Source organism: Haemorhous mexicanus, chromosome 8, assembly GCF_027477595.1.
Source record: "Haemorhous mexicanus isolate bHaeMex1 chromosome 8, bHaeMex1.pri, whole genome shotgun sequence".
Taxonomy (NCBI): Eukaryota; Metazoa; Chordata; class Aves; order Passeriformes; family Fringillidae; genus Haemorhous; species Haemorhous mexicanus.
In genome coordinates this window covers 9,210,765-9,351,561 of record NC_082348.1, presented here as the reverse complement: position 1 = coordinate 9,351,561, position 140,797 = coordinate 9,210,765, and the positions used below count along the sequence as shown (strand labels likewise).

The following is a 140,797-nucleotide window of genomic DNA, read 5'->3' as shown; positions in this document are numbered from 1 at the left end:
CTCTTTCAGGGGTTACCAGCTTTTCCACGTTTCTCTAAATAAAGGCTTTCACCCAGCAACGCACTTAAACACGTGCGCACCTCAATTGCTCTATGTCATTTGCGTATAATTAAGCATGTGCTTAAGTGCTCTGCTGGATTGAAGCCAAGATCTGCATAAGCTCTGTTGGGTAAAATTTACCAGCTTCTCTGGGCTAAGCTCTGTGACTCATTCAATCAGCAGAAGCCCAAAGCTTTTTGCTACAAGCTTAGTTATTCCCAGGCTGTCCTACAGGATCACCCTGTCTCTGTGATGAGGCTTATGCCCTTCACTCAGGTCCTGTTAGAAGTGAGAAGCATCTGCCTGGTGAGTCAGCTGAACACAGGGTTTCGAGTTCCTTCAGCAAGGTGCATTAATAAGGTTCTGCACCCTCACATGGGTCAGAGGTTGTGCCATCAAGTTACAGTGCAAGAAATTTCATTAAGAGGAGAGTATTAATGACACCAGGACCCTGGAGAAGGTCTGCCCTGACTTTGTGCAATATGTATGTTTCAAAATGATGGTGTCAAGTACTCAATCTCAATGAACAGAGGAAGGGGTTAATAAAATGTAGCTACATTCCATGCAGTCCTCTACAATTTTACACAAATACAACAAGTGTCATTAACCTGCTCATTGAATAAAATGGGAAACTTTTTAATTTCCAAAACCAGAGTTTTAGAAGCTGAGGGAAGACGTACATTTATTTAGCTTTGATTTTTTTTTTAATTTTACACAAATAGAAGAAGTGTCATTAACCTGCTTATTGAATAAAATGGGAAACTTTTTCATTTCCAAAACCAGAAGAAGCTGAGGGAAGACATTCATTTATTCAGCTTTGATTTTTTTTTCCTTCAAAGACAGTTAACTTGGTGACTTTACTCATTTTTCCCTGTCAAAAAAAAAAAAAATCTTTTGAATTACATTAAGTCTGAGTCGGAAAGCTCAGCACTAAAACCTTATTTTAAAACACACTGAGGAATTAAAGCTTTCTGCAGGGTGAGCACAAGTCTTTCTCCAAGGACACATCAATTGGAACCTGCTTTTCAAAATATCTGTTTGGCAATTAACAGTGTAATACGAAGAAGAAAGACTGCCTTGTATTTAATGCAAAATAGTAAGACTCAGCATGTTTGAGTGCTGTTCATTACTCTTCATTACTCTCTTATCATTCTTCTATGACCTTAATCAAGACATGTTCCAATTTTCAAATGACAGTTTGGGTTAGGGTGCAGGTTTTTGTGTTGTTTTAAGAGAAATTAAGCACCTATAAATTGTCAAGTTCAGTAAGAGTCTTACAGTGCCTTGTTCATCTGAAGTCCCCTGCACCAGGGCAGAGGTGGGGAAGGGACACATCAGCCCCTGGACCTCTCCCTCCTGTATTTTCAAATGATGGCAGTTCCTCACCAAGTCACCCAGCTGTGGTACTGATGTTCATCTTGGTGTTTGGACAAATATTTAATACTGTGCTGTTTATTTATTAATATCAGTATTTTGACATAGCAAAATAGAAAATAAATATATAAACTCAGTAGCTTGAGAAGCTTAAAAGGAGCATTTGCATTTTGACCTATATTTTCTTCCTTATGCTGCTCTGTAAATAGCAGAAAAACTCTGCTTTTCCCTAGGTGAAATAACTAATAATCTTTAATATAGTCTTTCCTCTCTCTTCTGAATTCCAAAAGTTGCCCACCCATGAGAAACCCTCTAAAAGGCAATGTGTGTGCACCATGGAGCACAGTACCTTTCAGTTTTATGAGGGCTAAAGACTGGACAGTAAAAAGCACTTCATCCTCCTTCCTTTTATATTTTTTCTTCTCTTTTCGGTATAAATCTGGAAACAAAAAAATCAGGAAGCACAAGTAGTTTATGCATTAAAAAGTGGCTTTGGGGAATCACTGGGGAATACATGTGTTTTAAAAGGTCTTAAGCAGGAAGTAGCTTCAGAAGTAACTGCACACATCAAGCAGAACCCACACATTTGAACTCCTGCATGAAAAACTAAAGGATTTAATTCAAAAATGTATGCACCAAGCCAGTAACTTCTACTGAAGTAGCTGTTGACCTGGAGAGATCCAGTCTGGGAATTTGAGGGAGAAGTCCACCAGTTGTGTAGGCTTTTAAGATGGCCTTGTAGCCTAGCCCTCAAATTTATGCCTTTGTATTTGTCAGCATTCATCAAGCCTGAGCTTCTAATTATTCATTTTAGCTATCAGGTTTAAGGACTGTGTATCAAGATTTTTAACTCTATTCTCCAGGTCTTGCTTTATCCTTGTAACTCTTTGTAATTCCCCTTCCCATTTGTCAAAAATTGTTTTTTGTTTGTTTGAAAATACTGTTAGAGTGGGCCTACAGCTCAATCATTTAGACCACAAACAGGTAAATCAACAAACATCAAATGTAACTTCTTTTCACCTACCCACCTCACCTGTTTTCTGTGCCTTTGGAGCACAGAGTCCAGTGATGTGACCTGTCCTACTCTGTCCAGGCTGAAGTTCCCTGCTGCTTCTCTTTTGCCATGTAAAACAAGGATACAGCATGTCCATCTTCTCCCCTTCCCCCTGCAGATGTCACAACTCACCGTTAACAGTCTCACTCCTTCCAACACGTACGGTTGGCTTCTCTTGAGCAAAACAATAAAGATCTGTTGGACTGTTTATGTCTGTTTGCGGTTAAAGGATCACGCCAAAGGAAATGTGAAAAACAATCTGCACTTCAGCAATCAATGTTTTTACTGAGTATTTTATAATGATGCTAAGTCTTGAAAAAACAGACTGAAGATATCAGTGAAAGTTCATGTCAGTAGTCTACATACAGAGAGCACTGCCTGAAAAACATTTTATGCTCTCGAAGGTATTTTCAAACAGAAAGTTCTAATCCAAGGTAAATTCAAGAGAAATTGTGAGGTGTTAGGGTGTGGACAAACACAATTCATCTTCCCAAACAATGCTAAACCCACCTTTTTTGTACTTATGGAATCATCAAACAGTTGAAGTTCACAGCTTCGGAGGGAGATGAGAGTAACTTGACTTTCAGAGATTACAGATGTGTTCTCTGTACCCCACTCTCATTATTCTTCACTTTCTCTCTTCCCTTCCTTCCTTGTCCACAAAGGTCACTGCTTGGTAGCCAGCGTGTGTCAGTGATAGAATGCATGGTGCTTTAGAAATGCCTTGGTGAGTGCCTGACATTTCAGCAGTGGATTCAATCAGGGAACAGTTGCTACTGAAAGCTAGAAAATCACTTTCCATCCATTTTTTCAATTGGAATATTTCACCAGGGCTTTAACTAGCACACATATTCAATGCAGAAATGTAATGAGTCCATTGTCTGAGCATCCACTCACATTGACTGTAAATTTCTTCTCTTCATTTCAGCATCCCTGGTGGAATTTGTGTTTTAATTATTTAATGTTTTTTATAGCAAGCTTTCAATTCATGATCCCACATAAGCCTGACTCAATAGTCTGCCTTGCCCTATATTGCTGGCAGATCAGGAATCAATGACAATGCCACAGAGGGGCACAGTGTGCTCGTCCTGACATTACTGATGTGGTGGAAATGGATGGAAATGTGGTGGCATGTAGTGGCTCAAAACACTTGGGCATCTAATGTTTGCAAACAAAAATAATTACTTACAGTCAATATTGGTTAGAGGGTGCATGCAAGTCACCCAGATCTCTTCCTTATTCCCAGAACCTTTTCTGTTCCCAAAACTGTTTGCAGGAGAGCACTGTTCCACGTCCACCTAAGCCACGAAAAATTCTTCATATCAGATTAGTTTCTAATGTCACAAACATGCCTGGCCTGACTCAGTCATTTTGTGATAATACAGCAACCTGAAGTGCTTTAAAACTTGAGGTCAAGACAGCACAAAAATCCCAGAAAAAAAAAAAAAAAAAAGAGAAGTTTGATGAGAGACATACCTGTCAGAAAAAAGAAAGCTAGCAAGGCAGCATCAGTCAGAGTGGGATGGTGTAGACATGAGACATTCAGATATCTGTAATACGTCTGGCTTGGTCCCACCTGGCATTCCTGTAAAATTAGCATTATAAATCTCTAGACTAAAAGAAGAGAGGATGTTTAATGTCCCATGCTGTGATGTCTAATAGACAGAAAAAGCAACAAAAATGATGATAATGCAGCACTTGCCTAACACAAATTGTCAGATGACACAAGACAGAACTTAAAGAACCCATTTCTCTGCCTTAAAACACAAGTTATAAGTAGAGCAGAAAACCATCTACTCTTAACTTAGATTGGCAGCCTACCTAAGACATTTAAGTTGAATTAACTGCAGATAGGAAAGCAAGAGGGCCTTAAGCCCCAGTGTGAACACTTTAGGATTAAGCTTTTCAGAAATAAATGTAAAGGAAGTGAGGGATATTTTATCTGTAAAAGAGAGAACATCCACACAGGGATTTGGTGGGCTTTAACTGTTGCAATTTAATGTCACACCTTTACTTAATGCATCTTAATCTTTCCCATGTGTCTGTCCCACTGCAGCTGAGTTCTTTAATTTGAAATATTATAGTGGATCTAATTTGAAAGACAGCATTAGCTGAACCATTGGCTAAAGGCCTGTCGGGGTGGGGAGTTTTCTCAGGGATGGGTAACCAGCTACTTCGTACCTACTTTGTGTCAATGATCTTGGTTTACTTTATCCTGTTGTAGGCTGCATCACACCTTGCATGTGCTGAGAGTTTGTGCGAGCCAAGCACAGCATTTTAAATTCAGATTCACACCTCTTTACAAGTCTAACACTGACCTGATTAAAAGCAAGACGAAAGATGTGCAGAGCAGGTAGGACACCAGGCTCTGATGCAGTGGTAAGGATGGGAGATGGATACTTACCAACCAAAAGTTCAAACACAAAAACATATATTTAAGTTTATTTTTTTTTATTTTATATATATATATATATATATATATATATATATAAGTATATGTATGTATATATAGGCAGGGTCTCAGAACTAGATGGCATTTAAGTCCCTTCCTACCCAAACCACTCTATGATTCTATATATTTAAGGCCAAGAGGTTGTACATTCCCAGGGTTACAAAGACCAAACCATTATGCCAAATGGGATGTTTCCATACATTGTTTGAGCCAACAGACAATATATGGAAATGCTAACAGAGTATAGAAATCTGAGTCTGTGAAAGCCAGTAAAATCTCTAATTTAAAATCTTTTATTTGGCAGTGAAGGAAGGGGGAATGCGAAGAGCACAAATGGATCTTGAAGACTAGGGACAGATTCTAAAGGCTGGAATTGGAACTCTGTGAGCTTATTGCACAACAAGCAAAAAGAAAAAAAAAAAAAAAAAAAAAAAAGGAAGGGTTTTGGGTTTTGTGTAGAAACACAATAAAAATCCCAATGTTGCACTCCCATTACTGGTTTCCTCTGGTACTATGCTCAAAAACTGTGTCAAAATAAGGAAATATTGGAACAAGACAGGCTATTAACCATTCTCCAAATTACACAGAGCCTATTTGTGACTGTCAGGAGTTGAACTGACTGGGCTGCCATAAATTTATTAGGTTAATCAGGCCCCAGCAGGGACTAAGCAAAACCTCAGAGGCCTCCAGAAATGCCAAATGAATGGACAGCACAATGGCCAACAAAGTTCATTGTATCTGCATGAAGTTCTGAATTTAGAATAAAAAACAAACTGCTAAGATCCATTACAAATGACAAATGGCCAAGGTACAGCTAAAGAAGGGGGGGCTTGGCAGGGAAAGGCAAGAAAGCTGTTGATAAGTTATTTTCTGATGTGCCTTTCTCATAAAATGAGAAGTGAACTGGATGAAACCTGACATAAGGCCAAAGCAAGCAAATTAAATTCTACTTGAATGTAGTGATGACTGATTTTTCTTTCAAAACACAAGGATGCATTGAATGGACTAGATTAGGACTTGTAGCAGACTAATCAACAGGAGGATGAGGACAGGTAAATTTTCAAATGGCACCAAGCAGGCCCAGGTCCAGGTCCAGCCTCCTCTGGATGAGGATAGAGAAGAAGACAATGGAGTTCAGCTCAGTAAGGATGCAGAAAAGACCTGAATCTGTGGCTGGGCTAAAGGACAGCAATATTGCAGAAGGTGGTTTAGTAGGGCAGTGCAGTTGTGCACAAGCTGGGCATCAGCTGATGTGCACATCATGCTGTTAGTGTGACCTGGCTTAAACCTCATGGGACACAGGGGAATCACTTCCATTCAGTCTGCAAGGACAGCTGAGAGTTCAACTGGCCAGGAAAGATATGGCCCATTTGGAAAGGTCAGGAGGAATGCCATGAGGTCTAAAAAACTGACCCAAAAGGCACATGTTCCCAAGGAGAATGCTGAAGGGGAAGCATGATGTGGGTCTTCAGACATACAAGAAGACATCACACAAACAAGTGGAGAAGACTGGTTTCCCTGCCCTTGGGAGGTATGTAAGACATAAATTTTTACCTTTAGGTTATATATTTTTCTGTTTTTCTAATTGCTAAAGTCACAAACCACTGGAATGGCCTAAGGGGTTATGGAGTCAATAGAGGTCTTTAGAAGCAGTTTGCACAAATAAGCCATAAATGCTTGAAGAAGTAACCTAGATCACAGCCTTTGCCACCAGGTGCCACCCATCTTTGGTTTTTGTGTGCAGATAAAGTAAGCAAACAGATAAAATAGGCTGAAGAACAATAAAAAGATACAGTATCTTGATATGGATCTGTGGTACAACTTCAAGCAGACTGCTGTGGTCCAGCCATCTCCAGCCATCTCAGAGACTGGGAACTTCAGAGGATTCAAGGAGCAACAAGTAGGATCAAGGGTATGGCAATTCCCAAAAGACTGAAATTATTTGGATTATTATCTACAGAGAAAAGCAAGGGAGACAGAATAAAAGTACATGAAGTAATGTCTGGTACAGAAAAAAAAATCCACAAAGAAAGAATACAAGAGATTAAAATGGGGAACTTCTCTGCTATGGCACATCCAAAGCATTCATGCTAAACCCAAAAGGATTCTGAAGAAAAATGTCTTGCCAACATGGGTACCTGAGCGACCTGCAAGGCTATAAAGTCTGATTCCTCTTGCTTGACATCAGCCCTTTGCACTATACCCTGTGGTTGTACCATGCTCTGTCACAGAACAGGCATAAAATGGGCAAAAGCAGACAAAAATCTGAAGTTTCATATATTGCTCTTTTTAAAAACAGCAAAGGGGGCAGAAAAAAAAAAAAAAAGGACTGCTTGTTTCCAAGTGGATGCTGTTTATCCTAGTAGACTGGGGCTGGCTGGCCATGCCTGCTCACCACTGAAAGAAGAGAGGAAAAGTCTGTTCCAAGTACTCTCTGTGTTAAATTTATCACGTCCTGAGCTGAAAACACTGCTTAGCCCCAAAGCAGAAACTTGAACAGACTTTGTAAAGTCATGGTCTTGTTGTCATCTTAAGAGAAGTCAGTGTGTGTGTGAAGGAGGTGCCTCTGTGTGTCTGGTTTATCCTATAACGAGCAAACAGTGACAAAGGAGCTCCAATCCCCATGACAGCATTGACTACCTAAAAACAGAAGGGCAAAGGTCTTCAGGGCTAAGTCTTACTCAAAGTTAACTTAACAAACCTGGTTATTACTGAATAACTCCAACCATGAAATTTGCAATTATCTATACGTATCATCTGGTGCCTATGAAGAACTAAACTTGGAGGGGATCCATTTAAGGACACAGAGAGACATCAGAAATCTGAGATACACCAGAAATTTTGCCAGAAATGTGTTTAAAATACAAAGCAAACTTTAGGAGACAAATTTCTTTGAAGGAATGTGGTGCTGTGTGTAAGCATTAAGAAAAATGTGACCTTTGTAATGCTGCTACATCACACTGTTTTACACAAGTGGAGACAGGTCCCTCCTCAACTTCTCTCTGTGGGTCCACTTTGATAAGGAAGGGATGCTGCACATGATATGGCCTCTCCATTGATCACTTCAGGAGTGGTAGCAGTTGTTTTTCAACATTAGAGCCAGTGATGGAGCAACACCAGCCTATTGTCAGCTAACAGCACTCATGCAGTTTTCAAATTGTACCTGGCTTCCAACAAGCTTGATGGAAAAGCACAATCTCTGCTGGTCTCCTAGAACAACGCACCTGGTGTGGCATTTGTGAAGCCCCTTTCACAATGACATAACTCTTTAGAAGGTTTGGTGAGGACTAACTGTCCCTGCAGAAGGAGAGCACACTGCCATACTTTGTGCCCAGGCAGATTCAGAGAGCCTGAGGATGGTCAGGAGGTTAGTCCATGTAATCCAGCTCAGAAAGCTCCAGAACAGCAATTACCACCTGCCTGGGAAATCCAGGGAGCTTGGCTAAGCCTTGGGGACAGTGTAAAATGAAAGTGGTCAGAAGAACATCAGAATGGTTTGAGTGTGGGCTGGGGATATCCCAGACAACAAAGCCTGTTTGGTAAGAGCTGCTTTCCATCTGCAAAGCAGATGAGAGTTCAATGCTGAGGATAATTTAAAAGTCAAATAAATGGTTTAAAATGGCTTGTAGTAAGTAAAACCATATTTCTTTGTGAAGTAAACTGCCCTTATTTGCTGGGTGGATGTATGCACACCAAGCCAGACAAGCAGATGAAGAAAAACTGGTACCTGGGTTTAAGGAGAGAGCCATGGCCAGTCTGAGAGGAGGTGCAGTAAAAGGGGGAAGAAAATATCCCATCAGTGCTTCACAGGGCAGCTGGGCAAGGAGGTGATGGTGGATGAAAGCACATATCTGGAGAGGACAAATGGTGACACTGGATTGCAAGGTAATGCACAGGTCATTCTTCTGGGTCAAAGCATTGTCTCAAGAAAGAGGCAGCTTCCCTTCCCCACAGCCCCTCTGGTAAGCTGACAAGGTCTGCAGAGCTGACAGTGGTTGTGCAGTAGGTCCTAACTGCCAGACAAAGTTAAATCTCTATTTTCAGAAGCTAGAGGCACAGAGAAAACAGACTCTGATAAAATATCTAGCTGATAACCTTGACAAAAATCACAAAACTAAATAAATAAGCAGGAGCAGGAGATTCTGGGTAACTCATTGAATACAAAAGGGCAAACCCAACAAGGTGACCCCAAATCATTATACCTCTGGGGGAAAAAATAGCTTTATTTTTAAAAAAATCATCATATTATCAAAGACTCCTTATCAACTCCAGTAGATTCAAGCTGACAGGCTGAAATCAATGCCAGCTATTGGAATATGAAGGCATGATAAAAGGCTATGACTTCCTTTGAAAAAAATGTATATTTAGATGTAGATCAAGGATACTTTCATTTCATCAGCTTGGCCATTTTTTAATCAAATCACTTAGCATATTTAATTAAAGATATGATAGTCAATCTAATTGCATGCAAATTTGCAATATTTTGTGGATTGGTTCCTGCTTCGGAAATGTGTCTGTTTGTAGTACAGCCCACTTATGTACTAAAATGGCAGCTTTCTTTCCACAGTTTACAGAGACGTTAACGAAGCTGGAGCTGTCAAAAAATAAAACATCCTCTGCTGTAGCTGTGCATACTAACAAGTAGTCTTAATGCTGGTGAAATTTTCATGTAGAAATCAGTAAGTCAGTGTCCTTAAAAAGAAAGGAAACCAGGCCTTATTTAGTGCCAAAGTAGACAAATAAAATAATTTGTTAGAGTGAAAAAAACCCCACAACTCAAGTTCAAAATACCAAAGTATGTGTTATTGAAGTAAATCATGTTGGTAATACAAAGGCTAACTGAATCACAAAAAAAGAAAAATAGTAGAAGACTGGGGTTTAGCATAAGGTGAGGCAGCATCAAAATATCACATGCAAAAATAGCAAACAGGCTGGGTTAGAACAGAAAGAGGATGTTGCTTTGTCTTTACTACAGAAACGCTGATCATAGGCATACAAAATGGTTAATATTGCAGCTTCAAAGTTTAGTCTAGCAAAAGATGATTTTTCATAATAATATAGGGACCTGTCCTTTGAAGCTAAAATAGAAAAAGGCAAAGGGACAAAAATTTCAGTTGTCCTTGCAGGAGCAGTATCCTGAAGCCAATGACAAAGACCAGCTGCTCACAGTTAAATCAGATCAAAATTCCTACAAGGTAGCAGCTCAGGGTGCACAGCCTTCTGAAACACGGGGCAAAAAACCACAGATGATGGTTACTGTTGGAAATTGTTAATAGTCTGAACCTGTGGAAATTTTTAACACTTCAAATCATTCCTAACTAGTTGTGTTGGGGTACTACCCAAGAGGTCCTGCTGGAGCTGAAGACCTGCTTGTGCAGGACACAGCCATCAAAAGAACAAGATGTCTGTCCATCCTCAAGTCCGTTAAAATATGTGAAGACACAACCACCAATGGGAATATAACTTTCTCTCTCTCTCCTTGCTGAATTTGCACATCATCTCACCATTCCCTGCAAGATGTCTATTTTTTATAGCTGCAAACAAATGAAGGAATGTTAACCTTAAATCACCGAAGCTCAGGAATGTGGGGAGGAGAGAGGGAGCACAGGGAGCTGCTGTGATCCTTCCCTGTGATCTGCCTGACCCCGAGCAGCAGCTGCTGGTAAAAGCACCACCTTGCACGGTCAGGCTGTCCCTGTGTGTTTGCATAGTTTCTAGTGAGGGTCATGGATTCAGTGTCCAAAAAAGAAAAAATCATCTTTGCATGGTGGAAGCTTTTCAGACCTAAAGTCTGTAGCAGCAAACCACCATCAAACACAGACCACTGCACCTAAAGTATTTATCAAGTTTTTACAATTCATCTAAGCTAAATTGTTCTCTTCTCCCCTCAGCAGACCTTAAAATTAAAAAAATTTTCATCAGAGTGTGAAAAAGAATTCTCAATCACCCTCTAGCAAATGAGATACTGGTCATCAAACATTGCACTTCCTGTAATTGCCAGCACATTGTAAGAGCAGTCACACTGACACGAATTGCAGTTTAACTGTTCACAAAATACTTGAACTACACACAAGATGGCCCGTTTGGTCCTGGAGTTGGCACAGCAGCCAAGCCTTGGAATGTGCTCACAAGCCCTGTTAGAGGAGCAGTACCCCTGAGCTGGCTTCTAAACACCCCAGCAGCTGTCACCCCCTGGGCACTGCTGGATGTGCCAGGGTCCTGCATCCCTGGCATGGCAGCCCCCACCCCCAGCTCAGCCCCATTCCCACCAGGTGAGAAGTGGTCCCCTGCAATGCATCCCCTCCCTGTAGCCTCCATGCAGATGGGCACTGCCTGGTGCAGATGGTCCTGCCTGTCCCCAGCCTCTCTCCCAACACCTTAAAGCCCTTAAGTCACTCTTTAAACTGCTTCCTCCCACAGGGACATTTCAAATCGCATCATAGCCCACCAAAAGCTACCAGCAACCCAGATTTCTTCCCTTGGAACCTTTTCCAAGCTGGAAAAGGTAGGACAAGATACTGCCTGCTGTCACACTGCTAAGCACACTAACCTGTCACTGGGTTTTATTCTAGACCCCTTCCAAGATTCCCTGCCTTTGCAGTTACCAAGGAACACAAATAACAAGGAGACAGCAAGGAAGGCACCAGAGACATGGGGCCACACCTGCAGCCCCTGCTTTGTGGTGAAATACAGGATTGCTGACCGTGAGCATGAAGCAGCCTAGAGCTGCTACCTGGAGGAGCAAAGCTCGTGGAATTTTGCAAGGAACAAGGCAGTAAGAAAAGCAGAGGAACAAAGGGAAAACAAAATGATGACCAGCTAGCAAGGGCCTCTTTGGAGATGCCCAGCTCCATCAAAGAGCTGCACTGGAGTTCTGTCCTGCTATGAGTTTTCTTCCATAAATACTCCACTCTCCTGAACACAACCAGTGCAGACTTTCTGAACTCCTGTGAGAAGCCTCCAGGGCCATAGGTTGCACTTGACCACATGCACAGGAAAGGAGCTTCTCATGGCAGCTGGTGTGTTTTCCAGTCAGTCACACACCTACCCTGGGAATTACCATGTCTGCTACTGGAGAGCCCTGGGAGGAAGAGGTTGTGAGTAGGTGCCATCTGCAGCAGGGCAGTCACAGAGCAGAGCGATCCACACACAGGACAAAATATGGGTGATCTCAGCCCAAAAACCCTTCTCTGCCATTTCATTAATTGCCAGCTAGTCACATGCTTCATTGCACAGCCTGAAGTAGCATCCCACAACAGGTTATTCCCACCAAATTGACATCAGCAGGCACCAGGCACTAAACTGGTATGAGATGCAAGTTTAGTGGACCACGGTACACAGAAGGAACTTGCCTTCAGTTTATTTCCTAAAGCAGACAGGCCACGGTAGCCACAGCACCAGGTGGTTTGTCTCTCCATTTCCCCTTCCCCCTCCCTTAACTTCTGCAAGAACAGGGAGGTCTGCATCTCCCCAGCCCTGAGGAATGCTCCAGTGCATTCCCCATGGAAAGGTACCCAAGGAGCAGCAGCCCCTGTGGAAAAGGACCCTTCCTGGAAACTTAGCAAAAGCTGATTTTGTTCACAGTGCAGAGGAACACAAGTCTGAGCCCCTCTTAAAGCAGTGTTTAAGGATGCCAGCAAGTCCCACTGAATCCCATATTTACACAAACTTGTGGCCATAAATTACTCAGGTGTGATTGAAAGAGGGCAGAGACTGCCCGTGTCCTGCCCAGGGGATGAACAAAGGAGACAGAGCCCTGGGAATGCGCAGCTCCAGGGGCAGCACAGCCACCAGTGGCACCACTTGCGCCCGTCTGCCTGAGCACAGAGACCTCCAGCAACCAGGGACAGCCTTTGCCACAGCCCTAGCAGCCCTTCATTGAGGGAATTGCTGGCAGCGGAATCCATCTCTCTTCTTTTCCTGCTTTCTGCCATGGACACTGAAAGCAGAGGATTGAGGTGGCTAACTACCCTGTCCTCATCTTTCTGCAGTGATTTCCAGTTCATCTGCCCCTAACCTACATCTTGGCAGCCCAGCCCAGGGATACATCACAAATCATTTGCATCAAGCAGACCCACAGGAGCCTTGCTGTCAGTAGATGAGCTCCTTCCTTCCAAGTCTCAGGATTTATGGCTGCATCCAAAGCACTGGTGCCATGGCCAGGATGGCACAGACTCACCCACAGTTTGACTCCTTCACCTGCTCTGAGAAAAGGCAGAAATATTAAGGATGAGCAAAAGACCGTGTCACAAGGAAAAAGGACATAAATTGTCAAATGAGGGAAAAACCAAACAACCCCAAACCAAAGAAAACAAGGGCTGGACAGTAGCTGAGGTTACACATGAAGAGGAAGGGAAGAAGCATCTCCCACTCAGCTGGAGAAAGTCAGCATCGAAGAGACTGCAGGACAGAGGAGCACCTTGACTGCACAGTCTCTGCCCTGGAGTATTTTGTTTGGTTTTTTTTCTAAACAGGAGGTACAAGTCCAGGCTCTACTCCTGAAGATCTTGTCAGAGATGGTGCCCAGCCAAATAGGAGATCCAAAAAGAGTCTTGGAGGAGCTAGAGCAAAGCTTTGTATCTGGAGCCATGTATGATAAAAAAATCTCAGATCAGTCTGCTCCAAACACTGAGGAAGTCTGGATGGGGGTGGAAGCATGATGGCCAAGATCTGCCTCTTCTCTGACAGGTAAGCCGATTATAACTTTCCAGGTCCAGAAATGGAAATAGTTTTTCTCACAAACACTGTCCAGTAGAAAAAACTTGAGCTGAAGGATTTTGTTTTCATCATTAGAGCAAAGACAATATATCAACTTGCAAAAAAAGACCAACAGCAAGTGGCTTTTCTTAGGTTTTAGATGGCTCTTTTGGGTTTCTTTTCTGCTGTTGTTTTACATTTATGTCACAAACCAGTCTGTCTAGCAAGCATTTCTTCCCTGAGAGTGCTGGCAAATAGCAGAAGTGGCTTCTCCTTCCCAGCGCCCCCCACCACGCTGAGTGCAGCGTACCAGCTGTCACTTGCAAACACTTATCCCATAACAGTGGCTGCCACTCTGGGGCCTGGGGCTTCCACATTTCTTTCCATTCCCAAAATTCCGAACAAGTGGTCTGATTTGCAAACAAAAGCCAAAGAAGCAGAAACACAAAACAATCGGTCAGCTTGTGAAAAGCGTGCCTAAATCTGTCTCTCTTTTTCTGGCTCTTTTTTAGCCTAGATTTGGAGTTCTCTGCCGAACCCGCAGGATCGAGTGTCCCTTGGCAGAGCGGGGCACAGCGTGGCTTTGCCTTGCGCGCTCGCTCCCGCTGCCACACGCGGTCCCCAAACCTGTGCCGGGGCTCCCCGCCTGTGACCGTGACGTCAGCGAGCATTTGTGCTGAAACGCCGAGTTTTGGCGGAACTCGCAAACGCGCTGCGAGCGCGCAGCAGGCAGACAGACAGACAAACAAACAAACAAACAGCGGGGCGGGCGCGGGGGCTGGGGAGCGGCGCTGGGGGACCGTGAGCTGAGCTCGCATTGCAAAACCGCGTCCGGGCCGGCGCTGGAGCCCCGAGCCCCGCACGGAGCCCCCCGGCTGGCGGGGCTTGCACAAGAGCTCGGAGCCAGGCAGTGACGCTGCTGGGGCGCTGCCGGAGCCTACGAGCCAGAGCCGCAACTGGGCTCCGGCAGGAGCAAGCGAGCACAGGTACGGACAGGATTTATTTTTCCTGTTGAAACACATTCGTCTGCAGATTAGCGGCAGCTCTGCCCACAGGGAGCCCAGATACCAGCGGCTGACTCCTCTCTGGCAGCCCACAGCCACCCGCAGAAGCAAACAACACCCAGCTCCCCAGCCAGCACCTGGTTCCTCCGGGATTAATGTCCTGCGGTCCAAGCAGATAAACCCAGGTGCTGCAGGGACACTGACCCGCAAACTACTTTTTTTTTTTCTTTTTTTTCCCCAAGCAGAGAGAAAAAACAACACCTATAAACACAGGGGTTCCTTTTCCTAGAGAGCAGCAAATCTAGTGTTTCTGGACCAAATCCAAAAAGGCTCTGTAAAATTCCCACTTTCTAAATTTTACCAATTAAAAAGAGGCCAAAGCGAAAAGCAAACCCACAGAAACCCACTGCTGCTTCTGTTCCTTATTTAGGGTAGACTACATCTGAAATCTAATTATCTCTCTGCAATTCCCTGTGCAATCAAGGCAGACAGAGAAGGATCTCCAAGGAGCAATTCTTTTAACCTGCCTGAAACACCTGTCTGGGGATGTGACTGACTCTGTCTCACACCCAGCACCCAGGGATGCTACACTGAAATTACTCCAGAATTGCTGTCTTCTGGGACATGCAAGTCAGACTGAACTCTTACACTCTGCAGAACCTGTCCTTCCAAATCTTAGCCTCTTCAAATACCTGGAGGTGAAGGAACACCTTGGGTGTGTGCTGACCCAAGGGACTACAACAATGGCACAATCAGTCTGCAAGAGGAGACTATTTCATGGTTTGTGCTTTATTTTCCCTTCTTTCCACAGATGATGGCAATCTAAAAACTGGATTTAGAGTTCCCATACAGCCATGCAAGTTTGCTTTTCCATTCATTGTATCCAGAAATGTCCCTGCTCAGGGACAGCTGTGAGACATGAAAAGGATATTCCAGTGGGGGAAGGAAGATGGAGGAAAAAGGAAAAGTGACTAGTGGGAACATGGTTCATATCAAAGCTAAGCAAGAGCCTCTTCAGGTTTTAGAGACAAAAGGACAAAGCACTGTTGGCTGGAGACAGAAGAGGAAAGGGCAGGAATACAAATGGTAGGATGAGAGGCATCACTGATGGTGGGTGCTCAACCCAATCTGAAAGGCAATCCATGATGCCTGAGAGCTCTTCAGTCACTGCAAAAAACCACAAATCTCTGGATAGCAGAAGAACATCCTTCAAGGGACCCAGTTCCTGCCTCTCTAGAGCCAATATATAAAATGTAATTAAGCTTACATTTCCAGGGACAGCTAATTATGGAGCCACCTGTAAAGCAGCAGTGCCATCCCTGCCAGCACACATTCCAGCAGGCTGGGAGGGTTGGTGAGGACTTAGAGGACTTCACACAACACGAAGAAGCAGATATGTCAGCAGCATTTACTGACACCCTTTCCATCCTTAACCAGTGGATAGGAAGAACAGGAAGAAATCATGGGTGCAGTTGCATTTTAAATGAGAGATAAAGGTTTTGTGGCACCTTCGTCCAGTGGGAAGGCTGTGTACTGTGGATGGCCACAGTAGGAGCCACCCAAATTTTCTGAGCATCAAGCTCAGGCATACTAAACAAGTTTGAAGGGATTGAACCAGTAGGAAAAGAGGCTGAAGGGGAACAGTTGTGGAGCTGGAGTGTTCAGAACAAAAGCAATGAAGGAAATGGACCAGCTGCCTGCACCATGCCACAGAGTGGGTAACACATAAAATCAACAGTTATGACACATTTTCAGGCACAAGCTTAGCACAAGGGTGTTACCAATACCTGGTAAAAAGATTCACATGCCAAACCACCAACACCAATGGAAAGGTAGGTGACAAGAGAGGAAAGGTTCATCCTCTGGCAAAGATGTCAGGAACACTTTTGAACCCACAACCCTGTCTACCTGCTCAGGCAGCTCAGTCTGCCCAGGACACTAAAAACTGCCACCTCACCCATGCAGGCCACACTCATCTGAGACACCAACTCTCAGCTCTGTTGCTCAAGACCAGAGCTCTTATATCCCACATGTTGTTCTTCAGATGGAGAAAGTAATCCCAACTCAGCTGCTGACCATGGCAGATCCATGTGAAAGTCAGTCCTGGAGGCCAAATTTATAAACCCTTCCACCAGCTGAGAGTGTGTTTGCCAAATGCAACTTAACCCAAACCTCCAGCTGGGCTTGCAGAGCTCTGGTTTCTTCCCCCTGCTTATCTCCAGCTCTGCTCCTATTAACAGCTAGTTTCCCCTCTACATCCTGATCTGCCTACTCAAAGAGGGATGTTGCAACACAGAGGTTATTAGCTCCCAAAGGTGGGGTCCTACAGCTGCCCACCACCCTCTGCCCCCCTGAAAGCAGACAAATCCTGCCAGCACCCCCAAACCAGGAACCTGTTGTCCTGTGACCCTCCAGGAACATCTCCATCAGACCCAGCTCCCTGATCCCTGTGTGTTTGCTGGGAATCTCACCACAGTGCCAAAGCCATCCTGCTCCAGTAACTGGACATAGGGGAAAAGAGAAACATTACCTGGATCGAGTCAATAATTCCCCAGGACCATCTGCCAGGGACCAGCATGGAGGCATCTGTCCTGCCACTCACATATGTGCTGGCAAACATCACTTTGTTTTACTTATCATCATCACCTTCATTTAACTCCAGCCCAGGAAGTTCCACAGTGGGTGCCAACACAAGAGAGAAAAAGGAAATATTTTCAAATTGAAAAATAACCTGAAACCCAGCAAACACTAAATTGCCCTGTAATCGAATTCATTATACTTGTTGGTTGGAAACAGAAAAAGCCCAGCTAAGCACTATGTATTTAGCATTTTAAAGCTAAAAATAGTAGTAACTACATCAGCAGGGAGAAGGAGTTTGAACAGAAAGTGAATGATCACCAGCAATTATTTCTGGATATTTTAAGTAAGTGCCCTGAAATTGAAAAAGGCAGCACATGTTCAAATCCCTGTCCAGGCTTACAGGACAAATATAACCAGGTAAAGTAGTAGGTAGATGGGAGGAATGCTAAAGCCAACCATAAAGAGAAATTAGAGGTTAGGAAAGAACAATTACCTATAAGGAAGCAAGATATTCTTTGGGAAGATTTAACACTGAGAATGATTTCAAATTTTGAAAGGCGGATTCCCGATCTCCTCTCGTAGTCTGGCTACTCCTAGTTCACAAATGAGTCCACTCCATCTGTGAATATTCCTGACACTTTATGTGGTTCAAAGGTTAATTCCTCACTTTCGTTCTGAGACGTCAGAGTCAAACTTTAGCAACAGCATAGAGCTATAATGTAATAATGTGTTAAACTACACAAGAATATGCTTTTCACTTCATTTGGGAGGATGCTAAAACCAAATCATCGTCTTTGCATGCTCTTCATCAACCATAGCTGTGCCTTAGCTCCATTACAAGGGGATAATTTCTCCTGAGACACACCCAGGGTGCAGCACTAGACATTAGCTGCTTAAATTAATCCCTGTATCTCCAGATCCTTGTAGCTTTTTCTCAAGCTTACAGAAGTCTCAACACAAGAGATCTCTGAACCATGGTTGTTAATTTTCAACAGTTCTTGGGTTTCAGGAGAAATCCCACAAGTCTAAAAGAAGGCTGATATTTTGTCTGTTTATAAAAGTATATAACTACAGAGACTGAATTACTATAGGCCTGTCACTCTGAAGCTAATCCCTGGAAAAGAATAGTTGATACAGAGCTAAAAGAGATTAATGCCAATCAACACGTTCATGAAAAACAAATCTTGTCAAATTAATTCTCATTTCAAGAGATTACAGCTTCCTTGATGGAGCAATAGCATTAATGCAGCAATCCAGCGCATCGCAGCTCTCCTCCCTCCGGTTGGGCCAGTCCTCCTCTGAATCAGAAAGCCAGCCCAGCATTCCTTAAAATAAACTAAAATCTGGTCAAAGCCTTCAGGGTGCAACTGGAAATGGGAACTCTCTAGGGAAGCAGGGTCCTGCTGTGTTCTTCCATTGGCTCTGTGCTGGTCAGAGTCCTTACTGACAGCCTGGGCAGTAAGAGCATTACTGAGACCACGGGTGAGATGGAAGTGGAAAGGATTAGGGAGCCACTGGAAGAAAAGGCTGTGCTGCTGGGAAGCAGTGATGAATCACCTGAAGGAAGCAAGGAGCAGGTCAGTGGCAGGCCCTGCAAGGCTCCAGGCAGTCCCAGTGTGGTCAGGCTGGGGGGAAGAGCCACTCTGAACAACAGCAGGAGCACCAGAGGTAGCTTAGAGTGACCTTGGTGGCAAACACAATCCATGGCAGAGTACAGGGAATGTCACACATGAGCGGGAACGCTGCTGTGGCTGTTGCAACACCCACTTCAGGTTGGCAAATGGCAGATGGGATGCACAGCTCTGTCGTGTGGCCTAGGAGGGATCTTGCTGCAGCCCAAGGAGCCCACAGCTCTTCCCTGCGGCCCTCTGAGCATCCAGTATCTGCAGGGCCATCAGAGGTGAGCAGGCAGAAGCCACCACCACTATGCTTAGAATCTGATCAAAACAAAGGAGACTGGAAATGAAGTCTATCCTTTTGGCCCCAGGAACAACCATATGGGACTTGGCCTCTCTGTCAGCAGAGAGCACACACTTCAGAAAAACCTCATTCAAAGCAGCACTGGGGCAGAGTGACTTTGCCATCTCTTACACAGAACTGCAGCTTGCACAAGTGGCCACAGATCATTCCTACTGACCATGCAGCTGGCACCACATCCAAGAAGTTATTAAAAATAAATAAATAAGTAAAAAATACTGCTAGCTCAGAAACCTCTGAGTACAACTCACAGCAGTGTTTGTGCCAAAGGGCACCCAAGCTGCAAATCACAGTGTAATACACTGTATTATTAACAGCAACCTACAGCAGGACACTAACTCAGCACTAAATCCTGCATGGAAAACTGCTCCAGATTACCCATCCCTTTGTATTTAGGTTTCAGTTACACCACGGCTGTTGCATTGCTCTCGTACCTCTGCAGGGCAGGAGGGGAGGAGGCGGCCTTGACCTCCCTCCCGCAGCGGGATCCTGCATCCCGGGCCCTGCGAGCTCCTGCTGGAGACCCACCAGAGGGCGGTCGGGGTTGCCTTTTCCCTCCGACTGCTTCATTTTCCACCTCTGCGTCCTGGGGAGCCTCCCCACTTTTTATCTTCTGCGGCCACTTACAGCTGCATTCTGAGGAGAATATAATTGTTGTTATCACATGCCACAGATAACTACCGATAACAGAACATGTTTGCTACAGATGAAGAATTTATTTATTAATTGTAGTCCCTGGCTTGTTGGGGCAGCCTCTTTTAGAGCTGCATCAGACAGCAGGCCCCCAGATCCCATGGCTGATTATGCTGGTGTTTATAGGATTGGGGTGCCCACAAAGTTTATGCTGGGTTTTTGAAGACTGAAGCTTCTTCTCCTGTTTTATTTATTCAGGAAGGTGAAAACTACCATATTAAATATAGATACAAAACGTTAGACAAAATTAAATCTCTCCTTCTCAGCTATGTCACACTACTATCAGTGTTGACCTCAGCTTCAAGACCACAGTCATCACTACAAGTTTCAGTCAGAGATTATCATAATAGTATTATATAGCTGCCTTTGACAGCTTTTAAAACCTCCTTACCTCCTGCTTTCATTTTCCTCACTTTCTTGTCTTCTCCAAAACAAGGACCACACAGAGCTGCTTGTCTCTTTTCCTACACAGCCCAGCCTGCAGGATCAGAAGCTTTCCATCTGTTCTCCTCTCCAGTTCCACCACCCATCCCATCTCTGCTGTCCTTCTTCCCTGTCTCATCTCCTTACCCTGCTGTGTATCTCTTCTCAAAACCTGTCTGCCCTCATGTGCAGCTTCACCCCGTCCTTACGTGTCCAGGCATGGCACCATATCTCCTTACCTCCAAATACTCTGTACTTCCACTGCCTGAAGATGTTTTCCTGCAAAACAACCCAAATTCCTTCCCAATTTGTTTTTGTTTCACATTTTAGATTTGTTCTACAACCAGTCAGAGCAAAAGATTCTTGTTGAAGAAAACACAGCATTAGGAAGGCCAGTCTAGGTAAGTTGCTCAAAAGCAACCAAAAGGCAGCCAGCAAAAAAAACAACCAAACAAAAAAAAAAACCCAAACAACAACAAAAAGAAAACAAACAAACAAGTTCCTCCCCCCTTTCACTTGCTTCCTCTCTGCATTTGACCCTTCAGAAAGTCAGAATTATAAAATCCTTTTAATAACACTGTATCACCAGGAAGCACCAGAACACCCAGCCAGAGAGTCACAATCCTTTGCTTAAGCAGGAACTTGAGGCTCTCCAGACTTCCCATGGTACATATCCATGGCAGTGCTATTGTGGAGGGGACACAGCTGACCCCTCTGTTTCAGCTGGGGGGAACAACCAAGCCTCTGTCACTCAAGAGACACCTCTCTGCTCACAGCTGCAGTGAGCACCCTGCCTGCCCCAGGGACCACCCATAGGACAAAGCAGCTCACAGCACTTTGTGTTCTGCACCGCCAAAGGTCTCTCAGGGGACAGATTGAGTGACATCCTTAGGGACACGTCCATATCCTAGGAAACACAGCTCGGCTGGGGAAGCAGGTGGGAGCCTGCCAGGCAAGAGGAGGCACGGACTCAGGGCAGCAGCAAAGCAACTGCTTACAAAGGCAACTGCTTTTACTGGTGACATCCAGGTGTGCTGTACTTGGATTTCACACCCCGGCCTGTGCTCCAAGTTTCCCAACTCCCATTCCACTTGCTTCCTCTCTGCATTATTTCTAGAGCAGCCCTGTGTGGGGATTTTCATTGCACATTGTGCCTCCCCGCAGAGCTCTGCAGGCAAACACAAGTCAGAGGCACCAGGGATGGGCAGAACAGGAGGCACAAGGACACATGGATTAGAGCCCTGCCCTGCCACTGTGTGACAAGCACAGGGAATTAAGACAACTTCCTTCTGTGTCATCTTTAGGCAACATTAGAAAGTGTTTGTCAGCTCTTGAACCAAGATGAACAAAGGAATTTCAGTGGTAGGGAGAGTGATACAGGAAGATATCCTGAGCTGCAGTGCTCTGGGACTGCAGCCTTGCTCTGCTGGCTCTGCTGTGTGTTTGGCCACAGCCAAGACTTTCCTCTGGCTCACCTGCACAAGGCAAGCTCCTCAGTGTGGCTCAAGCTCCAAGATTTGCTCTGTGCCTGCCAAGGCAGTCCCTGCACACAGCTGCAAGGTTAACACTGCTTGGGCTGATGTGCCAGATACTGAAATAATACATTAAAAAAAGAGTTCATAAAACTCTATCTTCCATTGCAGTTGGCTCTGTCACCCCTGCTACATTTCAGGAACAGACAACAGTAGCAACTAAAATGCACTGACAAGACACTGCTATTAATGGGGAAGGTCAGAGATAGCAAGAGCAGTGATAATCCACCCAGCAAAGCTTCCTGGGACAGAAGAACCAGGATCAGCAGACAGATGATCCAGGCAGGTAAACATTTTCACATACAAGCATTTTGTCAAAATTAAGTTAAAATGTTCTTCCTACCTCATTCTCAAGGCACCAATTTTTGATGTTTACTGGACAACTGGCAAAGTGGAACGAGTTACAGGAATTAAATCCCCACTGTAACTGGAAAAATGCAAACTTTGCAAGTGTACATCTGTCATGTGGGCTTTGTTACCCACATGGAAACATGGGTAACAACGCCATTAACTGGCTGGTTTTACCTTAAAAAGTTGAAAAGCTAAAAGAGAAGAAACCTTCAGTTTGCTATGATCCCCAACTACACAGTCCAACATGCAATGCTTTCCTGGAAAGACAGAAGTAAAAGAAACAAAGTTATTGCAAATTGCCCTTAATTTGCCTGTCACATAATTTCACAAATAATGCAAAATGTCTTCAAAAGCATCTTCTCTTAACTAGATGGAGACACACATGAAATTCAGACAGCTGACTCACAGCAAGCATCTAATTCTGGCCTTAGCACTATGTTCCTACCTAAAGGGAAAGCTGTGCACAATTCACCAAATTTTAAACCCAAATTTGGAGGCCACTTGAGAGCTAAGATGGACAAGAACAACTTTCAAGAAATCAAACAGCAGTTTTCAGAATAGGAAAGACAGAGTTTTTTACAAAAAAACCAACATAACAAAAATATCAAAGAGCAATTTTATTTATCTTATTTGGCACAAAACTTACAAGAACTGTTTTGTTCCCTTCTTAAATTTTAGTACAACTAGCAAGGAAAAAAAGGCATACTAATACATTTAATGAGCTGTACAGCAAGTGACATGTGGAAGGAGGCACCAGAAAGATCTACCAAAAATCAAAGTGCATGAAAAATACCTACTCTGAGCGCCTCATGGTATTGTATTAAGGCACCACTCCTTTAGAAGGTTTACTGAATACATCAAGTGTGCAACTTCTTGGTTTGGAATGTGAGAGTCCTTCAGCCTGCATCAGAACCGGACACTGCAACCTCTGAATGGAACAATGTTTCTCCAATGTTTAAAGGAAGAGACCTCTTTGTGCCCAACATCATCTCTCAGCCAGGTATGTCACTGTCACATGCTTTGGAAAAGCCAACACAGGTTTTCAGAGTACCAGAACTTCACTTCAGAGTTTTAAGCTGTAGTGTGCACCAGACCTATGCGTTTTTTACAATGGTTATATAGAAAAGAAAGGTTGAAGAGACAAAAGTAACATAGGACATACCAGAAAATACATTTAGATAGTTTTATCAAAAGAACATTTAAGGACTTTTGGGAGTATCTCTTACCAAAAAAAAAAAAAAATCTGGATAGTGTTATAATCCAAAATAATTAAATACACTTTTCAACAGATTATTACAAAGCTTCCTTCAGGACTACCAATCAAGTCTGACAAATTGCACAAGACTTCAGGAACTTTCAGTAAGGATGTAGAAAAAGCCCAGTATTAAACAGTGGTAAGAGATTTTCACAATTGGAAACATTTAATGCAAATCCCATAACTGCAAATCATGTTATACAGGTGTGTATATTACACACATTCACACACACTCACACACACTGAAACATCATTACAAGGGCCAAACAGACACCTTGGTTCATTGTAGGTTCTGCACATCACTGCTCTGAAGTATGACAGAAGCTGCACCAGGTTTATTATTTCAGCACCTTCATTAAGAACTATTTGTTTAAGAACCAAATCACTTCAATTACAGGTGCCACAGGCCAGATTCACACCAAGTGTAAACAGGTTCCAAACAACCAAAGAGAAGTTGCATCTGCTTCTTACCAGCTTTGACTTTGGTTTTTCTGCTCAGCTGGATCACCAGTTGCCTTTGCTTGCAGGAAGAAGTTTAGTAAGAAATCAATGCCCGTATCAAAACTGAAGTGGGAACCAGTAAATGCAGAATATTGTTATCAAACCACTGTACAACACCTCTACTGTAGAGAGTTTCAAACATCTCAGGAGCTTGAGACTGCTTAACCTGAACTCTGGAAATACATATTTCTCTATGGACATGCAAAGGCATTTAAATATGAACTCTAGGCATTACAATATTTCATTTTTGTCCTCTTATGGTGTAGACCTTGAGAACACAACTGTGTGCCCCATTATAAAACCAAAGCACCCTTGAGCATTAAAATTCTAAACAGCAAGGGTTGGAAAGAAGGGCATCTGGAAGTGATCTACACATTATAGAGCATGGTGTTTCACAAGTCTCTGAACAGTTCAGTTCATACTTTCTGGGATAACTTTCCCAATACCTTTGTCCCAATACAGAGCTGTAGTTTTCAGTAACTCTTTTACCCCTGCATTCTTTGCTACCACATATAAAATGTGCCACCGAAGTGGCAGCCAGGGCTAAACATTTAACAACGTGTCCTTTTCATCCTTTATTAACAATTACATTTATTTCATGATTTGTATGTAAGTCATGTAGCAATATAACATTGGTGTTATACACTGTGCTTCCATTCTCTGGCACTTGGAGGAGGAATTCATTTTCAGATAGTCACATCTTGCTGAAGCATTCCTTTGCATTTGTCCAAACCTGAATGCCCTTTTAAAAGAACAGTTTAAAATCAATAGGTGGGAGTATACTCTATTTGCAAACCTCATCCACAACTTTCTTCAACAGAAGACTCAACAAAGAAGTCACATAGAACTTCACAGAAGAAGGCAGAGACCACATTGAAATTGGACCACACTATTTTATATCTATATTTTATATCTATCTCAACATTAACATGCCACTGAGTTCAAGAGGACAGACTATGTGGGAGGTTTTATGGTGGTGATTTCCAATCTTCTGTGACTGCCATGTTCCCAGTTACTGACAGTGTGCATCTACCCCCCTGCTGACAGGACAAACACACTGGGCCAGCCTTTCCCAAGCCACACGTACCTTTTTGCACATGCTAATCTGCATAACAGCATAGCTTATAAGTGCCTCCTTCAAATCATGATTCTTCTGCTCTTTAAACCGTTCAATGTCAGCCCAGGCACTTTTCACAAAGTCTCTGAAATTTAAAGCAATTAGTTCAGTTAGAAAGTGTTTTACATGTTTTACCCTCAGCTCTGGAAACTGAGCAGAGAGGCTGTGTACGACAGAGTGCTCCATCTTTCAGTCAGTAAATCAAGTCCTGCAAATATTATGCATCACTCAGTCCCCTCATTTTACAAGTGGCACCACTATCTAATTCTCCACTTTCATTTTAAGGTTTTTAACCTAGAGTTTCACAGGATACATTAGGATGTTTGTTTGGCTTGGTGTTTTTTCCCCAGAAGTATCACTGTAATAGAAACAGAATAAGTCAGAATATACTTTTTTCCTTCAGATTGTGTTGGGGTAATTAATTATCTTTATGCCAACATTCAGCACACAACACTGCATGCTTCTTTTTCAATTGTCAAGTCAGAATCTTCAGCATGAAAACTCACTTGTTTGTCAGGATGTGAGACAGTCAAGTACAATAAACATCTGCAATGCAAATTTAACTTGGACAATTCACTTCAGAAATTAATTTTGTTGGTTTGGTGATGTGTAGTCAGGTCTCCTTAACTAAAATGGAGGCTTATATCTGCAATTCCTACTTTCATTTGTGCTGGATTAACATTCACTCGAAAATTGCTTCCAGAGCTACAAAAGCACATCTCGAATACATCTGCCAAAATTATTAAGATATTGTATTTACTGAGTGTCTTGCTGCTTTGAACTATTCATGAACTAGTCTTACCTTTCCAGCTCTAACGCTAACATATCAGGAGATACCACGTTTACCCCTTGTGTTATATGACAGACATGCTTTGAAAGAATCCCACGGCTTTAAGAATGTTAGTTCCTATTTTTAATTTTTGCATACCTGAAGAAAATTTAATTAGAGCACCAAGAAGCAGTTACCCAAACACAACTCCCCAGACCTTCTAATCTCTTTCAAGCAGGAGTAAGGTGTCCCCCATAGGAGAAGTTGCAGAATATGGGCGCACCACCCTTACACACAAACCAAACTAAATACTGTATTTGAAGTAAATCAGCCTTTGAGTCTCAGCCTATTCAGCTGCAGACCTCCAAGCCCACCTGCTAAATATATTACTAATGGAACCTAAAAGCATGCAAGTCAGCCATTAGTGAGAGCTCAGGAACTGGGAAAGTCATCAGGTTTTACATAAGCCATACACTCAGACCAGAAGCTAACTGCATGTACTGCACTTTATTTCACAACTTGCAGCTGACAGGAGCTTTTATAGACAGCTCATAAACACCAAGAATATATTAAAAACACTTATAAAATGCAAACACCTTCAAGAACATCTAGTCAAGGACTTTTGCTAAGACAAGCCCTGTGTTTTCTTTGAAACAGTCAAGTCCATTTACCTGCCCTCCAGATTTTTAGACTTCAGTTGCTCTTCTCCTTCCTGTATCTGCTCTTCTAGAACCTTTATCTTGGCTTCCCTCTGCTCAGGGGTTTCTTGCCCAAAGAGCTTGCTGGTCATCCCCTTCAGGGAGAAGGTTCTCACAGTCTACAAAAAACAAGGATACTCTAGGTTTGGCATATCCTAAGCACAGCCACAGGACATCAGGTGACTTTATTGGCATTTACGCTTACTATTTGGCTGTTTTTTTGCTTTAATTTCCACTTCATTATTTGATAAGTAGCTCTGGTGTCTCAGGTTAGACTAAGTGAAGTGAGGAGGAGATAATTTGATGTTCAAACACTTAAAGGCTGACAAGGGTGAACTTTCAGAGCAGCCTTCCTAGTGAAGTAGGAAAGATACTAAGTGAAACAAAAGCCATAAAGGCATTCCATAAAGAACATCAATAGATCCAAGAGCAACATTAAAAACTCTAAAACTGTCACTTACCATTTTCAGATAATATTTTAGGTAATGTTATCTCCTATATAAAATGGACTAAAACAACATATCAATAACACCCACTGTTCAAAAGGCAAAGGAAGTCTTTCAGAATTCCCAACATTTCCATCTTTAGGATAGAGTGGTCTATAAATAGTGTTATTCTGCTCCAGTCATATATACTGCAATTTTCTATTTGCTCAGTATTCAATAAAAGACATTTGGCACAAACAGTTTAAGTCTCCAAGAACCAAGTTACTTTAAACCTCACATGTCTCCAGCTCATATGATACCACTTCTCAAAAGCAGCAGCCAGCATGCTGGTGCCATTTAAATATCATTCTAAGTAACTTGGCTCAAGTAAAAAATAAATTCAGAAAGAGGTATCTTGGAGAAGAAAGTGGAAAAAGACTCACTCCTGTTGCCAGCTCCTCACACTGCTGTTTCTTAGATGTTAAGTCCTGTGCAGCCATTTCCAAATCATATTGCATTAGTTCATGCTTCCTGCAAACTGCCCTGAAAAGTAAGTAATGAAAGATCTGTCATGAAAGACTTTGTTTTGCTACGTTTCCCTCCATTTACACTTTACAAATAGCATCATGTTTTGTTTGATTTTTGACAGGAAGCACCTCTAATTATTCATCTAGCCCAAATTCAACAGCCCTATCACAGACTGCATAACTCTGCAAATGTTGCAGTTAAGCAAGCTTGCATCAAAGTATAAATAAAGTTCTTAGTACAACTGCATTCTGCTTCTCTTTATAGACTCATTCCAAGATACACTCAGCAATACAAGCCCTATCACCTCAAAACAGTTTAATTCAAAACACATTACAGAAATATCACAGCTTTGACAAAAGATACCTGGAGATGGTGCCTGTCACAGCAGCAATCTATCAATCAATCATAAAATTCATCACATTTTCTTTCTTAAACAATGAAACAAGAAACTGCTTCTAGACTCATACAGTGCCTTTCATCTGGAAAAGAGGAGTTTCCTCTGACCACCTGCAGGAACTCCCAGTCCTGTGTGGGCTGATGATGCTACATCCATCCTGCACAGCCGGATGCACATGGGTCTCCCACGAGAGGCTACCACTGCTCCAAGCTCCCACACAGCAGCCCCTGCACTTGCCAACCCCATTCATATTGGACCTCTCCAAGAGGTTCAGAGCCAACCCTTGTAAAGCACAATAGCTTTAGGCACAGCCTTTGAGCATAAAGCAATTTGGTTTTGTGTCCATGCTTGTTCAGGGTGACTGACAAAGACTAACATAAAACAAAACAAAAAGTTGGTTTTTAAGTGCACAAGATTGTGCAGCAGATGAACGTTATGCTGGACATGTTAAAAGTTCCCAGAATTTGTAATGGCTGTAACAGCTCTGTTTGGTCTGTCTCATTTGAAAGCTGGAGCTTTCAACACATTGGGGCACTATTACACCAAAAGCCAAGGTAACCAGAGGAAAAAACAGCATTTTCTTCTATAGTATACAGATACTAACATTTCTGTCTTTTCACTACTGATCAGATCAGCTCTAATTTGTTTGCCACTCACATGGCAATCGAGTACAAGTAAGCAGAATAAGAAACAAAAACACAGAGACTCCACAACACTGGAATTTCTTTTCAGAGAACACAAGAGGATACCAGACTAAATTAAACATCAACAGCACATTAGAGAAAAGGACTACAGCTTCCTTTTGAGCTCTAGACTTCTGTACATACCGCAGTGCTTCAGCATAGAAGAGATACTCCTTCAGCTGATCTGCATAGTGCTCCTCTTCTTCCAGTATGTCATCGATAGAAGCTGCATACCTAGTGAAAAGCAGCCACAGTTAAATGTGAAGCTGATTAATTTAACCTTTAAGGATACCCATCCAGTAACAAGAGAGAACACCTGTTTGACAGAAACACCTGTGACAAACAGCAAAAGCACTTCCAAAAAGGTGGTTTTTTTGTTTTTAATTAAACTCTGAATCAGCTAATGTCAACATTCCCGTGGGCCTGCTTCTTTGGTTGTTACATTGATTCATTGCACAATGAATCTTTTGACAAGTACAAAACCTATCATAAGTCTCCTGCTGAAGATGAGACAGCTTTTCTTACAGGAAAAAAAACCCCAATTTATTCCTTTTCTTCAGTGAACTGCCAATAGGCAGCACTAAGACAACAACAACAACAAAAAGAAAAAGCCACAGCGCAAAAGAAAAAAAGAAAAAAAAAATAAATCCTTCAAGGCTTAAATCATTAAGGGCCAGGAATGTGAACATCACACCTTCTGAAAAGCAGAGGCTGCTTTCATGGCTTGCTATTCAGCCTGAGTACAAGAGAACTCACAGGGATGCCCTGAACACCACAACACTAGGTCCCTTCAGCTCCTTCAAAGTCTATAGCTTTATCTGCTGTGTAAGTCAGGCATATTAATTTGCAGCAACAGGAAGTTTAACCCTCCTTTTAGGGAGAAATCTGAAGTACAAGGGCTTGGACCAAATCTGCAGCTCTTGCATTCAGTAAGAGTTTCACTGTGTAGGCTAAAAGCAGCAAAAAGCACATTATTTTTCTAGTTGATACTGCTTATTTGACAGTATTTAATGTGTTCTTGCTAACCAAGGTGACTGTCTTGGACAGATTTGCAGGGACAGGCCTAGAGCTATCTGCACATCCCATTTGGCATGGCCACAGAAATCAGATTCCTCTGTAGCCTGGCACTCAGGGCATGTGCCACTGGAGATAACCAGGATGAATGAGATCCCACACAAATACCTTCATCTATTCTGCTAACTCAGGCTGGATTCTCAGCTATGTGGCCATCTCACACACCTGCAGGCTCTCTGAAGTGAGCATATGTCCATTCTTCTCTAGCAACCAGCACAACGTGACCCAAATGCTAATTATAGCACCTCTTGGCTTTCAAGTTTTTGCAGAATCTTTCTGTTTTCTCTTTTCTCCCTATGCCTCTCCAGTAATTGGATTTGTGGAAGAAGTGGCAGTGTCTCAAGCTGAAAGAGAACATGAATTTGGGAAGTTTGCAAGTATGATGAGTTGTTCTGATGCTCTGTGAAATCAAAGACACGGCACACCCAAGAAAAGGCTCTTGGTGATGAATAAATATAACATATGAAGTGGTCAGCAACAGCAGACCAGTTTAAGTAGAAGGGATTAAAAAACAGGGAGAACAAGAATTCGTATTATGAATCAATGCAAGGAATAAGTCAAAACTGTTGAAAAATACACTTGTTCTGAAAAAATCCTGCAGCCACAAAGGTCATAAATGACTTCCCTATTTTAAGTTCTGCAGTGCAATAATTTTAGTATAGTGGTTAGATTTCTCAGGGCAGCAGATGGACTACATTTCATTTTCAAGTAAGATCTAAGTTTAGAGCAGTGCTAGAGCTCATCTGTGGCAGATCAACTCTCAGAAAAGAACTTCAAAAACAAACAACCAAAAAATCTCACCAAACAAAATCCTACCTTACCTAGGCAGGCTTTTATACTGAGTTTGATTTGGGAGGAACAAAAATGTAATAAGAAAAGTTACATTTCTGACTGCCTAAACTTCGGTAAACTAGAGAAAGTGTTAAGGAGAAACATTGCAGTAAGTTCTAAAGGTACCTGATATGGTCTCACTCTAGCAAGCCTCATCTTGTCATAAAGCACACACACAGTGAAGCTTCAGGGTGTCTTCTCCAAACTTTTAGCAGTTATAGATCATACTAACCAATAACAACTAAAAAGCTTAAATAAACATCTAGTAAAGACTACAGCATATGGGGTAGATAGAGAATAATTAAATTAGTTTTGAAGTTTACCATGTATATTAGGCAACCTTCTAGAAGTAGCTTTTTGTTGTAATAAATTCCCACCTGATGTTATGGGAATGGTAACTGAACTGGTAAGTTATACTTTAAAGAGATATGAACCTTACTGCTAGGAGACCACACGGGTCACTGAATGAGTTCTGAACCTCACAACTGCTGCTTCTTGCTTGATTGTCAACACTAAAGGATTACTGCTGTACAAGAGTGCCAGAGCACAGGAGATGACAGACAATGAAAGCTACCTCAGACTTCATGCAGTAAGTAAAATCACCCACAATAGCAGTTACCCACTACCATTACTCTGGATCTTCAGCCCTGTGTTACAGACAGAAATATTAAATATTATGGATGTGTGAGAGGGTTCAGCCTCCTGATGGAGAAGTGAGACAAACTTGTTTTAATGCATCTCCAGGTGTTTAACATTTTGGTGTGGTGTATCTGAACTACTGAAAACCTTTGTGTGATTCCTTAACTCCACTACATCATACCACGTTTTCACAATCTCTTCAATTCCTGCCCACTGCAGTAGTTGCTTACCATTGTATTCCATCCCCACTTCAATTACTTTTTTTCCGAAAGCAGAATGCATTCTCCATTCTTTGTTCTCACCAGAGCCCTCTGCCATGAAAATATTACTGCTTTTCTTGTATGGAAATCACCCCATTAGACAAAACACAGCACTGTGAATAAATTATTCAGAAGTGGTCCAATTCTTAAAGATTTGCTAAAAGCAGAATTACTCTAAAGAAGCTGAGGGCATGGCTCTTCAAACCCTTCCACTTGGCAAGGCCAGTAACAATTAACCTGTTAACCTGACACCACCAATAACAATCAGGCAGTAGTATGTAAATCTGCCCTATAAACTAAACCTGAGAATTCATTTCCACAGGAACTATGCTTTATTGGTAAAAGTATTGCATGAAGTGTGAAACACCTTCCATCTCTTGCTGGAGTTGTTATTTATCTGTTGTGTGGGATTACAGAAGAAGAATCAGAGTGGCAAGAAATGCTGTTTCACTTGCTATATGTGACTACCTGAAAAGCAGAAGCCATGAGCTTAGAATACCACTCCTGTGAGCACTCCCAAGTGCCAGACTCTTATTTTGAAGGCTGTGCTTCACGTACTCTGCAAATGACTCTAAAGATGCAAAGAGAGAGGATTCTTTACTTTAATATATCCAGTCAGTGTTTGTTTCAAGAATCCACTGGAGTTTTGGTGCCAATTAATTAAATTTCTTAACTCCCTGTAATTAAGTCCAAATCTGTGTACCCTCTACTGCATGGTACAAAATGCTGCTATCAAAACCAAATGGATCTCATCAGGTCTGTAGTACATTAAAGTTGTATTCCACCAGTTTCTGGCATAGTAGCTTAAGAGAAAAACTGGAAGGATTCCAAACACTTCTACGATTTCAAAATAATAATAAAAAAGAAACCCCTCTGGTTCTCCTGAGGCTTTTTGAGCTACTTAATACAGTGTATGGATGCTAAAACTGTGCCTGCATCCAAGGCACAGAAACACTGCATACCTAAAAACAATGCACCCCCAACTTTCTTGGTACTCATATGTACTTTGGGGTTGAGGGAAAAGAGAGGAAAGAGTGAGAGTTCCACATCTGGCTTACATCAAACTATCAGATATTCAGTCAGTACTTACACATCCATGTGGTGGCCAGCACTCTGCAACCCATCCCCCATCTCCTTCTCTATTGCACTCCACTCACTGTAGGAAAAACAAACGAGATACAACATCACACATGAAGGGTAAGGGAAGTTAATAAGCTGCATCCTGTATATAGTTTCTTTCCAGGTGACACCTGAATGGAAACTGCCTCAAAATTAAGACTTGGTCAAACTGGTTTTTTTTCCTTTAAGGAACAGCACTGACAATATGACAAGGCTATTTACGGCTCTGTAAAACAAATGTCCCTAAACTCATAGTCACAAATACAGTTAGTTTGGGATGGGTTTTGAGCATAATCTTGTTTAAATAGCTGAAACTCAATTCAAAACAAAATCAAACAAAACCAAACCACCAAGCACTTAATGTAAATGGGCTAAGGGACAACAACAATGGTGAACTTTCTGAAATACATTTTGGGTTCACTAAGAATATACTAAGCTTTCCAGACTTACAGGATAGAAGACAGAAGCCTCTCATTCCAAAAACCAAAGGGTAAATTTGAATTTTGTAAGCGTTCTACTTCTCCTGAAACTATTTGATGTATGTAGCTTTATGTTTTCATAGCACACTCTTAGTTCTATTCATAAAAAAAATTCCAACTTGCAATTGTCTCAACCACCAATTTATATGAGAGTTATTACTTAGATAAAGAAAGAAACAGAGCTACAAAAAAAGATAGCAAGATACTTGTTCTGGACATCCTGGTACGCACTCCGCCATTTTAATTGTCTTCTCAGCTTTGAGAAACCTTATGAGAGTTCTTAGTTACAAGAATTACACCCACAACTCTTTTTACAAGGAAAAAAGAGGTTCTCCTTATATTTCGTATAATTTATGTGTAATGCATCTATTCTGTCCTTCACTTTTTCATAAACATTCCACTCTGCTGATGTTGATATTTGTCTTTGTGTTATTACAGAACTACACCTAATTTCATTTTAAAACCCCCAATGAGAAAGACATCTGCAATCCATTAACCCAGAGAATTAAATTTAGCACTTGAACAGTGTGTAGAAGCAGGAGGTTTCCCTTAACCAGAAGTTTAGATTCTTTAATTCTCCAGTGAGATGGAAAACTTGAGCATGCAATTCCCTCATATAAATCAAAAAAACGATTGGCAAATTCACTTCTAAAAGCTACTAAAATTGGATAGATATAATTGTTGATTTTTATCCATTAAAAGAACCTAGAAGCTTTTTCAGAGACAACTACATAAAGAAGAGTGAGTTACTTTCTGAAGAAAAAAAATGCCAATGCAGCAGCAGAAGGCCCAAAGGTCTGGTACACAAAGCAAAAAGCTGTAGTCTTGCACTAGAGACTAAGCTCAGCAGATCAGGCAATCTCTGCATGCAGCACAGAAATCTCATTAGCACTGCAATACAGAGTTTTTCAACACAGAGATTGAAAGGTTTCAAATATACTTTTCAAAAGCATAACGACACAACCAAGAATTTCCCTTCTCTCTCCCCATAACTATGTATGTATTTAAACACTGGATGAACTCTTACCTGAACACCCTTCCATAGTTGCCATGGACTTTATAGACACCATAAAGCCGGTCTGCTACCCTCTAAAACATTTTAGAAACAGGTTTTGGTCATCAACATTAAGTGCAATTGCTTTGTGAAAACCCACATACATACTACAAACTAAAGCCTTAATGTTCTTACACAAGTAAACAAGATTAGGGCTAAATCTAACATAAGCCACAACTGAAAGAAAAAAAAAATAAAAATCAACAGCACTAAGTCCTGGAAAACTGAAGTCACAATCTAGGCTATGTTGAAAAGTAGCATTTCAAATCTATCTTTGGAAGTGCTCATTGATAGGATATGTCTGTGGAGACCATAATCAAGCTCCCTTCAGTTTTTGATAATCAAGTATAAGACATTCTTTATCTGAATAATGCCAAATTTATGCAAACACTCATTTATTTCATTTAGAGATGGCAAGTTAGAAGTCCACCTTGACATCAATACTGTAGGGAAACCTTCAGTAAAATTCTAACAAGTGACTTGATTTTTCCACCCAGCTGAGTGAATTGAGGGAAAGGAAATGAACTATCCATTGCAGAACTCATTGCTTGAGCTAGAGGTCATTTCAGCTGTTCGGAGTGCCAGTACCTGCCGCAGCCAGCACTACAATGCTGGCAAAACCTCAGAAGAAAAGACACGTGTACACTCTGAAGTGTGAGTTGTAATCCAGATAATGCCCTTGGAATTGTGATGTACCAATGAATGAGATTAAAGTTCTGCAAGAGCTGCCATTGTTATTGTGATGTCTGTCACAGTAGTAGTAAAAAGGAAACATTAACAAATTGCCCAACAGATCTCACACAGACAACCCTGAGAAAATCGGACTGTCTGTAGAACACCACTCTTGAGAGTGATTAACTCTCTCAAGAACCTGAGTTTAGCAGAGCAATCCATTACTGTCCTCTCTGCCACACGGGTCCATTGAAAATGAAATCCCTGTTGAGCATACTAAAAAGAAGTATCATGCTCTCATTATTGGAATTGTAATTTCTTATTTCCTTTTTGTGTCTTTAAAAAAATAACAACCTTCCACTCTCAACCCACAGAGTACCTTAATACATTACATAATTGTTGTCATCATTAGAAAGGCTATTATTCATTGAAGATCAATGAATGAGCCAAAAAAAGAAAACACATAAAGGGAAGCATAAAGGATTCATACTACAAACTCATTACATGTCTGACCAGAAAACTGTTTTGAGGTCCTTCTCAAACCAAACATTCAGCAAAAGCAACCTGTCTGCTGAGCAGAGAGAAGCAGACACCTTGACTCTGTTTAGAGCACTTCCCTGCGAAACGTGACTATCACAGGACAGGGCAGATTAGCCCTGTCAAACCCAGCCATCGGATCTGGGACTCCCTTCCCCTCCCAAATCTGTACAAAGTCAGTGCCTTCACCTCTTGCTGTCTCCTGCTCCACACTCTGGAGACAGACTCCCTCAGGCTAAACTGCCCTTATTCTAGAACACATATACCACTTCTCTTGACTAAACAAGAAATACTGCCTTATAAATAAATCATGCTATTTGTCACGACACACATGGGAAATACTTACAGCTCTGACTCGCAGAAGGTGTGATATGACAGACTGCAGTTCATCGCTGTAGTGTTTTAGCTCAGTAAATCTCCTGGGAGCAGGAAACAGATAGTACATCATTAGCCATCATGAAAGCAAGCTTTCACAGCATGCACAATACAGCCACAACCCTGTAGCCAGCAAGCAGAGCCTGGATTGTGTTGGAGTGGAATTAGCTGAAGACTCCTAAAGAAGTGACTGCTGAGTTTAATTTCCCTCAAGTGAACAAACATCCCAACACTTCCATGACTGCTGTTTCTTTAAATGCAAAAGTTGAAGGCTCAGATTGAATTAAGAGATAAAATTTTATGAAATAAGAGTAGTTAGCTGAAGTTATTACATCACTGTTTTGTTGTTAGGGTTTTTTAATGGGATTTATAAAAGCAAGGGTTAGTGAATAGGAAAGCTTCAAACAAATACAAAGCCAAAATCTGCTGAAGCATATGTCTCAAGAAAAGCATGTTTACATTTCTGACCTGACAAAGATACTTTACTTTCAAGCTGCCTCTATCCAGTTCTGGGCACAGCTTTCCAGGGGTTGAAGGAAACATTCACAATTACATTTCCCCTAAGGCTAATCTGTACAGTAACTGTAACATATCAAATCCTACTGAGACTGGTACCTGCACAGGAACCAGATATGGCTGAAGGCCATCAAATCACTACATCTCAACAAGGTACCAGACAGGCAAGCCATTGCAAGTGACTTGTGCATCCTGCTGGCTTGTCACTTCTGGAGAAGGGGCATTTTATCAGCCAGCCCAGTTAGGCTTCAGAGGCAATTTAAGCTGATACCTTTAGCTCTTGCTAATAACAAAGGTGAATCATTTGCCACAGCTTTGCTAGTGACAGGTAACCAATTAAACCACAGCAACAGCCTCTTGTGTACACATAAACCCTCCCTACTACAGACAAGTCTAGCTCATTACCTACTTTGGTACACAAGAATGTATTTATTTCATCCAGATGGGAAGCCAGAAACAGTTTTACCTAAATTACTAAACAATGATCTGAAAATACACACAGAGAGTGCAACTAAAATTAAGGAACAGGAGACCGAGATTAGCGTTCCAGTTTGATGTTCAAGAATTAAAAAAAAACTTCATCCCTCCTCCCACCACAGGCACACAGTCAGGCTTTGTATTTCAGAATAGCTTGTACCCAAGAGGTCTTACTGAAATGAGTTGGGTCACTTGTTTTGGGTGACCAAGTATGAAATTCCAGGGTTTTTCATTTAACACCTCTTCCTCCCCTGCCAGGAAGTCTTCCCCTAAAATATTCCCATCCTTACATTCAGGAAGTAAAAGCTTTATTATGATTTCCAATATTTTTGATTTCCAAGAAGCATTTTTAATAGCATTATGGCACACACAGGGTTAAAGTACATAAAAAGATTTAAAAGTTAGCAGAGAAGCTGTATGGGGAAAAAGAAATGTAGTCACTGATCTGCACAGTGGGATTTAGAGAGCAATCTTTTCAGTTTACACTTTATAAAATATGCACCAGGGCTGTATGTTAGACAGCTGCAGACACGTACAGTGAAGATATTTGAAATAATTGAACTAAAAACAAAAGATTAAAAAGCATGCCTGCAGCCCAGGAAGACTCCCCTTTCCACTACAGAAATTTACACATAAAGTTTTATTCATCCTGTTTTGCCACAAGAAATCTTTCAGGAATGCTGTACTCCCAGAGGCCAGAGTCAGGAACCTAGGACTTTCAGTGTTCGGGCCTTCAGCAGTAATACATCTTCTCTCACACCAATTCTTCCTCAATTAATTAAAAAAGAAAAATTAAAAATTATTACTTCAGAATCAAGCTGTCTTCTATTTTGGTTATTTTCATAAACCAAAGTGCTGCTATTTTTTTCCCAATCTTCTGTGAAGGTTGAAAATTTTACAAATATAATTTTCAGGAAATACTGGTTTTAAGAGACTGGTGGTTTGGCAAATCAAAAGTTTATTCCTCAACTATTTGCTCAAGTCCTACTCATTGCTCACGTAGAAAAAAAAAGTTACATAATTATAAAGTAATTTCCAAACAGGGCTCAGTGAGGCACACAAAGGGATGTTTACTTTGCAGTGTAACCTAACAGTAGAAGTGTAAAACAAGAGATAGTTTTGGCACTCAGTAACTGAGGCTTTTTAAACTAGCACTTTTCACAGGGTTTTACTGGTTCTGCAACATTAGCAACAGTCTAGATACTTAACTGAGCTATCAAATAGAACTTGAGACCCAAATGAAAAACTGATTGGGTCACATTGGCATAGGAACACCAGCAGGTCTTTCAAAAATATCTTTTATGATACTGGCAAAGAAAAAAATTCCTTTAGAGTAGACAGCATTTCAGCATAAGTTATTTACTTTGTGCATTTTACTCAGCAGTAATCCTCCTTGCATCAGGGCAGGCACTGCCATTGTCCTGTTTTGTGAAGAGAGATATTACAAAAGCAGAACTGTTCACTAAAAAACAAGCCACTTATCTGAATAACCAGACGAAAAAACCCAGAGAGCTACTTAAAAAAAATTTAAAAGCCTGCCTTAGGAAAGGTTTTAGTATTTTCTAAAGAAATCTTACACCAAAACCCAAAAGCTATGATTTTGATTAGAGCCCAGAAAGAGAAAGAAATGATGAGTGCCATGAGGCCAAATCAGAGAGGTCTGTAGTAGATACAAATTTACCTCTGAGTACCAGAATACCATATTTTTATCACCATTTTATTCCACCATTGAAACTACAAATTGCTTCCCACAGGAGAAGGTTTAGTTTCCAGTCCACATTTGACCTCGAAGAGCAGCCTGGTTTCAGCTGCACAAAGCTCCTCATGTTGCCAAGCTGATGGGTGCAGCTCCATGGCAATCCCAACTGGGAGCTGCAGCTGCTCCTCACCTGAACCTCTCCTGGCCCAGGAGCCTGAAAGCCTACACTCCACACAGCAGTCATGTCACACCTTTTGTTTCAGCAAGGTGAGCTTGCTGAACCACTTCACCAGCCAGCCACACAAAAGCACCAAAGGTAAAGCAGAGGGGACAGGCATCACATTCCAGGCAGCTCAAGCACCAGTGTGCTGGGCAGAGTAAAGCACTGTTCCTCCTGTTAGAGCCACATATGCTACAGCAAAAGGCAAACAAACAACTTCTGCTCATGAGTTATTTATTAAACAGTTTGTATCCCCAAGTGCAATTTGGAACTTAGGTTGCTGGCAGAATACAACAGAAAACATGTCCCATCTCTCAAGTGCTGCGAAAGCTCTACCAAGGCACACACACTCAAGGACTGCTTTTGTTACAAGCCCTTTCCTCATGTTTTCCTGTATTAACTCCTTTTCTACTTTTTAACAAGCTGCTTCTCATAACAGCTTTGCTTTCTGAAACATTGTTACAATTGTTACAAGGTAACAAGGATGCTCCTTAAACAGTTTTGCCCACCTGTGCCTACAGTCAGACTTCTGGCAGTTTACCTGCTGTGAGAGCAGGAAAAGATAACTCCTATTGGACACAGAGGAAGATGACTGAGAGTGAAGCATCAAAAAAGGGACCATTTTCACCTGCAGATACAGAGAATTGCTGTCTTCCAATCTCATTCATTAATGTTATCATTTATATTAAACCCTGGCTAAAAACTTCCTGGCTGCCACAGAAGATCCTAAAAACAAGCACAGTAAAAAAGTAGGGACTGGACCAATTCACAGGCTAAGCCTATGAAGAGGTTCAGAAAGGTATCCTTACCACAGTACCCACAGATTCTATGGCATAAACAGCCAGCAGTCAGGCACAGGGGCTCTCCCCAAGGAGCATCTCCTGGTGCCACTGCTGGACATCAAGAGCACCCAGAAAGGCACTTTGCACAGGTCTTCACAGCCTGTGGATGGCAAACAGCAACATCTCTTGGCCCCATCCATCCCTGCACACTGATGCTTCTAAACCACTGCAGAAGTAGAAACTCCCATTTTACCCTTCCCACATCACCAAGGGTGTGATGAACCTCCCACTATATACACTGACAATTCTGAGCAGTTTTTCCATCCAGCAGATTGCTCTAGTGCCTGTCCCAGAGCTCTGTAAACTGCAACAGAGCTGAACTGACCTCTGAATTTCCAAAAGCATCTGTGAAAATTGGCAGCTTGGAAAGAACTACGAACTGCAACACCAGGGTGTGTGCATCCAGAGCTGTACACCAGCAGATTTTGGAAAGACCTACTATCAATCTGTATTCTGTTCATGCTTGGAAAGATTTCTTGAAAACAAATATTAAGAGGTCCTTTTTCAGAGTCTGGTTTTGGGGGTTTTTGGCCCTTCATTTTAGTCTAGCTAAAATGAAATACTTGTTTTACATGAAGTGATGGAATTTTTCTGAATGCTGCCTGCTTCTGGAGGCAGGATTTATCAAATATTTTCACACTACCTCTTTACTGGGCTTCTGTTAAGATTTGAAGTGCAGAAAGATAATTTTTCTTTTCTGAATTTATACTAAAGAGATAGAATATTCTGTCACCTGAAGTTATAGTTATAACTGAAAAAGGGAAAGGGAGGGAAGAAGGATGTGGAATCTTACTTGTCTGGGTTTTTCACTCTGAATGTTGCATTAAGAGCTTTTAATCTGGAATCTGCCTGGAAAAGGGGAAAAAAAGCTTTGTTAATTTAATGCAATTAAATTTCAGTGACAAAAAAAATCTCAGCCTTCTGGCAGCACCATTAGAAAAACGTCCTGCCTTCATGGCATATTTAAGTCTTCAAACATTGAACAAGTTGACACCAGCTACCCTGAATGTCAGATATTTTTATTAAAAAGTCAAAATCTATGCTATTTTTGTGAATATGATGTAAACAGTAACCAGTAAAATAAAGCTGGTATAATCCAAGTCCCACAAAAAATAGTCCCTTCTTAAAATGCTGCACAAATCATGGATTTAAGATACACAACCCCACATTCTTTTTAGATGAAGCAATTAGGTAACTTAAGACCATATGGACAAGTTATTTTATATTTCTCAAACCAAATAAAACCAGTGGTAGAGTGACCTCTATATGCTCTTTATTACCAGGAACAGTTCCCCAGTGAAATCAAAATCTTATATATGTTGTTCTCTTACTTTTTATGACTTGCTTTACAGAAAATATGTAATTTGTATATCAGAATAGAGCCCTTTTTAATGCAATGTTCTTCTCTATAGTAGAGCATATATAAATCTCTACAGAACTAAATTCAATACCTAATTAAAAAGGTAATTGACTGCTTTGACTCTTTTTGAGATGTTGGTTTACCAATTACTGCAACAGTAGTATTGAACAATTCTAAGGAGACGGAGGAGTTTTCTTCCAATTTATTGAATATTAAGCTGAGCAATGAGTATTTCATCCTAATAAGACACCAACACAGATGAGAGATCCCAGCCTCATCCCTGAGGTCCACATCACTACAACTCTTCATTCCTACAATGCATTTTACACACAGCTCACTCAGGGCTCATCTATACCAAAGATAAATGACAATTGTGGGTAAATGGCTAGAGTTTACTTTTAATCAAAACATCCTTCTCTTCAGTAAAAGGAAAATAAATCAGCACACCTTGCAAGGTGTATAGATTTCCTATAGTGTACTCCTTTAGCTAACAGGCTGTGCCACAGCTGCAAGCAGTAAGTTGCTTCAGTTGTACTTAGTGCTGGTATGTGACAAAAGAATATTTTGTGCCCTGTAACAGAAAACTCAGAGCCTGAAGAGCTATTTTGAATTTGTCAGTGAAGGGAACACAGTGTCCTCCCAAAATAAAAACAGAGCCCATCCTTTAGGGGCCTTGTAATAGCATCTACAGATAAGACAGGCACAGTCTGAGACTGCTTCACCTCCCACTACATTTGGGCCGAGCAGAAGATACCCCAAACAAAGTCTAGAGAAAAGGAGTCGCAGGGGAACCTTACTGCTCTCCACAATTTCCTGAAAGGAGGTTGTAGTGAGGTGGAGGTTGGTCTCTTCTCCCACATAGCAAGCAGTAGGACAAGAGGAACCTGCCTCAAGTTGCTTCAGGGGAAGTTCAGATTGGATACTAGGAAATATTTCTTTACCAAAAGGATTGTCAGATACAGGATCAGGCTGCCCACAGAAGTGATGGAGTCACCATCCCTCGATGTGTTTAAAAGATATGCTGATGTGGCACTCAGGGACATGGTTTAGTGGTGGACTGGTGGCAGAGTCAGGTTAACTGTAGCTGTTCTTCCAATTACCAAACACCAAAACAAAGTGTAATCCACAAGCTGAAAGGTAAGGGAACTAAACCCTCCAGACTAAGACTGACTGACACTGGGAGAAAGCAGGTTCGTTGTCACCACTGCACGTGACACTTCTCTAAGAATATCTTGCAAAAGGAAGACAAGGTAGCATGTGGAAGCACGTCCCAGATAGCACAAGGAACACAAAACACTGCAGGAGCTCCAAGTCACAGCTTTTATGCTTATCCAGAGCACTTCTGAGGCTTGATACTCTTGGATCTCCAATGCCATACCCCAACAAATCAACACACAAGCCAGTTATGTTTTGGGCTGTTCACACACACCTGCAGGTACTCCTCACATCCTCTCACAGTACAAACATCACCTAGATACACTGACATTATCAGAGTCCTTCCCTCCGAGCAGCTATTTCCCAGAACCCTGTATTTACGTTGAAACAGCAGGCACCAAAGCCATTTGAGACTCTTGGGGCAACAGGTACATAGAACAGCTTCCCAGACTACAGTTCCAGGGCAAGTTTTTCTCTTTTGTCATAGGCACACGTAGTGCTCGGAAGGAAGAGTTCAGTAGGTTCATGCAAGCACTGTCAGGCAGGAAGCACGATCCTGACAATGTTCAACCATCTCAGTAGGGTTATTTCCTTTTTGCTATTTGCAGCACAGTAACTCTCACACACCACTTTTGAGCATTTACGCCAGTTAGGCTTCTAGAGAAACATCTGTCCAGTTTAAAATTGATTTAAGAGTGACATGCACAAGCATTTTGGAGATGAACGGCCCATCAAATGAGGTACAGCTGAGGAGTTCTCAGAGAGTTAACGCCTACTATGATCCCATAATCATTTATGTAAACTAACGAGAGATGAGAATTTTCTCTTTCCTACAGGAAGGGTTAAAATCTCAAGTGAGAAATCCCTTAAATTAAAAATCCCTTAAAAATAAGTGCTGGGGTTGGGAGGGAGGAAAGGCATGATTTAATGATACAGCTGGCAGAATAAACAAAGTCTCCAACATCAACATTCAACTATAGCATGCTACACTGCATTAATACCTAATTTAAGGTTTAGTTAGAGTTCAAACCCTCTCAGACAAAAAGCACATCCTGCTTAAATGCAGCAAAGGAACAGAAACATAAACAAATGGTCTAATTTGAGTCTAAAACACGCACTGAATAGAGGTTTTCCTTAGAGGGTAGTGCTAAATATTGAGAATTTATACTTCAGATGTAGAATAAAGGGAAGATTCTTTTTACCAGGTTTCTGAAAAAGTTATTTTTCTTTCCTAAGGAAACTGGAACTGTGAAAGGGAAACCATACACAATGAAATCTAGAGGGAAAACAAGACTTGTTAGTCTCTCATTTAATCTACAATGTGGTTTCAGGAAGGCAAATATTCTCAGCATTCTGCTATGAGTTTTCTTCCATAAACCACCACCGTGTGTTCTCCTGAACACACCCTGCCAGTACAAACTTTCTGAACTCCTATGAGTGCATGCAGCTTCAGAGCTTTACATGCTTCCATTATGAAGACCAGTAGTATGCAAACCCAACTGTGATGGAAGAGAATTATTGTAAACTTAAGTTATCAACAGTAAGTGTCAGAATCAAAGCCCCTTGGACACTGAGGATAAGAGCAGCAGGAATTTTCTTTAGCTCTCACTATTTAGAATAATTCTTCATAATCCACCCAGTTTTCAGTTGTGATTTCATGAGGCAGATCACATTACAATGAAACAAAAAGCTCAGTATTTGTCCCCATATAGTAATTCTTCCAGACACAGCCCAGCAATCTACCAGCTTCTCAGATTCTTGACCTTTACAGACACAAGACGTCAGACCATTTATTCCTGCATGTCTTCCACCAGTTTACCCAGCCATGAACTCACTGATGTCAATGAGGATAGTATTACTCCAAGACACATTCTGTTAAACAGTTAAGGGGCACCAAATCCGTCTCTCTTAGTCTCTTTCACCAACCACTCCTTGCAAAGAAGTCCTACAATTCAGACCTCTTTGCTTACCTTTTTTTGACACCTTGCACCTCTTACCAGACTAAATTTGACACTCACCATTAAAAATGCTAAGCTAAACAGAAAACACAAAACCTCATTGCTGTGGCCTCAAGTTCATTACTTTTAAAGATTATAAGGATTCTATGTTACCAGCAGAATTACACAAGCATGTAACAGGCCTGCTAGGTAACTTAACTGCAGTCCTACCTATCACATGCCAAGAACATCACTGTTTTTTGTAATAACAAGTATTCATGAAGCAATGCCTTTAACTCATTCTCACAGCAAACATCCTTTCATAAACAGCCTAAAAAATGTTTGCTGGAATATGTCTGTGTCATATCACAGCAATCACGAGACAAACAATTAGAGTAATTACCTTCAGCTGAAATCCAGTCTCATTCACCATTTCTTTCCATCCACCTTCCTAAATATACAGGAGAAGAATGTTCAGTTAGAGTGATTTAAGAATGCTGCAGCTTTTGCAAGTCCCTATGAGAGTTTATATCACAGGAGCCTCTCCAGTATGCCTGGCTTCTGCCTCAGTTACCCTCCCCATGTCTTTTCAAGAAGCTGGGTTAAGAATAACCAATTATTACATTGTGCTTACATACTAATCTCCTCCCCAAAAATCCTCTTCTCAATTACCTCAATTTTTCAGCTGGGAGCAGGAGCCACACTGCTTTGTCTAAAGAAGAGTAGCTAACATATTTTACCTCTGAGATTACCAGCATCTCCAAGGACCTTTGCATCTCAAGGCAGAGAGCATACAGGTGACAACAGTTTGCAGTGCACATGCCATCACCTAGCTCAGGTGTACTGCTGATTTTCCACTGTTTCCAGCTCCTATACATTGGTCCACCCACATTCTGTACCATGGCAAACATAGATGTTCAGTCCAGTATTTGGGAATCTTTCATCAAAGCACAGAAAAAAAGAACTATCCAACATCTCCTTAAGTTGAAAGCTGCAGAATGCAATGCTTAAGCTGACAATTGGACCACAACTTCTGTGATAATATATTGTAGCAGTTTTGGACCATGACACAGGAATGGATGACTCAAACCACAAGGCTAAAGAAACCATGGATATCCAAAGAGTGAGCTGGAAGCCAGTGCTGTCCCTGCAGTCAGCAGTAGAGCATGGTAACTTGTTCAGCTTTAGTCCTATGGAAGAGCTCCCAACCAACATGCATTAGGTTCCCAATAGGCTGTTCCAAAGAGGTGGAAATTCTCTTGTAGGAGTATTACAACTTGACTAAAAAAAGTCCTAAGGTAGATTAGAAGGGCAACTGTACAACTGCAGGCTGCTCTCAAGAAGTTTTTAGCTGGACAAGCCTTCTCCACCTCAAGTTTATTCACATTGTCTATCTTTCCTCCTGACACAGAACAATTTATGGTTCAATAGAAAAGATCAAAAGGACATTATCTTAATTAAATAATCACTAAATAATGTATTTCAAAATAACTTTACTATACCTGCATTAAAAATGCATAAAAGATTTTGTCTTGGCAAAGAACAGGATGTGAAGCCACACGTAACAAGAAGTTTTCCAGACCAATTCTTCTTCTTTCCACAAAATCTGGATCCATATTATCTGCTGATAGCTTATGCCAAACAAAGTCAGCCTAGTTAAACAGAAGAGTGTCAACAGTAAATTAAAAAACAAAGAAAACAAAGCAAGCCACAGTTTCAGTTTCCTTACCCTTTTTTCTGGCAAAGGAGGAACAACAATATGTGGGTAGGTAACTGACAAATAATTCCTCAACAACTCAAATTCACTGTAACGTCGCCACAGGGACTCCACTGGGGCACATTGTCCCTCACTCTGGGACTCTACAGCTCTGAAAGATAAAGTAGCAAATTTGAACATTAGTGTGAGCCATCACCTACTCTCTCAAAAACCATCAGTGCAATTAGACCAAAGGCCCTAAGTATAGTAGTGATTACTGCATGACTTGCCCATAACCTAAAGCAACCTTAATTAATTTCATGTCTATGTACTTAATTTAAAAATATTTATAATTTCTTCCTGATAGCACTTGAATTTGCTAGGAACACAGGAAAAGCCAATGCAGTTACACATCAAAAACAAACAGGGAGGCCACAATCAAGTAAAGAGACTCATGTGGCTTAGTCCACACCCTTACAGAAACAGCCCTATTTATCTTAGAACAGTGTTAGGTTCAAAGTTAGAAACATTTCCTGAGTACCTGAAGGATACAGAATATTGTAAGAAGAAATGTACTATTCAGTGGGAAAGCCTTCACTTCAGAGGACAAAAATGGTCTTGCACAGAACAGTTGACACAGTTACAAATACAACTTCAAAAATAATAAGATATTTTAAAGGATATTTTTAGAAAAAGAGCAAATTTCAAAGTACTTCCAATTTTCCTTTTTTGTTCAAAGGGACATATTTTTATAGTTATGGACTAAAAATGTAACAAACTACCTAGAGCAAGCAGGTACAAAATTTATGTGTCTGAAAAATTTGTTGAAGACTTAAAACCAACATGACCTAGCAGGGTAATAAAGGGGTTTATGTTACTATAAAAGGAGAAATTGTTGAATACAGGATTGGAAAGTAATACAAATACTTGATGAGAAGAATCATTTTTCATACAAGACATTCAAAGCAATAGAAATACCTTGCAATATCATAAAACAAGCATTGGGTAGCAACATTTCCAGCAGTTAGCATATGCCAGAATAAACACAGAGAGAATTCACATAAGAGACTTAACAGAAAACAGTGGTGATGTTTACATCTACTTTATTCTTCATTTAAGTGACTAATTAGCACACAAAGCACTGGCATAAACCTACAAGGAACAGTATTGACTGCTGAGCTTGGAAGGGACCTCTGCATGTCTGTGATCCAGCTCCTTGCTCAAAGCAGAACGTTCTGAGTCACGCTCACTTGGGTTTTGAGTAACTCCAAGGACTGAGACTCTACCACCACATTGAGCAACCCACTCCCATGTTTGACAACCTCACAATAAAGAGGTTTTCTTACTTTTACCTGGAATTTCCCATGTTTCAATTTGTGGGCACCGCCTTTTGCCCTCTCTTGGTATCACAGGAGTCTGACTCTATCTTCTTTACCTCCCCACCAGGTACTGATCCACAACTGCTAAAATCAGCTGTCTCTTGCACAGGCTGAATAATTCCATCTCTTTCAACCTCTCCCTGCAGGTCAGACAATCCAAGCCCATAATCATCATCACAGCCCTTCACTGGACTTCCTTCAGTAAGTCCACATCCTTCTGGTGCTGGAGAACTCAGAACTGGGAACAATAAATTATGAACTACAAGTAGTTACTCATATAGTATTTAGTAGAAGAGAATGCTACATCATTTTTTCCAGTAAAAGTCAGGCTTTACAGTTCTTGAATTCATAAGAACTTTGTGAAGTTTTAAAAAATTAAGAAGCACACAAATTATTGACAATTTTTTAAGCTATTCTTAGTCTACAAGGTCAGATTTCTAATGATTTTACTGAAAAACAAACAATTCCGTTCCAAAGCTGCCCCAATTATTTGATACATTTAAACAAAATACAGGGTGCCTCTATTTGTGAGCCCTAGTTAGAGAGGAACAGTCTTGCTATATACTTTGGTTTAGTTACATCTTAAGGTGAAATCATGTCACACAGAAGAATGCAAAAGATACATAAAACTTTTTGCAGATTACTAAGTTAAAAAAGTATCTACCATGCCTTGGGGAAAGGACATTCATTCCAGGTGACTGAATTTGTAGGGGTAAAAAACATTCACAAGTAAGAAGAAAAAAGGATAAATTTATAGCATTCAACACAAACTGCTGCAGATCAAAACTATTTGAGAGTGACTCAAGAAGAAAAGGCGAGTACGCTACTGACAGCCACTCTTCACACTGTCAGCATCCCACAGAATTCTTCCCCATTAGAGTATTTAAATTCAATGAAGCTGCACCTGCAAATACTGAGTTCTGAAGAGGGTAAGCTCAGCCTAGCCTGGACTGACAGGCTGTGCAGCATTCCTCCCCACACTAACTGCTGCACCATTCAAATATTACAAGAACACTTCAGCTCAAAGCAGGTATCTAGTGATTGAACTATTGATGAGTAAGAGGTAAATTTCAATAGACAAGGAATTCAGCTACTGTGCCTCAAAAGATTAATTGTTTAGTCAAAAGCTGAAGGCACAAACATTGCATTCCTGGAGGAAAACTCCCAGCAGGGTTTGGTAAACAATCTGGCCATTCAAGGCATTCACATAAAAGTACTTCAGAATTACAGATCCTTTTTATCTTCAGCTTCAGTAGCCTACCAACCAGCTGCACTGACTTACACCATGGGATTCAAGACTTCTACATGGGTTATTGTCAACCCTTCAGAAAGACTGCTACCGTCAACACGGTAGTATTATGGGGATCCTGCCTGAGAACAGACTGCACAAGCAAGCATAAATAGGGAGATAAGAAAAACAGGGGTCAGGACTGCCCTGAGAACCCAGGCACATGCCAGGAGGACACATCTGTGCTGCAGATACAGATGCTGCTGTGCCAGCCTTCTGACAGGAGAATGGTCCATCTCTGTAAGCATCTAAATCATGCTTATAATGCTCCATAATTGTTTTGCAGAGTTAATTAGAAAGTAGGAGCAGCAAAAGCCAGGCTGAGACCTAACTGTGGGGGGGGGGGGGGGGGGGGGGGGGGAAGAAAAGAAAAATCCTTTCTGAACATGCCTGCTTATCAACGTTGTATTTGCTACAATTAATAAGAAACCATCAGTTATTTGAAAAAAAAAACATACTAGTAACACCTCAGCCTGCACACATTAAGTAGAAAACTAAATATTAATCAAAAATTTTAAAAGGTCATTTGGGAGCATAACACTTCAGCAGAAAAGGACCACAGCTTTATAGAGAAGCCTAGTCCTACATCAGCACAAACAACTACCTCGTTACTTGAAGTTTTATGCCCACACAGGACCTCAAGAGCTCCAGAAGGAAGGAAGCAGACTGCCAGACCAGTTCATACCACTCACTGCATCTACTCTGCCCACACTGAAGACACTAAGGAAGTTTACTACATCGAAAGCCTATTGTCAATTTATTCTGACAAAACAGATCTGTGGAAAACAGCTAGGCTTCCCCCAGTCTCAGTTAATCAAGCTTTACAATCCTTGTGAGGGACAAAAAAACCTCACACTATATCCTGAAGAAAAAGATTAAATTACCACCAGAGAATCTTGAAGGTCAAACCTGCCCGTGTAGTTAATTCTTTCCTAACTAGACAGCATCTGATACAACCACCTCACCACAGAGTGTGTTAAGCAGCCTGACATTATTCTTATCTCAGATCATACTTGTTTCCTTTATTCTAACATGCATTTACTCTCAGTGTCTCAGGAGTGCAAACACTGCCTTTTACAGCTGCTTTTATCTTCATCAGGAGAGCACCTATACAGCACCTAACAAAGAAGACATGCTTCTTTAATTAATTGATTTGAATACATTTAAGACATTTTGAAATTATTAGTATCAGTTGCATCCCCCAGGCTTACACCCAGCTTAGAGTAATCCCCCAGGCTGTGCTCTCTAGTGCACACAATGCTGCAGAGTTGGGTAAAGGAGGGGAGCAGCAAAGCTCTTGCAAAGCTGTGGTGGGCAAGCACTGCACAGCCCTCAGTTAGGAGCCTGTGTCAGCACCATGTCCTTTTAAATGAGGCAATAAGAGCTCAAAACTGCATGGATGGATTTAGGACAGGCAACCAAGATGAGAGAATTTTTTTTTTTTATCACATTCATCAAAAATGTCTCTGCCTGGTTATATATGAGGTCATAAAATACCACCAATTACAAGAGCATTTCCTCCCCAGGAACACCATTTCAGAAAGGAAGTAGAAATCCACAAAGGTACTCATTAGACTTAATACCTTCACTACCATCTAATTTTTTAGACCGTGTTATGAACTTCCCCATTAAATTGAAACTGGTCTGCAATACTTGCATTAAGATTATAATCACTTGTTGATATTCAGTCAAACGTCTCAATTTGTTTTGGTTCTAAAAATACAATATAATACTTGTACAGTCTTCAGGAAGGAAAACCATGTGTTTTCCCTTTAAAGACACTTTTAACAATGCAAGTTATTCATCGAATGAACCAACCTGCCCAAAAAAATTAAAAATACAAAATTGAAACCTGTAGCTTTTACATTTATAACTGATGTTATCATAACCAATTCAAAGATTACATTACTCCATGTCTCATTTATTTGCCTTAATTCAAAGTGTCAATGTGAAAACTTCAGTCCATCTAATTAACCTCTTTTCACTTCCCATTTAAAACTAATTATCTTAAATGAGCCATTAAATAATTCTGAATGCAGTAAAGACAAATGGCTGTGAAGAATTAAATCAGACAAGAAGGAAATATACAGGTTTATTTCCTTGTAAAAGTAATCATCTCTTCAATGGCAGAATCAGTAACTCTGCTTTCAACCTTTGACCTTCCAGTGTAAGAGAAGTGACACTTCACTCCTTGTAGTGGGCAAGGTTCACTCCCTGTGCAGAGGAACACCATTTTAGAGGGATGGGCAATTTTTTCCATCAGCTATTTAGAAATAGTCTCTGTATTTAGGCCTCTCAGACAGCTGATGTTTGATAATTGCTCTTCTACCTGGCAAGCTGTATGACAAGGAAGCATTTCTCTTGCCAGAAGGTTTTCCACAGCCACATGATTCTTTGGTATCTTTATACTGCCACCCAGTTTACTGTATTTAACTAAAACATAAATTTGTCAGGAAGATGAATGATTTATAGTTTCTATCAAGTAAAAATCACCAGAAAACTAAGTTCTCAAATCCTCTGTCTTCTTTCAGCTCCCAACTCTCCCCTGCTTAAAGCTCATGTTGAATCTAGACTTTTTCCCTCACACCTCTTTGGAGTACTTTAGACAAGTCTTCCTGACTCCCATTGGCCAAAATCTGCCCTTTACTGTTCTATCAGAAGACAACATTTGCCCTTTGTGGGCATTCATCCTGTGCCTCTTCTCAGGAAACCCATGCCTGGGCTTTTCACCTAGCCCAGTGTGAAAAAGGAAACTTTGAGAAGGGTACTAAACAAAATATAACAAAGGAAAAACTCCTCAAATAACACAATGCAGCACTGCTATCACAGAACTGTAGCCTGGCCAGCTACTGATTTCCAAGTCCATTTCTCCCAAAGAAACTTTCTTTAGAAGTTCTCACACTTTGGACGGGCAATCCGAGGTCTTAGCAGAGAAGCAGGTAACACTCATATCACAATTTAACTAGTGGAAAACTTTCCAAAGACTGTAACCAGAAATAAGACTACTAACTTCCCAGCCATACTGTGGGAGTAAAAAGGAAATAAAATGAACCTCCTTGTCAAATTAGTGCAAGAGAAAGCAAAGACTAGCAGGACTGGAAACCAGGGATCCTGCTATTAAGTGGTCAGATAGCAGGCTGCACAAACTTGTGCTACTTTTTCCTAAAGCCATATTTAAAACAGAACAACAACAACAAAAAAAAATATGCGAGTCATCATATTGTTTGATTGGGAAGGCCTTTTAGTCAGCAGGGATGAAAGGAAAGTCAACTAAAGGAAGTGTCCTACTACTACAGAAGAAATTGTTTACTTTAAAGGAGACCAGGAAAAAAAAGGCATTCCCTGTATGTCCTATAATTAAAAGTGCAATACCACAGAGCACTTTAGAAGTGCTCTGCATTCTGATTAACCTTCAGCTCTGTCATGGAGATAACAGGTACAAAGCCAGAAGTCAGACTCAGGAGTTTATTCTACCTGAGTTCTTGTAGTTTCTTGCAGACTCTGATGTAAGACACAGCTGCCTAAAATTCTAACAAGCAAGTCTGGATTTAAGTAAGATCCTGGATATTTGCTACTTCCCTTACAGAAAGCAAGTGATATACTGAGCACATCTCAAGAAGGAATATTTAGCTACACATCTTAAGAATATATACTTGCCTTAATGCCATTTCCCACAAATAGGTAGAAGTGACCTCTGTTCTCACAGGGAGAATATAAAAATTGATTTATTTTTAAATAACTGTACAGTTTAACAGAAGCTGTGAAACAAACTGACATTATGACTAATTGAATGGAAATAGCTCATCATAAAAAAATTGAATTAGGTAATGCAGAAAGGTCTAAAGAAGATGTTTTCAGGAACCACAACCCTTGGAATGTGTTGACGCTCTGCAGTCTACAACAATGGAGTTTGTTTTGTCTCAAAGAAATATATCTACATGAAAGTATAATACCACATTAATTAAAAAATCAACAAATTCACACAAAAATGGGAGCATAGTAATAAATCTTTTCACTTAAAAAGGAAAACTAAGTAACACCATCACTCGCATTTTGAAAATATTTTCACCGGCACCAGTGAAACTTTTGTGTTAAAGGTTTAAGCACTCAGCTCCTGTTCTAAAACAAATTGTCGTAATTGTATCCATCTTGTGCCTCTAATTCACCCAGATAGAATTCCTCAATTCAAACTGAAATTAAATCCTAGATAGCAGTAATGGTGAAACCCCAGTTCACATAAACATAATGCAACTATTATTAAGTGGTCTTCCCTTTATATTACTATAAACAGTTTTATTCTTTAGCTACAAAATATCTTATTACCCAGACAAATTACTGTGAAGCCCACCTACAGCTACAGGCTCAGCAGGAAGCACATTTAATAGCCACCAATTATATTTATGCAAGAAGTTCTGCCGTCTCAGCAAAAGGAATAGAGAACCTATTTTATTAGAGATGTGACAAACACACATTTTCAATCGCTCTGTGACAAACATGTAATTGGTCTAGGTATTTGCTGACCACAGAGTAAAATAAATCCTAATGAAAGAACACAATCTGGCCAGCAAAGTACAGCTTTGCCACTATGAAAGAACAACTGGGAAAGACCAGTGGGAGCAACTCTAAAGTAATGCAAGGATGACTGGAAAAGGAGATGCAGTCAGCATGTTCTGGGGCTGTATAAATCTGCCTCCAGAGTACACTTCATATCACAGTTAGGCCCCAATGATTCCAATTTTCTTCTCTTTTCCTTCAGAAATATCATTACAATAAAAACAACACTACTTACATGAGAAGGTGTGATCTTTAATAGCAATACACTGTAAAGATATTTTTAAGCATCTGAGCAACTGTCAAAGAGTGACAATATTTGAAAAATGTATGTCTATTTTGGATTTTGTTCTTTAAGTTTAGCAAAAATATAGCAAACTTATCCCAGGGGGCCTGCAATCAGTGTGACTGGTGCGTCCATCAGCTAAACAAGCTAAGAAGCCTTTGGCTAGCAGATAGGCGGCTTGTGTGACAGTATTACAATTTGAGCTCTTCAGAGCCTTTGCAAAATGCGACTGCTTTGTTTCAGAAGGTTTTCTTTGATAACTCCAAAGGCAAGGCCCAAAGGTTAAAACTAGTAATATAAAGAAGAGCTAAACAAAACTCGTAACAAAGTAATTTTGAAATTCTTGTTTCATCGGAGTAACATGATCCCACATAAAAGGGGTCATCTGTTACTTTTTGGAAAGTAAGGATAAATTAGAAGAGATTTTAAAGTTTGCTACTACTCAATACTTGAAATTTTGTGCTTGTGGTACTGAGAATGTTTATCATACCCGTAGTATTCATCTTGTTAACACAAGAAGATTAAGAGCAGTAAATTCCCCAGTGAAAGCTCAAATTAGTATGAAGAAAGGAAATAGTTAACTAACTCTAATACTTAAACCATCTACAAGGAGTATGTGGTAATCAAATCAAGCAAAACACTTCAAATATAAGCTGAGCAATAAATTTTGACCACATGACATAAGTCATGAGACTTCTCTCTTTCTTGTCATCTCAAATAAGCCTAACAGTTACTTTAGACTTCTCTCACATACAATCTCACAAATACGTATATAAATTTGTCCAACTTATGTCCAAGAAATAACCAAGCAGTTGCTGGCACCATTTTGATGCAACAACTTTCAAACACACATTTTCCCACCTAGGTCCAAATGAAGAATTACAGTACACAGTTACACAAAACCAGCACTAGTACTGAACTGGAGATCAGCTGCCAAATTTTCACAGGAAAAGATCCTTCAGAGTAGGTTGATAACCACATAACAAAGCACAAAAACAGCTAGATCCTCTCATCAAATGTACCTGATTATTTTTAGGGGTGGAAGGAGGAAAATCTGTTTAGAATGGCACATCCATGTACGCTTGAGACTGAGCTCTCATCACCCACCTAGTCTCAATGAGGTAAGCAGTGTATGTTTCTTGTATGTTCATGGCATTCCTCCCAGTCCGTTTTTCAGCTTCTGAAACCGTGATTTCCATTTTCTTTGCCAAACAGTCTTCCATCTTTTTAGAAGGGGAAAATAAAGATTCATGTAACATTAACCACACAAGGCAAAGGCTACTAACCTTGCCTCCCCTTCTCCTACACCACATTTGTTCAAATAAGACAAGTCTCTGGGGAATAAAGGCTTTGACAGGGCTTTGCTTTATACCTATGTTCTGTATCACATTTGCAAGTGAAAACTGGAAACTTCCTTTCGGGGGAAAACAGAAAAGTCAACAAACTGACAACTTAGGGTACCAAAAACCGCCCTGAACCAGGAGGATATAGAAACGAGAAATATTTTTCTTTACAGGTAACAAAGTAACCTTTTTTTAAAAAACACACACGCTAACCCCAGTATTTTCTATCCAAACACTTCCCAGCTACCAGTGAATTCCTCTTCAGGACACCCGGGACACATGAAGCCACCTCTCCCCTTTCACAGGAAACAGAATATATCCGGACCAAGATGTTTTTCTTTTAATCTCTCAGAGGAGGATCGTTATCTATTACACACTGGCCGCCAGAAATCAGTAAGGACCACACGCCCACCATGGAAAGGCAGAGCTGCACTGAGCAGGGAGGGGGAGTCACTTGTGAAATTAAGGGGGGAGGGGGAGACAAAAACATAACTGATAATAATAAACAATAATCTGACATTAGGGACGAGGGTAGAGGGTGCACAAAGCTCTCTCACAGCGGCCAGGACAGGGCTGAGAAGCGAACCCCGCAGCTTAGAGGGTCATGCTGCACAGCTCTGCCCGGTGCTCCACCGAGCAGGGCTCGGCCCCAAGCAGCGAAGGAAGGGCTGGACCCACCTGTAGCCCCTTCCCGCCGTCGCAGGCAGCGCTGAGCGAGCGCCCGGCCCCCCGAGCCCCGCCACCCTCCCCGCCCGGCCCGGGCAGCGCGCTCAGGAAAGCCCGGTGCTCGCCCGGCGGAGCAGGCCGAGAGCCCGGGGAGGGGGACGCTGCCCCTCCGCCACCGCCCTCCGCACCCTCACCGCGGCCAAGGGCTGCCCCGGGGGCGGCAGGACGCCTTCGTCTTCTTCCTCTTCTTCTTCCTCCTCTTCCTCCTCCTCTTCCTCCTCCTCCGGGCGGCTGCCGCTCGGCTCGGGCTCGGTGCTCTCCATGGGGCTCGGGGGCTCGGCCGCGGCGCTCCGCGCAGGCGCTGAGCCGGGCTCAGGGCGCGCCATGGCCGCTCCTGGAGCCGGGCCGGGCCGGGGTGTGTCCGCAGGGCTCGGGCGGGGGCGAGGCCGGCCGGCACGGCCCTCACCGCCCTCACCGCCTTCGCGGCCGCCCGTGCCCGTGGACAGGCTCGATCCGGAGGCTCTGAGGGCGTCCTGCCCACCCTGGTGCCCAGAAGGGGGTCATTCGTGCCCCTGTGCGCGGCCACCCCTCGCTGTGACCGCGCTCCGCTGGCCCACAGGCAGCCTTAAGCCTCCTGTCCCAGCCCGGGACAAAGCTTCCCCCGGCCCCTCACTCTCACTCTTACAGCTGTAAATGTTTATTTATAAAATTTGTTTGTGTCGTTGTTCCCCTCTTAGTTCTCAGGTCACCGAAGAGTTTCTCGTGCCATGCTTCACACACCTTTCCTGCTTGTTTTTTGGTTGGTTGGTCGGGTTTTTTTGACACACTGTGATGTTACAGCAAAGAACACACCTTAAACAAAAATTAAATTCCATACTAATGGGAAATATTTCAGATACTTTCTCATCTTTCATCTATAGCAAGATTCGTCACTTTCCTTTACCGGGTCTCTTTCAGCAGCCATGAACTTTCCCACAGGATGTTTGTTAGCACTAGGCAGCTCGGGTTGTTTTATTAAAGCCCACCAGCCTGTTATTTCCCACTCACTCCTTTAGTAGGAGTGAAGGACTTGGTCGTCCTGTGTTCCTTTTGCCTCACCCTCCTGGCAGCCAGCCTTTTCCACCAGCTCCCCCCCAACAGTGGCTGGACACGCAGAGGGGCTTTCTCCTGCTCACCATCTCTGCTGAGGAGCACCCATGGATGTCCCATCCTGCCACGCTTCCTCAGGAGGGATTCGAGTAGGTAAAGTCTGCCAAGTTCAGCTCTGTGGAAGCTTCTGACATTATCTAGTGAAAGCCCCAGCCATCCCATCTCTTCTCATTGAACAGGAGAAAACCTCCCTGTGCATTTCTGTCATTCCCTGTCCGTCTTTTTGGAAAGACATTCAGGAAGTCAACCCTTCAGCCCCTACAGAACATCATACACTGTAGATTTATACATATATACATTTTTTTTTTTTTTTCACTGTTGGGTTTATTCCCTCATGATCCCATGGTGCCTGCACAGTCCCTGTGGGACAGGCAAACTGGATAAAGAGGTTGTTCCTTTTTGTTCCTCGTTCTCCAAATACCATTTTGGGCACTCAGGAACAGTGTCATTGTTCCCTGGTTTACATATCACATCATCTCTTGAGATTTCCCATTCTTGCACCAGATTCATGTCCTTTGATTCAGGCACTACCTTCTTTATTACTCTTATGTAGCTTTTTTTTCTTTTCCTATTCTTTTCAAACCCAGGTTAAAGGCCACTTTGGGGGATTACAGAGTTGATATTATGGGTTTCTTTGCTTTGCTTTTTTCTGCTTTGTGTAGGAAATGGGGTTTTTGTAGTGTTGACCAGAGATGAATTTGCATACATTTTTAATCCAAAAATTAATCTTTTTCTTTCAACAACAATTAAAATAAATCTCAAAATCCCCTTTGAAGACCCCACGAATTAATATTTGGCGTCTGGTTTCTATTCTGTTGTCTTCAATGTTTATGCAACTTTTTCCTCAGATTGTTTGAACTGATACCTCAATCTATCCTTTCCCACCCCTCCACCACTGTAGCTGTATGGAGTTTCCCAAGCTTTTCCTCAAAAGGCTTTCCCAAAAGAAAAGTTTTTTACAAGTATGTGAACTGTGATTTGTCCTCTGAATAGGACTGATTTAAGATTTGTTTTCTAAACCCAAGGTCCAGTTCAGATGTAAAAGCATGATTGCATGTTGTAAGACACAGTCTGTTTTTCATTAAGCTATGGTTTTCTTATGTTTACTCAAGATGTACATTGAGATACATACCTTGTATCAATTACACTTGCATTTGCAGCATGTGCATACTGAAATTTTTCTGATCCCTATCAGTTATATAATGGAAATATTTATATGAAACTCATGCAGGATATCATACTTTGTACTAAATATTTTTATTATGGAAAAAACATCATCAATAAAGTACAGTAATATATTGTAGGTCTTACATTCTATGATTTCAAAAACCATTTTCACCTTTGAATTTTCTTCATACACTAAAAGATCTGGAGAAGAGTTAAAACATTACATATATAGGATGAGGGTAGTGATAGAAGTGCCTAAATCAAAACGACTGAGAGCCTGGGTAGCCCTCACGTACATTACTGCCTGGAGAGTTCAGAGGAGAGTGAGACGTCTTGAAAAAACCAATGTGCAATGGAGAGATCTTCCAGAAACACCAAAGTCCTCTTCCTGAGCCACGTTTCCCTACCTCAGCCTGCAAAGTGGGGTAACAGTATTTTCTCACAGCACAGTGCTGCTCCCAGGAGAACTTCCAGGATTTGTCTACTTCGATCAAAATAAGCTGTAGTGCTTCCCCCCTAGCTAGGCACAACCACTCAAGCACTCGGGGTCTCCCTGGATCCCCTCTTGTCAGGGTGTGAGTCCAATCTCCTGCTGGTCAATCTAACCAGGACACTCTCCTGCTCTTCAGCATCTTCACTAGGCAGTAGGTCCCTTGTTCTTCAACTTAAAGAAGGCAAACTTTGCTCAACTTCCTACCTACAAGTCCCTTCTGTCTCTGAAGCTGCCCTAACTCCCATTACAGTCTCTGGAAAGAAGGGAACTCCATCTTTTCTAGTCTGTAAATCTATTTGTTTTAATCCTATTGTTATACTGGATAAGCTTTTTGATGGAAGAAAGCTATATTACCATATAAACTGGTTTCCTGGTGTTTTTTGTTTTATGTGTTCTTATTGGATTTTTCAACAGCCTGTGTTGCTCTAGCAAATAACACACATCAAAAAAAGAAAAAAAAGCCATATTAATTAGAAATAGTTCAGATATTTTCCCCTTTGTCACAACATTATTTATCAGTATCTTCATTTCAATTTCCTCATCTTTCAACTTCTTAGAAGTAATTAGATTTAAAAGATAATAAAACTACTAACAAGAACCATCATGCTACTGAAAACCAGAATGAAAACACCTGAAGCAGTGGCTCTGCTTTGCATCTATCCTGCAACACCCTAAGCCTTTCAGTAACCTCAGGAAGAGAGAGTAAAGCAGCCAGTATTCCTGCTGACTGCATATCCTGTGCAGGATCTGGCTGTGCCAGTGCTCCAAAGGAGGTTCAGGACAGAATGGATTAATGGAGCAACACCCTGGAGCTGAGAACCCACCATCCACACCACACATATTTTAGCTGATAACTTTTAGGGTGCCTCTAGCCCACTCCCAGGGACTGGCCACCCTTCACAACTTCCAGTTTCGCTGCTATTGAAAAAAACCCCCATGTGTGCCTGCCTTAAGACTGCCTTGTAACACAAGCCAAAGCAGGAAGGCCAGGAGTTTCTCTTCAAAAGCACATTCCTGATCCATGGTTCAGGCTCCTGGATCCTATCATAGTTTCACTACCAGTAATAATAATACAAAGATCCTGAGTCAGGCTGTCAAACTGCTCCTGTTTCCCTCTACAGACTAATTCCTTCAGAACTGAAGGTATTTGCTCTCCAGAGGCATCCGGCAGCTGAAGGGATGCCAGGTTGTGCTGTGGGTCTTCAAAGGCTGATCCCCACTGAAGAGCCTGGCATCTGTCTGTGTGTGATGTCCTTCATGTGTGATGGATGCAGCAGAAAACAGTGCTAGCTTAGGATCCCTAAGAAAATACAGAAGAAAAATTAATGTCAAGGAACTTCCAGTAAAATGCACAAGTAGCTGCTTCAGCATGGCAGAGTGCAGGCAGAAAAGTAGGTGAGTTCAGGCACCTCATAGACATATTTCTATCATCTAAATATCTGAGTGAAATGAGTACTAAGGTGTAGGAAAACCAGCTCATTGTTAATTTTCCTGAGAAAAAGTGGAAGAGATATGTGTGAGTCTTGCAGTGGGGAAAATCATTCAGTTTCACTCAGTCTGCAATTGGTGGTTTCCATTCCTGTCAGCAACAGCATATCTCAGTCCACAAATAAAAACAAGAAAACCAAAACTAATCCATATTTTTGAAAGAATCTGTACAAACACATCAACAGTATGAATGAAAATGTATTGAAAGTGGCTTCAAAAGCAGCTCAAAGTAAGCCATGAGAAAACTTCAAGGGAGGAAAGCCAGATGATGTGTGACAGAATTGAAGAGAAAAAAAAACTACAAGTCACCTCAATAATATTGTAAATGGTAGAGACTGATAGACCTCTACTTAATATTGGTGCAGCTTTGGTCAAGGAAGCTGTTACACACAGTCTGTGAGAAGTTAAACTTAGTCCAGTGCATCAAGACTGTACAAAGACTCCAATGAAAGTCAGGCATCATTTAGAAAATGCAATTATCCTGTGTGGCTACCGAAATGAGCATTAGCTGAGAGGCTGGAGCACAGGCACGTTGGCAGGGCTAAGGAAAAGGGGTTGTGGCACAGCAGACAAGGCCACCTGTGCCCAAAGGAGGAATGGCTGTGTCCCTCATGGTGCAGTGTTGGCTTTGATTGATTCCTCGTGCCATTGGATCTTCAAAGACACACCACTGCTGGGACAAGCTGTAGCAAGGGAATGGAAAATGTCAAAGGCCATCATGGTATTTTTCCTTAGGTGGTAGTAGGGACCACAAGCCATAGTACCCCATCCAAGATCTCAAACATCAAAACCCTGTGAAACTGAGACAGTGCAAGGTAATGAGAACTTTTCCCAGAGACTGATGGGCACCCTCAGTGCCACCAGGCAATGACATCTGAATTTAGTCAACATTCCCAGGACTGGGGCCAGTGTTCTTATGAATGCAGGGTGGAGACAGAGGCTGGATTGGATCCACACTGCAAAGTGCACATTTTTCTCAGGCAGCTGCTGCTGATGGCACAGTGAAACCAAGGTTGTGCTTATAAGATGCAGAAGTGATGATATTTCTGGGGTTTGATTAACTGCCAGGACAACTTGGGGGTAGTACAATATGAGCACACAACATAAAAACAAATCCATACTCATGCATTTGTGCTCATAGTAGAAGCTAAGTCCTGATCCTATCAGCTAGGTTTTCTTTAGACTTGTTTTTTAATACATCAAAGTATAAAACAAATTCTCCTAACAACAAAGACACTCACAGACCTCATCTGAAGCCCAACATCACTATTGAGATAAACAGATTAAAAAAGAGCAACACAGATGCAACAGACATTAGTCCAGTTATGTAATGTGCAGGCTGTCAAGAGGGCCAGAAGGACACATCCTGATTGCACAAGTAAACCTAACACCTTTTGTTGTAGTCAGTAATTTAAACCCTGCTAGGATCTCTGGGGCCTGGAAACCATGGAGGAGGTCCAGAGAAGCTCAGGAGCCTTGGCCCTTACGTTAGCACAGTCTGGGGTGTGGTTACTTCGTTCCCTTCTCTCTCTCCCTTCACATTCCCTGTCACAAGAAGGTGATTTTCAACCCTGGAAATAATAACAGTTTTGAGTCCCTGAGCCTGGCACAAGTCCACTATGAGGTTACCCTGTGCAGGGTAATTTAGTGCCCATGTTGGCAGCTTCAAATCTATTGCTTGATGGCTGAGCCTTGCCTCCCACAGTGGAAACACAGGCTGTTTGAAACCCTCCTTTAAACATATGCTATATTGTTTCAGGTGTCCAAAGTTTTATTTTACTTCTCTAGTAAATATCTTCCAGCTCCTAAATGAGAACTTTGGGAAAAGTGCTCCCACAATGCAACTTAAAAATCACCCTGCAGAGACCTTACGTTCCTCAGCTTAAATCCAGCCTTCAGTGTGTCTTGAGTTATGAGGCTGTCCAGACCACTAATAGAGCAGCAGGGGAATTTACACCAAAAGGAATAAACAAGCCAACAATAAAAATAACCATTTATCTCTTCTTCCTCCCCAGCGTCTTTCTCAAAAGGTCACTGTGTTCTTTCATGGAAGCAAAGCTCTATAATGTGAATTTAGGCACTTTAGGCTAAACCCCAGAGTACTCACTTTTCCCCAAGTAACTTTTGTGGATTTTTCTTTTCCTTGGATAAGGTCTAAGAAATAACCAGGTTCTCCGGAGCAGAGTTGGTAGTCAGGTCAGTGGAGTACATGCTGAGGGGCTCCCCTGTTGACCTGGGGTGATTCATGGCATAGTGCCAGCCCCTCTTCCCTCTTCTTCTTCAGATGAGGTTTGCTTGCAATAGCCTCAGCTCAGTGGACTAAAAGTGCAGGTTGCAGGAGGGTACATCTAGCTCCCTCCAGTCTTGCACAAGGACTGAACAGACAGGAAGGTTTTCCCCTGCACAGAAAGCAGCTGGCAGTGCCCAGTGGCCAGTTTAGGAAAGCAAACCTCTGCCCATGTCATCATGGCAGCTTGTTTTGCCAAGCAGAAGGTCTAACACCGTCTAAAAATATGTATAACTGTTTAGGAAGAGCAGGACATGCATTGCTCCCCAAAAATTTTCTTTTGCAGAGCTTCCTGTAGATATCCAACTGCCTTGTAAAGATGCCATCACGTGGGACAGCTACTGCCTTTGCTCTCATTTCAGTGAGATCTGGCCCCAAGTCTCTCCCTAAGATTATTCTGCAGACAGGACAAAGCATTTTATAGGGTTCAGTTTGGCTCAAAAGTTGTTTGGGATTGCCTGGAATTTTGGAAAATGCAGATCCTGCAGCTCAGGGTCTCTGGCTGCAGTGATATTGTGCAGACATCCCGCTGCCTTCCCAGGTACTGCTGCTAGAAAAAATAATACCCCGTGCTTCTCCTGCACTTCCAAATCCTACAGCATGTTTTGTCAATGTCCACCATTGTTTAAAGCCCCTCTGGACTCCTGCTGGGAACATTATTTCTCTCCAAGTTTCATAGGCAGCAGGGGTTTCTTCCTGGTTTTAAAGGGGGCTCCCATGGATCATGAATAATCTGTGATGTTGCTAACACAAGCCTTACCCAGTTGTCCTCTAACACACACAAAGAGTTCACATTTGAAAATCCTATTGGCAGTCTGAGAAATCCATGGGCATTTTGAAATGCTCTGAATCTGAGAGAGGAGACTTGTCATGTCACCCCAAAAAACCACTGTGCACAAAACAGTTCCAATGTGAGCAGTTCCAATATGTTTGTTGGAAAATAACATCTTTCTGAAAGTTTGCTGAATGTTTGCTCATTCTTAGTCCTCAGAGGCCAGATTTGATCTGTGGCAGCCTGCACCAGGCACATGCAGGAATTTCCCCATGGTCAGGCTGAGCTGACTTGCATCTGGGCACCCTGGGCAAGTCAGAGCAGACCAAGCAACCCTCTGCAGAGGCATGTATGTGTCACCATGGCACAGGAGACACACTTTATGTTTATCAGCTGTGCCTGTACCACATCTAACATCTCCTCTTTCTCCTTTTTAACACAGAAGACGGGAAAAGAGATACCATTATATAACACCCTAACAGAATCATTTATATAAATAGTTTACAAAACAAGTGGGTGCAAATAATCAGCAAGATGGATACAAAGAAAGGGCCTTCAAGTCCAATGGAGGAAAATATTCACCATAATGGATATGTACGCAATAGGTACACCACATATCCACCTCAAACTGATTAATAAACCAAAAAATTTACCCCTTGTAAAAGGGGTAAATAAAAAGCTTTTCAGTAACTATAAAATATTTTCTTTTTTTTTTTTGTTGGTTGCAAAAAGCCTTAATAACAACATCTCTTTCTCTGTCACACTCAAGTACATCGATCTGAAGGATTGGGGTAGATCACAGGGCAAGAGTTTGAGGATTTTACCCCTCCTTTTGCCACTGATCAATTGTGTAAACAGCTAAGGCAAGTCAGAATTCTGCTACATTTCACAGTTTCCCTTTTGTAAGTGGGATAATATTTCTTACTGGTTTTTGCAGAGCAGTTGGAGATCTTGGGGAGAAAGTAGATATTTAAATGCCCTATGTTATTATTTTAGGCCCTGATTCAGGAAAACATATATGCTTAAATCCTGCTGCTTTAATGGGTTGCAAGCACCTATTTTAGGCTAAGCTCACATTGATGTGGTCTTTCTGAAAAAGCTGCCCTAAAACTTTTAATTATCCCTATTATCAATATGGCCCGTTGAAGGTTATTTAAAAGATAATTTCTAAAATACAGGGGGAAAGTAGTGAATTAATGGCAGCTCAGTATATCGAGGCATTACCTTTCGTGCTTTACTCAGATGAAAGTCTCATGCAGGAATACCCATGCGTTTTTGATTAGATGCATGCAGCAGGCTTTAGGTCCCCTTCAAAGATCCTTGGGCTGTATGGAGCCAGGAGCAGCTCTGCATTGACATCGGGAGGAAAAAAAAAATCAAACTCTCTTTCTCAGAGCCTGACTTCTTCCCCCAGCCCCCCCGCTCATATTTGTATATATTTCGAGAGGAGACTCAGGCTCAGCTTGTTCATAAACTGCAGTTCCTGGGCGGACCCCACGCACAGCTGGGCTTTAGCGGCTGGATCCGCCTTCCCGGCAAGCCTGAGCCGGGAGCCTCGCAAAGAGGGGCTCCGGGCTTGACAGCAGGAACGCAGGAGACTGGCTCCACCGAGGGAGGATGAGCTGGTCAACGCCTTGAAGCTGGGCTTCTGCTTGCCAGTGGGATCCAGAAATGGGGTACTGGAGGAGACCGGGTCTGCTTTCCTTACTGCTGCTCTCCTTGTGTGAGTAGAAAAATGTTTCTGGTCAGGCAATGTTTTAAGCAACATACTCAGAGAGGTCGTTTATTTTTCCTTCCTCCAGCAAAACAGCTAATCTTTGATTTCTCCCCTGACAGCAATTAGCCAGAGGATTGGAAATAGCAGAGAGTTTAGTTGAATACTCTGCTACGACTGTGTATTTCTCCTATGGCGAGGGGCGAGCCACTGCTTGGTGGAAAGTGCTGTGTGCTCGCTTGGAGCAGCTCGCAGATGTCAGTGTTTACAGTGCAAAAATATATATAGGTCAGCATTACTTGTTGGAAGTTTTTATTTTATTGAGGGAGATTAAAAGCAACTGAAGTGCACCGCTGAACGATCTGGCTTCGACAGTGTCCAGATGTGGTGAAGTTTGCAGCTCAGAACTTTTATCAGCCCTGGTTTATGCGCAGAATTAATCGAACTATTAAAGAAGGAAAGAAGTGGGGAGAGGGGGAGGAGAAGTGTCTTTGCAACATCTGGTTATTCAGCAAACCTTTCCAGCACTTACGTAAAGATCTCTTTGTAAAAAGTGCCCTGTTTCAGTTTTGATAGCACTTCTTCAGTACTGTAGATAAAACCCTCCAGCAGCACTTGAAAATGTGCCCATCCGTGGTTTAACTTTTTCTTGTTTATATCTTGATGATTGTTTCATAACAGGGAATGGATTTGTATATAAGTGAGTGTTATATACACATCTCCTAAGTATGTGTGTGTGTCTTTCTGTATATACAGAGCCTGTGTATGTGTATACAGGCATCTATCCCTACAAAGCATATATTTATATATTTGCATGGACACTACTTTTAAAAGTGAACTTTTACAAACACAGACCTGTTGCCCTTGCTATAGAAATTTCAATGCAACCACAATCACTTTTTGGTCAAAGTGATGAAGGAGGAGGATTATAATTCCAGTATTTTTGCATCCAAATGAAATCACTGGGGGCAGGGATCTGTATCTGCATTCACTTTACATGGGTCCCCCTATCTACAAGACGAGGGAATAAAAGAATGATTGGTCAGTAATTTGTGTGTAGGCAAACAAAACCATGGGTACAACTGTTGAAGCAGAGAGAACAAGATGGGGAGATTAAGGACATAGCATCTGGTTGATTTTTCAAAGTTATGGAGATCTATAATATTCATTTTTGTAGATAATACCCTAAAGTGTGGTTTGAAATGTAGGATGCTATACTGATAACATCCTGCTAACCTAATCACATTTGGAGCAGGAATTAATACAAGTTATTATTTAAAGCACAGTCTTGGGTTGTCTTTGGTAAGAGAGAAGACCACTAACTATCCTTCAGAAATACCTAGTTTTGGAGTTATTAACTTATGGTTTCCTTTTCCTGAAAGGCAAGGTTTTCATCTGAAAGAAGCCAAACCAAAACATATCACCATTACTAAGTTCATCTGAAAGGTTATGTGAGTGATATGATGACAAAATGTGCCTCTGCACAGGGTAAAAAAAATAAGCCAGGGCTTGCTCTCTGTGATTCAGCTCACCAGTGATAGATGTTTTCTGGGACTACATCCACTTCCTTTGTGTTTAGTGTTAAGACTGACCCTATAGTCATTCTGAGAAAGTAAAAGTACTCAAGGAGGCCACTTTACATTGACATTAAAAGAGAAGGGAAGAGCTAGGTCCCCAAATTCCCCAAACTGACAGAATATGCACATTCAACTGTTCTTCAAGCAACAAATCATACCACTCATCAAGGCTCTCTTCAAAGAGTGACAGCTCTGGTTGGGTGGCAGCAGCAAATTGCTCCTCTTAGCCCAGAGATTTAAGACTTGCCATAGAGAACATGGCCCAGAACACTGAAATTCAGCTACTGGATTTCCCTAATTCTCCATGGCCAGCCCTACCAAGGCTTCAAAATATCCACCCTTAAACTTCTCCTCAATGGCAGTGCCTGCTGGAGGGCAGCATTTTTACATGGCTTTCTCAGCAGAAGGTGAGGACAGGAGCTGTAATTTCACCTCTGCTAGCATAAACCCTCACACAGGTGAGCAGAGAATCCTTCCAGAACAGAGAGCTGGTGCAGTCCTGGACTTACCTGGACCAGGACAAAAAAATACTAGGATCATTCAGAATTGGAAAACTGTCATACAGGGGAGTGGAGCTGGAGCCTTTCAGTGCCTTTAGGTTGGCCAGGAGAGAGGTGGGAGGTGAGCTGGCCATCTACAGACAGGTCCTGGGAAAACCTTTTCTGGCAGAGGGCTTCCTCTTCTGTGGAACAGAGATAAAACAAGATGTGCACACTGGAAGTTAAAATGCAGCACAACACAGTAAAGTTGTTCCAGCAGGTAGCTATAGTGGTGGATATTTATTGCTCAAAGCCTTCAAGATTGCAAGACTACCAGCTTGGAAGTCTATAACCTATGCAGAAACTACAGATTTGATATCAGAATTACTGTATTGTGCACATGGAAACACTCTGGCCTCAGAAGTAGGAATTGGGAGTTTTCCTGCCCTGTTTTCTATGAATGTTGGGAAGTTATCCCTTGTGCTCCATCTGTCAGGAACAGGGCTCACATCCAAACAGACATGGGGCTGAGCTCAGTCTCATCTCACAGAGGGGACAGCAAAGCATCACAACCCTCTAACCTGTGGAATCTGCCTCAAGAACATAAGCTAAGTGTCCCTGGTGTGACAGCAGCTTTCAGGGCTGTGAAGAGCCCCAGGAGCCTGGCAGAGCCTTTGGCATCCAACCTCCAAAAGAGGATACGAAACTCCAAATCTGCCAAGGCACATAACACTTCCCAAGGGAGAGCAAGCTATACCCCTCGGGCTCTGGTGAGGTTCCAAAGAAAGAAAAAGAAGATTTTTGAAATGAGGTGAGGTTGCAGGTCTGCTAGTCCAAGTCCTGTTCCTCTCTGCTTCCCCATAACTAGGTCTCCTGTTAAAAATGCTGGTCTGCTGAAATATCCTGACATTTTTGCCAGGTCTCCTGGGCTCCCTTTGCCATTGTTGATAGCTCTACAGAGAGTGCATTTGAGGGGTTACCTCCTGAGAGATGGTGGCTTTCTGAAGTCACATTCTCTTTGCTGCTTGCAAAAACTGTTCCCCCAGTGAGCCTCTTCAGCTAAATATATAGAGCGTATAGAATTCATAAATCAGGACAGGGAGCTCCAAGGCTGTCAGAAAAGCATCTCTGCCTTTTGATCTGCCCAAGAAATCTCTGACCTATCCCAGGCGCCTCAGGCAGCTTGTTCAAGAAGTTGGCCTCTTATTTCTGAGGTCACCAGAGCTAAAACCAAAGGTGGTAGTGCCACCAAAATGCCAGCCTGCTCCTCAGGCAGGGGCTCTACTGGGATTGCAGCCCAACACCAATGCATGCAAAATTTAGGAACACTGGGTCAAACAGTGAGAGGACAAGGGAAGGAACAAGACAAAGGAAGAGTCACCCTCCATTTCACAGGCATTTGCAGAAAGGAGCTGTGCAGGTCCAAGGACCAGCCAGAGCAGCAGAGCAAACCTCTCCTCCCAAGCTAAGCAGCATGTGAAGGTGGGCACTGCCCACCCCAGGACACAGGGCTGCAGAGCTGGTTATGACAATCCGTGTCATATTGATTTAATACAGCCAAAATAAAGGAAGAAATTACCACCCTCAGGAAGCTCCGAGGGGCTACCAGAGCCCCACATTGGCTCAGTGGAGGTAGCTGGATTGGGAGAAGGCACAGGATCCCGCTGCCTGAAGGAGAAACTTGTGCATCCTCCCATGAGGCTAAATAAGAGCAAAGCTGCAGCAAATTCTCCAGTTAGGAAATAAAAATGGAAGACATAAGAAAAACCCTGACAATGCAGAACATGAGTGCTCTGCACTGTTGCAAGTGCCATGAGACTCAGCAAGGAAAGTGATGGCTTATTTTCAATACACCTTTACACACCTCCAAATCTGATGCTATGGTTTCAGTCCTTGGTGTGAGTGAGATTAACTGAAGGTCAAGAGTGGCAGTGTACAGCTATGTGAGATGAATGAAAACTGGTATTTCCTCTCCCCTTGCACCTCTAGCTTTGCTCAGACTTGAGAGAGGCTAGTCATTGGTATAGCTGACCATTTGTAAAGCTTCACTCTGCATTTTAATAGGGGGCTTTGAGGAAAGAAATACCTTCTGAAATATTCAGTACAACTTGACACAATTTTCTAACCAAAAAATCCCAACAACACAAAATTGATGTTTCCTGGTATTTTACTGGTGTTATCACTGTTTAATGGTGGCCCCAAAGACATTTTTGTGTACTAGTAGTAAATAAGTTCAGCCAGCTGCAATCATGATACTAGTTACTCCCATTAGAGACAGAGTTCTGCACAGATGTATCCCACGTATTCACTGAATATGCAGAAAGTAAACATTGGCATTAAAAACAGGTGACTGGGGCCTTTTATTCTGAGAAAGAATTCCTCTCTACTGCCTGTACTCCACAGCTTTATATTGCTCTGTGATTTGCTCTGTCGAGTTTATTTCCTCAGGACATTGTTTTCCTCCCTCCTTAGTGATAACTCTTTGCAATAACATTTGCTTTCAGCCAGGCTCCGCAGTGTTGCAGCTTGCCATAAACTAATGAACTCTCCCATAGACTGTCATGTTTTCAAGGAAGCGCAACATCTGATACTTTTATTTAAAAAAACAGTCCCACCAAGGAGACAAAATCAGCAGCTCCCACACACTCTGCTCTTTTCACATCCCGAGCTCAGCGCTGTGTGCCAAGTGAAAGCCCCGCGCTGGAAGGGGCCTCCATGCAGAAGGGAGATAACACCACTGATGGCTGCCTGCCCTATCAAACCTACATTATGTCCATGCTGGACCCCAACTGTGGGATAACATTTCCTTAGGGATCTTCAGGGGGAAGTGAAGGAGTGGCTGAAAGCTGTCTTGGCCCTGCTTGCATGTACATCCCTGAATTCAAAGTCAACTCTTGTGATCCTGCCTCTGGAAAGGATCTGTAGTGTCCATCAGAGTCATATTTCTTCTTCTTCAGTTGGTTCATCTTTTTGTTACATCCCATGTAGGGTTGAAACTCTGCTGCCAGCTTCTGGTAACTGTCAAAATTTTAGGAGAAGTGGGAGAGCCTTCTTATCGTGCAATCCCCGCTGCAGCCCATGCTCCTACCAATTATGAGGCTCCAAGACCTAAACTTTGATGGAGCTGTTGCACTGCAGTGTTTTCCTTCCCATTGATAAGCCAGGAACAAATGACAGCTGATTTATACTACAGCAAATTCATCGTGGCATGTGGGTCATTAATGTGTCCAGCTGTGACCACAGCCTGCCAGGCTGTACTGGACACAGAGCTATGGCCTGTGTGCACTCCAGCAGCCCAAGGACATGCCTAAACCCAAGTTCTACCCTGGACTGCACAGTGTTATCTGGATTCAAGATTTATTTTTTTTTTTAAGGACCTTATCACTATTTGAGCTGAGTGATTTGAAGCAATCAGGCTGGGCTTGCTGTAGCTGGGGGGCTGGTGTGCAGTTCCAGCTGTAGTGGGGGGCTGAGGTGGGGTTCCAGCAGTGGCAGCTGCAGAGTGTCACTTTGCAGGATCCTGTTCTCTAATTCCACCTGTGCCTCTCTCAAAGTGGCCACAACTCTCAAAGTAGTTGAAGCAGCATCATATTGGACACATTTTGCTGACAGGAAGACCTCTCACCTTCCCACACTGTGGATGGAGACGTTCCCTTTAGCTCCATGTCAGTTACTGTCCACTGGACCCAAAACTCCAGTCTTTCTGGATAAGTAGATGTCCAAAGAAAGCTGTCCCTGGCAGCTTCCACCTTGGCTCCAGACTCAGTGCTGGTGAAGGTTTCTGGAGGAAATTCCAGACTGCCTTCACTCAGCCTGCAAAGAGCTGTTGTCCTGCCCATGCAGCAGTCGATGGCAAGTCCTCTAGCCATGCTTTGGAGCTGGAGACCTCCAGGACCATCACAAGCCCCCTAATGCACACCCTGCATGCAAAGCAGGGTGCCAGCCGTGCCATGGCAGGGCAATAAACCAGCCCTGTTTGCTGGCTGCCATGGCTGTGCTGCTTGTGCCAGCCGTGGGAAGCAGCACAGCCATGGCAGCCAGCAAACAGGGCTGGTTTATTGCCCTGCCTTGGGATCCAGGCAGGACAGAGCCCTGAAGCAATCACCTCAGCTGACACCCACTGATGTCTGATATTGCCCCACTTCCAAATCTCTCCCAGTCTCTTCAGTTCCTGCAACACCCCTGTGAAGATGTTCCTTCTGGGAACAATACACTTACATCTTTGCATCTGGAAGGTTTAGAGACATCTGCTGGAGTTCCTGGCCACTAAGAGGGGCCTTTTCTTTAGATCAACAATGGGAAACCCTGGGATTTTGATACTGATCCATTCTCCCTTCAGCCATCCCAAACCAGAATGCTTAGCCCTATCCTGCATTGCCATAGTTCACTGTGCACCACATCAAAGATGATGTTGCCAATGTGGATTCATAACGTGACCAGCAGGTGGGAAAATCCAGAGAAAAATTCCTTCACTTTTCCTGCAAAATCAGGAGGACAACTCAGGCCCCTTCCTGGAAACTGTTCTTGTGACTGCTGTGACTACAATGCACTCCTGGTACATTTACAATGAACAGTGATACAGATATTTCTTTTAAAAGATCCTTTGCTGCTTCCAGGTGGATTGTTAAATAAACTGCTGTCCATGCAGAATGAACGCCTGTGTCCCCCTCGAGTGTTTGACTGAGCAGGTTGCCAGTCAATGCAGCTGGAACAAGATGAGGAACATCTGTTTGATGTTGCTTGATAAAACTTCCTGCCTTGGAGACTCTAAACACCAGCATCCAGCATGGAAGAAACTGAATCAGCTGCTGTCTTGCTGCGTAAAGCATTTTTTCCATGCTAGATCTATCCCAAAATTAGCCCCAACCAGTCCATGATAGCAAAGAAGACCCTTCTTCTTACAGTGGGCAGTGACACACAGACCCATAAGCTCAAGCAGTTGAATGAATCATCCTTCTTCAAATAGACCCAGGGTACAAGCATCCACAGAAATAAGACCAATGGATCCCCTGGGATCTCAGTTCCCGCCATGCCTTTAATATGCCAAAAGGCACTCAGTGGAAGAAAATGCAGACGTTCCCACCAGAGGCAGAGGTATTAGCTCAGGGGTGAGGTCTCAGCAAACATTTACTGTGGTTTTGTATATGTGCCCTGTGCTCACCTGTTTGTAGAACAACATCATCCCATCCGAGCCTTCCTTTCACCCTTGCCAGGGCTATCAGCTCTGCAACAGGCTGTGGCTTGGGAGGCAGCTCTTGGGCAGAAGCACTGTTCAGCATATTCAGATTGTGGCATGTCTCAGGTGGTGTCCAGAGGTAGGCCTCTGAGTTGAAAAGACAAGGCACTACTGCAAAGGGATGAGATTGTGGAGCAGGAGATGGGGAATAGAGAATACTCCCTGCCTCATCATTTCTTTCATGCTGGAAGAGTAGCTTTGCCCCCTGAACCTCATCTCCCCCAGCTGCTGAGTCTCTCTGGAGCTGTGCTGCAGTTCTGCCCAGGGGCTGGGTCTTGTGGGAACCTTCTCCTGTAAGGGGGATCTCTTGAGAGGCATTGCAGAGACACACAAGCTCCTGTTACTTCTGTGTGTGAAGAAAAAGCACTTCAGGCTCTGTCAACAGGACTCGGTTCCGTTCCTGAAAAAAAATTCCTTTCCAACCCTGGCCCCCCTGCCCTCCTGCCATAGCTCTCTTCTGCTTTAAAAAATGGAAAATATTCAATTTGTATTCAACCCTACTGGGCAGTGCATTTTGCTAAGTTACAACACAAGCTCCCTAAAAGATTTTTTTAACAGGTGAAGAAGGGCATGAAAGAGAAGAACACACCATCTATTTATGTGCTAAACATGGGACACTTCAGGAGAAGGCAGAAAGTTTTTAGCATCTGTAACCCAAGTTAGCCTCAAGTTCCCTCTGACAGAACAAATTGCTTAATTACTGTTAGAGCTGGCCTAAACGAGGGCAAATTTCTACTCTACATAATGATTTCAGCAGACATAAAGAGCTGGCAGTGTTGGAACAAGCTGATGACAGCACATGGATGGAGAGTCCACAGAATATTTCTGCCCCAGCAGCTTGTGACACAGTCCCTTGCAAGCCCTTTTTCTCCTTGGGAACCAAAGTCATACAAATGCAAAAAATGCAAACTGGTCAGTCATAAGAAGTCCAACCAGAGATGAAGAGCAGCAGCTCCAGTCCAATGTTTCTTTGTGGGCTCAGCAAAGACCTTCTAGCGGATGGGATACCAAATGTGTGCCAGGAATTTCAAACACTCCTCAGGAAGTTCATCTAAATCATCAGTAACCCCAGTAACCCATTTGCACTTAAAACAGAGCAAACCCTGGTGCCCAAATGTGACCCAGATAATGTTTCTGACGTGTTTACCTATTTGGATGGTATCCTTCAATTTCAATTCCATCTATTCACGGAAATCCAGGATTCATGCAGAGCCTGAAAAATACACAGAAAATTGAATTCCAGAGCATAATATGATGATAATTATAAAAAAACACTGACTGCTGCACAGTAGTTTTACTTGAATGGCATTAGTTTAGGCAGAGCAATGTCTGCTACTGACTTGCAGCTCACATGTTTTTGCTACTTGGTTGATTGCTGCTGCTTTTTCTGTGTAAAAGGGGGAACTCATGACTGCAGCATCTGAGAATGAGCTGCAGAAGCTGCAGTTAATTGGGATATGGGATAGACTGTTGATCCCTCTGCATAAACAAGAGCAATAAAAATGATGGCAACAGCAGAGTGGGTTTGGTTGACTGTTGCACTCTGGCATGCAGCTCTCAGTCCTAAAAGTGCTCTAAAAATCCTCAGCAATTTCTGCAGCAACTTGCAACAGGATGAGCTCAAACCACCTGTGGTGGCCAGGCAGTGACTCCTGCTCCCCAGCAGTGTGGGAGGTGGGAGAATGGACTTATTTTTAAGACAAGAATTTAGTCAGAACCGAATCACTGCAAAGTGCTCTTCAAAGGGCTGAAATCTAGGAGCCCTCTGAAAGCATGGCAGGCAAATCCCCAATCATTAGAAGGCAACTTCCGCTGGGGATGTGCCAGGTCAGCCCTCTGCAAACCCCCGCTGGCAGCCCACAAGCCCCAGGCAGTGATGTGCTGATAATGCATTGCCTCACCCTGCAAGGACCCAGATAAGAAGAGGTGCTGGCAGGGCTGCTAAAATTACTTATGAGCTGCTGAAACTCAGCATTTCCCCACCTCCTCAGACCCTGAATAAGTTGCTTTGCTTTCCATCTGACAAGGAGGAATGGCACGTTCCCCCTGCCTGCTGTCAGGGCTGGTGGGAGTTGCTGTGGCAGTGGGGCCATGCTGTGGTGCTGGTGAAGGTCACCACACTGTATCCATGGTTTTCTCTTGGGCTGACCCCTGGCTGTGGGGTTCTTTTCCCCTCCTAGGCACTTCAGGCTGTGCTGCTGGCTTGGCTTGCTCTCTCTCGGGTTTTCCAGTACAACAGGGTGGAAAGGACATATAGGAACCAGAAAGAAATGGGGTCATAGGTGCAATGAAAGGGACTTGCTGTCAAACAAGGTTGCACCTTCAGGCAAGGATGGCTGCAAAATTTGGTTTGTGTCATAGCTCTCCTCATCTGACAGTCATAGCCCAGTGGCTGAAAAATGCCTTAAGGGATGAGTACAGGTATTACCAGGCAAATTCATACCTGCTTTTGTCTGCCAGGGAAGCTTTTGCCTGGCCTGGTCATGGCTCTGGAAGTACTGACCCTAATTATACAATGCCCCACAATATCCAGAAGGTAGGGAGTAAAAAACCCCCACTCTCAACCTGCTGTCCTGGGCAACGTGAGGGATTCCTGTGCTAGCCCTCTGTTCTAATCCTCAACCCTCCTTCGAGCTGTCTTTTCAAGGAAGGATGCAGAGCATCCCTGCTCATCTCACAAAGGAATAAACTAGCCTCCAGCAGAGGGGACAACCCCTAACTTTTGAGTTTTCTCCTTGTTTTAGGACAGCTTTCCTTGTTCAGCAAGTCAGCACAAGGATAGGTGCAGTGGTGACACCCACATGGAGCTGTGAGTTTGCCCACCAGCATTGCCCTCAGGGCTGTCCCATCCTGCCCTTTCACCACCCTCATCTGTCCCTGTCACAGCTGGAGTCACCTTTCTGTTCAAATTCCAGCCCAGCAATTGGCAAATGATGTTACACGGTCCATGAGTCCAGCCAGGTCTAATACAGCATTTCAGACTAATTGGACTTAGCTTCTTGCCCAGGTGAAGCAGGTGCTTGGCTGCCTCAGGGACTGACTGAAAAATAATGCAAATACCATGCAACCAGGTAAGCCCCAACCACCAACTTTACTGATATTTCAGTAAAGTGGATCCAGAAATACACACATCATTTTCAGACATTGTTAAAAGTTTCAAAGACACTGAGAAAAACAAATGAAATACTGCAAAGCCACTACTGTTTTATCCATGCCACGTTCCCCCATCCTCAGCTCAACATCTCTGGATGTAAACTGGCATTAATGGGAAAGAAGTTGTCCATGACACCAGAAAGCAAGTGCTCCTGAAAGAGCTTGAGTTCAGAGTCTAATGAGGGTACAGTTTTTGCCTCACCTGATATTTATAGTGCTTCCAAAGCTCAGCAAGGGCAGAACATCTTCCTTGTCATGTTGGGCTGGGTCCTGCTGGGCTTCAGGACCTCAGGACTGCAGGGTTGGCTTGCCTGGCTTTTCAAACTTTAATGCCAAACTTTATTTGGGGAGTAACCTTTACATTTTGAGTTCCTCAGCTGAAAGACAAAAAATAGGCAAGTGTCATACATTTCAAGACACAGGAGAAATCAACAAACTTACTTAAAAATATTTAAGTAAAATAAACTTCATCTTAATAACTTTTCCTCATAGCACACTGTCGTGTTCTATGTGCAATTTTTCCATAACTCTCTTCTAATGGCTTGCATGAGAGCTTGGATGCAAATTAACCATGAGGAGATGGGAAAGATCCTCCAGGAATTGCTCTGCATGTGGAAATGAATTTCAGTTTAGCCACTTCAGAGCAATTTTTTTGTTTACTTTCCACTGACATGAAATCAGCCACGGTTGCATAGCATGCGGGATTGGTTAGCCAGTTACATAATGCTTAATAAATCCAAGAGAAATAATATAAAACACATCACCCAGTCTGGGAAGAGGAGCAGTAACTCAGTCAGTGTCACTAACCCACCCAGGCCAGGCATCAGTGAAGTATCTGACCCAGTGCTGGCGGGATGCAGGGCTGTGCTGTTGCATGATAAATGTGATTAGGAAAAACGCTTGTTGCACATGTGGAGGCCTTAAGGACAGACAGATTGTGTGTGATGGTGAGGGTGTATCAGGAGAGCTCACAGCCTCGTGGGGAGGGCAGCTCAGCCTGTCCTGGGGGGCAAGGCAGGCAGTGCTGGCACACCCAGCTCCAGCTGGAGCTGCTGCTGGGTAAGGTGCTACCCCCAGCTCCAGCTGGCTCTCTCCTGGGTAAGGTGCTATCCCCAGCTCACAGCTGGCTCTCTCCTGGGTAAGGTGCTACCCCCAGCTCCAGCTGGCTCTCTCCTGGGTAAGGTGCTACCCCCAGCTCCAGCTGGCTCTCTCCTGGGTAAAGTGTTACCTCACCCCAGGAACGCTCCCCCGAGTGCTTCCTAAAATCACAATGGCCCTGCTAACAAAAAGAGCAAGATTAGGTGATTCATTATTTACCACAGATTATTTCTGCAGTGGTGTGTGGAGGAGAGAGAATGTTTCACTGGTGGTCCCTGGGGAGTGGGAAGGAAGGAAAGTGACCCAGGATGGGGCTGCCAGGCTGAACACAAAATGGTAGTGCTGATTTAAACCCAAAAAAAGTGGGGGGTGTAGGAAGACTGAAGGTACCTCTGGCCCTGCAGTGCCAGCTCTCTGGCTCTCCCAGGAAAGCTGTCCAGCCCACGAGTGTATTGCTCCAGGCACACACCACTGCTCTGCCTGGAGCAGCTCTTGGCCTCCTTTCCCACATTTTCCTGCCTGCTCTGCTCCCCCGCTTTGCTTCTAGTCCCAGAGGAGACCTGCTGATGCCTTCACCCACGCTGTGGCTAACTTCCAACAGAGGAAAAGCTAGGGATGAAGGGGTTAATTACTACAGGCACAGCATAAGCCAAGTCTGTAAGTGACTCCCTATTGCTATTTCGAAAAGAGGCTGCCTGGAAAGGGAAAGGAAAAAAAAAAAGAGAGGTTTACTTTACAACCATCATTATTTCATCTGCAGAGTTTATACAATGGAAAATAAAAGCCAGGGTACGTGAAGTCAAATAATTTCTGTTTCATTAATGGTATGGAAATCGTTTTGTTTTTATAGGGGAAAAACAAATGTGAACTTGATATGTGTGTGTGTGTGTGTGTGTGTGAGCATGCAACTCCCTTCATTGCAAAGGGCAGAGCAGTGAAATCCAGAAATAAAAAATGACTCAGAGGCCGTAGGACCTATGAGTCAGTTGAGCTGTTGTTGTTTTTAAACACAAGCGAGAGCACAATATGGCAAATAATTGCCCCAGCAGCCCCCCCGCCACCGGCATCCCCGCTGGCCCAGCCGTCCCAGGCTGCCCCTGCCAGCCCCCCGGGCTGGACACCGACCCCCAGGGACACAAAGGGCTGGAGCAGGGCTTGTCCCAGCAGGAGCAGCTTTGGGGGACAGAAAGTGAAATCTGCCAAAGGAACTCGAGATGTGGTCAGAGTGGATGGAGGAGACAAGTGCCTCGGAGAGCAGGTGGGAGAGAGCAGGGCCAGGGGCACTCCCCTGTCCTCACCCAGACATCAACTGACCAAAATCAAAGAGAAACTGCTCTGGCCAAGTCCTCCCTGCCGAGTGCCAGGCACCTCCTCACTGGCCCCTGGCACTCCAGCCTGCCTGGGCGCTGCTGGATGCTGAGATACCTCAGTACAAAACATCCCCACACCCCGAAGGCAGAGTCATTGTGCTGATACACAAAACTTGTGGAAGGCACCCGAGAAATACCGGAGATTACCAAAGCAGAAGGACAGACAGCAATCTGCAGAGCTTGTCCCTCCCCTGGGTGAAGTTAGATCATGATGTAATTTAAGCATCTGAAAGAGACTGGAGAAGCCTGCTGTTATGATCCATACCCAATTTACTTTGTGATGGGACTGAGCAGTATTTGCTAAACACTGAATTTAAAGGGATATTTTCACAAAGGAGAAATAAGCGGTAGAAGTCAGTTACCAGCCTGTTTGAAGAAGGTCCAAGCAAACCAGAAATGCATACTGCATGTCCTCCTGGCACTGGAAGAACTGGTGTCTAACACAATCAAAATCAGTCCTTTTTTATGCACCAGGAAAGATTTCTGGCTCATTCCTTGCTCCATACTGTACTCTGCCAAGTGCAGTATTATGCAGGACCACATACCTGAGGGTGGAGCCTGGGTCGGTCCCCTGATCCGAATGCAGCACTGATGGATTTCCTGGGAGAGCCAGTGGCTTGTGCCTTGCAGAGGCCAAAACTGGGATATTAAGATTTTTCCAGCTCCATTTGGTCTGCTCTACCTCTCCTACAAAGATAAAGATACAGGGTAAAACACATGGATGGAGAAGAGCAGCCTGTCACTAAAAAACTCTTTGGTTCAGCAGCACCAGACCCCATCACTGGAGAACAGGAGGAAACTGAGCTGCATCCAAAATAGAAGTACAACACTTTGAGGTCTGGTTCTGGGGAGATTCTGCAGCACAGCAGGATGCTGCAACAAGACCAGGCAAGACTACAAGAAATCTGCAAGAAATCTGGGATCACTGTTACACAGGTCATGCTGAACAACTGACATGGGAACTTCTGACCCTGCACAGAATCTCCTGGAAATCAGGATATAGGAATTACCCTGGTGCCCATCAGTGGCACTGTTGTTGCATCATGGAGGAGGCAGCTCAGGAGTAACCTGGTGATGGGGAACACCTGGTGCTCTCACATGGGTCAGTGAGAGAGCAGAGCCCATCAGCTCTGCTGCTGGATTAATCTTAAAAACAAAGTACTGCATATAAAAAGGAAAGAATTTGTTTGTTCTCATAATAATTTTATGAGGCTCTGTTATTGCATACTTGTGTCATTAACCATGGATAAAAGCCCAAAGCAAAACCTAATCCTAAGCTTGGCATCAGACTCAGGACTCACCGCAGAGCCCAGGCTCACCCAGGTGGGAAAGCAGGTCCCAGTGCAGGTTGTGTTTCCATCAGGGCACCTCTCTGGGGGCTTCCAGGAAGAACAGGGCTGCAGAGTTGAGTTAGAGCCGCTCCCCAGTCCTGTGTTTGAGTGAACTGCTCATTAGAGAAAGCAAAGAGCATCTCAGCTAATCTCCCTAGCCTTGGTCTCTCCCAGTGCAAAGTCTGGGGATTACAGGTTGACTGACTTGCATGGAAAAGATGATGCAAGGGCCCCCAGAGCCACTACAGCAGCGGCAAGCTGGGCAGCCCTCTGTGACTGCTGAAATAGTGTCAGCCCATCCTGGGGTGCTTGGAGATACACAGAAAAGAGAATAGACCTCACTGCAGATCATATACAACCTAAAAATTAAAAATTTTCTTTGTCCTTGAGAAATACAAGCAATGTAAAGGCAGTTATCACTGCAAGACAGAGCATGAGCTGAAGGTCCTATAGTGGAGGCCCTGGGTAACAAAAGCCTTGGTGTCCTTCCACCTTGGGAAGGGAAGGGCTGGGAACAGGGATAAGTGCCCTAACATCTCACTCCAAACACATTCCCTCAAGCCCATCTTGGTGTTTAGCTGTCCCAAAGCACCATGTCAGGGAGAATACTTGAGAACTGAAAGTGTTCAGCCTGCTCCTCAGTGAAAATGCATTTCCTGCCCTTGCTTGGGCTACAAGGAACTTTCTCCTTGCCTGTAACAAATGTGCTGTGCCTGCACCCTCAAGCACCCCCAGCTTGCTCCTTAGTGGTTCCTCCTCCTTGGGGACCACAGTGTGGGGAAAACTGGAGCCAGAGAGAGGTGCTGGGTGACCCACCTGCTCTCTGGGGCTGCAGTGGTGGACAGTGGCTCACAAAATCCCCCTCCATGTTCTTACAGGTGCAGTCCCTGCTGGCAGAAAGCTCATCTGCTGTGGGTGGCTGCTTCTGTGGCTGCAGTGGTGGGACTGGGGTGGAATTCTCTTGGAGAGCTGTTTCCAATGACTCCTGTATGGGGGTATGGGGAAGAGAGTAGGTTATTGACTACAGCAGTCGTGTTTCCATGGGCTTTGCAGGTGGCCTAGCAGAGGTTGTGGATGCCCTGTGGGCAATGAGAGCCTGGAAGACTGCCCCAAAATGCAGGAAAAATATCCCGGTGTCCTTGGGTGGTGGTATAACCCCTGCTGCTATTGCAGGAGAGACACAAGCACTTCTGGCATTATTTTTCCATTATTCCCTGACTAGCAAATCATCTCATATTCTCTCAGTAACCTCTCTGGGGTCCCAGTTATAGATACCAGAAGATTTGATCCTGCTCTCGTGCAGGAGAACAAGCCTTCCTATTGATGGGAAGCCAAGCTTGCTGTGAGCCCACCTCTCGGTGACTTCAAACCATCTCTCCAACCGTCGTTCCACAATAACTTTGACTAACTGTACTATTTATTGGCTCACATCACATCCTTATGGCTTCAATTTATTTTTGGAAAACTCAACCCACATTTAATTAGTTTATAGTTTGTTCCAAGTTTTGCTTATCCAGCTTTTTTTTTTTTTGCCCTAACTTTTTTTTTTTTTTTTTCCTGAAGTTTGTATTTTGATGTTTAGCATTTGCCTTGGCAACATCTGGAACCCGTTTATGGAAGTGTATTGTTACTTTTACTGCTTGTGCAGCTTTATTAAATCATCTGACTATTAATATTGAAAGTGTTCATCTGGGTCTAATCAGGGCCAAGATGAGTGATGTGGCAGTTAAATTGTACCTACGAGTTAATGGTTCAAGGACACACAGTCCTGAAGAACCTTGCAGTGGGCTTTGGGCTCTTTTTAGCTGCCTAGGACAAGAGGGAGGTGGGGGGGAGAAAAAAGAGATATCCCTGCTCTTTCTTGCAGAGCAGATAACAGAATCCCAGCCTGAGTTAGTTTAGAACAATTTGTCTCCAAAGGATTTTGTCCAGTTACTGCTTTATTTCTGGCTCTTGTTTCCATATTTAACTCCTTCATCTGTTCTGGCTTCCCCTCTGCACAGCACAGCCAAGCCAAGATCCCCAGCACACACACCAGTGCACCACGGGCGAGTCTGACCTTCTGCCCTGAGATCTCAAGCAAACCCTAGATATAAATAAGTAAATAACATACCCGGTGGGTATAAATATATAAATAGCCAACCTCATACAGCACCAGCAACATCCACGACCTGGATTTGTCATGTTGCTACTCCTCTGCAGAGCCTGCAGGTGTCCCTGGGGTGATGGTGCTGAGCCAACCCCACAGCAGCCTGCTGGGAGCACAGCGCCAGCTGTGGTGTGGATGGGTTGAGCTGAAGGGGTGGAAGAGGAACTGTGGCAGTGACACCACCAGAGCACAGCCCTGGGTGTGGTAGGGCTTGGGTTTGGGGTGAGAAACCAGTTTGCCTTCAATTCTCCGTTCCCATGAAATTACCCAAACGGAGTTTGTAGGGTGCTATTGGTGGCTATTGTAGTGGCTATTGCTGTAGGTTGAAGGCTGCACACAAGTGCTGGGCTTGATTTCTGTTCCACACCCAAAATTCTCATCCTCCAGTGGAGTTTTGCCTCAGATTCTACAAGCCCTGCTCTGGCAGAGCAAGGCAGGGAGGTGAGGGTTGCTCATGCTGGCTGCAGGTGCTTCCAATCCCATCTGAAGCCATGGTTTTGGTAGCTCACCCTCGAATGGATGTGGGTAACTGGATCTTTTGAGTTCACCCACAAAATCCCAGGCTGCCCCAGCAGGGCCAGAGTGGCCTCATGGAAGGGGGGATGCTGAGCAAGAAGGTGGTGGGCAACATCTTCATCAACCCCGCTCCCTGCTCCCCCAAAACCTGGCACAACACAATCCCTGCTGAGCTGCATTTTAAGCCTGGCATGGGCCATTTAAGCCAAAATTTCCTCCTTCCAACCTTCAGATCCAACAGTCTTTTCCTCTGCACCCAGATTTTCCCCTCACCATTAACCTTGGCCCTAAATACAAGGCCATGGGAGCTTGTAAATGGTTTATTTCTGTGTGGGAGCCTTCCAGCAGTTCTTTATGACTGTTGCAGGGAGGGGGGTCTGGGCTGGTGAGGGAAGCCGAGCAGGCACGTGGGATGCTGTCAGAGCAGGCTGCATGCCCTGGATTTGGGGAGCAGGGAAGTTAAAAACCCCTTTTTGCTGTTGGGACAATACCTGCACTAAAAAGGGTCCATGGGCTCAGCTGTGCACACAGGCAGGTCACAGAGGTGCCACAAAGAACACAGGAGTTCCTGCATGTCACTGCCAGACCTGGGGGTGCCAACAGCTGTGCTGGGCCAGCAGGGCCCTGCTTGCAGGGGCTGAGTCTCCCCAAGCCATACTCAGGAACTTTACAAAGTTTTTTTTTCTTTAGACTTACAGCTGGTGATGGAAAACTCTGTGAGGGCTGTGGCAGCACAGTGAGCTAAGACTGCCCTTTCCATAGGGGCTGGGAGTACCCAGCACTGCTGGGTGGTTCAGGGACATGGCAGCCAGAGAATCATGGATGGCCCAAAGCTTCAAAAAATTAGCTGCTGTAGTTCATGTTCACACCTGAACACTTTGGAGTGCATATATTTAAGTTAAAAAAAAAAAGTATAAATAAATATTTCTACATAAGCCACTCAGTGGCATTTTTTGAAAGACATTTAGCAGCCTTAAGACAGGAAGTTTAAATTTAGCTGGGATTTATCCCTTAACCAAGCATAGTTCATGCACCCTTCCTATAAAAATAGAGATAATGTTATGCCCGTGAGATAGAGGCAGAGCAGCTCCCCACAGGCAGCAGTTATTGCTGCTGCTGGGGCAGATCTGAGGCTCAAGGGACATGAGAACATCTCGTGCTGGGATGGGCACAGTGGGCAGTGGAGCCCTGGAGGGAGCAGCCCTGCTGCCCCAGAGCTTGGGAAGTCTCAGCACACACTTGGGGAGAGGGTAGCAAACAGGTTTCCCAGCCTGGCCTCATTGAATAGGAAGGGGGAGGACCAGGAGGCAGCAGGAGAGGCGGGAGCTGTCCCAGCCTGGCCGTACATCCCTCCCCTGCACCTCTCCTGCTGAGAGGGGAATAAGTGAAGTCTTGAGGCATACAGCCACCCGAGATGTCCCTTTTCGAAAGTACTCGGGATGAGGGGAAGCGCCAGTTTGAGCCTGGGTTGTAGAGGAAGAAGTACATTTCCCCTTGATGATAAATAATATGGGGAAAGCAGAGGGAAAATGCGATTCTCTGCGATTTCCCAGGCTTCTGTCCAGCGGGACCGGCCCGTAGCATTCCCCCAACTCCTCAGGGCTTTGGGATAACACAAAGCACAATTGACCGGGCGATGGAGAGCCAGACAAAGGCTTTTAAAAAAATGCATGGGAGAAATGGGGTCAGGGGAGGCTCCTTGTCCGCTGGCTGTGCCAATCGCTGGGCATGGTGGTTGTTTTTCCCCGCCGCGCTCACCTGCAGCCCCTGTGCCCGCAGCCTGCGGTGCCGGCGCCCGCCGCAGCCTCAAGACCAACCTGTGCAAGTGGTGCGACTCCACAGCCCCAGCCTGCGAGGAGAAGGTGTGCTACAGCAACTGCAACCTCAACTCCTACTGCGAGGACCCCTACGAGATCTGCGTGGCAATATGGTAAGGGAAATCCCCTCTCCAAGGGGAGACGGGGAAGAAGGGGTTCGTGTGTGCGCCCCTGTGCTTGTGTTATTGCCTATTGCAGTAATTCAGGGCTTTCTCTTCCTCTCTCCTTGACTCCATTATAATTTAAATTACAATGCGCTGTAAAAAAATCATTTCGTCTGCCCTGTAATTAGTACCAGTTTATTTTCTAAATAAATTCAGCTTTTGAGTGCCTGACACAAAGCACGTCAAGCTTGCTGCAGGACCTATAAACTCCCATAAACCTCTGAATTTAGCTTTACAAGCTGAACCCAAGGGCAAACCAGCAACCCTGACCTCCAAACCTATGATGTCCTCTTGCATCAGGGTGAAACCTCAGTTCACATGCTGGGGTGCAGCCAAGGTCAGTCCTCATCCAGCACATGGACATCCGAGCTGGCTCCACACTGGGGTTAACCCACTGGGTTAAACCCACATCTTTCCCATCCCCTGGAAAAAGTCCTTTTCTGCTCCTGAGAGGTGCCTGGACAGGAAACACAATCTTGCATTTCAGGCCAAGCATACACTGCATGGTTTGGCCCGGAAGAGTGCCTCCCCCAGCTTTTTTGTCCCCACGAGCAAAGCTAAAAAAGCATCCATTTTGGGTCTGCCCAGAGTGATTTTCCTCCACTTTCCCTTTTAATTTGGCTGCCAAAGTGAAAGCCAGCCAAGCACTTATCGCTAGGCTTTATCTCAACCTGCTAATTAGAGTGAATGCTGTATGCCAGCTTTCAGTGGGAGTTTGCCTCAACCTAATTGTTGCATTATGGACTTTTAAAAAGCAAAACACAACAAGAAACCCAAACAAACAAATAACAAAATCCACCCCCTGCCCCAAATTCACCTACGCACACATGGTGAAGCCACCTTAAATCCTGGCTAGGCAATCCAGTGTGTCACTGGGTTTTTCCTATTTACAGCTTACATGTACAGGAAAAAGCAAGGCCCCTGCAGCAGGAATCCCCATGCCAAGGAATAAATCCCACTGCACAGGATGGAGCTTCATCCTGCAATGTGTACTGGATGGGGTGAGGCAGCCACACAGTCACAAATACCCTGCCAACCCCTCCCAGCACCTCCCATCCCATTCTAAGATTCAGCCAGAGAATAAGATCCCTGCAGGCAGGGCTCACCTCCAGGCCAACTTTGCTGCTTGCTGCTCACTTGCAGAGACATATGTGGATCATACAAACTTGTCCTGAGTGGGTATCTCAGTCACAGCAGCAGCTTTGGCCTCATGCTCACATCCTTCAGGAGCTCAGCCTTAGCAGAAGGGGTTTCACCCTCCTAGGGCTCTTCATCTGGGAGCTCCTCTGTAAAATTACCTGGTAGCCACAAAAAAATGTGGGGAGTCCTGAAACTAGGGGACTTCACCAGGGAGAGGGTGAGGAATTTAGGTTCTTTCCTTGGTTATTATGTCTGACTTCCCAGCTGACCTCAAAGACATTGTGAAATCTCTCCATACCTTCATCCCCCTGCTTTGCGCCACCAGGTCAGGATGCAGAGGTTGTTCCTGAAAAAGTAATGAACGGTTGTCATTTCTTTGAATGCACCCAGGAGTAGCTGCAATGCTGCAGCCTGTGTAGGGTCAGTCATCCCTATCACTGGTCTTATACATACATGTAAGTAGAATTATACCACAGCCACTGCAAATAGTCATTCCTACACAGCTTGAAAGAAATGATCTTAAGACTGGCTTTAAGGTGACAGACAGGTGACACAAGGGCCAAGCTGCCAGGCTGACACTGCGTCATTTCATTTGTCACATGCAGGAGACAAGACAACGAGAGCATCAGGATCAGCACGCTGTGCCACAACCCCCAGCGCCCCATCGAAAACCTCATGGTCCCCAACTACAACACCTCGCGCTGCATCATGAGCCACCAGCCCAGCGAGGACAGCATCATCTATGTCTGTGGCTGTGTGGATGAGCAGGAGTGCAACGACAAACTCATCTTTGAAAACCACACCAATGGTGAGTGCTTTTGTTAATGTTGTTTATGGGGCAGCAGCACCCAGCACCCATGACAAATCCCTTGTATTTCCTGTGGAGCAGAAGATGCAATGGCAGAAGAGGCTCTTTTGCCATCTCCTTTGACCGCCCTATGTAAAAGCCAGTTAAAATCTCCACCCCTTTACTGAGCCCAGCATTTTGTCTGTGGCCAAAGCATTCCTTGCAGCAATACCTCCAGCCTTGGTCTGGAAACATCAGGTGAGGGAAAATCCACCATATCTCTCAGTGGGCTGCGCCTTCTGCACAGGTTGAATCAGCTGGGGAACCCAGGGGCTGGTATAACGTAGTGTGAGTCAAAAGCTCTGAGAGCTTTAAATAAATCATGTTGGAGCAAATCCCACCCCAGAACACACCCACAGGAACTGCTGGCATCCTCACAACTGTAACCCAAAGAGGTGGAGATGCTGGGGTGCAGGGCTGGGCACACAGGAATGCCTCCCCTGCTGCTCTCCTGGGAATTCCTGCAGCAGTGTTTCTCCTGGGACAGCTGGAGCCAGCTGGGTGCTGAGCACACACGTGAGCGTGGCATGCTGCTGCACATGGCTGGAGATCCAACGGGAGCTGTAAATCCACAGGAGGGAAAACTAAGAGGCAGCTCATTTCTGTACCTCAGGAGGGTGGTATACTTTGGAAGTATTTCCAACCAGAGCCTTTGGGGGCTTGTCCAAACCTCCTCAACTCCAACTGGACCAGGTTTATCCAAGTGTCCATCAAGAATCCAACCTGTAACCAATGCAAAGTGAAATGCCCCCAATTTTCCATAATCACACAACAAAGAGATGCTGAAAATGAGCCTAAGCAGAACCTGCAAGTCGGTGGTATAGCTTCCCCTGCAACATAAGGAAAAAAAACATGACATGAAATGCAAATTCTCTGAACAAACAAGCCCCTTTAATGAAGGCAAATGATGCTAAATTTGGCAGTTCTTTGCTGCTTCCCCAGCCAAACATAACAGGTACACACACTTCTAGGGAGAGATAGTCAAATCCCAAAGCTGATGCTGGGATATGCAATTTCACACAAAAATGACAACTGGCTCATTGGAAATGCCGCCCCCAGCAAAGGCTCCATAACCAGCCTCCTCCTGTCAGCCGGCACGGAAAGCGCTGGAAGCCTGAGCAAGACCAGTGCAGCTCTTTAACAACTCGCTCCTCAAACCCCAGGCTCACAGACTCCATTCTTTACATCCTTCCCTTCTGCTTTAAGGGATCATTTGCACTGTAAATATTAAATTATTGTCAAGTTCAATGGTCTAGACAACTCCTGAGCAGAGAAACGAGCACTTCTCCAGCAGCTGAAGCAGGCAGATATTTTTCCTGGTTCTTGATTCCTTAAGCTTTGCTTTCAGGTCTGGGCTGCTGGGTGGCATTGCCCTTGCACTAGAGGTGCAGGGGACTCCATCAGAGCTCAGAGACCCCACTAATAAGCACATAGAGCCATCATTTCCTAAAGCTGTGCACACAGAAGTCCAGGTGAGACCTCAGGAAAATGCTGGGTAGGGTGGAGCATGGCAAGTCCTTTCCACCTGTGCTCCAGCTGAGCCTGGCCCTAGAGGTCCATATCCCCTCAGCAGGGATGGACAGACCCACACAGCAATGCTCCACAAGGTGTGGGTTTACAGACCTGTGGTTGTTGTCAGATCAACTACATTTGCTCTCCAGAGAAGGGGTCTAAGCCCTGCTGCAGCCCCTGTGTATCAAAAGATTTCCATCAGGAAGGGGCATCCTCATGAAAGAATTTCCTGAAGTTGTGTTAACTTCCCCCTTTCGGGACTTGTGCATGCAACTCCCTTAAAATATCTTCTCTTTCTTCAGAGTTTCAGAGATGGGATCCAAAGCAGCGGGTAAATCCATTAAAGCAGTAGGTGATATCCAAGCCCAATACTTTCCAAAATAAACATATTCCTGAGTTAGTTATTGATTTATATCAGTTTGGGTTGATCTTGTGGTTTAAACCTGATGCCTATTTTAGAAACGCTTTCACAGCCTTGCAGAAATTAGCTGCAGCACATTTTTTTGAAATTTGCCAAGGAAAATAGCTAAATGCTCTGTTTTTCCAGAACCTGAATTATGATCTGCACACACTGAGGTCAAGCAGAGAGAGTTTTGCTTATGGAATGATTCTTATCCCTCTTCCCCTGGGTTATTATACTTGGCAGAAAAACCTCTGAGTAAGATTTTACTTGAATATCTCTACTGAAGTCAGCATGTTTATTCCAGGAATCATGAACATCAAAGGATCAGACAATTATATGTTGTGTGAGGGTTATGGCTTCGTATGTGTGTCCTCCCCCCCCCAAATCTGAAGGCCAACAGGGGGTTTTAAAAGAAATAAAACAAATGCAGCCATGCCCTGGCGATTGTTGGGGTTACTGCTGTAACAGGCTGGGGAAGGAGATGCCAGCACTGGCAGACAAAAATGTTGAAATTATGCTCCTGTGTGTTAATTATCCTGCAAAGCATGCCGGCACACCCCTGCACTGGGTGGTCCTGCACACTGCCCGCCCCCAGCATCACTCCTCACTCTCTGTGTACCACAGGAGTCCAGCAAAGCTCCAGCCCCAAGCACCCTCAGAGATTTGCTGTGTTTGAGCTTTGCCTTGGATTTATCATTGTTATTTCCAGCCAAGCTCCCCTTACCACGAGTGCAAGCAGCACTTGGGACCTCCAAAATGCCCTTTGCAGTCTCTTGTGCCACACTGTCCCATCCAAGTGATGCTGACCTGCGTATTCTGTTGATAAATGGAGCTAAATTTGAGACCAAAGCCGATCATCCCCCTTGCTAAGTGCCTACATCTGGGTTCTGTGTCGGGATGAGCCCTTGTGCGGCCCCGCGAAGGGCTGCGCTCCATTAACAGCTTTGCATATTTTCCTCCTCCGCGTGATGAAAACGAGCTGTGGCAGACCCGCAGCAGCAGCACTTCGCCTTTGCTTTCCTCCCTTCAGGCTACTCCATGCTGCAGAGCAAGGAGGTGATCCCAGTGGCTGCCATCAGCCTCCTGCCCCCGCTGCTGGTGGCGGTGATGATCACGGTGATATTTTACCTCTGCCGCACGCAGAAGCGACGCAAGAGAGCCAAGGTCTGGGGTGGGAAACAGGGACAGCCCCCGGTGCTGCCGGAGCAGGGGAAGGCAACCGAGCGGGAGGAGAAGCTGTCAGTGCTGATGGACGAGAGCCCAGCCAGCACCAGCCCCGGCTGCGCCAGCAGCCGCCCCGCTGAGCTGCTCCCCATCGAGCTGGATGAGATGGTGGGCAAAGGGCAGTTCGCGGAGGTGTGGAGGGCCAAGCTGAGCCACAGCCGCTCGGGGCAGTACGAGACTGTGGCCGTGAAGATCTTCCCCTGCGAGGAGTACTCCTCCTGGAAGAACGAGAGCCAGATCTTCACCGACACCAGCCTCAGGCACGACAGCGTCCTGCAGTTCCTCACTGCCGAGGACCGGGGCACGGGGCCCCGCCGGGAGTACTGGCTCATCACCGCCTACCACAGCCGAGGCAACCTCAAGGACTACCTGTCCCACCACGTGCTGAGCTGGATGGACCTGCAGAAGATGGCTGGGTCCCTGGTGAGCGGGGTGGCCCACCTTCACAGCGACTACACCGCCTGTGGCCGCCCGAAAATCCCGATCGCGCACCGCGACATCAAGAGCACCAACGTGCTGGTGAAGAGCGAGCAGGAGTGTGTGCTCTGCGACTTCGGCATCGCCATTCGCCTCGACCCCTCCCTCACGGTGGATGACTTTGCCAACAGCGGGCAGGTGAGTATGACCCACCAGCCCTCTCTGGAGGAGCCTTTGCCAGCCACCCCCATGTCCCGTGGCCCAAGTCCTCGCCCACCCCTGCTAATGCCTCTCTCCTCTCTGTGGCCAGGTGGGCACCGCCAGGTACATGGCCCCAGAGGTCCTGGAGTCCAGAGTGAACCTGGAAGACCTGGAGTCTTTCAAGCAGATGGATGTCTACTCCATGGCCCTTGTTTTGTGGGAAATGGCCTCCAGATGTGAAGTGGTAGGAGGTAGGAGCATCACACCCAGGTTACTGTGTACCTTTTTGCTCCCTTACTCCCACATCCCAACTGATGGCTCAAGAGGTGACTTGGGGTGGTCCAGGTCTCTGCAGGGCTGCCAAGAGTTGGTGACAGATTTCCCTGCTCTGTGTGCCATGGTTTAAGGGGGGTGGCTCAATGGTCAAGGAGAAGGACAAGACCCCATGGGGCCATCTGGTCCAGCCCCTGCTCAAAACTGACAAGCTGCCAAGTCCCATGGAGCCTGCGCTGGTGATGCAAAGCAAACCAAACAGAAAGAGCCAAAGGTGCCTTCCCCTCCTCAACCATTTTTTCCTTCAGACAACACCAGAGAGCTTACGTTGCAATGGGGACTCACAAATCCCAGCCTCTGACAGTATGACATACTCTGCCACTTTCCAGAGCCACGTCCTGGCATCTACAATTGTGTGTAGCAAAACATTTCATTAACTTCTCTGGAGTTAGCCCCTGCCTGCCTTCTGCCTGCTCCCATTCACCTTCCTTCCCTATCCCACCTACTCACAATACAAGCCCATAGAACTGCAGGAAACCTCAACCCTTGCCCACAAAGCTGCTCCAACTGCCCTGCAAGCCCCATGGTTGGCAGTGGGAGGCCCTTGCCGGGATTGGATGCCCCATGCATCCTTTGTTCCCAGGCCATCTCCCCCCGCTCATATCTCACCTGCATTCACATCCAGATGGGAGCTGGCAGAAACCAGGGTGGCCTCTCACCTCTGCCAACAGCAGTTTCTCCTTGGTCTTCCATGACATGGGTTTTCTTCTTCTGGAAGGGCCATTTCTCCTCAAACCCACTGCCTGCCTGCAGCAGAAATCTGGAAATTCTCATGTCATATTCACCTCTCCCATCCTTCACCAGCACAGTACTTTCTGCCTGCTCAAATTGTCTCACCCAAAGACAAACCAGGTCCTTTGTACTGCATCTTTTGGGTTCGGGGAGGAGGTCAAATGGTTCCTCTGTGCTGTCTCTGCAAAGAACCTCTATGTGAAAACCCAGCACTACATTTCTGTGTTCAAATTCTCAATTGTTTCCAGATCTGCTTATTTTTTTGCAGACTGTTAAAAACAAATCCATTCTCATCCGGTGGGCCATACCAAAACAAAGCAGGGAAAGCATTAGAAACATCCTGTAATGCTGCCGTTGCTTCCTTGCAGAGGTAAAGAATTATGAGCTGCCCTTTGGGTCGAAAGTCCAGGAGCAGCCTTGTGTGGACACCATGAGGGACATCGTGCTGCACGGCAGAGGCCGGCCCGAGATCCCAAGCAGCTGGCTGGTGCACCAGGTAAGCTGGGAGCAACTGGTTCAGAAAAAAGGAACACATATTGTCCTTCCTCACTAAACCAGCCTGAAAAAATTGAATTTATAGTCAAAGGAAAAGTGGGCAGAACTCCTGGGATTTGCTTTCAGCTCCATTGTGGATGGCTGGGCCCACAAAAATCCCCCTGGACTCATTTCCTTGTTGCACAAAAGCCACCAGCCATAGACACAGCAGAATGTGTTGATCAATAGCCATGATCAGGAAGTTGTGCACGGCAGGTGATGGGTTTCCGTCACCCTGAGGATAACAGCAAAATGGAGTGCTTCAGGGCAGCTCTTCCCATGAAACAGTAAATCATTGGAGTTCACCCCACCTCTCCCCTTAGCATCAGTCTGGAAGGCTCAGGAAACACACGGTCTCTCACACACAGCCATTCACAGGAGGGACAGAGGGGAAGGAAGGCACATCCAGCCTTCTGCCTGGGTTTTTCAAGCTCAAAATTACCTTCAACATGAGAGAAATTTCTATTACTACAAGGAAGAGCAAACCAGGAAGGATTTCCTTCATGTGAAACACTCAGGAAAAGTGAGTGAAGCTGAGAGCAGGGGCTCCACAAGGCTCAGGGCTTGTCAAGGGAAGTCTTTCACCAGCCTTCAGAAGGTCTGAAAGCAAATGTGTCAGCACAGAGGGCATAACCCAGTGTTCTAGAACAGGAACATTTCAGCAGTGACAAAGTGTGCTCTGTTAAAACCACCCACAAGCACACCCAGAGCAACCAGCTTACAGAAACAGAGCTCCCTCCTGGCCCTGACAGGGTCTTCTGCCCCAGGCCAGTGCTTTCTGCCACACATTAGGGACATGAGGGGTAACAGGCATGCTAATTGTAACTTCCACATCTCACCTGACTTTTGTACTTCTTGAATTTCACATGTCTTGTGGAAAAACACCATCTGCTGATCAACACTCCCATTCACCTGAAAATCAAGCCGGAACATCGAGCCTACTGGCTTTCAGAGCCTTGCAGTGCTCAGTGCATCATTTTGCAATATCCACCCATAAAACACACTGCCTCTGCTTCCTCTGCCCTGCTGGCACACAGAGGCAGGCTCTGCAAAAGGAAAGAGAGAATTTCTCAACCTTAGGATGCCACATGTTCCTTACAATGTCTCCTCTCAAAACCATGTTTGTCCAAAGACTCACAGCTGACCTGACTGACCAAAACTGCAAACAGGATCAAATGAATCCATGGTTTCTGCAGGACCCCTGGGGATTTCATCAGCTGGTGAGTTCATTTCTGGAGCTCACCCAGCCTTTTTCATTGACAAAGGCAAATACAGGAACTTCAACCAGCAGTGCCACATGTTTGAAGCCTCTGAGTATTCAGCTCAGACATTCACCTCACAGGGTCTCTGATAAACTTTGAAACCACAGAAAAAATATACAGAAGCTTGGGTTGTCAAAAATCACACTTTGATAGAGTGTGAGCATAATTGTGCTGTTCCCAGGGCTGAAGGAAGGCTGACTGCAGTCACCTCCCAGAGATAATGTTACTGTAGCTGGGTTGGTGTAACAGGCAAACAGAGCAAGGCTTATAAAGTGGGAGCTTTTTACTGGACCATCTGATGGCCACTGGGGAAGAGTAACAGAAAAGCCACATCATGTTGCTGAAAGTTTTTCCCTGATTAATCTCTGCTGGTCTAATAAACATCTCCTAACAAGCCTGGCTTCACAGCACTTTCTGGGCATTTTGCAACAGCTCTCCCCAGGATGAGGAATTGGGTAGCACCATCTGCTGGGAAGCAGCAGAAAGCCACCGGCTTGTGCCACTCCGGGGGTTCAGGCTGGCTTCCCGTGGGAGGGTGTTGGGTGACATCGAGAAAGGGTGACAAGTGGCTCACCCGAATGGGAGGCACTAATAGATGCTTCCACCAATGACAATAAGTCATAAAAACTTCCACGTTTCAACTGTCAGGACTGTTCTCAGTCAAGTGAAGAGCATGGTTTGATTTTCAGCAAGTGTCAGCACTAATTTCCCTGACAGGGCTGACTCACCCAGCAGCAGCTTGAGGGTAACTGCTTGCAAGGCCCCACAACAAAGTCAGCTGAAGAAATTAATCCCCACTTTCCCAGATAACTTACAGACCCCTTAGGTGTGTGCTTCTACCTGGTTTCACACCCCAGCATATTAAAAAAAAAGGGAAAAAAAAAGGCTTTTTAGGCCAGGTAAATTCCTGAATCTGGTTCACAAAGCAGCTGAACAGACTGATGAACTGGCACAAGAAGAGGCTGGTGCAGGACAGGAAGGAACAATGGAAGCTTAAGTCAATATTGCCACTAAAAATACACTTGTACAACTCAGCATCCTTCAGAATCTTAGAAAAACAGGTATCAAATATAAAAGCCAAACTAAGTTCATTTTGTAAGCCAAACAAGATGTTTCAGTTATACCATTCAAAAGAACATCATCACTACAAGGCAAACTGCAAACAAATCCTATGATTTCAGGGAGAAATAAGTACAAAAAATCTTGCATGTCCTGTTTGAGAACAGGATGACTTTAAAAGCTTCACCTAAGCTAGCTGATTTTTGCATGCAATCAATTACCCTCAAATCCTTTCAACTAAGCTAATAAATAAGTGACGTCAGAGGTGCTGAAACACACCATCTGTCAGTTTTGCTGTACAATCCTGTTCTCTCCAATCTGTGTCTATTATGGAAGACTTAGCACAATGAGTCTTAGCAGAGCAGTGAGTTCTGAGTAAAGTGCAGAAGGGCAGATGGAACTGACCCTATATCTCTGTAGGACTTGGATTTTCCTCTTACATGGGTCCATATGAAACTTTAGGGTTCTCTTAATTGCAAATTAAAAAATACATAAAACCCACTGAAAACTACGAAGCTTTATTTAGAATAATGATTTTTCCACTGTGTTCCAACTTTAGTTGACAATGATGCCAAGAGCAATAGCACATGATGGAATTACATGGGCGAGGGAAGGTTCAACACAGCTTCTGGTGCTAGCGGTGTTACTAGCTAAAGGGTGGGGAAGCACCAGCTGAATACTACCATTTATTTTGTTCCTAGGCCCAAAATATTGTGACTCTTTTCAGAGCCCTACACAACTGGACAAAAACCCCCAGCTTTCTGGGAGATGTAAGCATTGTAGCTGAGAGGACCTCCATGTGCTCTGGAGTAAATTGGGAAGCACCTCAGCCCACCTCCATCAAAACACAGTTTTGTGATAAGAGAACAAGGTTCAGCTGCATACTGAAATGAGTGTTTGGCACAGCACACCCTTTTAGAAGGCCACTAAAACAAGAAGTCAGATTTAAGAAATTATTTCCAAACCTACCTTTGAAATCCACCTCCCCCTCTCCCTCCAGGTGTAACAGACAGGGTGCAGGTCAAACCCAGAGGCCTGGGCTCAGCCAGCAGCCTACAGGTCACTGTCCACACTTCTCCTGTCCCTCCTGATTTTAGAGTGCTCTGATCCATATGGGCAAGGCTGAGACAGGAAATAAATACAGGCTGGAAGGAAAGAGGCTCTAAGTCTCACAGCCAACACAAACCAGTTTCCAGAGAGCATGGGGAATGTTTGGGAGCAGATGCTGTGAGAGCTGAGGCTGCTGCTCTAACACAAGCAGTGCCAGTGGAAGCATCAGCACTTCCACAACTCACCAAGGCTGATTCCTCTTGTGCTTAAGCTTGGCCAAAAACAGCCTTTATGCAGGAGGCTGTCAGAAGTGTGGTAAACCATTCAAACTGTGTTAGATCCTCTTCTTCCTGCCTTCTGATCCTAATTTCAGCCCCTCTGACTGCAGGGAATGCGCTTCCTGTGCGACACCATCACGGAGTGCTGGGACCACGACCCCGAGGCTCGGCTCACCGCCCACTGCGTGGCTGAGCGCTTCAACCTGATGGCACAGATGGATTGTGATGACATCCTCAACAACAACATGGACAACGAGGCCAGCAAAACAGCTTCTCCAGGTGGGGAGCTCCAGGACAGCGATGGGAGCAGAAACATTCAGTGATGCATCAGGCAGAAGTCCCCCCATCATGAGGAACAAGAGGATAAAGGAGAAGCATTTAGCTCACGGGGGGAAAAAAACCTCACTGTTTTTCAAAATGGAACTAAGATCTAGTACATAAATTATTTATAAGATCTCTTTCCTCCCACAGATACAATGAACTGAGGAATCAATATTTTGGTTAAAGTGAAACATTATTATATGAACTGACTTTGTACTTACTTAAAATGTATAATGATGCAAAGCATTCATTTTATTATTTTTTAAAATAATAATGTTTAATCTTTTATTAATAAGCAGCTGAATTCCATGTCTAACTTTTTTAAGTCCTTCCATATTGTCATCAAGAGTTTCTTGTCTAGCTTATTCTGCAGTGATTAAAACAATTTTCCTCTTTTTAATGGCCTACACATACACACACAAAATCTGTTGTAGCAGGGAAAAAAGACATCATGAGATGTACCACACCCTCTGTGGAAGAAATGCTGACATCCAAGAAAATCACTCATGCAACACTGTCCAAAGATCCACAATAATCCAGTTTGTAAAAGCCTGATCTGATGGAACTCCAAAACACCTTTCCTCACTGGGGAACTCCTGGGTTGACAGTTCAGGTGGGTGTGTGAAGCTTCTTTGAGAGAGAAAAAGAAGTCACCAGTGTAGACACGGCTGCTTCACCCTAAAAATTTTCCATGCAGGATATCTAGACAAGCCTTTCCCCCATCAGACCAGTTTCCAGCTAGCTCTAGCCAGATCTGTGCCACAGTAACAGTGTCAACACAAGGGTGTTGGCCAATTCCTCTGGAAACTCTCACACCTCCCTGCTGCATTACCCCACCTGGGGAAACAGGATCAGACTGAACTGAGACCTTTATCCCCATGATCACCAGATCAACCCAGGCTGCCTCTATTCTGGACAGCAATCAAGGAAAGGTAAGTCACACCTCGCTCTGAACCCTGGTACTGTGCAAATCCCTCCACCCTTGGGAGCAAAGACCTCAGGCGCCCCTAAGCCCTGCAAGCCCATACCTGACACCTACACAGAGGTGTATTTTTTGGGATTGCATCCATTTCTTGCCACCACACAGCTGCATGGATCAGCCCAGAAAGAGGGGAAGGGAGCAAACCATGCAACAGCCACAAGTTTTCTGCAGCTGAGGGTCCTCACTGTGGAGCAGGGACAAAGATCTGCAAGGCTGCTTTGGTTCTCTTAAGTACTCAGCTATGACAGCACTAACCCATATAAAAACCTTTTCTTCTCTAGCTATTGTTTCCATCTCCCTGGACTGTTTTTACAGCTGCTAAATTAAAAACCTAGAAACAAATTGTCTCTAAACACTTCAAATAAGGACGGAAGGGGAATGAATTAGGTTGCACCAAACCTAAATAACAGAAAATTTGCTTAGCTACCACTTATGCCATCAGCAACTGTGACCACACCTGCCATTCTCACTAATCTTCACCTGGCTGCTACCTCTTGACACCTTACAATTTTTCAAGTTAACCCTTTTCTCTTGAAGCACACCTTCCCCAGCTTCCCACAAATACATCTTTTCCAACCCACCTGACTTCAGCCTCATTTCTTTAATATATTAACCACTGCTCTAGCACAAGAGAAACTGAGCAGGGAGCAGCTTTTCTGTCATGGAGATAAAAAACTACAGGAACACACCAAACTCCTCCCCAGTCTTGCTCTTCCCATAGTATTTTGTGCAGAATTTCTATACCAAGTTCTGCACCAAGTTGTTTGGACATACATTCACTTGTTCTTTCAAGCTCAAAAGGATTTAAAAGACACTCTGACCTGTTCTTCCCACAGGTGACCGGGACAGAGGGGGATCAGCCTTTGCAAACTAGACATTGAAGGCTGCATCTCTGATTTTGGTGGCTGAAATCCATATTCTCCTGGGAAGACAGACTTCATCCTAGGCTTGACATTTCATACTATAAATACACTGAAAAACTTTATCTTTTCCCCTAACCCATGCCTAAAATCTTGAACAATCCAATTTGCATCATGCATTTTTAATAAAACACAAATCCACCAGGATTACACACCCGAATGCCTGTGTTAAACAGGGCTGACTTGCTGCACTCTGTTTTCTATGAGCAGCAGCATGCTGCACAGCACCTCTAAAGAAAGCCACTTATTTAAGATCTAAGATCTGTTTATGATTCAGGGAGCCTAAAACCACTGAGATCAATGAAAATTTTGCTCTTAACTTCAGTGGGGCCCAATCAAGCCAAGAAGACGGAAGGTAACATAAGCCAATGTCCTACTTTGCCATGTTCCCTGTTGGAACACACTGTGGTTCTAGCAAGTATCTACACAGGAAGCAGCACTGAGCCCTTCCCTTTGCTCCAGAAGGTACAGAATGGAAACAACATCAGTTATGCAAGAGAACCAAATCTGGTCAGAGTTAAAAATACATCCATTACTCCGCAGGGTGTTTGCCATTCTCAGAAGAATCACAATTACAATTTAAGCTGGATATTCAGTGGCTAGATTTTTTTCTTTTTAAATGGTTTTCAACTATGTCCTTTGTTTCTGGAAGCAGAAATTTGCATCATAACTAAATCCATATCAGGAACCATTCCAGTTCTCATGATCACTTGAGTAAAGGAAGGCTTTACCTTCTTTTTTCCTAGAAACATCCCCATGTTAAAAGAAATCACTTCATGTATTTTATCAAAGTATTTCTTCAGCACTAGGTCTATTTTTACACAATAAAATTAGTAACATCTCTCTTAGTGAGAAACCACAAGCATACCAGATGAGGAAGGAAGAGAAATAACTTGACTAATAGTACTATATAAGGAACACAAATGGGTTTATGGTCAACATGGGAGCTTTTCAGTCTCATTTACAGCCATCACCTTGACAAATCCCAAATCAAAATTTTAAGCTGAGTTTAGCAACTGAGTTGTAAGTCTATATTTTAGTTAGCTTAAGTTTGATCCCTGGAGTGTGCTCAGCTGGAAAAGGTTTGGTTTTGCTCTAATCACTGCAATATTAAAAGCTGGGCCTTGCACCATAGCCCTTGCTGTTTGTGTGAAGCAAATGTGCCATGTGACATGGATAAAACAACCATGAAATGTATACAGTGCTAATCTGGTTCTCTACCAGCCCCATTTTGGTGCCGGTACTGATGAACCATGGAAGAATTTCACACATTGCCACCACAATTCCCACCCCAAATCCTGGAATTGGCCAAGGAGCCAAATGTGCCGCAGACCCAGAAACAAGGAGGAACTAATCCCACTATTTTAATTTTAATTTTTATTCCTGGTTAAGCATGAAAATGCCCAATGGATATCCAAAACGATCACAACAAGATGGTTGTATAGAATATCACAAACAAGACAAGTAGGGCCTAAAACATTCTTCTGCTGGAGAATAGTTACCACTCAAGCACATAGTGCCAAAATATCCCACTTTTGGGACCAAGGAAAGCCCAGACAGATCTCCAGCATGAAAGAAAACAACCACCTACTCTTTCCTGGTCACCTGATCTCTAGAAAAGCAGACAGAACAAATGAATCATTTTGTAGCTTTATTATCCCCCCCCACTTCTCACAAACGGACTATGACTTGCATTGAGATCTCAGTGCATTTCACAGCAAAAAAAAAAAAAAAAAAAGTACAAGAGGATCAAAACAGTTGTGCATAAACCCAACTCTTTTTTTTTTTTTTGCATGATTTTCAGTTTGTGTTGAAAGTTAACATGGTTATTTAAACCTTCTGATGCATTCTTACAATTGCATCTTCTCTATGAAAACATCTTACCAGATCACACAGTTTTGAGTTTTTATGATGCTGGATCAGGTGCAGCCATTGCCATGGCTGGGAAGTGGCAGATAATGTTATATACACTGATTGGAAGACTACATCAGAAGAAAAAACAGATTAAGGCACCACTGTTGGAAAAATTAAGGTAGCTTGTAGTTACAACAATAACGAAAGCCATAGTAAGTACTATTCTTAATTGCCAGCAATTCTTAGACTTCAATAAAATAGTTATAAAAAGGAGAAAAAAAAAAAAGGATGCTTGTACCTGAATACAGTTTCCTGATATCTGATTGCGTTTCAAATCAATACTCAGTCCTCAGCATAATCAGATGTTTGGGTTTTTTTTATGGAAAGATGAAAAACCAGGACCTACAGTCCATGTATTCAAGGTCACATAAATTTCACTGCTTTGTTCTGAACAACACCACAGGAGAAAAAACAAAACAACTCAAAGGACAGTTTGTAACACTGATACTTCATCTCTGAAACTATTAGATGGGCAGAGAAATTTAAATACAAAACTGTACGTTTTCTGTTCATTTTTAAAGCCTTAGTCCTCAGGAAGAGAAGCTGGAGGAGAAAAAACAGGCCAGATCTCATTATATTATAACTTGAGAAAAACCAGTCACTCAAAGAGATTTAATAAAATTAGAGTTGAAAAGTGTTCAAATTACTTTTCCAATTCAAGTCAACTATTTCAAGTATATTAAAACGTTTCAGAGGAAAAATTTCTCCATGGTTACACTTCTAATTGCTTTTATAAATCCATAAAAAAGAAAAGTAGTCTCTACGTACATCCCATACTCCTCCAATGCATGCACACGTTCTCTCCGAAGAAAAGGTCGTCATGATCCAGTTGTTTCTTAATACTGATTTCAGGCACATCTTCCAAACACCCTTCCAGTTTTTGCCAAGAAGGTTAATTACTGGGCATAAAAGCAGCAATTTTCTGTTGCTGTTGTCTACTGAGGAGGTTTCAGTGATTAAAGAGCTTGACACAGATTCCAAAAGAGTTCCCATGTCACTCTAAAATCCAACAGGCTCCTTCTTCTCTCAGGCAGCTTTTGCAATCAGATCTACTTGGAAGAATCTTACACAATGCAGATAAAATCTCTTGGATCATACAAAAAAAACAAGTTGGTTGAATGTACCTGGCAGGTTTGTCTCTACAACTTGGATTTTTACCTTTTTTTTTTAAATAGCTTTAAAGTGCCCTAGTATAGTTATTTCTTTATGCTCATTTAAACTTGCACAATTACATAAAAAGGGGACACTCAGTGTGATTACTGTGTTCTGAGAGACAGAGGAAAAGGAGAGGAAAACCAGAAAACTCATCTTAAAGCAGCTTTTTTCTAGTTACTGTCTGTTTGTTGAGTTTGTGCAGCAGAGGCTGTTTTCCAGAGGGGTTTATGGTAAACCCAGCCATCTCCCTGCAATTTAAAGAGAAAGTATGGTTATCATAAAGACACTGCCTTGGCAGAACTGCCTTCACACAGCTATGAGACTGATGGCTGTGAACAGCAGAGGGACAGAGCTGGTATCTATAACTCCTGCAGACTGAGCCAAGAGATCAGCACTGCAGGCTGCTCACACACGTGCAGGCTCCTCCCAGCCCCTGGCTCTCTGGGAGCAGGCTGCACTTGTAATTAACCCTGCCAAAATCCACTCCTCAACTGTGTGATCCAAATTACTTCAGAAGCCAAATAAGCAGCCAGCAGAGAGGCAGCCACCCAGGATTATCATCTCTACCTCAGCCCAACTACTTACCTGGAAATGCAGTGCTCAGGATCACATTTAAATGTTTTCTGAGTACATCTGTATCCTGGACTAGCAACAGAATTTCACCTTTTGCAAATCTAATGATTAACAATACAACTATCTAACTTTGGGCTAATCATACTAACACAGCTTTAGAGAACAAAAACCTTCATGGGAGCTAGTCCTGAAGTTGATAAAACAAACCTGGAAATTATCCAAGAGAAAGAAACCTTTTAGTCTATGTTCTAAACCCTTACTAGATCACAGCTATGAGAAGACGAGGGGGAATTACATTACTGCAGTGTAACAAATAAAGCTTTCACTGTAAAAAGAGTCTAAACTACTACAGAATTAATTTTACTCAAGAACTCTCCTGTGCAAAGATCTCTACACAAGCAAGGTCTCATCACATGGATCACAAAAAAGCCTATTCCAAAGTTATACCAGCATTCCCCAATCCTCCTGGGCAGGCTGCACTTACCCTTGTTACGAGCCTTACTACATTATTACTACTACTATTACTGAAGTACAGGTTAAGACACTGAACAAATAAGCTCTATCCAAAATGTAATGCAGAAGAACAAAAAAAGTGGTAAGCTAAGAAAGAACTCACATTCCTTCTTGCTAACAATAATAAGTTGGGTACATAAACACACACCTCAGCAAAATTAGTACTACTGATTATTTTCATGGGTATTTACTGTTACAGTTTGCTCACGTGTATACACAAAGCTATTTTCCATGTGCCATTGAGGAAGTGCTTGGTAAAAGAAATGGGACCAGAAAAGTGGAAAACATTTTGATGCAAAATCCAAGCATTTACAAAGTGGAGAATGAAGTCACACCTTTACAGGCTTAGGAATTCTTATGTCACCTTACTCCTAGGGATCCCACAAAGCTAAACTGTAAGACCTAAGGCCAAATATTCTATTCTAATAGGACACAGACCCATATGTGCCCCTGCTTGCATAACAGCTCTGCTTCTACCCTCATCAATAGCAGGTGATTGCTTGGAAACTTACATCTTTAAGGAAGTATTTAGTACACCAAGGTGTTTCTGTTTCAGCACGAAGTCTCTCTTCGTTCCTCTGCCGTTCCTCCAGGGCTCGCTTGTGCTCCGTAGCCTTATCGATGTCTCCATCCCGCAGAGACTCTGTCACATGCTGCCATAGCCTCCTACAACAGAAACTGGTAACTGCACTGTCCCAAAGGCTTCCCAGCCAGCCACCTCCAAATGCAGGATCACCGTGGAACAGGAGCACTCTCTCCACTTACATGTGACAAACCAGCCCAGGTCAGAGCACTGCAGTGCAGGTGAGGGCTCATGGCCAAGTCTTAGACCTACATCAGCAAATGGGAGCAGGAAGGAAGGGCTCTGAGATTCTGGCAGTGCCAATCTAATGTCTGTTTGCAAACCCCTTAAAGCTGCTATTGGAAGTGTTACTCAACAAGCAACTTCTTGTGAGGATGTCAGGAGCTGCCCTGCTGTGTAGCTGATGGGTAAGATCAAAACTAATAGGGAGATTCTATTCTCTGGTAAGCACTTTGTGAACTCAAAAAAAACCCCTTTGTTCATAAATAGGAGGCAAAATAAACAACCATGTGCCTGCACTAGGGTTTTGCACTCTTGATTTTTATTTTTAGAAAACATAAAAAAAATAGGAAGACTGCTGTTAAGCACTATCCACAAATCTACATTTGCAGCTTTTCCTAAGGCACTCAACAGACTGCTTAGGACAAAAAGAGACAAGAGCAAACACATACTCTACCTAGATTCAAAGGGGCCTTGTTTCTCCAGGGGCCGGACTCGTTTCCTTGTTACAGAGAGCTTTGTCAAGTCCACATATTTGGTCTCCCCATTGCTGTAGGTGAACTCAAGCACACTGTTCCACTCCCCCTGCACTCTGCACACCACCGTGTTTGTCATGTTCTGCTTCACTTCACCTGTGACTCTAGGAGAGAGAATAATTTTTAAAAAGCCATGGCTGAAGAAACCTGAGGACTATTCCTTGCATAATCACTCAATCCTGAATGAGTTTCAAACTTGTCACACTGCCCTGAAAAAGGTTAGTTATTTGAATTGCATTTGTGTGGAGAAGCTCAAAGAGCAAAGTGACTTGCACTCACTGCTCTAGTTCTCCTCATGTTACCCAGGAAACTCCATTTTTGGCTTCAGCTTGTTTCAAGCCTCTTCAGGAAATTGAAAATGAAAAAGAAACTAACACAGGCTGATTCACATAGAACAAGCAGTTGATAATTTCCACTTGAAGTATCACAACAGATAATTAGTTCAGACTTAAAAAATTAAAACTAAACTTTCTAGCAAGAACATATCTCACTACCTGCTGGCACTTCATCTCACATCTTTACATTTCAACCTTCTCCTTAAGTAGGTGGTCTCATTTTCATGTTGATCACATAAGCAGCAGACACACAAAGGCAGAAGCAAGGTAGGAAACTAGGAATAAAGAGAACTGCTTTTGTTCCCCATCTCTCCTACAGAAACCTCTGCCAATAACAAGATAGGGAAGAGTTGCATAATGCTCAAGTATCACCATAATTACACACACTGATGCATATTTTTCTTCTCATCTTCAAGACCTATACAAAGACCTCCTGACATCCCCTTCATCCTGAACCAATGTTTGAGCATTGCTTGGCAAGCAAATTGCCAGTCTCAAACCGACTTCTCCTCCTACAAACAAATAAAAGGGTCTGTGCATTATGCAAACCAGACTTGAGACAATCTCACTTGAAAGGTGCTACAGGATTCACAATGGATGCTATCTCTAGCTCCAATTAAACTGCAGTTACCTGTACATAACCTCCCTAAAACTCACCACTTTCCAGCCCTCCTGCATTTCATCAGTGCTCACACAAACACAGGCTACATCTCCTTCCACACTTCCATTGTGTGCAGCTGAGGACAGCTAACTTGCACATCACCAGCTTGCTCTGATGTTCTTTGAACAACTGCATCCCAGAGAGTGGAAAGCAGCCCTACCATGCTCCCACCTTGCATGGTGCCACACTCAAAGCAAATGGGAGCACAGGACACAAGAGACCCTTCTTCCACACACACTGGTCACTTCCCACTGTGCCTGTACCTACCCATCCTCCCCAGTTGTAGCATCAAAATAGAGAAATTTATCTCTCAAGCCATGAAATGAGCATCACAGGTCAGACCTCCCAGCAGCTCACGGCAGGAGGCAGCTGGTAAGACTTCTGTCATACCATGGTCCAGCAGCTCAAAGGTAAATTAATCTCATGAGAAATATCTTTAAAAAACCAGACTGATAAGTATATGCTGCTTACACAGTTTTCCACTACAAAAATTTAGGATTTGTTTCAAAACACATGAGCAATAAAAGCACATTTACAATATTTTTTCCTCTGTGGAATCAAGAAGCACTAACAATTACTGAAAACAGCAGAAAAGGCTGCTTGCTTATCAGCTGCTCTAATTTTGTGCTGCTTCTCATCCTGTGACTTCCACACTTCACCAAAGCTATTACACATGGTGGGCTCCCTGTCCTCCTCCCAAGAGATCTCTGAAAGTCTGAATCCACAGGACACCAGAGATCAGACTGGTCAGACTCTGCAGTTACTTCTTCACAACTTTAACAGCTTGATTTTTTCCAAGCATTGTGTGATAACAAGATAATACTGACATGAAGTATTTTAGTATCATTCTCAAAATTACTGCCTCTTCTCAGCTGAAAGTAAACAAAGTTATATCCCTCACTACTGGTGAACTGCTCCATTAAACTCTCTCTGTATTTTTCCAGGTTGCATTGCTCTGACACACAAACACTGCCAGCACTGCAGAGCACAGTATCTGCCTGAATTGCACTAGTGATAAAAAACTGCTGGCACTTATGTGTAATCTTGGCATGACTGATACCTGTCTAGCTGCCCATTACCATTATCCTCTATTTCATCCAGCTAAAAAGGTACAGGACCAAGAAGCCAACATCCAGCTGAGGCCTAATAACAAGGGTCACTCTACAAAAAAATCCATACCATTGCCATAGCAACTCCTGTGCGCTCTGAGTAACCATGACAACACTGCTGCTTCCCATCAAGAGATTCTTTTGGCAATGTCCAATCATCACCATGTCAAATTTTCAATAGTTACAGTACCTTGAACAGATCTCTCTTTAAAAAGCTTCTATATCTGTGACTAACTTCAGAGAGACAAATAACAAAACAGCTTCCAAATTAAATCACTGAAGTAAAACTACATCCTCTAACTCATCTCTTATGACACAAGAGTAGCTATTGCAAAGTGGAAGACACATTGTGAGCCATGCAAAAAACTCCAAATGATGTGTCACTTTCAAATTGCACCAAGTGAAACAGAATTACATGTAAGCTTCAGTTCTTCAAAAGTGAGATCAGTCTCATTTCAAACAAACAAAATGTTCTCACCGATGCAACTTGCCACCGTAGAAGGGCTTGGTATGAAAGTTAATGCTTGCAGAATACCCAGTTTTTGCACAGTTAATGTTGACTTTTCCTCCCAGCTCTACCCAAGGAACAGTTAAAATTGAGCGGGCATATGCACAGGGCAGAGAGAAGGTGTATTCTTCCCCGTGTTCCAGGAGATGTAAGACACCTGCGTGAAGAAACGCAAGAAACTGTAAACCAGTACCATTTCAGAAAAAGCCAAACAAGTTGTAGAAACAAATAGTCAATATTATATCTGGCTACTTTTCCTCATAGCCCCTCATACAAAAAAAGAAAATTAAAAAACTCACACAAGACTGACATTTATTAGTTTCTACATACAAACATTTTTACTAACATATTACTAACTTGAGTAATATGCTTTTAAGTCTCTTTTGGGAAAAGGCATTTATCTCAATAATACTGTTCCATAAAATACAATCCCATGGTATGCACATACTTTTCAGTAGTGCATGTAAGGGCTGGCCACTCTCTCATGATGGCTCTGGAGCACAGCAAGGCTTACACTGACAAAAGGAAATAACAAAAGAATTCCCTGAACTGCAGATTCTGAGGAAGTCTAATACTCCTGCTTTCCCTTCCTCTAATACACCTTACCCAATCTGAAGGCAGGAAGCAGAGACAATTCTCCTTACTGCAACTCTCTGCCAAGATAAACGCAACTTCTTCCTGACAGCAACTTTTGCAATAAATGTCAAAAATCTCATTAAATGCTAGAATATTTTTTTGTGTTTAAAGATTAGCGGGTTTGATTCCTATAAAGAAAACAAAAGCACAAGATATCCCTCTTACCCTTACAAGAAAATAGACAACACCTAACTGCTGCCTGCCCCAGCCCACACCTCTGAAGCACAGTACCTCTGGGTGTCTGGCATCAGCACAAACAACATGGGAAATCCCGAAAAAAGTTCTCATTTGAGAAAGAGATATCAACTTCAGAAATTACCTGTACAGCCAAAGATGTGCCTTTCACATACTCTGGCAATCCAGAGTATGGATTGGTCATTCCCTTGTCCAGAGTGTAGTTTATATGCAAGTGAATTCTCAGGTATTGGACAAAATACACAGGGGACACAGAGTGGGAGAGGCTGTCTCATCTTGTTCAGTAAATACTAATAACTAAAGGAAAATTACAATTTGCGGGCAGTTATCCTTCTCTGTCCCTAAATGATTCAATTTTTCTAGTTAAAGAAAATCAAAATGTGCATAGAAATATTAAGTGCAATACACAGAAATGCAACAACGCTTCTATCTAATAAATGTCTGGTGCAAATTAATTCATAAATATCAGTTTACATCACACTAACTGACCTTTGGCTTAAAAGGCAATATTTTATTTCCAAATACAATCCTGATTTTTGGCAAAGCATAAACCTTTCTATTTTTTCCTCCCATATGAAAATTTGCTGCATACAGTGACTTGTATCTTTTAAAAATAATATCAAATTTGCTATAAAATTTGCTATAAAATTTGATATTTTAACAAACAAAATTGTTAAAATTTTATTTAACAATACTAACATTGCTAACAAGTTTGTATTTTAACAGCCTTCTAAAATGAGCAAAGGACAGAATTTACACTTACCCTCGCCAACCATTGTCACTCCTATTGACATTCCTAGGAATTTACTTTTTGTCCAGACGTGGGCATTGACACACATGTTCCTCTCTACGCACTCAGCATAGAACCCTGAGACAGGGGGATGATGGGACACTTGCTCAGCCACGAATTTCACTGTGTAACAGTCCAGCTCCGCTTGCCCTTCCGGATCTTTGGGCAGAGTGACTTGCTCCGAGGGGCAGTGAGCAGAGGAGTTGGTGCCAGCATCGGTGGCCACGCTGCTCTTGGGCATCCTCCAGGAGCAGTGGAAGGTCTCCCCGATGATGGGGTTGTAGGGCTTCTTGGCGATGGCTCCCTTGCGGCCCTCGTGGAAGGAGGTGAGGTAATACTCCACGAAGCGGATCATCCTCTCCTCGGGGCTGCTGCCGTTTGTGATGGCCACAAAGAGATCAGGGTGCGACATGAAGTCCGCGTACATCTCCAGCAACGAGCGCTTCTCTAGAATGAATGTGGGAAGAACCACCTGGAAATTAAAGAAAAGCCATAAGCCTCTAGTAAGGAAAACAGAGACAGGCGTTTTATAAGAGAAGTCCTTGGCAGGAGGATTCTGTCCTGCTTGGGACACCACACTTTCAGAGTGCACTTTCTTGTTCCTCTTCTAAGATGCGAGCAAAACACAGCGATCACAAGTTCCAGAAAAGCAATTTACAAGGAAAAAAAAGCCCAGCAAGTATAAGTAGGACTAAAGATATTGAAAGGAACTGAGCATCAGGTAAAAATACCCTAAGACATGAAAGAGCTGCAAAGAGATAATGTGTCCCATATATCTGTGAAATAGAAAACAAGCATGAAGGAACTCAAACTACAGCAAAGAATGTTCAGAGCAGAAGTTAGGAAATATATGGTCTAATGGAGAGGAAAGCTGGGAAGCTATGCCAGCTCTGGAGAGCTTGCAGAATCTCTCTGCACACAGCAACTAGGACAAGCATCCATGAGAAGGAGCATAGGATGGGTTGATCCTGTGCCTCTGAGCAGAGGTACCTTATACTTCCACAGTTACATTCAACACTATAAAAACCAGCAACCCTGTCCTTCCTGAGCCCAGGACAACCCCCTAGGATGAAAGGCTGTGGATATCACCAGTGTTTTCCTTCTCTGCAGCAGGAACAAGCCTCACGTAGCTAAACTTACATAACTGACATAACTAACTGTTGTAAACAGCAACACACAGTATCTTAACTGTGGGATCAAGACAATCCATTGAAATCAGATTTAAATCCATTTAAATCTCTTTTTCAAAGAGAAAAAGCCCAGATGTAACACTTAATAGACATTCAAGTCAAACTGAATACATTTGCCATGCTGTTCCAACACTAACCTTGAGTATTAAGTGGATTTTCACTTCAGTACCCTGATAATTGAGTCAAGTACAATTCTAGCAACTTCATTACCTGTTTTGAAGTCAAGTTTGTCCACTTCAGTGTTTGCCTCCTCTGAAACACACACAATTCTCCCTGCACAGCCAAAAGTCACAACTGGGAGACAGGCTCAACAATTTATTTAAATTAAGAGCAAAAGATATCCTAAATCCAATCTTCAATATAAGTGATACAGTGACTTCATCAGATCCTTGTTAAGCACCAGGAGTTTATGTCTGACCCACAGACAGCAGGGCCTGTTCAAACCATCTTTTCATTTTCCCTCCCAGGTTGTGAAACAAGCTGCACAATACAAGTGTTTCTAGGGGCTATGTAGCCAGTGCTTAAAAAAAATAGGTTTAAAAAAACCCAATAATCCATACTCTGAAATAGAGTGTTTTCCTCATTCCATGCTACTGTAAAATCCATTTTTTTATTTCCAAGTGCCTAGTGCTTATGGCAAGAAGTCTTTACAAGAATGAATTGAACATAAGCTGGTAGCAGCCTGATTTTCCCAGATTTGCTGCCCAAGCTGTCTAACAGCACCTGAGTGTTAATTTTTCCAAGCTGCTTGCCTTTGAGATCTGCACCCAAGTGTTAAATCCAATTCCCTCCAGCGTAACTTTGTTCTTGCCTGCTTGAGAGCAAACACAGAAATGAGAATAATAGGAAAGAGGCTCAAACAGGCATCTAAAGATACATGGAGGGAACCAAAAGAAAACTTCTTTTCAGAAGCAGTATGGACACAGGTGTAGGGTTATACAAATTGTGTGAAAAAGCATTATCAAGATAGAAAAGAGATCACAGAAAGAAAGCAGAAAGAAAAACATGAGAAGAAAACAGTATGAAAAGACTAAGGTTCAAACACTGGAAGGAAGACAGGCCATTACAGGAAAGGCAACAAAAACACAGTAGAAAACACAAAGAGAAGGTAATAGAAAAGATAGAGTCAGTCCATTTCACCTAAACCTGTCTCAATCTGGGACATCAGATCTTGGGACCTGATGTTGCTACTGGCCACAATTTCATACTAAACTCAATACTGTTCAATGCAGGGGTTGAGTTTTAAATGATACCTCACTTTTACTGCAGCCAATTCTCATGCTTCAGTTACTTACTCTTGTTAAGTCCATGCCAAGTTTCAGCTGAGACAAAAGATGCAAGATAACGCTGCGCTGCTCTTCCACTGCTCCTAGGTCATCTTCCTTATCATCACAGATATCCTCCAGCTCCTCATCTGGATTTATTTCTTCAGGTTCCTGTAATAAGAGCCATAAACTTTGCTCAAAGATGTAACTGGCCAGACAGTATTCAAAAAGGCAGTTATTGTATTTAACTGCCTATGTATGAAAAAAGACTAAATAAACCCCTGCAGAGAGCTACACAATGGAATCTACTCCCAAGATAAACAACAGCTGAAGAATTTGAATGGATATGAAGATAACTCAATGCAGATTCCATCTGGAGGATTCAGGCTCAGATTTCTCACCCTCTCTCATATGGGTCATGGAAAAAAAGAAAAAAGCTTAAAAGAAATTCCTGTAAGTTTTGTGAGTTCGCAGAATGTCAAGCATGTAACACATACACAGAAACAGCAAACCAAAAGCTAGCAGCAATTCCAACCACCTCAATAACCCTGTCCACCTCCACAGTACTTCAGCCTTTCCAGTGTGGCTCTCACTACTCCAAAGGCTGTATCAAACCGTAGTTGAGTTCCCTGACTACCATCATGCCTGGTACCTACAAGCTGTGCTGCACAAGCATTATCATGTTGCAGTGAGTGCAAATATGTAACAGTGAAAGAAAAAAGTAACTTGGAGTAGTGTCAATAAAATAACAAAACCCCAGGCATACACACACTCTCCAAGTGCCTGCGTCTGTGTAACTAAAGCAGAGAGACAAGAAATTACATCTGCGCTGTTTTAACAACTACCACAGTGCAAGCTGGAAGTCAAACACTTCAGGCAGGAGGGATGCTGGCATTCCTAGGGCTCTGAGCTGCATCCTCCTGGGACAAACAGCTGGAGGGAGGCAAATGCAGAGGGGAGAGGCACTGAATGCCATGGGAAGGCAGCAATTTGCCTTTACCTAAGCAAAGCCTTTGTCCTGGAGCAGCTGCCCTGGCTCAAGACAGATTTATCAACACTCAACCACCAAAAACAGGGGGCCAAGCCCTCACACAGGGCTCAAATCCTGACGACAAGTGCAGTATCACATAGGTGACTCCTTTCCAAGAATGCTATGCTGTTCTGCTCTCAGAAATAAGGGAGTTGAAAATACCTACAGGGAGTGATAACACCTGTCATACCTCAGATACATTAAGTACTCAAACTGTGACTGCCTTAATTACTGAAAGGAAGGAATCAAGTGATTTAGTTGAAAGCTCCTAGTTTTGTTTCATCTTTTCTTTTTCTAACTTAATAGAAACTACCCTGACCCATTTAAAAATCTATAAACTATAGCAATTGAAAAAAATCCTTTCCATTTCAATTTTGCTCTAAGACAGCCCAGTGCTATTGCAGAGACATAAAACAGCACATTATCTTTTCACAGTTACACAGCCTCAGCCAAACAACTGTGTGAAACCAACTAGCATAAAGAGGATGTAATTATGATTTTCTAGCTTAGTTAGGAAAACATGTTCTTCTTCATAATCCCTGATGGTTTTTTACTTCAGTGTTTTGCAATTCAAATCCATTTTGTCAGTTATAATGATACAGACTGTAGCTGAAAACGATACAGACTGTAACTGTACTTCAAATGCATTAAGCTGCCCTGCAGTCAAATGATGAGAGCTGCTCAGATTAAGAAAAACAGATGCAACAAGACCTAGAAAAGAAAGGGAAATGTAATAGCTGAAGACCAGCAGTTTTGTCTTTTGTCTGTTTAGGCAGTTCTTCTTGGGCCTATTTTGAGACTGTCACAAATTTTATTTAGGCAGTATTCCCTTGCAGTTTATCAAAAGCAAGTAAATAATGAAGTGCAAAAACCCTATTTCATTGCCTTGCATTACCACCCCAACTGGCTCCCTCCACTTGACAACAAGTTACATAAAGCAGCAAAAATTTGTTGAATAAACAAGGTAGAGAGTTTCACTTACTGCAAGTGTCCTCACTTCTCCTCCTACACAACTAATTGTAAGTATGAGAACAGCTGTCGTTAAATCACTTCCACATAATATGATTGAACCATTTACAGGTATTCCTCCAAATAATTCCCCACAAAAATGGGATGTCACATTACCTTACCCTTGTTAGCTGGCAGGGCTCTGCAATGGACTGCTCTTCTCTGACAGATGCTGGCTTGTTTATCTCTGCTGGGAAATTCTGAGCTGCTCCATTTTTGAAGTGGTTTGTCAGGGAGATCTTCGGTTCCAACCAACTGATTGTCGTTCCTGAAGCAAAGGAAAGTTTGCGCTGAAGCTTGCTCATCCTCTGCAAGGTCAGTAAATAGCAGTTTCCAACAAAAGAACTATTTCTTGTGGAATAAGCCAAAAGCAGCCAATTCCTCCTGCAGCCGACGCCTCCAGCAGCCACTAAACAAAGGTGGTGCAATGAGACACCACCTTCAGTGATCATTAGCACAAACACTGGGATTGGCGAGCTGTAATACATGCAACTTGGACTGGAGAAACTAGTTGGTGTCATGAAAGGTGTAATCAGACACTACAGGAGGAGCCCAGTATCACGGGAATGTTAAGCAGACCTTACACTTCTCTTTAGCTGGTACCAAAATTAAAAACAGCTTTCCACTTATCAGCTTCTAAAACCCAGCTCTGTCCTAGACTAAAAAGACCCAAAGCAGAAGTTTTGTTGCCACTGTTTTCTCTGGAGAGGGTGCTTGCCTTTTCTCAGCTGCAGAGAAGGCAGGCACACACTGTTGAATAAATAATAGCTGTCAAAAAAAAAAAAAAAAAAAAAAGAAAAAAACCAAACCTGCAGGGCTTGGAAAGCTATTACCCACCTGATGACTCCAGCATCTCTAGTTACCCCCAGTTAATTTATCAGAACGGGTCGGGTTCCTCATTAATAATACAAATGTTCCATTCTTTTTCAAAGGGCAATAAATGTACAGGTGATTCCAATCAGTTTTTACTGAAGAATACACAAACTGACAAACCATCTTGGCTGGGTTGCAAACACAGAAATTATCAGAAAACCTGAATTTCTACCACCAGATAGCAGTTGCCTGTGCTATACTAAGACACCTATCCCAAGGTATCTGTTGTCTCTTCCCATATGATACACAATCCTTTATTTCCAGACCCCTGTTATCTGCAACTAGGTCACATCCCCAACCAAAACAGGCAGAGTAAGCTTAATTCAGATAAACAGCAGCACTTCCACCAGGAAAATACAGGAAAAAAGTCCAGCTTTGCTATTTGAGACAAGATAACTTTTCCACAGCCAGGCAGCTTATTTTCAATATCCATTACTCATTAATCCATTATATCATAAGAAACAAGAATTCCTGACCACACTAAATTAAAGCTCTTTAAACAAAGTTGTAAAGAAGTCAAAAAATAAGATATTCAGAATGTTGCTATCACACCTTATTGAAAAGGTTTTACTGTCTTAAAAACCTCTCCATGACATCTGCTTTCTAAGCTGTAACTTTCAATACACTAATCTCTAAATGCATATTCTCTGTGCATTTCATGTACACTCTCTGCCTCTGTATTAGCTTGAATTTACCCTTTAATATTTTCTATCAGCTACACATAAAATAACCTTATTTTTTACATTTTCAGTTTATTTTTTCCTGTTAAGAGGCTATTTCTGAAAGATTTGAGCTACTACCTGTGTCTTAATCCTTATGAATGGACAAGATACCACCTTAAGACTTCTCTTCCACTGGAACAGCATATACAAATCTGCTCTCAGCTATTTGCATAGGCACAAGCCATTCTCCTTACTTGTGACATCCTCCTCCCCTTCAGTCTTCACCGATTTCTTTTCAAACAGTTGTCAGCACTTCCTCTCTGGCACAGTGCAGACCTCTTGAGTTTTCACTTCCTACATTTTTCTTCAGGAGTTGCAAATTGCTGTTGCACAAAAGCTAATAGGTAGAACTTTCTTGTTCATCTTTTAGTTTGTGATTCAGAACACATTTGAGGGGGCAGTATTTTCAGTCTTCTGATTGCTTTCTTTTTTTGTTTCTTGGGGGTTGTTTTGTCATCTAACAATCTATAGCAAACTGGTACTCTTACATTATTTCTAGTCTTTGGTTTTTAAGCCTGGATCGACCAGTTGAACCAGAAGTATCCCTCCTTAATCAAGAGGAGGGATAAGCTAAATGGATTTTAAAATATATAATTTTAACAAGTTCTTGGCAATCCTTGAAAGGAACAAATGTATTACAGTGTCTCAAGAAAGGCCACAGCAGGGGGGAGATGGAAGGCTGCAGAAAGACACATGCATTCTTTTAATGGTCTCTTTTTAACTCTGGCCCCAGTAATGCATCATCCAATCTGCTGATTCTCTCTTCTCCATCCATCTCCCCAGGATATCACTGAAAATCTTCAAGATTTGGACATGTTCAAGCAGTATTTTTAGATTCAGCCATAACAGGCAGATACCAGCTGAATAGCAGCCAGTGAATTAAAGCTTTTCCCTGCATGGTTTAAAAAATTAAAAACCTACACCACTTTTCAAAAAAAAAAAAAAACTCAAACCAAAACTATCTTCTTAAGTTATTACAGTGGTGGTCATTGCACCCTACTTATGTCCCCAGATACAAGTAAAAAAACCACCTTAGTAGCGCAAATGTGAAAATGCCAAAACAAAAATACTTCTGATGTGCATCTCCCACAGTTATGCATCAACAGTGAAAAAATTCCCAGAGAATAGAAGAGCTCTTTCAGCATAACTTCAGAGTTCAGACAAATATCTCAAGATCTGCCATCCAGTTTTTTGGGTTTAAAATGAAATTTTGAACTGAAATACAGCAAAAAATTTAATTCAATCTATTCACATATTCTCTTGTAATGCCTCTGGTGATTTCAGAATCATAAACTTTTTATATAGTTTTTATATAGTTTTAAGACTTTTGTATAACATTTTTTTTTATCTTGGAAACTAAATTAATTGCAGCTCAGAAATTATATACCCGGGCAAAGCAGGCACCACAAATATGAGAGGAATATGGGACAGATAAGGGGAGAGACAATTTATGTGTGTCCTTTGTTACCTCCTTACTATATCTACTGATCTGTTGTGCAAGAGAAGCATTTGAAAATCCTATAAACCTCACAAAAAGCCATAAAGTAAACACATGAAAAAAGGCACAATAAGATGCAGAAGAATTTACAAACAACCACAACCACATTCAATTCCATACACAGCACATGAATCAGGTAGAACAATTCCACTAAGCTCTTACTTGCATTGAAGTGATCAATTTTGCAGACATGGCAACATATTTGTCTGCTGCCTGTGAATGCATATATTCCACACCCATGAGCAGTAGGGCTTAGGGGTTTTTTGTGTGTTTGTTGGGGTAGTCAGTTGTTTATTAGAAGAAATTTTCTATTTTTCCCAACCTTTAAGCAATTTTCATTTACTTACAAGTCCATTCTGGCCTCAGAATAGAATGAAACACTTGTCCTTAGACCATGGTTTAGACTAAGGTAGTAACTCAAAACAAGAATACTGATATTTAAACAGTATTAATAACAATCAGTGCAAATTTAGAGTTTTGTATTTTAATGCTTCACTGCATTAATATACAAAAGCTACACACATGTAAATACTAATAACAGGTATTCAGTGCGCAAAAAAAGAATCAAAAAAGCATGACATTTGGCAGAGATGTAGTGGACACTTTACAGAATCTGCAGTGTCATGAAATTTCCCCTCCACTATTAAAACTATATCCCAAGGGCAGCCTTTATGTTGGGGGTGCCTTATGTAGTTTATTCTGTTGTGAGATGCTGTACCACAATTAGATGTTACATCTATGCAGCTGCTGCCACAGACTTCCTGATAGAATAAATTATTAAAAAATATATATTCAACATGCACAGAGTTCCACCCAACACAAGCTGGGGTCTAGAAAAAATTCACAAGAAACCAGACAGTAACAGTTTCCTTTGCCCATGCGTTAGTGGAACGAACATTTCTGCAAGGAAGGGATTTGTATTTGTTCGAGAGTTCTGCTCTCTGTGAGCACCTATACCCACCTGCTGGTAAGGAGCCCTTTTGTTGAGAAGCATGCTGTAACTGGAGAATATGGAAACAGTCATTTAAGCAGTTCATGGTTGCCATGGAAGTTGCTTTGAGCATCAATAGGTCTTGATCCAAGGATGTAAGGTGACCGGAGGCAGGAAGGCATTCTATGCTCCTGATCAAGTCTCTCTGCTGGCCCTCAGCCTGAGACATCATCTGTCAAACAAAACAGTCACTTATCAGGTGGTAGAAGTGTTGTGTGATACCTGTTCAGCTGTGCACACAAGAGGATCTCAAATGGTTTTGGGACAATAAAAAAACTACAAGCTAACAGATTGTAAAATTACCTGTACTTTTTTCTCTTGACTATGAGAACTACCACTACTACTACAGTCACTAAACGCATGGTGAATCTACTCACAAAAATACATGGCACGTAATTAACAAGCAAAAGAATATCAAAGTGACTTTAAAAAGAAAGGCAAAGATGAATTTGAACAAGACACTTGTTGCAGTAAATATCAAACACTTTCATGCCTAGTTGATAGGGATGGGGGTGAGAGGGGAATTGCAGGATTACAAATATATGAAAAATATGAAAGCTAAAATCCTAAGGCATCACACCCATATGCACTCTGTGTGAGAAGTAATTAAGCTCTGTGTTCTGCACAGACAGGAATAGGATCTACTGTCTGCGGGTATCAAGACTTTTATCACTCCCTGCAATCAGAGGTGCAGTACTTTAACAAAGACCTGTATTTCTCATTTTGGCTCAAACCATAAAGGATCTTCATTTACTGTCTGCACTGACACCACACTAATTATCACCATCTCAGCATTTACTTTGCAAGGAGGGAAGAAAAGCCAGTAGGATTTTCACCTTCATTCTGTGTTCAAATGGCATTCTGTGTTCTGTCTGTCCTGTTGTCATTGATCCCCTTGCTCTCCCCACAAGCTCCTTTTCTCCTTCACACAGAACTCCACACACCTAAATCACAGAATCTGCCCCCATGAGGCACAGGGGCAAAGCTCAGAAGCCATCGAGCAGCACTTTCCTCTTTATACTGTCAGAAACAAAATATTACCTGATTTTGAATCAGGGATGAGAACAAACTCCTACACATGCTAGTCCCCTTTCTGGGGAGAAACAACAAGCACTGCCCTGCAATCATTATGTGTTCTGCTAGCGAAGGTAAATGTAAGGACAGATTGATTTAGCAGAGCAGCAGAATTTCCTTAAAAAGCCTTTAAAGAAAGATGCATTTAACTGCCATGGCACTAGGTAACTTTTTCATTCCAATTATTTAATTCCTAATCCTAGCAGTATCTGACTGACTTTTTTTTTTTTCAGTACTACTACCTGCAACCCCTTCCAGGAACTGCTTTTAAGATTTTATGTAATACTTAAGGAACATGTATTCATCCAAGTTCATAGTACATGATCTTTGGAACTTTTAAGGGCTTGGCTCTATAGCATTCAAAGGTGTGAATTTACAAAGCAGTGGCTCTTTAAAAGTGGTGTTAACTGTGCAGAGTCAGCTTTAGCATATAACAAGAGCAACAGGGCAGAAAGCTACTAAAACATTTAGTTATAGATAGCTTTGCCCATGCAAACACACCAGCTGCTATCACAACATGTGTCTCATTTTTCTCCAGTCACAAGTGTGATAAAAGCCTTTGTGTGCAGTTTTTTTCCAACTTTGAAAAAGTGTGTTGGCTTAAAAAGAAACTCCCACAAAAACCCTACAGATAATCAGTTGACAAATCACCACAATCCTTTTGGTGACCTTTACTGTTAGTAATTCACCATGTGGCAGGCCCCAAGCCCTTCATTCCAGGATCAAGCCAGACAACAGGACAAGCCATGCTATGCTTAGCTATCAAGTTCAAATAGACACATCTTCCCTTTCAAAGGACACACTTTGCACAGTCTTAAGGTTTTTCTTAATTATACACTCAGCTCTGGGGAAAAAAAAAAATAGTGCCAGGAGAATAAAAGCACAGTGACTAAAAATTCAAAATCTTGGAAAAATACACAGGCCATTGTTTTCATTTGCAAACACACAGACACCTGCATTTAGTGCAAGTTAGCAAAAAGATCTTCTTAAACCTCCTGCTTTGCACAGTAACCATGTCAGCATCATGACATATTCAGCCAAGAACAAGGGGCAGGTAAAGGGAAAGGGACTGCCGAGGGAGATTCAGGTATAGTGCAATACATGGGAAAATGAAAGAAGGTCAAATTGTAGTATATTCTTTGAAAGAATATACTTTTCAAAACTAATTTCTAAGTGTTCAAACTTTTCAAAAATAATTTCTAAGTGTTCAAACTGTACCATGCTCAGGGGTAACAGGAACAAACCTGCCCTTCAGTATTTTAATTATATATGCAAAAGTAGGCATTGTATCCAACAAGCATTTTAGCTTAAAAAAAGCAAGCAAACTAACACTCAGAAGAGTCAGCACTACTGAGGATTCTTCATCTGTACAAGTCTAAAGTTTTTAAGTTGATAAATAGTCATGCTGTGCCACCAAATTCAGTAGCAATCAAGAGAGCATGAATAGTTTCCTGTGCTCTTTGCAATGCCAAGAAAAGTCATTCCACTTCATTCCAGTTACAGGATACAAGCCACTGCTTCAGTGCTCCAGCTCACACATACTCCTCTTTGCTCCCTGAAATTTTGTATGCCATAAGGGTGTTGGAAAATTCAAAAAGTGAAAAAGCCATTTTTGAAACATTTTTATTTTCCTGGGTACCTAGCAGCACTTCACATGTCTCTGCATTAGCACTATAGGAGACTTTAGTGCTCTAAGAGGAGAAAAACAGGATGGTAGCAATTACCCTTTTGCAAGACATCTGCAAGAACAGTCTGCTGTGGAGAGAGATTCACAGACTCCAAGGTTTAAAGAGGCAGTCACCTTGTGTAAACTCCTGAATAATTACACCTCAATAGCTGATATAAATCAAGGCACAATGACAGCACGCCATACCAGTGAAAGTATCTGCAACACTCAGTTACTGGAGAACTTACCACAATGCTCAGCCACATATTTTAAGGTTAATGAGGCTCATGTTTTACAGCACTCTTCTATTCCAATTTGTCTAAGTTCAATTTCTAGCTATTCACGCTTCCTGTATTTTTATTTGCTAAATTAAAAAGCTCTCCATTAGAAATTTTTTTTTAGCTAGAAATGTGTTACACCACACTAACTACAATTAACATTAAAATACTTATTAACATCAATACCACCACTAAGTAACATAGGTTTGCAATGAATTATCTTTAGATAGGAAAGACCACCCCAGATATATTCGCAAATTCAAATCAACCAGTAGCCAGTCTGTTCTGTCAGTCAAGATGCAAAGGTAATTATTGCTGGATTTTTCTCCCAAAATACACTACACCTGAACACATGGTGAAAAATACCCAGGCATCTGAACTGCTCTCTCTTCAGTCACACCCATCCCTATGCAATTTGTCTAAATGAATCAGCAGACCAGAAAATGGTATTAGCATTCTGAAATGTCCATCATGACCAACTTTTCCCTGGTCATAAGAGATACAAGCACAGCTTAGTCAATTCTTCTACAGCTTGACAAGGGAAGAAAAGCATACAAGAGTACCATAGTATGTGATGTTATATCCCTTAAGGATATTCCCTTGTCACTTGTAGTGCTAGGACTTGCAAAGATGAGAACATGGTTCTACCTTCAGCATCAGGATACTACCGCAAAGTACAAAATATAAAATATACACCAAATATACACCATTTACTTCTACAATTAGCCAGGACAAGTTACTTATCCTCACACAGCTGTGCAATAATGGCTTAGGACATGCTACTGACAATATATCCAACTAAGAACAGCAGGTTTCTTCACAACCTTACAAATAACACCACAGCTCTGTCAAACAACTGTAAGGGAATTTAAAGCATACAAACCTCTCTAACATCTACAAGGTGATCTGGCTGCATAATGGGAACTCTTTTTCCAGTTGGCAATCTGTGATGTCCAACACTGAAGAAGGAAACTGCATTTTGACTGGGCCTTCTCTGCACACCAGGAGAGTTGGCACTTCCTTGGGATGCAAGAGAGAAGCTGCGAGATTTCAGAGGAGGGTTGTTCTAGTGAATAAACAAGCACATTGAGAAACATTTACAATTAATCCTAATAACCAGCAAATGTTCTAATATGAAAGATACAGCAGAACAGTTTAATTTTTAATTTTTTATAGAGTAAGGAAAGATAGCAAAGCCCTAATAATGCATTAGTAGCAACTGCTAAATATTTTCCACTGTGTGCTTCTAGCTGCCCTCTTTTATAGTCTAATTAAGAACAATCTGTGAAATGACATTGATCTGTAAGTATCACTTCTCTGACTTGAAGATCAGTTCCTGATCTGCAACAGCACCAGAAAATTACTCCTAATAGATCCTGCAGGGCTAGAGCTGACATTTAAAAGAATGGAATTGCATTCATAGCTATTAGTTCTACTTATCTCTTACAACAAAATCAGCTACAAGATGCTGATTGTAACTTAAAAGCAAGATTTTGAGGTAACAGAACAGGTGTTATGGCAATCAGGAGGTTCTGTAAAATACACTATACACATACCCACCACATGGTTAGCAAAGGGAAACAACAGTACTCAGACACAGGGTTGAGGACTTTTTTCTCAAACATGGGAATTCACTGTAAATTTATCTGTGTGCTGCTGAGTGGTTTTCAGAAAAAAAAAAAAGGATTAAAAAAAAGGGGAAAAAAATAGGTAACATTCCCAAAATGGAAGGCCTTCAATAACACTGAAGTTATATTTGCAATACTTCTACCACCAGGCAGATTTTTGCCCATGAGAGCATCAGTCATACCTTTCCAATAGCTTCTGTGTGATGCTGTGTGCATATCTGTAGCCTGCTCACCCAGTGCTGCCGCTCTTTAGCATCTGTAGCTAATAAAAGCAAACCAAAAGGATTCTGTTAAATGAAGACATTCCAAAGTATGGGCAAAAACAACTGCTTAAGTCTTAAAAATCACAAGGCTAACAGTGCAAAGTAATTTATTTTTAATCTGAAACTCATTTGCCTGTAATAAATATAATGTTAAGTTTAACATAAATAGTATACACTTTCCTTTTTCTTTATGCTATTTTTAGTGTTACAAAATTAATTTAAAAAGATCAACAAACCATAATTGCCCTCACAAATATTGTAACCTAACAATGTGAAACATTTTCCTGCAATAAGAGTAAGGTACTCCAAATTAGAAAATTACAGCAAGTCTCAAGGGAAGAAATACTCAAAGTTATCAGCCTAGATTTCTACAGCCGACAAAATCAGAGAATGGGCTTTTATAACCACCATAAGGTGGCTAACAAACTGAATAATTAAATTCTCTGTCAGCATCACCATAGTATTGCTACCTACAATGATTTAGAAAACTTTGAATCAGTACAATTTCAGGACAGTATACATGAAGATTAAACCCCATTCTACACATATGAAGTCTTCTGAAGGTCATCAAACCCAAACATTATGGAACTATCCATAAATACAGACCATTTCTAGTGAATAGTGGGATAGAAGTCTTGCACATAATTTTCATGGCAGCACTTTGCTAACCAGGCTCTCTCTCTTTGGCCCTGCAGCCAAGCCCAGCCAAGCAGCCCCAGGTGAGAGCCAGGACTGTCCTCTAGTGGAAGGAACCCCTGCCCAAGAATCCAGGTCCTACCTCTTAGTTTATACTGCTCCCCACTGGCTGCGTTGACTGTGAAGGTGTGAGAGTCTTCATCACTGGGTGAAATGACAGCTCCAGCCAGCTGCAGGGTACCTCTGGGCTTCAGATGTCTAGACTGCTCATTCACAAAGTACTCCAGCAGGCCAGCATCATTGTTTAACACAAAATACCTGCAAGGATAACAAAGCAAATACACTAAATAAAACCAGCTCCTTTTTTTTTTTTTTTGGATGCAGGTGGTGGTGTTGGGAAAAGTCTCTCATTACAAGTTTGCACAGATGGGATTGGGACTAAAAGACTTGTGTCAGGAAATCCTAAACATATGAATTATGTCCCCAAGATGGCATAAAAATTAATTTCTTGGCATTTTTTTTCTTACAGCATAGGGATTGCACAACAGAACATGCCCACAGAAGAACATTATCATAAGATTTTGGAAATCAAAAATTATATCCTGAATCATTAGGGCTTAATAAATCCTTAAACTACATACATTAAAAGTAAAACAGCCCCAGATACAAAGGAGCTGAGATGCAAAACCATGAAACTGAAGCAATTCCAGTTTGTTTTTTTTTAAATGGAACTGGACATTATGCTTCAACTTTCACTTGAGTTTAATGCTGAGTATATTGACATGAGTCACTCCATGCCAGGGGCAGCACAGGTGGCACACTGTGGTACACTAAGGACTTGTTTCTCCAACATTAATTTGGTTGCACTGCGCTGCTCTAGGAACAGCAAGAAACCTGACCAGAGAATTTCACCTGACACAGAAAATCAAGTTATTCCAGGAGAGATGACATCCTGGGGAAAGGGGAAAGCCTGCTTGAGTTTGAATTTACAGTAATGAAGTCTTATTCTTTTTTTAAGTGATAGCATTATTTGGCACAAAGGTGAAGACTCAGCAGAATACACAAAGACAATATTTTTTTAATGGAAAAGGAGAAAAAACCTAATACTTTTTACACATTGTTATAAGCTACTAAATGAGTTAACTGCTTTATATTGCCTATGCCTTTTTTATATTCATGCCTTAATACAAATATTATTCATCTACACATTAGCTTAATCTATATTGAGAAAAGTATAAGATTCCTGAATAAAGTTTGCCTATTAGAAAAAGGGAAATTTAAGTATTATTAAAAAAATCTGAAACATGTTTATTTGGATGCTGCAGACACCAACATTACTAAAAAGCACCATAAAAGACTTACCGATATTGCCAGCCAGTGACAAGATTGGTGTATTTCATTAAGTAGCCACAAATATTTTCCATGTGATCACTATAAAAAGAGAGAAAAAAGCAATCAGACAATACCAAATATATTTTAGATCCTTCTGACCACCTTTATTCTTGGGAGATGAATTTTAATGTGCATTTTTAGAATGGCACTATCAATTTAATAAAGCTACACTTTAAAGATTTTCCAGCCTTGCTCCTAAAATAGTTTCTTATGACAATTTAACCAGACTTACTTAATTCCAAATAATTTCAAACCAAAAATAGCTTCACCAATTCAACAGGCACTTCTAGACACACTTTTACAAGTTTCAGGTAATTAAAGACTTTGTATCCATGCTGCTTCTGGCTCCTGCTCTCTCTTCAAAACATAGTTTGTACTTTTGGACTCCTGAACAAAATTAACTCTCACAAGTTTATTAAGAGACCCCTGGATTGCAGCCACCAACCTAAACCGTCTGTAGCTACTCCTACATCAGTGTGGTGTTATTAATCCCTTGTGTCCAGCATCCTTCCCCTACACAGTCATGCTCCTGAACAGATGTCCTACAGAACACAACATGCAAGTGCGGGTCACATCAACATATTCTGAGACCTAAACCAGAAGCCAAAACATCTCCTCCTCGGGCCTGACAGGAAAATCCAGTAGTTTCTCCTTCGAAGATTTGACTTGCAACACCCACCAAATATGAGAATCCACCAAAGGCACTTGGCATGGAAACTTAATATCACTATAGGCAAAATACATTTCCATTTCTGAAAATCAATTGCCCTAAATAAGGCTTGCAAGTACCATGGCTACAAATTACTCCCTTTAAGACCACAGTTTTCAGACCCACTTTATGCTGTATGTTCCCATAAATCTAGAAATGCCACCTCAATGCCCTCACCTCACAGTAGGGCATAACCCCACACTTAAGAACACACTCTCGATAGACAATTCAGGTCCAGCATGAGAAAAAAGTTTATATTACTACAAAGAATTGAAACAATGACCCAAATACCAGACACTATTTGCTTCTCCAAAAGAAGTTCATTTCTAATCTTATGTAAATTTTAAATTGAAATTTCTGTAAGTTGTAGGTTGAACATCAAATTATTCAGAGTCCATTGGAGCAGCAGCAACCTCTCTTGGTTGTTAAATGGACAAAGTAGCCCCATGTCAGCAAAAGGGGAAAAGTGAGCAAAACAGGACTGCCAGAGCCAAGGGATCATCTCCCTTAGTGGGTTCTGGTTGCAAACATAATTGGGTAAGTACTGGGGTAAATTCTAAGTAACAGCTGAAGCTGCTGTCTACACCTCATTTATAGACAGCAGATTAATTAGAAATCTGACAGTTTGATAAATATGTTACACCGTTTCATCTTAAAGGAAGCCATTTAGGGTGACACTAATGAAAACAGCCACAGAGTAAATCACTGCCACTCAGTGATATAGCACAAGCCAAGAGACGCAAGAATGTACATTTTTTGAAGAAAAAAAAACAAGCTGCTGATTTTAAAGGCTACTTTTAAAAGCAAAAATATGTGTCCTAGCTATTACAGCAGCAATCAGTATTGCAGTAATATCCTGCAATGGAGAGCAGCCAGCAGGACTATCTAGGAATTTAATTTCTAATAGCTCATTAAGGGGTACTACAGATAAAAATAAAACCAAGGAGAGCAGAGGGTGTCGTATATTTTAAATGCACGGAGAAGCTAAAGGAGACATAATCAAACTCATCCTCTGCAGACGCCTCTCATTTGTTATTATTGGCATACAAGGGAAGTACAGTTTAGACTTGCTCACTGTCTTAATTTAGCTGAAAATTATGAGATTGCATAGTCATAAAAATGCATGAGCTTGGGTTTTACTCATCTGAAAATTGTCTCTAGTCACAGCTAATTGTTTTTCAGCTCCAGTGAATGCAGGCTACACCCTTGCTTTTCGGTGAGACGCTGCACATAGCCCTGCACATTTGGGCTACAGCCACTGCACCATCATCAACTCATGTGCCTAAATCACAGGTACCTTTAAAGAACCCAAGAAAAATCAGAAAGGTAAGTTCATACTGCAGTGAATGCAGCAGGACTATGTGTATGACCTATGGAAGTCCATTCATCTGATAAGAGTAAATTAAATAGCCTTTGATTAAAATAATTTGACCTCTGGGTTTCTTGGGTTTTTTTTTTGGTGTGACAAATAAAATAGCTGACTTTGTCATGCAGAAAAACACACCGTAGAAGGGAGTGCAGCTCTTCCGGTGATATAGTTCCACATGAAATTACCATCACATTTTCCCATCATCTGCATGTTCCTTTCCACTTGGATTTTCACTTTGCCTGGACCCAAACACGTCCAAATGGTTCCTCTTCAATAATTTGTATCTCTAACCCAATAATTTGTATCTCTAACCTCAAAGCCTTTCAGCTGAGCCCCAGAAGGCTCAGCTGAAAGGCTTTGAAAACACTGCCCCATGGAAGTCTGAGAAAGTGACTGAAAACTAATATTTCAACATTTGAACTGAGGCTTATTTTTAAATAAGTGAAAACTATATACACTAAAGAAATCTAAACCCACGCTGCAAACTTCAATTCACAAAAAAGTAAATTCTATAAGTATACATAAACCGATTATAGAACTACAGATAACCTAATCTTCTGCATGTATGAATACAGAAAAATATTCTCAGTATTATTTCTGAACAAGGCCAGGGATCGTAACTAAAGCATTTCTTTAAGAATTTTAAAGTTAGTGCCTCCACAGCAAGAGTTAAACCAAGATATTTGTTGTTTCTAAAGCAGCGATGAAAGGCAGCTAACATTAAAAAAAATACAAAAACACACCCAACCCGAAGAAAACCCAGTAACATTTCACTAGTATGGAAGTGACAGCCAAGCTCTACAGAGCACTACGGAAAAAAATGGTAAATTGTAAAATGGTAGATTTTGAGAACAAGAGGTTGAGGTTCAAGCACTGGCTCTGCTCACAGATAACCACAGTTCATAAAATATGAGTAAGCCCCTACAGTTGTTTCACTGGAAACTGTGCTGGCAAACCTGTCTCAAAGTCCCCAGTCTACTTCAAAAGCCTCCAAAATTTCCAACACAGGGGTTTTTGACTTCTAGAAAACAGATTTCAAAAGTGAACTTGACACAAAACACTGAGCAACTTAAGACAGAGAGTGAGGGCTAGCTCCCTTGGGATCTTTCCTGATTCTCAGAATCCCTCTGCAGTCACACTGCTGCCCATGTGCACGTACCAGTACCTATGGGTACGTGTGTCTTTCTATAGCCAAGATGCTGTTGTTGCTATTTAAAATGCTCACCACAGTCTCAGATTGTCAGAGGAATAGCAACAGCTCAGCACCATGAGTCAACAATCCCTAAAGGGCCTATTTCTGTTGAAATTCACATGTCCTGTCAAAGAAAGGAAATGTTGCAACAGACAGATCACAGTCTTAAGGACATGAAAAAAAAAAATTAACTTTTGCTGGACTACTTTAAGTGAGGGTATTAGACAAGTCACAATCCAGAAAAAATTATGCAGAACACATCATACAACATCTGAACTCTAGCCCAGCAACAACTACCACCTCTCATAATCTGGGGGTTTTTTTCCCCAAAGGCTGAACACCATTGAACTTGACTGTCCATTTATCACAATATTTTAGTTTGTAAACCCTGTGAGATGGACTGAGACTGTCCATTTAAGCAAATGACAGACATCTGTGAACAATTACACATCAGTTCATATTCTTCCCACAAAATTATCCCTCCCTTACATCAAAGATGTTTACCACAAGCCAGATTTCTACATATCTACATGCTACTAAAAAAAATAATAGGAATAAAAGATTCACAAAGAATCACTGTTAGCTTATTTATCCTTCTCTAGTTTTACTTGTCCTTTCCTAAGTTGCAGCAGCTGTCAGGGCCCTGCAGGGTGGTCTCCTCTCCCGAGGAAGAAAGAAGACAGTGACAATCAGGCCAAATTCCCCTGTATCCTGTTTACGTGCGGCACCCGAGCTTTGGACGCAGATACTGAGGAACAGTAGTCCCATAATGACGTCTTTCAGGAGCTTCTGCCAAGACACCCAGGCTCACACCTGGGCCAACATTTTCTCTGAGAAGCAGCAAAAGGCAAAAGGCTTTGCCAACCTTTTTCCATACCCCTCACGGGGAGGTGTCCATGAAAGCCCCACAGAAAAAAAACCTAGCAGCGGCACAAAAATTACACACATCAGGAAAGCAGTTACAAAACAGTTCCAAGACTGCCCTTCAGATGATTTTAATTTTGCTGGGACCCAGACAGGACCACGTGGGATGCTTTGAGCAGCCAAGTCTCTGAAGACCCAACAGCTGTCTGAAGAGCAAACGCAGCGGCCAAAGGCTTCCCCACTGACTTGCGTAAGGCCTGACTTCAGGAGGCAGCTGAGTATGTGTGGATTTGCTGCCAGCAGGAAGGATGGCCAGGAGTCTGGAGCCCATGAAGATGTCAGGGAGGGCTCCTGAAGGGGGATCCAGCCTCCAGAGCTGCCATGACCACTGTTATGACAGTGCCTTTGGATCCTCACCAAGGGAAGATGCTCCTTTCTACTGAGCTCACAGCAAGATGCAAACCCCTGGTGAAAGAGACTGTCTTCATACTAAAAGCTAGCAAAGCATAACAAAAAAAAAAAGGAAACAAAGACATGAGGCTTGTAACAGTGCAAACCAAGGAGTGATTTCAACTATACAGTTTGGAAAAAGCAGAGACCATTTTCACTGAACTTGCTCATCTCTGTTTGCTCACAGGTTCACTGCTGGCAATGGCTTGCTTCTTCCTCACTGGGCACTGCAAAGTGCTTATCTACAGTGCACTGATTTCCCTTTTCCTTACACAGAAGGGTAGGCAGTGGAGAAGAGAAAGGGGAAAAAATATCCCAACAGCGATGTCAGCATTTAAGACTTCATGCATATCTTCTGCAACTGCAAGAAACCACCACCAAGTTAAGCACACTCCAATTCCACAGCTCTGTGGTGCAGGAGCATGTTCCCCAGGAAACGCCACAAGGTAAGGCAGAAGTATCAATCAATTACCTCTGCTTTTCCAAACAGCTTTTGGAAGACAGAAAAAAAAAACTATCCTTGCTGTGCAACTCACCAGCAGCGCTCTACAGTCAGCTGTGAAGTGGTAGCAAAGCTCCTGCTCTTCAGCTCGTGTTTGACTACTCAATTACAAATTTAGAAACCAGAAACAAGTGCAAGGAAAAGAGGTCCAACACCATGACAAGAACATCAACAGCAGACCCTGAGGACACTTCAGAACACCACTTGGCTCCAAGTATGCAGCAACACACACCCCCTCATTAGATATAAAAACTTCTCTTCACATGCACTCCTGTAAATCCATGGGAGTACAGACAAGCATTGGAAGAGCAGCATGGGGTTTCCACAAAGAAAAGGTGTGGCAGAGCCAAAATGAGCCATCAGCTGTCCTTGATTCCAGCACAATGCAGCTCAGCCTCCCTACCCTTGGGGTGAGGGGCTCTTCCACACCCCACCCTCCCCAACCCTGGCTCTCAACACAACAGCTGTTCTGGCACTTTAAATTCTATCAATACTAGCTTTCAAGGAGAATGATAAATCAAGCTAATAGGTTTTTTTTTTAAAACCATCTTAACTAAATTTGTATTCCATTCTCCTCTTTTCAGAATTAATGGCACATGTAAATTACATACAAATGAAACGACTGTAACACTTTTGCAGTGTAGCAAGTAGAAGAAGAGGGACAATATTTAATTAATAAATAGCAAAACTGTTCTTACATAACGACTATAAAACTGATTGTTTAACTACTTTAGAATTTACAGAGCTCTCTATCTCTCAAAATACATCTGCCTAGAAAAAATTGAAGTGACATTCAGCTCAGCAATTTGTCTCACACACAGGTGAGCACCTCAAGTCAGCAAGAACTCCACTTATGGACAATTTACTTGTGGATTTGCATCAGCAGAACAGAACTGAAGCTGCACCTAGGAGTCAGTAGCCAACCCTGCAGATTTTGCTGCAATGATATCAGTGGAAAACAAACTGTAGATTTAGCCAATATCATTTTAGACCTGGAGCATACAAAAAACAAGGACCTCAAAAGGTCTGAGCTCTCCCCTTAATGCCTCTGGAGAGGTTGCCTGCAGCTTTGCTACTATTTATGTTGCCAGTTTACATCAGCACACCATAATGCGCAGTTGCACAAATTATTGCTAACAAAACCCAAAACTCTCTAAAACTAGCTTCAGAAAGCTCAAGCAGTCAAATTAAAGCTGCTCTGCCCAATGAACAATGCTTATACAATATATACAAGGCAAACACTGGTGGATGAGCATCTCTGCAGCTTTGGACAGTTTGCTGCCTGTGATACCTGGGAAAGCAGTGGATCCTGGTAAACACTATCCACAGAGACTGGTGGAGCAAACCTCTGTATTGTTCAGTTATTCTTTGGCACAGTCCAAAACAGTTCAGCTCACTACATGTTCCATCCCAAGGCTCTCTGCTCTCTTCTAGCCTAGTAGCTCTTATCCTACCAGAAATATGCAGATATGCCCTTGCAGTTTTGGGATTAGAGTATTTGTGATTATGTATCTTTAAAAGATTATATTAACAATTACACATTGCCATTCTGGACTGTGCAGCAATAAAACTCTGAAATGGAAGGTAAACAGGATCAGCTACCTCAGATGAGCCTCTTGCTTTGTAATTATTTTTGAAATATTATTTCCAACATTTCAGGTTAAATACTGAGGATAATAATTATTATCACCTTTCAAGTAAATAAGAACACACTTAAATAGCCCATTGTCAATTGATGTTATCTAAATATTCATAAATACAAGCAAAAGCCTGTGTGGACCACCAGACTCAAGAAGCAATGGACAGTAGTTTAAAGTCTAGCTGGCAAACAATTACAAGTGGTGCAATTCAGCAGCACTGAATGGCATCTTGTAATTCTGAAGCTCTGAGCAGGAGAAATAGAGATTTCGCAGAGGCCCATGTCAACCCAAATTATTCTACAAATCTTGAACACAGAAATTAAGCAAAAATACTCTTACATTAAAATTGAGGCGTAAGACACCAGGAAGATTAAAACTCTAAATAAGAAAGAATACACATTAACCACTTATGACTATCACCATATATCAAGAGAGCAGGGCTACTTTCTTGTTTGGTGCTTGAAGGGAAGGGTGATTCCCAGACAACGAATTATTCAAAAGTGCTCCTTTTCATCGTGCAATGAGTATGAGGTACTAATCACTTGGTACTCATGCTCTAATATGGACACTTATGAAGGAGTTGTGCACTGAACAGTAAGAGGACAAAAACATTATCATTCCATTTGGATACAGGGAACTGAAGCACAATGAATTTTCTGCCTAATTTTGAGACAGATGCAGTCCAATTTTTATTTTATTTTATTCATACATTCAAATCATGGGTTCTCCTGATTTCAGCTGCAACTGTGACCCTGCAAAAGTTTTGCAAAATCAGAGCAAACTGTTCCAAAAACAGTCTTCCAAGAAAAGGGGGAACACAGTTAGTGATCACCAGGGAAAATTAGTTTGAATAATATATGACTATTACCACAAAGGAAGTCAGAGCCAGGGTCAGAAACCAGCTCCTTTATACAGCATCCTGCTGTTCTGCCCAGCAGAACTCTTGCTTTCTGATACATCAACGTGCAATGAAAGTAACCAGCTTTCTCAGTGCAAAACAGGCTCTTTGGGAAACTAATTTGACAATACCTAAACATTAACCAAGACTTCAAAGATTTTCAGCCTCCTTGAAAACTCTGGAATTCACAACTGAAAGGAAAAAGGAAAAAATGCTTACCCGCAGCAAAAAGTTCCAGAGCAGCCTGTCAAATACAAGATAGGCAGCTTAACTCACACAAAGGAGCAGCATTTCTCCTACCCAGCTTCAGCCTGCCCTCCCCTCCCATTTCAGCATTAAACACACAGGAGAGAAAATCTGAAAAGGCACAAGCTTTGAAAGCACCCTAAGAAGAAAGTTGTCTGGCAGCATTGCCAGGGGACAGCCATCCCCTACAAGAATTCACCAGCACTGGCAGGTGATCAGAGGGCACGTCAAGGCAAGATCTGTAAGTAAACAGGGGTCACTGCACTTGTGCCTTCATTTTCACAGTACGATGAGTACAGCACAGGAACCTTCCCAGGATAAGGTAACAGCAGCAGCTGCTGCTTTCTGCTTCTGCATTAAGCAATGTGATCAGGTCAGGCACATGCAGTTTGTTTTCCATCTTCTCTCTGGGGAGAGAATGTGTGTGGCACAGCAGGATGTTAATGTTGTACTGGAGTTAATTAACTCTCTGCTACATAATTACATTAGAAAAGGTGAAGTTGAAAAGTACTCTTTGCACTTAGTGAAAGATAGATATTTGTAACAGCCATTAACTCCTGCAGAAATCTATTCCATGGACAGCACAAATTATTTGCTATTTAGACACTACAAAAAAATGGTTCTTCTTTATTTTAGTTTAATTTGAACTCTAAGTGAACATCCTACTATGAACATAAGTACACTGGATGCCAGAACCAACACCCACGTGTACTTATGTCGTCCCATGTGACACCCCTGTCTGTCCAACATGGAGAGGCTCTGAGAAGCAAGATAGAGACTCTGGATGGCCACTCACTGAGGAGCCACAGGGCTGGAGAAGGAAACCCAGACCTTGTCACCTGGCTCAGGAATTGGGCTCACATTCCCTACTAGAACATCAGTCAACATGAGGTTCCTGCTTAAATTACCCAAACTTGTTTCCCCAACTGTCTCCACTTACCACCCCTCAAACCAAGATTTGCTTCTCTTAATTTATGACACATCTGCTCCAATGCCAATTATCCAAGTTTAAATACATGTGTGAACACGAAGGGCTCACCTGCCTTTTGAGAAGTGCCTGGGGCTTCAGCAACTGTAAAATCAGTTTGGTAAAAGATGACCTTAATATTTTAATAACATAGAATGCATCCTGAGATGGATGTAACTGGCTGATCATTTTAAATATGAGCTTCTTGTCTGTTCCAATGAGCAAATTATGTGAAGTGCAGAATTTCTAAATTAGTGTAAGGAGCATGATATACTCTTAAAGCAAAGAATCATGAGGATAAAGAAATTCAGGCACCAGGTTTTTCAGCCAGTTCCCTCCAGCATATCAAACAAATGTGACAGCACTCCTAATCTGAGTTTTAGTAACAAAAGGAACATACGAAATTGCAGAAATAAATTCTGAATTTCACAGCAACCACTTGAGAAAATCATCTCTTCAGCAATCCAAACCACACCTCAAAAGACCAGCAACAAAGTGAGCAGCCTGGGCTTTCTGAAGGTCCCTCAGTGCTGAGGTATCTCCACACATCACCAGAAACAAGTAAGGAAGGTCAGGACTCACTTTGACACAGGTTTGGCACCAGAGCCACCAGCCAAGCCAAAAGATGCCAGTACAAACATCATCTCCCTTGGGAGCTGGCACCTCAATGTGACAATGCCAGCAGGTTCTTACAATGGTGGGATACCGAGGAAGTGAGCTGCAAGAGCAGGGGATAATCAAAACAGGAGCAGGCCTTGCCAGACCTCCCATCTGGGAGTGACACTACAAAATTACAGCCTCAGTGCCTCTGCAGCTGTACACCACAAAGAAGGGAGTTACAGTTATTGACTGAAGCAAATCTACACAAATTCCACTTAGAAATCCAAAGAATTTTGTTTCAAGCAAGGCAAAAAGAAAAACCAGGACATGGGAGATGGGTAATAAAAAGGAAGCACTAGGGGTACCAGTGTTAGAGAGAACTGTCCTAGGATGACACTAACATTTTCATGAAGGTTTGGGACATTTCTTCCACTTAGCAATCAACAGGGAATGTAGCTTAAATTCTGGCCTGCTCTCAGGAGCCAGCTGATTAGGTCAGCACACACCACCCTACTGCAGCCTGAGCAAGGCTTTGATTCCCAGACAAGAACAGAGGACCTGCAAGGGAGAGGTTTGCAAATTTTGTTGAACACTGAGCTGCCATCACCTCCTGTATCTGCTTCTACCAAACTGGTTCCAGCTTTAAAAACCAAACAGATGAAATTTATCCTCCCAAGATCAAATACTTCTTGGACTGTGTCAAGAGACACAGAGAAACTAGGAACACTCAGTACATCTTCTTGCAACTAAGACTGACATTGGGACACCCCCAACACAAGGATCAGTATTGTATCAGTTTCAAGACACTTCCCTTTACTATTATTAATTAGATAATTTTTGCAAGATAGCACAAATTAAAATTAAACGCTTCCACAGCCTAGCACAGTTTCACATGCTTTGCTTCAACGTGTTTGAAGTGCAAAGCCTTGCCAGTCATCCTCAACAGCAACTGGGATCTAACTTAGAAATGAGCATTACCTTTAAAACACATTTCCTACTGGATGATTTTATGAAAAAGTGTTCATGATCATCTCAAAATGCAGAATTAAAATATATTCACTTGTTTCAGTTACCAGTTCTTCTGCTACATTGTCACATGCTGCTCAAACACAGAAGACCGAATTAAGGTCAATAACTGTTTACTCCCCTTTTTTAGTATTTAGGAAGAGACTTGCATAGTATCAACTGAAAAAGCCCTAAAACCCACAAAAGACTGGCAACCATTTCACTTGTTTAAAATTTGGTATCCATTTGCATTCAATACAAAAAACATTTAGTGCTCCCCTATGGCAAAAGTCTCTCTCTGCTTCTCATCTCAGCCTCCTACTCAACCCAAAGACACATTAAGTAATTCTGCAAGAGAATCTGTCTAACTTAATAAACTTATTAATGACAAGCAGAAGCCACCCAGCATGAGGAATCCTCTTACTGGCCATTGTCACACCTAGCAAGTAAAAAAAAAAGTAAAAAAAAAAATACTATCAGTCTAGGAAATTTACTCCTTGAAGCTACTTTCATCCAAATGGTTTTCTATACTAACTGACAATTGTGAGTTACCCCTGCAGCACTCAGGCAAAACTCGCAGGAATAACTAAAAAAAGGCAACTCACTTCCTTAAACAAAGAGCAAAAGACACAATCTGCAGCATTTTATAACTATACATGGCTAAATCCATAGTGAACAGATGCTAAAACAATATGAGAAATAAGGAACAAAGGCAGCTATCTAAAAAATACAAGCAGAAGTGAAAAAGCAAATAGGTTTTGAAATATAACTTGTAAGCTTCAAAATCAGCAATTATTTGAGAAATTAATGAACACTTTACTTGTATTTCTAATGGCAGGGGAAGAAATGCTGGGAATACTTTAAATAACAGAATTGATCTACATATTTGAGAGCAGAACCGCTAAGAAAAACATAAGAGGACAGCACATTATCACGTCTCCAACTGGGAAAGACAATCTTGTTTCTCTAGTCAACTACTGTGCTTTGAACATTTCATTTTGTAGATAAATAAGAACCAGTGATTGCCACTCACATCTCTCAAAATTATCTTAAAGCCCCTCAAGCCAGGCTGACAGGACTGGTTACACTTCTCTGGCACATGTTCTGATCAGCTCTCCATTTAGCTCATAGAAGATTCTGCATTCTGGTTGTGAAATTTTTATGTCATTTGAATGACTACAAATCACATGTCACAGAGGACCAGCCCAACCTGCCTCCTTTCTCTCACTGCTTTGAAATCACTCTTCTTCATTTAACCCAGAGCAAGGCAAAAACCAAATGAAGATAGTCATAAGGTAAGGCAGAACTGCTGAGTGCAAGTAATTCTATGGGTGAGGCTGTACTTACTTCAGAGCTTGGTTACTGCTAAAAAATAAAGAAAATATTATAATCTTAAACTACTTTATCAAGTAATCTTATAACAATCTAAAGTTATTCAGAAGTCTTACCTCCTGGTAATTGTTCCTCTAAATGAAGACAGGGTTAAAGAATTTAGTGTGCAGCACAGCCTGTGAGGCTCTCTTTATCTACTGAAATGCAAGTTTACACTCAGGCTGTTCCTGCCCCAGTGAGGAAAATTAAGCCAGCGGTTGGTTGTTCTCAGACATAGTCTGACCTGACCATATATTCACAAGAAAACAAGATCACTTCCTGTCAGATGGCTGAAAGAGCAACTTCTCAAGAACTCTTAACTTCTAAGTAAATTAAAAAAAAACAAAAAACAACATCTTCCTACCCTCAGAAGAAACCAATCCCTTACAAATTTCAGAAGAGCCACTGCTATGCTGGCTGCCTAAACTCACCAATTCACAGGCTACAAGCATGAAATTTGACAGGAGATTCATCTCTATCTCCACATCATCTGAAGTGTCTGGCAATCTCTGGTTGTCACTTCTCCACTATGATAAATATCTGATCTAACTCTACCACAGCCTCAGTTTATGCCAAGTATGTATGACCTTGCACCCTTTTGAGTAACTCAGTTTTCATTATTTCAGGCTCCAGCAGTCTTGGAAGTTTACTTTTTATCCATAGTCTCAATTCCCCACTTGGAGCACTGGAGTACCAAGTACCTGTTGTCCCAATGTCTGACAACTCTGCTATAGCTGTTTTGGCCAGATGCTTCACCAAACAGTGAGCAAAACTTCTACACCAGATGTGGTCTGTGGGGAGCAAGTACTTCAGGATCCTACCCCTGCTAATCTATGAGACCACACATTGCTCAAACTCTGTGCTCGGAAAGTTAAAGATCAAACTTCCACCAAAAGTTCCCAGAAAATCTGTTTCTGAAACCTGTATGTCAGACACTGATTTATCACTGAGGAGCTTGTCTTTTGTCAAATACATTTTAGCAGAAAAGTAATTAATAAAGTGAAAACTAAGCTAAAGCATCTGGTTAAGGAGGGCTTTCTAGAGAGACGGGGGGAAAGGTGATATTTTGAGGGTAATTAGATATAGAGACAAATGTAGGAGTAAATAATTGATCCCAAACACAGCAGAGATTAACAGTGAGGTATCTCAAGTGTCCACAATAATGAATTAGTACACTAAATTTCTCCAAATGATCTAGAATGAAAAAATAAATTCCACTAAAGTTTTAGAACAAATAAAACCAGATATTGATAGCTACAAGGAAAAGAAGGACAGCTCCCACTTAGAGCTGTCAAGCCACAAAAATGGCTAACACTCGGGGTCAGTTCAATTTTTGTCATAGCACTAAAAGAAGAAACGAAGCAATTGGATGGATAATTTTATGAAGTGGAATTTCACTGTACAGCACTGACCAGCGACCACCATCACAAACACAGTATAGCTAAAAAGACATCCAGACAAATCAGGCATCTCATCCCTTTCACTGCCTCCAATTCCACATAAAAATAGAAAATATTTCCATTTTGATTGCATAAACTAACTCCTGTGTCTCACAGTGAAACATGGATAGTGTGTGCTTGGTTATAGTAACAGAAATTTTTATGAGAAAATTCAGTTCTACTTGAACCCGGAGTTTAAAAAGCAACTGGAAAAACAGTGGTTAAAACAGCCAATAGCTACATCTGATAATTAGCTTTCCCGACTTAACAGCTTGAAATATTCACCCTGAAATCACCACTTCTCTTTCCGGCACTAGTCACCAGAAAAGTAAAATACTCATGACCCAGATTCTCAGCGATGACCGCGCTGTTCCCTCCCTGCTAAAAGCACCAGGGCGCTCAGTGCCTGCACATCCCGGTCCGGGTGCCCGTGTCCCGGGGTCATCCCGGTCCCTCCGTCCGCCTGTAGCAGGCTCCGGCTCTGCGGTCTCCACACGCAGGAAACAGCAAGCCAGTCCATCTGGGCTGGCAGATGACGGCTCTGGAGAGTCTCCATTTGAAGGAGAAGTGTGCAAACTTCACAGAACAGCAGCATTTTCAACAGCAACATGGCAGAACTCCAGCCAAGGAGGAGAGACCCGGGAGCAGGGATTCGGAAATCTCCCGAGTGATGCTGTAGAGCCCGCTACCAGCGTGTGAGTGGGAATGTGTTCAAACAGAAAGCACAGCAGAAAAAAAGCATATGGAAACCCTCAAGTCTCTCAAACACACAGGCAAATAATTCAAACTAATGCCGCGAGCTCAGCTTCTCCGGCTTTCTCTGCTCCCTTCTGCTGACTTGCTGAACCTGAGTAATCACCCTGATTTATGCTAAGCAACGCTGTTCTTAAAGCAAGTTAGATAAGAATGAAACTCCGTGCACACTCAGTTTTGCTAAAGCAACTAAAAGAAAGCATCAATAATAAAAAAAATTAATGACTGCCATTAAGTTCTTTAAAAACATCTAAAACTCGGCACAAAGTTTGGCTTTTTTTTTTTTTTTTTTGGAAAGGTTGGGAAGAGGTGACGCGCCGCCAACAACTTTAAACAGCTCTCCACGTTCTGCGAGGGGAAAAGATCTGAAAGGCAGGAGCAAAGGCACATACATCCCCCGGCAGCTTTGTGCTGATGGAGAACGGGAGCCGCCCGCGGGCACCCCAGGGATGGTGGGCACAGGGACAGAGGGAGCCGTGTCTCCCGTGCCGCACCCCGCCGGTGCCGGGGGGGTTCCAGCGCTGCCGCAGCCGGGGCAGCCACGCCGCCCACCCGCGCTGAACAGCTCCGGGCCCGCCGCCCCTCACCGCGCCTCACGCCCACCTGTACTGCCAGCCCTTGTTGCCGCCGCGGCCGCCGCCGCTCCTGCCGCCGCCGCTCTGCCCCGCCGCCGCCGGCGGCGGCTCCGTCTTGCCCTCGCCCTCCGGCCCCTTCATGGCCGCCGCCGGGTCCGCGCCCTGCATGGCGCCGCGGCTGCCGCCCCTCAGCGGCGCCCCCGGCCCCGGCGCACGGAGCGAGCCCGCCCCATGCGGGCTGCGATGGCGGCGGCCGCCGGCACCCCCACGCCCCGCTCGGCTGGGCCGGGCTGGCCGCGCTGGGCTGGCCGGACTCCCGCACGGCCGCGCCGGGATGGGCGATCCCGCCCTCCCGCTCCCTCACCCGGCCCGGCCCCACCGCCCCTTCCGGGTCAGCGCCGCCGCCATCTTTAGTGCGGGCAGCGCTCGCACAGCTTCGGAACCGTCTGAAGCTCGCGTGTGACGCGAAAAAGGGGAGATTTCCTCAAAGCGTTAGTAATTGATTGGGGTGTCAGCGCTCTGGGAGGACTCGCGTTAACAGGTTACGGAGTAACAATAAAATTGTGGCGGGTTAAGGGTCGAGGATTGCCGGTGATAGTATCTGACCGCACAAACGTGTTCAAAGCAGTACGCGAATTCAAAGCAACATACTAACAAGCTCTAATCCCTAACAAAAGTTAGGTTGAAAAAATCATATAGGTTCTTACCCTATAGGCGTCCCTGAGGGGGAGAAGGCAGGTTCACCCACCGACTGATCCCAGAAGTCACAATGGAGTCTTCCCTAACTTCTCTCCATTTCTTAACTTACATACTTCCATATTCTTCTCTTTGTATTCCTACCTTATATAACTTTTACACTATTTCTTCACATTCAGGTGGAGCACGAGTGACTTTAGTCATACATCTCAGTGAGGGATGCTCATACCTTTGGGTGGGTATCACAATAATACCAGCCATGGACATACGTTTCAGTCCAAGGAGAGCGATTTTACCACAGATGCTGATTCAACAGTGGCATATCTTCCTTCTTCTCCCTTGGTTTTCAGCTGTTGCAGAGATTATCAGCTAGAAAGTACCACCGAGTTCCCTCTTCTGCAAGGATTTTGCCAGAGCCTGGCCACAGTGTTTCCAGCCCCCTCCACCCTCTCTTTAGTCCTCCTTAGATTGTGTGTGGGAGGTCGGGGATGCTCACCACATTCCATCCAGGGAGCAGCAAACATGTTTTCCACTATAAGTTCCATACAGTTATCTTCTTACCTCCAGTCATCTTCCCACATAAGGGCTACAGGAATTCTCCCTGCAAAATAAGAGTGGGCTGAGCAAGGGATCCAAGCTGTGCCATACACAAGAAGGGATGTGACAGCTGGGATCTTGCTTGAGACCCACAGAGCAGAGTCAAACCCAGCACTTCATGCACTGAGCAATGCCACAACACAGCCTTGAGAGGAAACACTTTTTTTTCCTCCTGTTCTTCCTCCAATTACTGCATTTTTCTTTCATGGAGTGCCAACATATCTAGCTGGGAGAGCTTGGTCTGGCTCTGTGAAATCCTTCAGGCCAGATATGGCTTTTGGCCAATCACAGCCTCACTGACTGTAGCTGCATTAGTTTTTAAAATCAGAGGCAGAGGATCCTCATTCTGACTTTAATTAATCTGCACATGAAGAGGGAAGCAGAACCAGTCATGACTGTGGTTAGTGAGGCCAATCCTCATCTCATCCAAATCCTCCTCCGCTCTCCAGCTCTTACTATACATTTACAATACTGTAAACAACTGTGTTGCAAAAGATGCTAAAAATTCCCTGTGTGAGAATCATACATAGAAGCAAAAATTTAAAGGAGAACATTTTTCAGACAAATAGTTTATTTACTTACAGCACCCCTCTGGTAGCAGCTTTTTACCCCATGAAAGCTGCCCTGGCCTTCCTACCTCCTACCACCATGTTTCAGCTTTTCTGGTGAAATTCAAAACACTTTTGCCTTGGGCCAGCAAATGATGAGCACTGTGTCTTTAAAATATATTTATAAATTTTCATCTGGTTATGAATTACCACATATCCCTCCCTCCCTGCCAAGCACACACACAGTCTCCTCCAGCAGACCAATGTGGACTGCCTGTTGCATCTATGCTAGAATCTCTCTTAGATGGAAAGGAGATACTGCCACTGCACAGACATAAAATTCACCACTTCTCCCTTTTTAGGAGCATGTTTGTCACTGCAGGCAAAAAAAAAAGTTTTTTTCCCTGCATTTTTTTTCCTGGGAATCTACAGGTGGGCAGACCAACAGAGTAACATTGTCTGTCAAAGAAATTTTTGGCCAGAACTGCACTCCTTTTGTCCTCCAAACACATTGCTTCCTGCTTTGGCAATCCCTTGAAACTTGAATTGAAGATATATAATTGCATGGTATCATAATGTATGCCTATAACCCTGAAATTTTCCTAGGAAAATCTGAAACAAGAGTAACTCAGGAAAGAGTTCCACTTTTATTTCCCCCTGCTCAAGGACAACCAGTCCCAGCAGAGACACAGCTTCACCCATGCCTGACCTTTGTAAACCATCACAGGTGGTCAGTACGATGTTCCTCCACCCACTTTTCCAGCACCCCAGACAGGCCAGCAATCCTTAGTGCATATTTCTGCAGCCCCTCAGTATTTGGTCCCTGAGCATGGTAAACTCAGGTTTGCTTCCCCCATGCCTTTGCTTTTTTATCTTACAAAAGGTGCTGCATGTGCAGTACCAGAGGCTCTCGTAAGATGGCATTGACAAAATGCTGAATAGCACAGAAAGGCTGACAGCCACACCACGTTTGCTGAGGGCTTACACAGTGTGATCTGCCTTTTCTCTTTAGTTTAGGATGTTACTAATTATAACTTGTGCTCAGCTCACTGCTCTCAGTCTCCTTCCCCTGCTACAATTTAGTGGCTCACAATGACCCAGATCCCACCCTGGCCCTTGGCAGAGCAGCAGAGGTGAGTCCTGGGGCTCCACAGCTGTGCCCTGCCTGCCCGGGATTCCTGGGTCTGGAGGAGGAGATTAGGAAGAGCTGCAGATCTGGAGGAGGAGCACATGAATAGGATAGCAAATGTTTATTGACATTTTTCAAATCAAATCCTTGTAGGCCTAAATATGGTTACTAGCTGAAGTAGGTTGTATTTTATCATAGCTCAAGCAAATTTCCCACAACTAATCATTCTGTTAATTTCATAAAACTGCCCAGGATCTGATCAACACTAAAACAACTCTTGTTTATTTCTTTCAAAGTTTATAGCCTGGCTACATGCAGAATCATAGAATGGCCTAGGTTAGAAGCAACCTTAAAGATATCTTATTCCACCCCACTGCCACAGGCAGGGACACTTTCCATTAGATCAGGTTGCTCCAACCTGACCTTGGACACTTTCAAGGATGGGGCATCCACAGCTTCTCTGGGCAACCTGTGCCAGTGCCTCACTATCTCTCAGTCAATAACTTATTTTTAATATCTGATCTAAACTTATTCTCTTTCAGCTTAAAGCCACTTAACATGCTTAGCATTTCTTCAGATGAGTATTGTGTCTTCAGAGCAAGGTTCAAAGAGTAAAAGTTCTGAATTTCAGCATAGTTTTCATCACCTGCATGCTTAAAATAAAAATGCAAATTTAAAAAAAATATATATAGATATATAAAATTATACACGTTTTTTATCACTCTTTTTTCTTTAATTCAGGATTTTTTTCCTGGGTTACTATATTAAGATGAGACCAAGTTTAACAGTCTTAAATCTGGATCTGCCTCTGGTAGCTGGGTCACAGAAGACAAAACTATAACTGCTCTTGTCTGCTAAGGGAACTACATCCTCTACAGGCATCTGGGGAAATGGCATCAGTCCTGGGGAACGAGAGCCAGCAGTGCAGCCTGCCTTTACTGCATGAGAAGTGCAACTTTTCATAATCATTGATGAACTGGAGGAGCTGCCAGACAATGAGAAAATGACAGAAAAGTAACGTCACTGATGAAGCTTCATCTCTGCACTTTTTAATGGTACAATTGTTCTTGAGGTTAAATTCTTTCTCAAAGCAACTGATACTGTATTACTAGCCTGGGAAACAATGTTTCTGGTCTCTTCTGGATAATAAACATGAAAGAACTTCCTGTTCTTGCTAGGTATAAACGATACCTGCCTCCTAAAACTGTAGATTCCATGATCAAGAACAAGAAAGGAAATTTAATTTAAAAGGCTGTTTAGCCTTTCTCTTTCAACACGTTGAGCACATGGCTGTTTTCTCCTGACTGTAGGTGAAAATGGCTGGTAAGGTCAGGTAAATGTAACACAAACTATTTCACCCACTGGAGTACTTCACACTGTGACTATATTCTGACATAATGTCTTAATTTTGGAGCTTTAGAGGCATGACTGTGTCCCTGGGTCTCTGGTTTTGCTATTTAACATGTATGAAGCACTGCTTCCTGCTTTGAACAGCTACTAATCAGATCTTCTGTAGTCTTAAGGAGTCAAAATCTTTTTTCAATCGCTGTCAGTCATCCCCAAATTTCCTTGCTCTTCTCTATCAGTCCCTATGTGTCATATCCTGCTGTAATTCAAGTCCAGCTGAAAGCAGCACACTCACACATGCCAGCAGCTTACATTGCTTACAAAGTTCTATCCCTGCCCACAGCCCACTCACCTTCTACACACTCACATTTGGCTTCATTTTGAGCAGCACACAGTGTGACTTTGCACTGAGTCATGCTCCAGAGTCCAGCATTATCTCAACCCTACATAATCCTGATGTGAAAATGGAAACAGGGGCAG

At 42.8% G+C, this 140,797-nt stretch overlaps 3 protein-coding genes and 1 long non-coding RNA gene across 5 annotated transcripts; 1 reads left to right on the top strand and 3 right to left on the bottom strand.

The window, feature by feature from the left end:
* Positions 1 to 22,780: 22,780 nt before the first annotated feature.
* On the bottom strand, positions 22,781 to 55,423 carry SNX4 (sorting nexin 4). Of its 2 annotated transcripts, none has more exons than XM_059852643.1 (14): positions 55,199 to 55,423; positions 54,103 to 54,218; positions 45,525 to 45,663; positions 45,298 to 45,447; positions 44,199 to 44,246; positions 40,137 to 40,192; positions 35,561 to 35,633; positions 33,979 to 34,040; positions 32,444 to 32,509; positions 28,694 to 28,783; positions 27,385 to 27,484; positions 26,490 to 26,635; positions 25,020 to 25,134; positions 22,781 to 24,674 (listed from the first exon to the last, which is right to left on the bottom strand). In XM_059852643.1, the coding sequence occupies exons 1-14, from the start codon at positions 55,388 to 55,390 to the stop codon at positions 24,627 to 24,629; spliced, it is 1,401 nt and encodes a 466-aa protein (XP_059708626.1). In that variant the 5' UTR covers positions 55,391 to 55,423; the 3' UTR covers positions 22,781 to 24,626. The 2 variants fall into 2 exon arrangements, with proteins under 2 accessions (XP_059708626.1, XP_059708627.1); XM_059852644.1 differs by having other exon boundaries at positions 45,298 to 45,426.
* A 1,970-nt stretch (positions 55,424 to 57,393) lies between these two features.
* LOC132330403 (uncharacterized) lies at positions 57,394 to 63,852 on the bottom strand. Its single transcript, XR_009487301.1, has 2 exons — positions 63,585 to 63,852; positions 57,394 to 59,113 (listed from the first exon to the last, which is right to left on the bottom strand). It is a non-coding gene; the product is annotated as an uncharacterized LOC132330403 (long non-coding RNA).
* Positions 63,853 to 63,890: 38 nt separating this feature from the next.
* LOC132330402 (TGF-beta receptor type-2-like) lies at positions 63,891 to 94,677 on the top strand. The gene is made up of 7 exons (XM_059852642.1): positions 63,891 to 64,083; positions 82,763 to 82,913; positions 84,710 to 84,912; positions 87,897 to 88,705; positions 88,818 to 88,959; positions 90,142 to 90,269; positions 94,067 to 94,677. The coding sequence occupies exons 1-7, from the start codon at positions 64,032 to 64,034 to the stop codon at positions 94,277 to 94,279; spliced, it is 1,698 nt and encodes a 565-aa protein (XP_059708625.1). The 5' UTR covers positions 63,891 to 64,031; the 3' UTR covers positions 94,280 to 94,677.
* A 2,861-nt stretch (positions 94,678 to 97,538) lies between these two features.
* Positions 97,539 to 136,183, bottom strand: OSBPL11 (oxysterol binding protein like 11). Its single transcript, XM_059852641.1, has 13 exons — positions 136,029 to 136,183; positions 121,391 to 121,459; positions 120,171 to 120,346; positions 119,312 to 119,391; positions 118,385 to 118,567; positions 114,454 to 114,655; positions 110,522 to 110,667; positions 108,392 to 108,532; positions 105,880 to 106,378; positions 104,256 to 104,442; positions 101,594 to 101,776; positions 100,847 to 101,000; positions 97,539 to 99,496 (listed from the first exon to the last, which is right to left on the bottom strand). Exons 1-13 carry the CDS (start codon positions 136,166 to 136,168, stop codon positions 99,419 to 99,421), a joined length of 2,238 nt encoding a protein of 745 aa, XP_059708624.1. The 5' UTR covers positions 136,169 to 136,183; the 3' UTR covers positions 97,539 to 99,418.
* Between the last annotated feature and the right edge of the window lie 4,614 nt (positions 136,184 to 140,797).

Excerpts from the sequence above, each read along its gene's own strand:
- LOC132330402 (XM_059852642.1), top strand. The coding sequence starts at position 64,032 with ATGGGGTACTGGAGGAGACCGGGTCTGCTTTCCTTACTGCTGCTCTCC. Across the intron at positions 88,960-90,141 it reads CAGATGTGAAGTGGTAGGAG|AGGTAAAGAATTATGAGCTG; the intron begins GTAGGAGCATCA and ends GCTTCCTTGCAG. Across the intron at positions 90,270-94,066 it reads GCAGCTGGCTGGTGCACCAG|GGAATGCGCTTCCTGTGCGA; the intron begins GTAAGCTGGGAG and ends CTCTGACTGCAG.
- SNX4 (XM_059852643.1), bottom strand. The coding sequence starts at position 55,390 with ATGGCGCGCCCTGAGCCCGGCTCAGCGCCTGCGCGGAGCGCCGCGGCC. Across the intron at positions 35,634-40,136 it reads AGAGTGAAAAACCCAGACAA|GAGATTTACTGAGCTAAAAC; the intron begins GTAAGATTCCAC and ends TCCTGCTCCCAG. Across the intron at positions 25,135-26,489 it reads TCTAAAAATCTGGAGGGCAG|AGACTTTGTGAAAAGTGCCT; the intron begins GTAAATGGACTT and ends TTTAAATTTCAG.
- OSBPL11 (XM_059852641.1), bottom strand. The coding sequence starts at position 136,168 with ATGCAGGGCGCGGACCCGGCGGCGGCCATGAAGGGGCCGGAGGGCGAG. Across the intron at positions 108,533-110,521 it reads AGCCCTGCCAGCTAACAAGG|GAACCTGAAGAAATAAATCC; the intron begins GTAAGGTAATGT and ends CTCTTATTACAG. Across the intron at positions 104,443-105,879 it reads AGTGACAATGGTTGGCGAGG|GTGTCTTACATCTCCTGGAA; the intron begins GTAAGTGTAAAT and ends TTCTTCACGCAG.